Source organism: Leucopleurus acutus, assembly GCF_964270905.1.
Source record: "Leucopleurus acutus genome assembly, chromosome: 5".
Lineage (NCBI taxonomy): Eukaryota > Metazoa > Chordata > Mammalia > Artiodactyla > Delphinidae > Leucopleurus > Leucopleurus acutus.
This window is the reverse complement of record NC_139147.1, coordinates 133,264,842-133,409,020: the sequence shown is the minus strand read 5'-3', so window position 1 is coordinate 133,409,020 and position 144,179 is coordinate 133,264,842. Positions and strand designations below refer to the sequence as shown.

Genomic DNA, 144,179 nt, shown 5'->3' with positions numbered 1-144,179 from the left:
TCAATATCGTGTAAGTCATTCTGGGTCTTTTGCCTCTCTGTATATATTTTAGAATCAGTTTGTCAATATCCGCGAAGTAACTTGCTGGGATTTTGATCGGGGTTGCATTGAATCTATAGATCAAGTTGGGAAAAACTGATATCTTGACAATCTTAAGTCTTCCTATCCATAAACATATAATACCTCTCCATTTATTTAATTCTTCATTTAATTCATTCCTCAGAGTTTTATAGTTTTCCTCATATAGATCTTGTACATATTTTTTTAAATTTATACGTAAGTATTTAAGTTTTGGAGGTGCTAATATAAATGGTATTGTGTTTATAATTTCAAATTCCAGTTATTCATTGCTGGAATATAGGAAAGTAATTGGATTTTGTGTATTAACTTTTTATACTGCTGCCATAGTTCTAGGAGTTTTTTGTGGAATCTTTAGGATTTTCTACATAAATAACCACATCACCTGCAAACAAAGACAGTTATGTTTCTTCCTTCCCAATCTGTATGCCCATGTTAAGGAATTTCCCTCTATTCCTAGTTTGCTGAGAAGTTTTGTTTGTTTGTTTGTTTTGTTTTGTTTTAGTCATGAATAAGGTATTACATTGTCAGATGATTTTTCTGCCTCTATTGATATGATCATGTAACTTTTCTTCTTTATCCTGTTGATGTGATGAATTATATAAATGATTTTTGAATGTCGAACCAGCCTCCATTCCTGGAATAAATCCCACTTTGTCATGGTGTATAATTCTTTTTATACATTGTTGGCTTTGACTTGCTAACATTTTTTTGAAGATTTTTGCATCTATATTCATAAAAGATACTGGTTTGTAGTTTTGTTTTGTTGTTGTTGTTGTGTTTTGTAATGTCTCTGTCTGGCTTTGGTATTAGGGTAATTCTGGCTTCATAGAATGATTTAGGAAATATTCTTTCTGCTTCTATCTTCTGGAAGAAATTGTAAAGAATTGATATAAGTGTTTGGTGGAATTTACCAGTGAAGCTGTCTGGGCCCGGTTCATTCTGTTTTGGAGGGTTATTAATTGTTGATTCAATTTCTTTAATAGATATAGACCTATTCTGATTGTCTGTTTCTTCTTGTGTGTTTTGGCAGATTGTGTCTTTCAAAAATTGATCCGTTTCATCTAGGTTATAAATTTGTGAACATAGAGTTGTTCATGCTCTTCCTTGCAATCATGGAATTTAATGTCCTTTCAATGTCTATGTCATCTAAGTGATGTCCCCTCTTTAACTTCTGATATTAGTAATTTGTGTCCTTTTTTCTTAGTTAGCCTGGCTAGAGGCTTATAGATTTTTTTGATCTTTTCAAAGAATCAGGTTTCAGTTTTGTTGAGTTTTTTTCCTCTCTTGATTTCCTGTTTTCAATGTCATTGATTTCTGTTGCATCAAAAATTTTTTTTTCTTTTCTTCTCCTTAATTTAGATTTAATTATCTCTTCTTTTTAAAACTTTTCTTAAGGCGGATGTTTTATATGATGCTTATATGATTGATTTTAGATCTCTCTTCTTTTCTGACATATGCATTCAGTGCTTTGGATTTCCCTTTAAGATACTACTTTTGCTGCATCCCACAAATTCTGATAAGTTGTTTTTCCATTTTTATTTAGTTCAAAATATTTGTGAATTTTTAAAAAATTTCTTCTTTGTCCCATGTGTTATTTAAAAGTGTGTTGTTTAATCTCCAAGTATTTTGGGATTTTCTAACTATCATTATTGATTTCTAGTTTAATTCCATTGTGGCCTAAGAACAAACATTGTACAAGCTGTATTTCTTTAAATTTGTTAAAGTGTGTTTTATGGCCCAGAATGTGGTCTATCTCAGTGAATGTTCCATGTGAGCTTGAGAAGAATGTGTATTTTGCAATTGTTGAATGAAATATTTTATAGATGTCAATTATCCAGCTGACTGATGGTGATATTGAGTTCAACCATTTCCTTACTGATTTTCTGTCTGCTAGATGTGCCCAATTCTGAGAGAGGGATGTTGAAGTTTCCTACTAAAATAGTGGATTCATCTATTTATCCTTACAGTTCTTTTGGTTTTCACCTCGCTTATTTTGGTGCCTTTTTGTTAGGTGCATATACTTTAAGGATTGCTATGCCTTCTTGGAGAATTGACCCCTTTATCATTATGTAACATCCCTCTTTATCACTGATAATCTTCCTTGCCCAGAAGTCAGCTCTTTGAAATTAATATAGCTACCAAAGCTTTCTTTTATTAGCATGGTATATCTTTTTCCATCATTTTCATTTAATCTATATGTGTCTTTATATTTAAAGTGGGCTTCAACTACATATAATAGGGTCTTTGTTGATACATTCTAATAATCTCTGTCTTTTAATGGAAGTAATTAGACCAGTGGCATTTAAAGTGATTATTGATATAATTGGGTTACTATACCTACCTATATTTGTTAATTTTCTATTGTTGCTCTTGTTCTTTGTGTGTATTTGTGTCTTCTACTTTTCTGCCTTTTGATGTTTTAATTAATTGAGAATTTTATATGATTCCATTTTTTTCTCCTTTCTTAGTGTATCAATTATCCTTTTTTCAAAACTCTTTTATTGGTTGTCCTAAAATTTGCCATGTGTGTTTACAACTAATTCAAGTCCTCTTTCAAATGACACTATATCATTTCATGGGAATTGCAAGTACCTTATAATAACCAAGTATCCCTAACTCCTCCGTCCTGTCCCTTGTATCATTGTGTCATTCACTTCAAATATATACAAGTTATCATAATCAAATACACTGTTGTAGTTACTAATGTGAACAAGCTCTTGTCTGTTAGATTAATTAAAGAAAAAGAAAAATAAGTTCTTATTTTAACTTCACTTGTTCCTTCTCCATTGCTCTTGTATTAATTGTATTTTCTTATGTTCTGTATTCCTTTCTTATTTTTTTCTATCAGGCAATATTTACATTTTTATTTTCTCTTCCTGCTGTCTATAAACATAATTCCACGTAGCTTCAATATAGTTTGCCATTCTTCTCTTTTCATACTAAATTTAAATTCTATGATTCATAGTTATACTTTTTTTAACATATTTATTGGGGTATAATTGCTTTACAATGGTGTGTTAATTTCTGCTTTATAACAAAGTGAATCAGTTATACATATACATATGTTCCCATATCTCTTCCCTCTTCCATCTCCCTCCCTCCCACACTCCATATCCCACCCCTCAAGGCAGTCACAAAGCACCGAGCCCTTATCCCTGTGCCATGCGGCTGCTTCCCACTAGCTATCTACCTTACGTTTGGTAGTGTGTATATGTCCATGCCTCTCTCTCGCCCTGTCACAGTTCACCATTCCTCCTCCCCATATCCTCAAGTTCATTCTCCAGTAGGTCTGTGTCTTTATTCCTGTCTTACCCCTAGGTTCTTCATGAAATTTTTTTTTCTTAAATTCCATATATATGTGTTAGCGTACGGTATTTGTCTTTTTCTTTCTGTCTTACTTCACTCTGTATGACAGACTCTAGGTCTATCCACCTCCTTACAAATAGCTCAATTTCGTTTCTTTTTATGGCTGAGTAATATTCCATCGTATATATATGCCACATCTTCTTTATCCATTCATCCGATGATGGGCACTTAGGTTGTTTCCATCTCCATGCTATTGTAAATAGAGCTGCAATGAACATTTTGGTACATGAATCTTTTTGAATTTTGGTTTTCTCAGGGTATATGCCCAGTAGTGGGATTGCTGGGTCATATGGTAGTGCTATTTGTAGTTTCTTAAGGAACATCCATACTGTTCTCCATAGTGGCTGTACCAATTCACATTCCCACCAGCAGTGCAAGAGTGTTCCCTTTTCTCCACACCCTCTCCAGCATTTATTGTTTCTAGATTTTTTGATGATGGCCATTCTGACTGGTGTGAGATGATATCTCATGGTAGTTTTGATTAGCATTTCTCTAATGATTAATGATGTTGAGCATTCTTTCATGTGTTTGTTGGCAGTCTGTATATCTTCTTTGGAGAAATGTCTATTTAGGTCTTCTGCCCATTTTTAGATTGGTTTGGTTTTTTTTGTTGTTGTTATTGAGCTGCATGAGTTGCTTGTAAATTTTGGAGATTAATCCTTTGTCAGTTGCTTCATTTGCAAATATTTTCTCCCATTCTGAGGGTTTTCTTTGGTCTTGTTTATGGTTTCCTCTGCTGTGCAAAAGCTTTGAAGTTTCATTAGGTCCCATTTGTTTATTTTTGTTTTTATTTCCATTACTCTAGAAGGTGGATCAGAAAGGATCTTGCTGTGATTTATGTCATAGAGTGTTCTGCCTATGTTTTCCTCTAAGAGTTTGATAGTTTCTGGCCTTACATTTAGGTCTTTAATCCATTTTGAGCTTATTTTTGTGTATGGTGTTAGGGAGTGATCTAGTCTCATACTTTTACATGTATCTGTCCAGTTTTCCCAGCACCACTTATTGAACAGACTGTCCTTTCTCCACTGTACATTTCTGCCACCTTTATCAAAGATAAGGTGTCCATATGTGCGTGGGTTTATCTCTGGGCTTTCTATCCTGTTCCATTGATCTATCTTTCTGTTTTTGTGCCTGTACCATACTGTCTTGATTACTGTAGCTTTGTAGTATAGTCTGAAGTCAGGGAGCCTGATTCCTCCAGCTCCGTTTTTTGTTCACTGGATTGCTTTAACTATTCGGGGTCTTTTGTGTTTCCATACAAATTGTGAAATTTTTTGTTCTAGTTCTGTGAAAAATGCCAGTGATAGTTTGATAGGGATTGCATTGAATCTATAGATTGCTTTGGGTAGTAGAGTCATTTTCACAATGTTGATTCTTCCAATCCAGGAATATGGTATATATCTCCATCTATTTGTATCATCTTTAATTTCTTTCATCAGTGTCTTATAATTTTCTGCATACAAGTCTTTTGTCTCCTTAGGTAGGTTTATTCCTAGATATTTTATTCTTTTTGTTGCAATGGTAAATGGGAGTGTATTCTTGATTTCACTTTCAGATTATTCATCATTAGTATATAGGAATGCCAGAGATTTCTGTGCATTAATTTTGTATCCTGCTACTTTATCAAATTCACTGATTAGCTCTAGTAGTTTTCTGGTAGCATCTTTAGGATTCTCTATGTATAGTATCATGTCATCTGCAAACAGTGACAGCTTTACTTCTTCTTTTCCGATTTGGATTCCTTTTATTTCCTTTTCTTCTCTGACTGCTGTGGCTAAAACTTCCGAAACTATGTTGAATAAGAGTGGTGAAAGTGGGCAACCTTGTCTTGTTCCTGATCTTAGTGGAAATGCTTTCAGTTTTTCACCATTGAGGATGATGTTGGCTGTGGGCTTGTCATATATGGCCTTTATTATGTTGAGGAAAGTTCCCTCTATGCCTACTTTCTGCAGGGTTTTTATCATAAATGGGTGTTGAATTTTGTCAAAAGCTTTCTCTGCATCTATTGAGATGATCATATGGTTTTTCTCCTTCAATTTGTTAATATGGTGTATCACATTGATAGATTTGCGTATATTGAAGAATCCTTGCATTCCTGGAATAAACACCACTTGACCATGGTGTATGATCCTTTGAAGGTGCTGTTCGATTCTGTTTGCTAGTATTTTGTTGAGGATTTTTGCATCTATGTTCATCAGTGATAATGCCCTGTAGTTTTCTTTCTTTGTGACAACCTTGTCTGGTTTTGGTATCAAGGTGATGGTGGCCTCGTAGAATGAGTTTGGGAGTGTTCCTTCCTCTGCTATATTTTGGAAGAGTTTGAGAAGGATAGGTGTTAGCTCTTCTCTAAATGTTTGACAGAATTCGCCTGTGAAGCCATCTGGTCCTGGGCTTTTCTTTGTTGGAAGATTTTTAATCACAGTTTCAATTTCAGTGCTTGTGATTGGTCTGTTCATATTTTCTATTTCTTCCTGATTCAGTCTTGGCAGGTTGTGCATTTCTAAGAATTTGTCCATTTCTTCCAGGTTGTCCATTTTCTTGGCATAGAGTTTCTTGTAGTAATCTCTCATGATCTTTTTTATTTCTGCAGTGTCAGTTGTTACTTCTCCTTTTTCATTTCTAATTCTATTGATTTGAGTCTTCTCCCTTTTTTTCTTGATGAGTCTGGCTAGTGGTTTATCTATTTTGTTTATCTTCTCAAAGAACCAGCTTTTAGTTTTATTGATCTTTGCTATTATTTCCTTCATTTCTTTTTCATTTATTTCTGATCTGATCTTTATGATTTCTTTCCTTCTGCTACCTTTGGGGTTTTTTTGTTCTTCTTTCTCTAATTGCTTTAGGTGCAAGGTTAGGTTGTTTATTCGAGATATTTCCTCCATCTTAAGGTGGGCTTGTATTGCTATAAACTTCCCCCTTAGAACTGCTTTAACTGCATCCCATATGTTTTGGGTCGTTGTGTCACCATTGTTATTTGTTTCTAGGTATTTTTTTTCCTCTTTGATTTCTTCAGTGATCACTTCGTTATTAAGTAGTGTATTGTTTAGCCTCCATGTGTTTGTGTTTTTTACAGATCTTTTCCCGTAATTGATATCTAGTCTTATGGCGTTGTGGTCGGAAAAGATACTTGATACAATTTCAATTTTTTTAAATTTACCAAGGCTTGATTTGTGACCCAAGATATGATCTATCCTGGAGAATGTTCCATGAGCACTTGAGAAAAAATTTGTATTCTGTTGTTTTTGGATGGAGTGTCCTATAAATATCAATTAAGTCCATCTTTTTTAATGTATCATTTAAAGCTTGTGTTTCCTTATTTATTTTCATTTTGGATGATCTGTCCATGGGTGAAAGTGGGGTGTTAAAGTCCCCTACTATGAATGTGTTACTGTCGATTTCCCCTTTTATGGCTGTTAGTGTTTGCCTTACTTATTGAGGTGCTCCTATGTTGGGTGCATAAATATTTACAATTGTTATATCTTCTTCTTGGATCGATCCCTTGATCATTATGTAGTGTCCTTCTTTGTCTCTTCTAATAGTTCTTATTTTAAAGTCTATTTTGTGTGATATGAGAATTGCTACTCCAGCTTTCTTTTGATTTCCATTTGCATGGAATATCTTTTTCCATCCCCTCACTTTCAGTCTGTATGTGTCTCTAGGTCTGAAGTGGGTCTCTTGTAGACAGCATATATATGGGTCTTGTTTTTGTATCCATTCAGCCAATCTGTGTCTTTTGGTGGGAGCATTTAATCCATTTACATTTAAGGTAATTATCGATATGTATGTTCCTATTCCCATTTTCTAAATTGTTTTGGGTTCATTATTATAGGTCTTTTCCTTCTCTTGTGTTTCTTGTCTAGAGAAGATCCTTTAGCATTTGTTGTAAAGCTGGTTTGGTGGTGCTGAACTCTCTTAGCTTTTGCTTGTCTGTAAAGTTTTTAATTTCTCCATCAAATCTGAATGAGATCCTTGCTGGGTAGAGTAGTCTTGGTTGCAGGTTTTTCTCCTTCATCACTTTCAGTATGTCCTGCCACTCCCTTCTAGCTTGTAGGGTTTCTGCTGAAAGATCAGCTGTTAACCTTATGGGGATTCCCTTGTGTGTTATTTGTTGTTTTTACCTTGTTGCTTTTAATATGCTTCCTTTGTATTTAATTTTTGACAGCTTGATTAATATGTGTCTTGGCATATTTCTCCTTGGATTTATCCTGTATAGGACTCTCTGTGCTTCCTGGAGTTGATTAACTATTTCCTTTCCCTTATTAGGGAAGTTTTCAACTATAATCTCTTAAAATATTTCTCAGTCCCTTTCTTTTTCTCTTCTTCTTCTGGAACCCCTATAATTCGAATGTTGGTGCATTTAATGTTGTCCCAGAGGTCTCTGAGACTGTCCTCAGTTCTTTTCATTCTTTTTTCTTTATTCTGTTCTGCAGTAGTTATTTCCCTATTTTATCTTCCAGGTCACTTATCCGTTCTTCTGCCTCAGTTATTCTGCTATTGATCCCATCTAGAGTACTTTTAATTTCATTTATTGAGTTGTTCTTCATTGCTTGTTTCATCTTTATGTCTCTTAGGTCCTTGTTAACTGTTTCTTGCATTTTGTCCATTCTATTTCCAAGATTTTGTATCATCCTTACTATCATTATTCTGAATTCTTTTTCAGGTAGACTGCCTATTTCCTCTTCATTTGTTAGGTCTGGTGGGTTTTTATCTTGCTCCTTCATCTGCTGTGTATTTTTCTGTCTTCTCATTTTGCTTATCTTACTGTGTTTGGGGTCTCCTTTTTGCAGGCTGCAGGTTCGTAGTTCCCACTGTTTTTGATGTCTGTCTACAGTGGCTAAGGTTGGTTCAGTGGGTTGTGTAGGCTTCCTAGTGGAGGGGACTAGTGCCTGTGTTCTGGTGGTTGAGGCTGGATCTTGTCTCTCTAGTGGGCAGGTTCACGTCTGGTGGTGTATTTTGGGGTGTCTGTGGCCTTATTATGATTTTTGGCAGCCTCTCTGCTAATGGGTGGGGTTGTGTTCCTGTTTTGCTGGTTGTTTGGCATAGGTTGTCGAGCACTGTAGCTTGCTGGTCGTTGAGTGAAGCTGGGTGCTGGTGTTAAGATGGAGGTCTCTGGGAGATTTTCGCCATTTGATATTATGTGGAGCTGGGAGGTCCTTTGTTGACCAGTGTCCTGAAATTGGCTCTCCCACTTCAGAGGCAGAGCCCTGACTCCTGGCTGGAGCACCAAGAGCCTTTCATCCACACAGCTCAGAATAAAAGGGAGAAAAAGTAGAGAGAATTAGTAGAAGTATGAAGAAAGAAAGAAAGAAGGGAGGGAAGGAAGGAAGGAAGAAAGAAAGAAAGAAAGAAAGAAGCAAAGAAGGAAAGAAAGGAGGGAGGGAGGGAGGAAGGAAGGAAGGAGGGAAGGAAGGAAAAAGGACAGAAAGAAAGAAGATACAGTAAAATAAAATAAAGTATAATAAGGTCATTGAATTAAAAAATAATTATTTAGAAAAAAAAAAAAGGGACGGATAGAACCTTAGGACAAATGTTGGAAGCAAAGCTATACAGACAAAATCTTACACAGAAGCATACACATACACCCTCACAAAGAGAGGTAAAGGGGGAAAAATCGTAAATCTTGCTCTCAGAGACCACCTCCTCAATTTGGGATGATTCGTTGTCTAAAGGAGGGAAGGAAGGAAAGAAAGAAAGAAAGAAAGAAAGAAAGAAAGAAAGAAAGAAAGAAAGAAAGAAAGAAAGAAAGAAGAAAGAAAGAAAGAAAGAAAGAAAGAAAGAAAGGAAGAAGGTAAAGTATAATAAAGTTATTAAAATTAAAATTAATTATTAAGAAAAGAAATTCAAAACGAAACATGGACGGATAGAACCCTAGGACAAATGGTGGAAGCAAAACTACACAGACAAGATCTCACACAGAAGCATACACATACACATTCACAAAAAGAGGAAAAGGGGAAAAATTCATAGATCTTGCTCTCGAAGCCCACCTCCTCAATTTGGGATGATTCGTTGTCTATTCATGTATTCCACAGATGCAGGGTATATCAAGTTGATTGTGAAGCCTTAATCCGCTGTTTCTGAGGCTGCTGGGAGAGATTTCCCTTTCTCTTCTTTGTTCTCACAGCTCACAGAGGCTCAGCTTTGGATTTGGCCTTGCCTCTGCGTGTAGGTCGCTGGAGGGCATCTGTTTTTTGCTGAGACAGGACGGGGTTAACGGAGCCGCTGATTCGGGGGCTCTGGCGCACTCAGGCCGGGAGCGGGGGAGGAAGGGGCACTGCGTGCGGGGCGGGCCTGCGGCGGCAGAGGCCAAACGTGACGTTGCACCAGCCTGAGGCCCGCCGTGCGTTCTCCCAGGGAAGTTGTCCCTGGATCCCAGGAACCTGGCAGTGGCGGGCTGCACAGGCTCTGCGGAAGAGGGGTGTGGATAGTGACCTGTGCTCGCACACAGGCCCCTTGGTGGCGGCGGCAGCAGCCTTAGCGTCTCCCGCCCGTCCCTGGGGTCCGTGCTTTTAGCCGCGGCTCGCGCCCGTCTCTGGGGTTCGCTCTTTTAGCCGCGGCTCGCGCCCGTCTCTGGAGTTCCTTTAAGCAGCGCTCTTAAACCCCTCTCCTCGCGCACCAGGAAACAAAGAGGGAAGAAAAAGTCTCTTGCCTCTTCGGCAGGTGCAGACTTTTCCCCGGACTCCCTCCTGGCTAGCCGTGGTGCACTAACCCTTTCAGGCTATGTTGAAGCCGCCAACCCCAGTCCTCTCCCTGTGCTCCGACCGAAACCCGAGCCTCAGCTCGCAGCCCCGCCCGCCCCGGCGGGTGAGCAGCAAGCCTTTCGGGCTCGTGAGTGCCGGTCGGCGCCGACCCTCTGTGCGGGAATCTCCCCGTTTTGCCCTCCGCACCCCTGTTGCTGTGCACTCCTCCGCGGCTCCAAAGTTCCCCCCTCCGCCTCCCGCAGTCTCCGGGGAAGGGGCTTCCTAGTGTGTGGAAACTTTTCCTCCTTCACAGCTCCCTCCCACTGGTGCAGGTGCCGTCCCTATTCTTTTGTCTCTGTTTTTTCTTTTGCCCTACGCAGGTACGTGGGGAGTTTCTTGCCTTTTGGGAGGTCTGAGGTCTTCTGCCAGCATTCAGTAGGTGTTGTGTAGGAGTTGTTCCACGTGTAGATGTATTTCTGGTGTATCTGTGGGGAGGAAGGCGATCTCCGCGTCTTACTCTTCCGCCATCTTCAAGGTCCCCCTCCTTTCTTTTTTTAATTGAGGTATAGTTGATTTACAATGTTGTTTTAGTATCAGGTGTACAGCAAAGTGATTCAGCTAGTTAGATAGATGATAGATAGATAGACAGATAGATCTATATATATCTATATATATAGATAGATTCTTTTCCCTTATAGATTATTAAAAATATTGGGTATAGTTCCTTCTGCCATACAGTAGGTCCTTATTCGTTATCTATTTTATATATAGTAGTGAGTTCTGTATTCCTGATGCTCTGGCATCTGAGACCTTGCTGACCCAAGGAGGGACTGCCCTTCCCCAGGATTAACTAATTCCTAGAAATAGTAAGGACTTGCCTGCAAGCACTCCTTAGATGTACAAACCAATGAATCCTGAGTCCAGAACCCCTCCTGCCTCCTCTTATTGGGCTCTTGAACTCTGGGACACTTCCCTCTCTCCTAACCCCCCAGGACCATGTGCTAGGCAACTAGGGACCACTCCTACCACCTTGATCTCACTGAGATTCCTCACACTACCCACTTCTAAGTCTGTTTAGCTTGCTTGCCTTTCCCTGCCCATTGCCTCCCAGGAAAACCACAATAAGGCTCTCACCCTCCTCTCTCTGCCTGCTCATGTCTCCCCAGTGCTTCCCTGTGTGGCCCTGCATGGTGTGCTATGCCTCCTGCTTCTAGGGGGCTGTGAGTAAAATAAAAACTTCTTCCTTCATAACAATAATTTTTGTGTCTGTACATCTTACTGTCTCTGATTAAAACAAAATTTGCATTTTTATGTAGATCCAAGTTTCTGACCTATATTATTTTTCTTATCACTGAAGAGCTTCTTTGAACATTTCTTGAAAAGCAGGTACACTAGTGACAAATTCTCTTAATTTTTTTTTTTTGTTTGTTTGAGAGTCTTTATTTTTCCTTCACTCTTGAAGATAGTTTCACAGGGTGCAAAATTCCAGGTTGGTGGATCTTTTTCTCTCCATGTTTAAAATAGTCCACTCCAATCTCATCTTGCTCATGTGATTACTGAGAAGTCACATGTAATGCTTATCTTTGTTCCTCTATAATGTGTTTGCTTGTTTGTTTGGTTGGTTTTTTTTGGCGATTATCCTGCTTGGTGTTCTTTGAGCTTCCTGTATCTGTGGTTTGGTGTCTGACATTAACTTGGGGGAAATTCTCAGTCATTTTTGTTTCAAATACTTCTGTTCCTTTCTTTCTTCTCCTGCTGGTATTTCCACTACACATATATTACACGTTTCATAGTTGTCCCCCAGTTCTTATATGTAATGTTTCATTTTTTCTTTGCTCTTCATTTTTGAAAGTTTCAATCAATATATCCTCAAGCTCAGAGATTCTTTCCTTAGCTGTGTCCAGTCTACTAATGAGCCCATCAAAGACATTCTTCATTTCTGTTACAGTGTTTCTGACCTCTTGCATTTGTTGCTTACATTACCCATCTGCTCTTGCAAACTGTCTACTTTTTCCATTACTGTCATTAGCATATTAACCATTTTTATTTTCAGAGAGTCCTCCTATTTACTAGATGGGATGCTTCACAATTCATGAATTGTTGAATAAAACCATAGATCTTCAAATTTTAAAAAATCATTGTTATTTTAAATTCTTGCTCTGATAATTCCAGCATCCTTGCCATATACGAGTCTGGTTCTGATGCTTGGTCTGTCCCTTCAAACTGTGTTTTTTGCTTCTTATCATGCCTTATTATTTTTTGCTGAAAGCTGAATAAGACCTAGTGGATAAAAGGAACTGCAGTAAGTATTTAGTGATGTGGTGGTGAGCCATGGAGGGACGGGAAGCATGCTATAGTCCTGTGATTAGGTCTCAGTCTTTCAGTGAGCCTGTCTTCCTGAACTGTGAACTTCACAGGTGATTCTCAGGAGTTTTTCACCCCCTTAGGTGGGAGAGGATGGCTACTAGGGGCTTGAAGTTGTTGGTTAAATTCTAGTAAAATCCCATGTGGTTAGGCTCTGGTAAAACAGTTTCTGCTGAGGGTAGGTTTTGTTAAGAAGACTAGAACTGTTTGGAATATTTCAAAATGGCTATTTTTCACCTCTCCCTGCTGGAAGCACAAGGGAATTTTTCTCAGATCTTCACTGTGAGAACTTGGTAGAGCTACAGGAGGTAAAACTTACAAGTGTGGCTGCCACTCTAACTGTGGGCCATACCCTGGAATTTTTAACTCTCAGATTTGTCCACACTGAGCCTCCAGTAATTTGTCAATCATAGTTCAAGTTCCTCAACCCGGGCACTGGTTCCCACAGAAGTTTCCACAGAGGTTTTTGCATGTGGGTTTCTGCACTGGTAAGTCATGATTCTCTCTATCCACCTGTCTGTCTCACCAATTTGGGGCAGTGGCTTGCCCTGAGACCTCACTTCTCTGATGGATCTAAGAGGTAATGACTTTCAGTTTCTTCAGCTTCTTACTTCTTGTTAGGATGGAGTGATGCCTTCCAAGCTCCTACATGCCAGACAGGAAACAGGCAGCCCTAGGGGGTTGAAAGGAAGAAAGAAAGTACTGCTAACTCACTACACTGGGACAAGTGGCATAAATTGGCACTGTCCTGGGGAACTGCATCATATGTTTGATATTTTCCCCCTCAAATTTATGTTGCTTTACTCGGGAAAAAATAATTTTTAATTTAAGAATGAACTAAATATTATATCCTCAACCCCATATCCAAGGAATAAAAGCATTCAACATTTAAAAAAATTGGGATTATATTCTACCTACTTAACTGGACCTTTACCTCCTAAATTACTGTATCCATTTAATTAAATTTAGCAAACATTTACTTGCTTTGCATTGTATCAGGAGAACCCCAAAGTAAAGGAAAATATGGTCCCTTCTTTTAAAACTTACACTAAAGATGGACAACAAATCATGTATACAGAAATAAACAGTAAGGCTGAATGAAATATGCACATTGACTGTTAAAAATAATGTTATAGACCTGACTGTTTTGGAGGCAGATGGGAATGTGGAAGGTGGATGAGGCTGCAGTAGTCAAAGAGCAGACTAGGCTAGGCAGGTCTTGAAGTGTAGTTGAAATTTAAATGTGTACTTAAGACAAGGACTGTTCAGTCTTGGGGCAGAGAGAAAAACAGTGTGGATGCTATGGTGTTTAGTCAGCTATAGAGGGACTGGGAATTTGAGAGCTCTCCAGTGAGTCTGGTTCTGCAGAGTTGCAGCACGAAGGAACCATCAGAAATGTCTCAGTCTTGGATTTCCCAGCAGGTCTGGTATCAAAGCATCATCAAAATTTACCAAGTGCATGTTGGACAGCATTCTTTCACTTGTGAATTTTCAAACTAGCTCAAGCACAAAATGGGATTTATTGGCTAAGATACCTATAAAAGTCCAGGAATTTGTCAGGCTGATCAAGATGTTGATGTCATCACAAACATGTCTCTCTTGATCTTGGGGTTCTCCTTCGTGGTGGCAAGATAACCCTAGGCAAGATAACCCTAGAAGCTGCAGGCTTATATCCCACCAGTTTTGCAACCTCAGCAGCAAAAGAACTTCTTTTTTCAATAGGTCTAGCAAAAACCTATATATTGGCTGATGCTTATTGGCTCTGATGGTCTAGGTCAGGTGCTCATCCTTGGGTCAATCATGATGACCATATCAATGCTTGCTTAGGTCAGGTGTGCTTCCCTGAATTAGGGGTGAGATCATGATTCCAGCAACTATGGGGATTGAAAATGGGGAAAGGGGTTCCACAGGAAAAGTAATGAACATTGGTCAAACAAAATCAACAGATGTCTCCTATGAGATGCCTTTATATACATGATTTCATGTAAACTTCTCAACAACACAGTGATACAGCCATTATTGACCACAACTTACAGATAAGGCCTTTGAGGTCCAGACTTTCTTCTCTTTGGGACTATAGCTCTGTGAGTTCCCCAGAGGGCTTGCTTCAAGATGGCCTCACCCGGTGGTTCTCAACCTTGGCCCCAGATCAGAATCACCTGGGGTGCTTTAAAAGAATCCCAGTGTTCAGACCACACTTCTGACCAATTGAGTCAGAGACTCTGGGAGTGGGACCAAGCATCAGTGTTTTTTAGTAGCTCTCCAGTGTGCAGTCGAGGTTGAATACCATGAGCCCAGAGCTGTTCTCTTTTTAGGAAGTTGTAAAGAGAAGAAAGAACAGAGCCGAGTTCTGTTTTCTCAGCAGCACCACCAGTGATGAGGCACACTCTCAGACCCCAAGGAGATCAAACAACCACACTAAAGCAAACTGAAACCCAGTGAAAATCAAGCATTGAGAATGTAGATGTAGATGATACTAACTTTTGGGCTTCATGATTTGGCGGGCATCTATAGTCCAATGTCATTTATTCCCATGGGAAGTTTTGGCAAATGGAAGTATTAGAAAGATAAGCAAGACAATTTTCACTCTGGAGATGTTTATTCAAAAAAATCTGGTGTTTGAGAATCTTATGGATTGGATGATGGATGGGTAAGAATACCTGAAAAATATAAATCTCAGATGTTTGGGGGTCTCTTAGAGGAGTCTTCTGGATGTACCAGTGTTTTCTGGAAAGGAGGATGACTGCCATGACTGAAAGGTCCAGACTTTGTGGGGATGGGTGGACCCCATTTCAGATCTTCAGTAGAGCCTGCAATCAATCCCAGAAGAACTAGGTTCTAATTCACAAAATAAGGACATTTTATAGTGAAGTCCAGACCTCTTGTTTTATAAATTAGGAATCAAGTCTCAGGAAGGAACTCACGATTTGGATTATAAGTTCCGATTCCTCAATATTCTTTCCACCACCCCTGATCAAAGTTGTAGATCCCCTTAGAGTATATCAAGTGTTTTTGTATGTTTCCTTTTGCTATCTCTTCATAAAGTGTTATATCTTATTCTTTAAACTTCATTCTAACTGAATTCTTCATAATTTATTCTGAAGTACCATGCTTATTTATTTTTTCAAGAAATATTCACTGTATTTTATCTTTTCACACGACTACCCTGGCTCCCCAAGCAAACTGTATGCTCTTGGAGGGAAAGTTTTATGCATTTTACTCTTTGTGCCTATGAATCTGTAACAGTTCCATGATCTGTACATGGCAGTGCTGGGTACTGACTGGGCAAGTGATAGCTGGTAGATTTGCTAATTAAGTTGCTGTCCATGTTTCTGATACACCTTATTTGTCTTGGTTTTAGGAGATGGTGGCATAAGAATTCCTGCCTTCAGTCTTAATCTGATTTGTTCTGATGAAGGTGTCCTTAGAATGGAATATCAGACATTCCCCAAATAAGAAAACTTGAGAATCTGTTTCCCTGTGCTGATGCACTGTGTCCCCTAGCCATGGGCTCCTCACTGTGTTGGGTCCTTGATCTCTCCTCTTTGTGTATAATGTGACCTCTTGGTGTTGCAAAGTACATGAAGGGGCTCTCTAGTAAAGCTTCACTTGACACAAAGAACCATCCCTTCCTCAGCATCACTAGGGCTTCTCATTGCCCCTATTCCTTCAGCCAAAAACCATCATTAGCTCACAACTGCCAATGGAACAGTCTCATTCCCAAATGCTCCTCAGAGCATGTAAAGCCCTCGACCATCTTGACATCTCTTGTTTTCCACACCTCATTCCTATCCTGTGCCACAGCCAGAGCAGAAGCTGCAGCCTCCAGGACACACTGCTGCTTGCTGCTGTCCAGATCTTTTGCAGTCACTGCACCATACACACCAGAACTGCCTCCTCATATCACCTTTGCCTTTTGCTGTTACAAGCATCCTTCAAGTCTAATCCAAATGTCACCTTTTTCTTGCAGCTTTTCCTAAATTCTGCTCTATTTCCAAGTACTTTGTGTATCCCTAATCGGAGATGATACCTCATTTTACTTCATTTGATAAGTATTTGCAGACCTTCCTTCACTTCCTTCTCTCCTTTTTTTGGTTTTGTTTATTTATTTATTTATTGAAGTATAGTTGATTTACAATGTTCTGTTAGTTTCAGGTGTACAGCAAAGTGATTCAGTTATACAGAGTTATATATATATTTCAGATTCTTTTCCTTTATAGGTTATTACAAAATATTGAGTATAGTTCACTGTGCTATATGGTAGGTCCTTGCTGGTTATTTATTTTATATATAGTAGTGTGTATATGTTAATACAAAACTCCTAGTTTATCCCTAGGAGTTTACTTTTTATGTCTGTGGGTCTATTTCTGTTTTGCATATAAGTTCATTTGTATAATTTTTTAAATTAATTTTTATTGGAGTATATTTGATTTACAATCGTGTGTTAGTTTCCACTGTACAGCAAGGTGAATCAGTTATACATATACATATATCCACTCTGTTTTAGATTCTTTTCCCATATAGGTCATTACAGAGTATTGAGCAGAGTTCCCTGTGCTATACACTAGGTTATTATTAGTTATCTATTTTATGTATAGTAGTGTGTATATGTCAATCTCAATCTCCCAATTTATCCCTCCTCCCTTTTGCCCCTTGGTAACCATAAGTTTGATTTCTACATCTGTAACTCTATTTCTATTTTATAAATGAATTCATTGTACAATTGTTTTTAGACTCCACATATAAGCGATATCATATGATACTTCTCTTTCCCTGTCTGGCTTAATTCACTTAGTATGATCATCTCTAGGTCTTACTGAGTCCTCACTCTGTACCAACCACTAGGCATGTAAAGATGTATCCAACACACTACAGTCCCGGCTTAAAGAAGTTTACTTAGAGAGGGAGGCAGACATGTCAGTAACAAGAATGGAAGTTTCACAAGAGTGAAGACTTTCGTCTGTTTTGTCCACTACTGAAGCCAGATTGCCTGCAACAGTGCCAAGAACATAGTTGGCACTCAAGAGATGTTTGTTGAATGAATATATAAATAAATAATCTATCAGAAATGTGCATGGATGTACATACACCTATGTGTACACATATGCATAGACATGTATAGATAAATATAGACAAATGATATAAACAAAGTCCAATAAGATTGCAGAGGAAGGAAGACTTTGCTGAGTTAGGTTCTAAATCATGAGTTGCACTTTGCCTGACAAAGATTCTACTTCTGTTTTAGGCAAGGGTTACACCTTAATTTTTATTTCCCCATGTTGCCTGCAGTGAGCTTTACACAGCATGGTAACTCAGTAAATGTTTGTGGCACTGAACTGAAGCTCTGGCCCCTCACTGCTCACCTGATTTGCCTGGCCTGTATTAAAAGACATACTGATCCGAGTACTGATGCCTGATCTCCTGCCCCCCGCACCATCTACTTCCTCCCTGGGCTAAGCCCAGGGAATTTGGAAAGCCTCTGCTTATTATAAAGGTGGAACCAGGACTGTCCACACTGCATGGCCTCTGCTGCCAGAGCAGGCTCCAGGGTATTTGTCTGGAATGGTCCAATCTGACAATGTAGCTTTGCCACATAGCTGCTCAAACTGGTGGAGTTTGATTCTCTTGCATACAGCATTATTTATCCATTTCAGTATACTCAAAATGTGGCTTTTGCTCTTAGAAGTGCCTGGATTTGCTTCTGTGTGAGGTTTGTTAGGCAGTTGAATGGAAATGGTTGGATTGATGGAGCTTCTAAGTAATTAATTCAACAGTTCTTTCTTTTTTTTTTTAAACATCTTTATTGGAGTATAATTGCTTTACAAGGGTGTGTTAGTTTCTGCTTTATAACAAAGTGAATCAGTTATACGTATACATATGTCCCCATAGCTCTTCCCTCTTGTGTCTCCAGCCCTCCCACACTCCCTATCCCACCCCTCTAGGTGGTCAAAAAGCACCGAGCTGATCTCCCTGTGCTATGCGGTTGCTTCCCACTAGCTATCTATTTTACGTGTGGTAGTGTATATATGTCCATGCAACTCTCTCACTTTGTCCCAGCTTACCCTCCCCTGTCCCTGTATCCTCAAGTCCATTCTCTAGTAGGTCTGTGTCTTTAATCCCATCTTCCCCCTATGTTCTTCATGACCTTTTTTTTTTTTTTTACAGATTCCATATATATATGTTAGTACATGGTAGTTGTTTTTCTCTTTCTGACTTACTTCACTCTGTATGACAGATTATAAGTCCATCCACATCACTACAAATAACTCAATTTCGTTTCATTTTATGGCTGAGTAATATTCCATTGTATATATGTGCCACATCTTCTTTATCCATTCATCTGGGTTCTTTTTACATCTTTATTGGAGTATAATTTCTTTACAGTGGTGTGTTAGTTTCTGCTTTATAACAAAGTGAATCAGTTATACATATACATATGTTCCCATATCTCTTCCCTCTTGGCATCTCCCTCCCTCCCACCCTCCCAATCCGACCCCTCCAGGCAGTCACAAAGCACGGAGCTGATCTCCTTGTGCTATGCGGCTGCTTCCCACTAGCTATCTACCTTACGTTTGGTAGTGTATATATGTCCATGCCTCTCTCTCGTTTTGTCACAGCTTACACTTCCCCCTCACCATATCCTCAAGTCCATTCTCTAGTAGGTCTGTGTCTTTATTCCTGTCTTACCCCTAGGTTCTTCATGAAATTTTTTTTCTTATATTCCGTGTATATGTGTTAGCATATGGTATTTGTCTTTCTCTTTCTGACTTACTTCACTCTGTGTGACAGACTTTAGGTCTATCCACCTCATTACAAATAGCTCAATTTTGTTTCTTTTTATGGCTGAGTAATATCCTATTGTATATATGTGCCACATCTCCTTTATCCATTCATCCAATGATGGACACTTATGTTGTTTCCATCTCTGGGCTATTGTAAATAGAGCTGCAATGCACATTTTGGTACCTGACTCTTTTTGAATTATGGTTTTCTCAGGGTATATGCCCAGTAGTGGGATTGCTGGGTCATATGGTAGTGCTATTTGTAGTTTCTTAAGGAACATCCATACTGTTCTCCATAGTGACTGTACCAATTCACATTCCCACCAGCAGTGCAAGAGTGTTCCCTTTTCTCCACACCCTCTCCAGCATTTATTGTTTCTAGATTTTTTGATGATGGCCATTCTGACTGGTGTGAGATGATATCTCATTGTAGTTTTGATATGCATTTCTCTAATGATTAATGATGTTGAGCATTTTTTCATGTGTTTGTTGGCAGTCTGTATATCTTCTTTGGAGAAATGTCTATTTAGGTCTTCTGCCCATTTTTGGATTGGGTTGTTTGTTTTTTTGTTATTGAGCTGCATTAACTGCTTGTAAATTTTGGAGATTAATCCTCTGTCAGTTGCTTCATTTGCAAATATTTTCTCCCATTCTGAGTGTTGTTTTTTGGTCTTGATTATGGTTTCCTTTGCAGTTTCATTAGGTCCCATTTATTTATTTTTGTTTTTATTTCCATTTCTCTAGGAGGTGGGTCAAAAAGGATCTTGCTGTGATTTATGTCATAGAGTGTTCTGCCTATGTTTTCCCCTAAGAGTTTGATAGTTTCTAGCCTTACATTTAGGTCTTTAATCCATTTTGAGCTTATTTTTGTGTATGGTGTTAGGGAGTGATCTAATCTCATACTTTTACATGTACCTGTCCAGTTTCCCCAGCACCACTTATTCAAGAAGCTATCCTTTATCCACTGTACATTCCTGACTCCTTTATCAAAGAAAAGGTGACCATATGTGTGTGGGTTTATCTCTAGGCTTTCTATCCTGTTCCATTGATCTATATTTCTGTTTTTGTGCCTGTACCATACTGTCTTGATTACTATAGCTTTGTAGGGTCTGAAGTCTAGGGAGCCTGATTCCTCCAGCTCCATTTCTCATTCTCAGGATTGCTTTGGCTATGCGGGGTCTTTTGTGTTTCCATACAAATTGTGAAATTTTTTGTTCTAGTTCTGTGAAAAATGCCAGTGGTAGTTTGATAGGGATTGCATTGAATCTGTAGATTGCTTTGGGTAGTAGAGTCATTTTCACAATGCTGAATCTTCCAACCTAACAACATGGTATATCTCTCCATCTGTTTGTATCATCTTTAGTTTCTTTCATCAGTGTCTTATAATTTTCTGCATACAGGTCTTTTGTCTCTTTAGGTAAATTTATTCCTAGATATTTTATTCTTTTTGTTGCAATGATAAATGGGAGTGTTTTCTTGATTTCACTTTCAGATTTTTCATCATTAGCATATAGGAATGCATGAGATTTCTGTGCATTAATTTTGTATCCCACTACTTTCCTGAATTCATTGATTAGCTCTGGTAGTTTTCTGGTAGCATCTTTAGGATTCTCTATGTATAGTATCATGTCATCTGCAAACAGTGACAGCTTTACTTCTTCTTTTCTGATTTGGATTCCTTTTATTTCCTTTTCTTCTCTGATTACTGTGGCTAAAACTTCCAAAACTATGTTGAATAAGAGTGGTGAAAGTGGGCAAACTTGTCCTGTTCCTAATTCTAGTGTAAATGATTTCAGGTTTTCACCATTGAGAACGAAGTTGGCTGTGGGTTTGTCATATATGGCCTTTATTATGTTGAGGAAATTTTCCTCTATGCCTACTTTCTGGAGGGTTTTTATCATCAATGGGTGTTGAATTTTGTTGAAAGCTTTCTCTGCATCTATTGAGATGATTATATGGTTTTTCTCCTTCAATTTGTTAATATGGTGTATCACATTGATTGATTTGCGTTTATTGAAGAATCCTTGCATTCCTGGAATAAACCCCACTTGGTCATGGTGTATGATCCTCTTAATGTGCTGTTGGATCCTGTTTGCTAGTATTTTGTTGAGGAATTTTGCATCTATGTTCATCAGTGATATTGGCCTGTAGATTTCTTTCTTTTTGACATCTTTGTCTGGTTTCGGTATCAGGGTGATGGTGGCCTCGTAGAATTAGTTTGTGAGTGTTCCTCCCTCTTCTATACTTTGAAGCGTTTGAGAAGGATAGGTGTTAGCTCTTCTCTCAATGTTTGACAGAATTCTCCTGTGAAGCCATCTGGTCCTGGGCTTTTTTTTTTTTTTGGAAGATTTTTAATCACAGTTTCAATTTCAGTGCTTGTGATTGGTCTGTTCATATTTTCTATTTCTTCCTGATTCAGTCTTGGCAGGTTGTGCATTTCTAAGAATTTGTCCATTTCTTCCAGGTTGTCCATTTTCTTGGCATAGAGTTGCTTGTAGTAATCTCTCATGATCTTTTGTGTTTCTTCAGTGTCAGATGTTACTTCTCCTTTTTCATTTCTTGTTCTATTGATTTGAGTCTTCTCCCTTTTTTTCTTGATGAGCCTGCCTAATGGTTTATCAATTTTGTTTATCTTCTCAAAGAACAAGCTTTTAGTTTTATTGATCTTTGCTATCGTTTCCTTCATTTCTTTTTCATTTATTTCTGATCTGATTTTATGATGTCTTTCCTTCTGCTAACTTTGGGGTTTTTGGTTCTTCTTTCTCTAATTACTTGAGGTGCAAAGTTAGGTTGTTTATTCGAGGTATTTCCTGTTTCCTAAGGTAGGATTGTATTGCTATAAACTTCCCTCTCAGAACTGCTTTTGCTGAATCCCATAGGTTTTGGGTCGGCGTGTCTCCATTGTCATTTGTTTATAGGTATTTTTTTGTTCCGTCTTTGATTTCTTCAGTGATCACTTCGTTATTAAGTAGTGTATTGTTTAGCCTCCATGTGTTTGTAATTTTTACAGATCTCTTCCTGTAATTGATATCTAGTCTCATAGCATTGTGGTCGGAAAAGATACTTGATACAATTTCAATTTTCTTAAATTTACCAAGGCTTGATTTGTGACCCAAGATATGATCTATCCTGGAGAATGTTCCATGAGCACTTGAGAAAAATGTGTATTCTGTTGTTTTTGGATGGAATGTTCTATAAATATCAATTAAGTCCATCTTGTTTAATGTATCAATTAAATCTTGTGTTTCCTTATGTATTTTCATTTTGGGTGAACTGTCCATTGGTGAAAGTGGGGTGTTAAATTCCCCTACTATGAATGTGTTACTGTCGATTTCCCCTTTTATGGCTGTTAGTGTTTGCCTTACTTATTGAGGTGCTCCTATGTTGGGTGCATAAGTATTTACAATTGTTATATCTTCTTCTTGGATCGATCCCTTGATCATTATGTAGTGTCCTTCTTTGTCTCTTCTAATAGTCTTTATTTTAAAGTCTACTTTTTCTGATATGAGAATTGCTACTCCAGCTTTCTTTTGTTTTCCATTTGCGTGGAGTATCTTTTTCTATCCACTTACTTTCAGTCTGTATGTGTCTCTAGGTCTGAAGTGGGTCTCTTGTAGACAGCATATATATGGGTCTTGTTTTTGTATCCATTCAGCCAATCTGTGTCTTTTGGTGGGAGCATTTAATCCATTTACATTTAAGGTAATTATCGATATGTATGTTCCTATAGCCATTTTCTTAATTGTTTGGGGTTTGTTATTGTAGGTCTTTTCCTTCTCTTGTGGTTCTTGCCTAGAGAAGATCCTTTAGCATTTGTTGTAAAGCTGGTTTGTTGGTGTGAACCCTCTCAGCTTTTGCTTGTCTGTAAAGTTTTTAATTTCTCCATCAAATCTGAATGAGATCCTTGCTGGGTAGAGTAGTCTTGGTTGCAGGTTTTTCTCCTTCATCACTTTAAATATGTCCTGCCAGTCCCTTCTGTCTTGCAGAGTTTCTGCTGAAAGATCAGCTGTTAACCTTATGGGGATTCCCTTGTGTGTTATTTGTTGTTTTTCCCTTGCTGCTTTTAATATGCTTTCTTTGTATTTAATTTTTGATAGTTTGATTAATATGTGTGTTGGCATGTTTCTCCTTGGATTTATCCTGTATGGGACTCCCTGTGCTTCCTGCACTTGATTAACTATTTCCTTTCCCATATTAGGGACGTTTTCAACTATAGTCTCTTCAAATATTTTCTCAGTCCCTTTCTTTTTCTCTTCTTCTTCTAGAACCCCTATAATTCGAATGTTGGTGCATTTAGTGTTGTCCCAGAGGTCTCTGAGACTGTCCTCAGTTCTTTTCATTCTTTTTTCTCTATTCTGCTCTGCAGTAGTTATTTCCACTATTTTATCTTCCAGGTCACTTATCTGTTCTTCTGCCTCAGTTATTCTGCTATTGATCCCATCTAGAGTATTTTTAATTTCATTTATTGTGTTGTTCTTCATTGCTTGTTTCATCTTTAGTTCTTTTAGGCCCTTGTTAAATGTTTCTTTCATTTTCTCTATTCTATTTCCAAGATTTTGGATTATCTTTACTATCATTATTCTAAATTCTTTTTCAGGTTGACTGCCTATTTCCTCTTCATTTGTTAGGTCTGATGGGTTTTTATCTTGCTCCTTCATCTGCTGTGTGTTTTTCTGTCTTCTCATTTTGCTTATCTTACTGTGTTTGGGGTCTCCTTTTTGCAGGCTGCAGGTTTGTAGTTCCTGTTGTTTTTGGTGTCTGTCACCAGTGGCTAAAGTTGGTTCAGTGGGTTGTGTAGGCTTCCTGGTGGAGGGGACTAGTGCCTGTGTTCTGGTGGATGAGGCTGGATCTTGTCTTTCTGTTGGGCAGTTCCACATCTGGTGGTTTTTTGGGGGTGTTTGTGGCCTTTTTATGATTTTAGGCAGCCTCTCTGCTAATGGGTGGTGTTGTTTTCCTGTCTTGCTAGTTGTTTGGCATAGGGTGTCCAGCACTGTAGCTTGCTGGTCGTTGAGTGAAGCTGGGTGTTGGTGTTGAGATGGAGATCTCTGGGAGATTTTCACCATTTGATATTATGTGGAGCTAGGAGGTGTCTTGTGGACCAGTGTCCTGACGTTGGCTCTCCCACATCAGAGGCACAGCACTGACTCCTGGCTGCAGCACAAAGAGCGTTTCATCCACACGGCTCAGAGAAAAAGGGAGAAAAAGTAGAAAGAAAATATTAGTAGAAGTAGAAAGAAAGAAAGAAAGAAAGAAGGGAGGGAGGGAGGGAGGGAGGAAGGAAGGAGGGAAGGAAGGAAAAAAGGAAAGAAGATAAAGTAAAATAAAATAAAGTAAGAAAAAATATAATAAAGTTATTAAAATAAAAAAAATAATTATTAAGAGAAAAAAAACCGGACGGATAGAATCCTAGGACAAATGGTGGAAGCAAAGCTATACAGACAAAATCTCACACAGAAGCATACACATAAACACTCACAAAAAGAGGAAAAGGAGAAAAAATCATAAATCTTGCTCTCAAAGTCCACCTCCTCAATTTGGGATGATTTGTTGTCTAAAGGAGGGAAGGAAGGAAATAAAGAATGAAGATAAAGTAAAATAAAATAAAGTTATTAAAATAAAAAGTAATTATTAAGAAAAAAAGAAACGGACGGATAGACCCCTCGGACAAATGGTAGAAGCAAAGCTATACAGACAAAATATCACACAGAAGCATACACATACACACTCACAAAAAGAAGAAAAGGGGAAAAAATCATAAATCTTGCTCTCAACGTCCACCTCCTTAATTTGGGATGATTCGTTGTCTATTCATGTATTCCACAGATGCAGGGTACATCTAGTTGATTGTGGAGCTTTAATCCACTGCTTCTGAGGCTGCTGGGAGAAATTTCCCTTTCTCTTCTTTGTTCTCACAGCTCACAGGGGCTCAGCTTTGGATTTGGCCCCGCCTCTGTGTGTAGGTCGCAGAAGGGCGTCTGTTCTTCGCTCAGACAGGACGGGGTTAAAGGAGCCGCTGATTCGGGGGCTCTGGCTCACTCAGGACGGGGGGAGGGAGGGGCACGGAGTGCGGGGCGAGCCTGCAGCGGCAGAGGCCGGCATGACGTTGTACCAGCCTGAGGTGCGCCGTGCGTTCTCCCGGGAGAGTTGTCCCTGGATCCCGGGAACCTGGCAGTGGCGGGCTGCACAGGCTCCCCAGAAGGGGGTGTGGATAGTGACCTGGGCTCACACTCAGGCTTCTTGGTGGCGGCAGCAGCAGCCTTAGCGTCTCATGCCCGTCTCTGGGGTTTGCGCTTTTAGCCGCGGCTCGCGCCCGTTTCTGGAGCTCCTTTAAGCAGTGCTCTTAATCCCCTCTCCTCACGCACCAGGAAACAAAGAGGGAAGAAAAAGTCCCTTGCCTCTTCTGCAGCTCCAGACTTTTCCCTGGACTCCCTTCCGGCTAGCCGTGGTGCACTAACCCCCTGCAGGCTGTGTTCACGCTGCCAACCCCAGTCCTCTCCCGGCGCTCCGACCGAAGCCCAAGCCTCAACTCCCAGCCCCGCCCGCCCCAGTGGGTGAGCAGACAAGCCTCTCCGACTGGTGAGTGCCGGTCGGCCCTGATCCTCTGTGTGGGAATCTCTCTGCTTTGCCCTCCGCACCCCTGTTGCTGTGCTCTCCTCCACAGCTCCGAAGCTTCCCCCTCCGCCACCCGCAGTCGCCGCCCGCGAAGGGGTTTCCTAGTGTGTGGAAACCTTTCCTCCTTCACAGCTCCCTCCCACTGGTGCAGGTCCCGTCCCTATCCTTTTGTCTGTGTTTATTCTTTTTTCTTTTGCCGTACCCAGGTACGTGGTGGTGGTGGTGGGGGTTTCTTGCCTTTTGGGAGGTCTGAGGTCTTCTGCCAGCATTCAGTAGGTGTTCTGTAGTTGTTCCATGTGTAGATGTATTTCTGGTGTATCTGTGGGGAGGAAAGTGATCTCCGCATCTTACTCTTCTGCCATCTTCCCGAAGCCCCCACATTAAATGTTTTGACATCATATTTTACATCTTTTTGTTTTGTGTATCCCTTACCTACTTATTGTGGATATAGATAAATTTATTACTTTTGTCTTTTAACCTTCCTACTAGCTTCATAAGTGGTTGATCTATTACCTTTACTGTATATTTGCCTTTACAATGAGATTTTTTTCCTTTTGTAATTTTTATGTTTCTAGTTGTGGTATTTTCTTTTCTATTGATACTTCGAGATGTCCCTTTAACACTTCTTGTAAAGCAGTTTTAGAGGTGCTGAACTGTTTTAACTTTCACTTATCTGCAAAATTCTTGATCTGTCATTCAAATCTTAATTATAGCCTTGCCAGGTAGAGTGTTCTTGGTTGTAGGTTTTTTCTTTCATCACTTTAAATATATTGTGCCACTCCCTTGTGGTTTGCATAGTTTCTGCTGAAAAGTCAGCTGAGAGTCTATGGGAGTTCCCTTGTATGTAACTAACTGGTTTTTCCTTGCTTCTTTTAATATTCTCTCTTTATTTTTAATTTTTGCAATTTCAATTACAATTTGTCTTTGTGTGGATCTTTTTGGGTTCATCTAGCTTTAGACTCTCTGTGCTTCCAAGATCTGTTTGTTTCCTTTCCTAGGTTAGGGAAGTTTTCAGCTATTATTTATTCAAATAATTTATCTGTCCCTTTCTCCCTCTCTTTTCCTTTGGAACTTCTATGATACAAATATTAGTATGTGTGATGTTGTCACAGAGATCCCTAAAACTAGCCTCATTTTTTAAAAATTCTTTTTTCTTCTTTCTTTTCAGCTTGTGTGATTTCCACCACTGTCTTCCAATTTGCTGATCTGTTCCTCTGGAAGATCATATCTACTGTTGAATCCTTTTAGTGTATTTTTTATTTCAGTTATTTTATTCTTCTCTTTGGCTCTTCTTTACATTTTCTAATTCTTTGTTAAAATTCTTGCTGTGTTCATTCATTCTTCCTGTGAGTTCATTGAGCATCTTTATGATCATTACCTTGAACTCTATCAAGTAGACTGCTTATGTCTCTTCACTTAGTTCTTCTTCTGGGGTTTTATCTTGTTCCTTCATTTGGAACATATTTTTCTGTCATTTATTTTGCTTAATTCTGTGTCTTTATTTCTATATATTAGGTAGGTAAGTTACATTTTTGATATTGGAGGAGTGGTCTTATGTAGGAGATGTCTTATGGGGCCCAGCAGCACACTTCCTTCTGGTCACCAGAGCTATGTGCTCTATGGGTACCCCCTATGTGGGCTGCATGTGTCCTTCTGTTGTGGTGGGGCTTACTACTGGCCACACTGGTAAGAAGAACTGGACTCCAGGCCAGTTGGTTGCCAGGCTCTGCCTCATGCTTTTGGGCAGGGCTGGGTCCCCAGTGGCTACTTGTGGAGCCTATGGTGTCCAGAGGCTGGTGCCAGCCTGCTGGTGGATAGAGGCCGGTCACAGGTGGCTGGCTGCAGGGCCTCTGTGCCTGGGCCAGGTGTTGACTGTCTGGTGAATGGGTAAGTCCCCTGGCACTAATAGGTTAGAGGGAGGAATCTAAAATGGCAGTAACTAGTACCAGTGTCCTTGTGGTAGAATGAACTTCCTAAAATCACTGCTGCTGGGATGCAAATACTATTAATATACTAAAACACATTGAATTGTCCACTTTAAAGGGTAAATTTTGTAGAATGTGAATTATATCTCAATAATAAAATTAATGAATAAGTAAAATATATGATATATTAGAATATGATGAGTATAGATCTGAAAGTCATTGCTAACATGATTCAGCCAATAACTACTGAGGATCCTCGATTTCTTCCTTAGCAAAGTAAGGGTTTAGTCTAAATGATCTATAGGATGACTTCCAAATCTAGTTTCCAGTGATTCCCTCAGTCTTCCCACATGATTAGAAATTTCAAAGTAACTGCTGGAAAGGTCACCTCTAGAATAAAATCCAGTCCTTATACCTTTGGTATCTCATTGAAGGTATGTCTATTTTTGAGTATTGGTTATTTTATCTATTTCCCTATTAATAGAGAACAACTTTGACTTGGTGGAATTTCTGTAAGATTGTAAATTCCCGTGAAGATTTCTGATTGTGTGCTCATGGAGAGAAATACTGAAGTTAAAGTAATTTATAAAACTGAGTATAACCAGAAATGAGGGAGCAGTTCTTACAAGGGTTTAATGAAGAAAGAAACATGGGTAGCTGTTGGATTTTTGAGCCAAGTTGTGAACATATAAAATAGTCATTGTTGACATGAAAATAGATGGTTAAAAGTAGTGACTACATAAGTTCTGAGTCCAAAGATTTTGTATAAACCTCATGGCACAGTGGTTAAGAGCTTGGGCTCTGTGATCATCTTGTCTGGGTTAGGATGATGGATCCATCACTTACCAAGTCACCTGTGCCTGTTTCCTTATCTGTCACGTGGGTATAGTAGTTGTACCTCCCAGTAAGATGGTTGTGAGGGTTAAATAAGATAATGCTTAAAAAGCACTGAGAAAAGTATCTGAGCTATGGCAAGGACTCAGCAAACATTAGCATTATCTATTGTCAACAAATACTCAAACTCTTGATGAATGTTTTAAACACTACTGGTATTATTGACAAATACAGTGTTTACAGTGTATTGTGCTCTAAACCAACTTTCCCAGTAGTTATTTCTTGTTAGACAATGAGATTTTTTATATTGTAAATAACATTTTTTACAGAGTAAAAGCAAGAAAACGTCACTAACAAAATGAAGATCCTGTTAATTGTATTTGTTCTCATCCTTTGGACTGAAACACTGACATATCAGAGCCCAGGTACCAGTACATTTTATGCTTATTATTATTAGGAAAATAAATATTTTATGTCTCAACAAATCTTTATTTTAATAAATAGAAACAAGGAATTTATTTCTTTACTAAAAACATCAAAGCAGACAGCATTTATTTGTAGTTGGCAATATATTCTATCAAGCAAATGTAAGCTCTCAAAGATGATGGAAAGCCATGGGCAAAATGCATGAATTATGCTACACCTGGCTAGAAAAACTTTAATTATTCATTGATTTGCTGAAGTCCTGATGTTCCATGTCTGTATGAATAGAGTCAACCCATATGTTTTGTGGGTCAGTTTGCACCTTGGCTTTAATAAATGAAAGAAAACGATAAAAGGAACACCACAGAGGAAATTTTATATATATATATATATATACATATATATATATATATATGTATATATATATATAAAATAAGTAATATAGAAGCTTTCATATTCCATACATGCATATATGGAATATGAAAGCTAGGTTTTTCTGTAATTACTGAAAACATCATTCAAAGAAGTATTTTTAACCCTGCACTGTGCTACCCTAGGACTTCCTAGTGAATTTCAGGGTCATTTTGAAAGAAATGTCCTGCTTAGTTAAACATTTACCAGTAGATCACTAACTGGGTGGATGGAGGTGGCTGACCATGACTGCTAAAGTCAATGCTCTTGGTGCTTCCCCTTGTCCAGACTCTCTTTATGAGGCAGATACACACTCCCCCACTCCCAGCTGCTGTGAATATTGCCTGCAATGGTAATAGCTCATGGCTGTACCCCACTTTCTCAGGACATTTTCCCTTGGCTTTCCCAGAGCCACCTTACCCGTAACCCTCCACTCCTTCTCTCCAGTTCTTGGGAGAAGTCTGCAGCTGATGACTGACTGATAGGCGGGTACAAAAACTGTCACTCTTGACCCAAAGCGTTTGTTGTCATTTTATTTTGATAGGGCCAGGCCCTGAGTATGCCGACGTGGTGTTTCTGGTGGATAGCTCCAACTACCTGGGAATTAAATCCTTCCCATTTGTGAAGACATTCATCAACAAGATGATCAGCAGCCTCCCCATAGAGGCCCATAAGTACCGTGTGGGCCTGGCCCAGTACAGCAACGTGCTCCACAGAGAATTCCAGCTCAGCACCTTCAAGAGCAGAGGCCCCATGTTGAACCACCTCAAGAAGAACTTCAGGTTCCTGGGCGGTTCCCTGCGGATTGGGAATGCTCTCCGGGAGGTGCACATGACCTACTTCTCAAACGGGAGGGACAGGAGACAGTTTCCTCCGATCCTGGTGGTCTTGGCTTCAGCTGAGTCCGAGGATGCCGTGGAAGAGGCCTCCAAGGCGTTGCGCAGTGACGGGGTGAGGATTATCTCAGTGGGGTTGCAGGGGACACCTGAGGAGACTCTGAAGGCCATGGCCACAGGCCAGTTCCACTACAGCCTCCAGACGGTCCGAGACCTCAGCATGTTCTCCCAAAACATGACGCAGATTCTCAAGGATGCGGCTCAGTACAAGGAGGTAGCAGCCCACTCTCATGCAGTAGGTAAGGAATCCCTTGGTTGAAGAGGTGTCCCATCCCCATGTAATCTGGTCCAGAGAGCCATCTCCTACTATCTCTATGGTGCCACTCACCAGAAATTTCAGTATTTCATGTGGAAATGCAGAAGACCTCCTTCTCATCAACTTTCAGTCTTGATCCCCTAGGCTGAAAGGAGGGCTACTTTTACCCCCATGACTTACAGCTTCTCATTTGAAAAATGCTTTATTTATGTCTTAAGCAGGTTCTCCATGAAGACCTGAAACAGAAGACCCTAGAGTACAAGTAGTTTATGTGGGAGGTAATCCTAGAAAGCATTAGTAAAGAAAGGGTAAAGTGAAACAGGAAGCTACACATGTACTGTTGATGAACAGACAAAACAGGCCAGTACACAGTCATGGGAGGTGCCCAGTAAGTGTGCTGCACTGATGAGAGGCCCCAGCCATTGTCTCCAGAGTGATGTAGAAAGAGCCCCCAGCAAAATAGGTCTTCCTGGCTGCCTCTGTGCTCTATTGTTGATGAGGGGCTATTCTGAGTGGGTGCTATCTTGTTCTAAGACTTGAGGAAGCCACCTGGTTTGGTACAAAGTGCCCTGACCACAGGTCAAGAGGTCCAGACAATACCACTAGCTGACTGTGAACTTGAGGAAGTGATTTCATCTCTCTGAGCCTGGCATCAGCATCCTCCTTTGTAAGATATGAGAGTTGGAATGATCTTGAAATTTTTTCCTGCTCTATCATTCACCAATTCCTTGGCTATCACTATGGGTTGATTTTGCAGTCAGATCAGCCTAGACCTTAATAACAAATAGACTTCCTGAATCATAAGAAGTTTATTTATTTCCCTTGTAATGCTATAGGACCAGTGTTCAAGTTGTCTTCCTTCTATTTAGATAATTAGGTTGGTGGTGGCTCTTTCATCTTCAAATATTACTTTCAAGGTACCTTGGGAATTGGTATAGAGCTGGTGGAAGGGAAAAAAGTTGGAACATCACTCAAAATATCATTTTATGGGCTAAGCTTGGAAGAGACACACACTACTTCTGCTCACATTTCATTAGCCAGATCTTAGTCCCATGGCCACACCTAATGGCAGGTGAGGCTGAGAAATCAGGTCTAGGCCTATGAGCAAGAAGAGGAAATGGGTTTGGGTAAGTATCTGGAAGGCTCTGTCACAGTTAGTGCTGCCCCCTGAAGCATCAGGGAGTACTTTTACCTCCACTCTTCCCATCCCTCACTCTTCCTGCCTTGGGGGAAATAACAAGTTCTTACAGCACATGTGCTTCTCTTCCCAGAGAAAAAAACTTTCCTGTGACCCTTCACCCTGGGGACCTTGGAAATCTTACAACCCTGTAGGTAGCCTGAGCTCTCCAAGACCATAGGACTTTGCCACCTTCTTAGAAGGCTTTGTGTACTGATCTGTGTTTCTCTCACTCCTCCTAATTTATTTCACAGTAGTATACAGTACAACAAGGTTTTGTTTGTCAAGACCCTATCCTTGCCTTTAGAGGTTAAGAGTAAGGGCTTTGGAGTCTGGGTTCAAACCCTGGCTTGGCTGCTAAAGACCTTGAGTAAGTTACTTAACCTCTGAGCTTCAGTTTCCTTACCTATAAAGTGAGGATATTAATATCTACCTTACAATATGGGTGAGATGACTTGTATGGATTTTGGCAGTTTACTGTCATTAATAGTAATAGCTCTTTGCAAATAAATACTGAGCTTAGTGGGCCATGCTGTAAGTTTGTTTTAGCCAACTATGTGAGGTTCAGAGTACATCGGTAGATTTATGAGAATTACTATAATTCCACAAATAGTTCTGAGCTCCCACCAGGTACCAGGTACTGGAGAGATAGAGATAAGTAAGACATGCCTTCTGGCTTCTAGAGCTCACAATCCTGTGGATAGTTCTTGGCAAGATTGAGCTTATCTCTTGGCTACACCCTCCACAGTTTTGGCTCCTCCACCTGTTCCTGGAGTGGGCATTCTGTGCATGTGGTATACTCTCCTGTGGATTCCAGATTTATACAACCAACTGCTTACCTGGCATCTTCAATAGTATCCCAAACTTAGCGTGTCTGAAATGGAGCTCTCGACTTCTCCCTCCAACCTGTTCTTCCCACTATCTCCCCTATCTTGGAAAAAGATACCACTAGTATCCACTCAGTTGTTCAGGCCAAAAACCCAGGAGTTTTCACCACTTCCTTTTTGTCTCCCAATACTCATATCTAATTTATCATCAAGTCCTCTCTGTTCTGTCTCTAATTCATGTATCAAAACTACTCTTGTTGTTCTGTCTTACCTGCTTTATTCTTGTCCAAGAACCATTATCTCTTTCCTGGACTAGGGCAATTGTTTTTTAATGAATTCATTATCTCCCCTCAGGAACTAGGGTGATATTTAAAAGATTTAAATAAGATCATCTGAGCCCCATATGATTGGGCCCTACTTCCCTCTGACCTCATCCATCATTGTTCCCCTCACTCATTGGCTCCGGCTACTCTGGGCTTTTGCTTGTTTCTATTTCTCGCTTTTCTTTCTGCCAGAATTCTTCTTCCTTTCACACAATGTGTAGTTCAATCTCTCTCTTCATCTTTCTCAACCCAAATGTAATCCTTTCAGAGAGGTCTTCCCTGACTTTTTATGTCTCAGATCAATTAGTTCTCATCCCACATCCCCAACATAGGGTAACTCAATTGAGTCACCTATTTTATTTCCTTGTTAGCATTTATTATGGTCTGAAATAGCATAATTTATTTATCTGTCCTCCCCATAGAATGTGAGCTCCCTGAAGTCAGGTATATTTCGACTAATTTATGCCTATATTTCAGCATTTGAAAGTGGTGGTGGTGATTGTGGTGGTGGTTCATACTGGTAGTGGTGGACTTGGAGGTGGTGGTGGTGATAGTGTTGGAAGTTCAGGTGGTGGAGTTGCTGAAGATGAGGGGTAGTGGTGGTAGAGGTGGTGGTGGTGGTGGAGGTGATGGTGGTAATCATACTGGTGGTGATGGTGGTCATGAAGACCATGGTGGTGGCAGAGGTGGTGGTAGAGGTGGTACAGGTGGAAGTAGTAGTGGAGGTGGAGGTAGAGGTGGTAGTGGTGGTGATGGTGGTGGTGGTGGAGGTGGTTGCTGTTGGTGGTAGTAGTGGTGGTGGTAGTCATACTGGTGGTGATGGTGCTCATGAAGAACATGCTGATGAGATGTGGTAGGAAAATCATAATAAGCATTCTTCAGACAGAGGGAAGAGCATTGCAAATCCTCTGAAGTCAATGGCCAATGTAAATTTTGCTGAGAATTTTTATCCTTTGTTCACTAAAAAAAATGCTAACTGCATCCATCATGACTGCCTCTATTTTCACTAATGCCTTCTGACAATCTGTAGAGTGCCTTTCTCAGTCTGGGCCAGAGATGTGTACTAACATTCCTACTTTTTCTCCCTCCATAGTCCCCTTCCCCAGGACCTGTCAGAAAGATTCGCTTGCTGACCTCATGTTCCTGGTGGATGAGTCTGTTGGGACAAAACAGAATCTAAGGAACCTGCAGAACTTCCTGAAGAATATCACCTCCTCCATGGATGTGAAAGACAAATGCCTGCGGCTTGGTCTTATGAGTTACAGTGACAGAGTTCAGACTTTTTCTCCTCTGAGCTCAAGCACAACCCAATCTGAATTTCAGAAGCAAATCCAGAAGCTTTCTCTGCGGGCTGGGAAATCCAGTGCTGGTGCTGCCATTGAGAAGATGAGGAGAGAAGGCTTCTCAGCATCAAGTGGCAGCAGAAGGGCACAAGGAGTGCCCCAGATTGCAGTCCTGGTCACTGACAGACCATCAGATGACAAGGTGCGTGAGGCTGCACTGAATCTCCGCCTGGAGGATGTAACTGTGTTTGCCATGGGCATCCAAGGGGCCAACAAGACCCAGTTAGAAGAAATAGCATCTTACCCTCCGGGACAGACTATCTCCATGATGAAGTCCTATGCAGACTTGGAAATATACAGTAAGAAGTTCTTGAAAAAGCTCCAGAATGAAATATGGTCCCAAATTTCAACTCATGCTGAACAAATGGAACTTGATAAAACTGGTATGTCTTTAAAAATCCTTTTCATAGTATAAAAATAATATGAGCAGTTGTCTAGGGCTGGGGCAGGAGTGAGGACTTGTAATTGGGTAAGGGAACTTTAGGAGTTATGAAAATGTTCTAAAACTAGATTTTGGTGATGGTTGCACAACTTTATGAATTTCCTAAAAATCATTGAATGATTGCAGTGGATGAATGTTTTAAGCACGTAAATCATACCTCAATAAAATATACAAAATGTTAATTATAAAATAATTTGATAGTGTTGATGAACATAAAGAAAATAAAATCACCTGTGATCTTATCTTTCAGATAAAGCCATTCTTATCATTTATTTCTCTTATCTTTTAGTCTATTCTCTGTCTCTACACTCATGTACACACAAACACATGCATACACATTTCTTAAAAAATGATGTAACATTATGTGTATCAGTGCTGTCAAACAGAATTTTCTGTAATGATAGAAATGTTCTTTATCTTCACTGTTCGATAAGAAGACCACTAGCCAATCTTGGCTATTGAGCACTTGGAATGAGGCTAATGGAACTGAAGAACTGTGTTTTAATTTTAATTTAATTTAATTTTTATTTTAATAGCTACATGCTGATGGCTGTCGTATTAGACAATGCAGGAGCACACTGTTGGGTAACTTGTATCAGTTACAATTACTTCTGAGTGTGACTAACAAAAGAAAAAATAAAAATGATTTCAATAGGATAAAACTATTTTTTTTCCTGTTTCACAAATAAGTCCTAAGGTAGGTATAAGGAGCTGGGTAGTACAACACCGTGTCAGGGACCCTGTCTCTTTCTAAGTTATTTTTCTGCTCTTTGTGGTCTCTATTCCCAGCATTATAATCCAAGATAACTGCTCCTGGCATTACATTCACATCCAGCAACAAGAATTATAAAAGAGAAGGAAAAGGCAGGTTTCCCCCTCTTTCTTCAAGGATATTCCCAGGAATTACACTCGCCATCTTTGCTTACATCCTATTGGCCAGAACTTAGTCACATGTCACTCTTCATTGTAAAAATGAGAACTAGAAAATGTAGTCTTTACTTGGGGCAGCCAAGTACCTAGGCAAATATTGGGGACTAAATTAGTGTAGAAAAGAGAATGGATATTGGGGATAACCGGTATGATATGCCTTATTCACTTTTCTATCAACCTTATAACATGAACTTTTGTCCATCTCCTTAAATTTTTTTGGCAATATTCTTTTTAGGTTGGGAATAATATTCCGTCCTATGGATATAACATAATTTGTTTAACATATCCTAAATTGTTGGATATAGAGGTCATTGCCAATGTTTTGCTCTTATAAAAGTTTTGCAGGGATCATCATTGTATTTATATCTTTATACACAACCGAATCTGCTATAGTTTTACCAAGTTCTTTTCAAAGATACCAGGACGTACTGCCAGAAGATACTTGATGTGACTTCGAGTTTATCTAATTCTGAGATATCTGCTGACATTTCCCTGCAGATAAAATGCTTCCAAACAATAGGAACTCAAATTTGGCAGCACTCACATGGAAAAGAATCCTCCAATGATGTTAAAGGCTAATTTTAAATTCAGATTAGTCGATTGAAAGTTTAAGGATGCAATCCTGGGCCAGCCCTTGATTTCCTCTTGCATATATACATTACAAGGCAGCAGCAAGAAACCAGTCCCCTATTACCTCCTGAGTGATACAGAGAGGAGTCTCTCAGAGTGGCAGCTGCCTTGGTCTAGTAGCAACTTTTAGGGCATAGGAGGGATGTGTATCACGGTCTCTCTCAGAGAGTTTGAAATTATGTGACAAAAAACTATTATTGTCATTATAGAATTTCTAAATGGGAAGATATGGGACCAAGGCTAGGACAAGGGCCATCCTTATCTTCCATAAGGCCTCAGTAAGTGCCTTCTTATTAATTCAGTGGCTCTCTAATACTGGTACCTGACTTAGATTGAGTTCCTCAGATATAGATGTCAGATAAGGATTCATGTGAAACTGATATATTAAAATATTAAAAATATACCCAGGAAAAACTGGAGATTGGTAGAGAAGGGAGGATATGGGACCAGGAAGGACAGGATGATAAGCCCCATGGTAAGTCCCATGGAGGGTCAATTCCACAGGACCATTTGAGAGACAGTGTGGGTTAAACCTTAGATTTGTCCTAGACAGGGGTCAATGTAACTGGAGAATTTATATTCCAGCACACAGAAGGGAATGTACATTTCCAGACACCTCTGGTTTAATACCAAGAAAAAAGGGTTTCAACAACCCGAGAGCAGCCCACCCACCCACAGACACAGGTGCTAGCTATTGGAATGAAAGTGCTGGGAACTGGTTACACAAAAATGGTAAAGGATTTGAGGGGATACAGGCGGAGCACCAAAAGTGTCTGCTGTAAATTTATCAGGACTTCCTGAGGAGCTTGCTAATAATTCAGTGGCCCAACCCAATGACTCCATCTCTGCGAGTAGGGCCTAGGCCACCTGGATTTTAGAAAGCTCCCCAGCAAACTCACTCTAGCAATATCTGAGAACCACTGCCTCAGTGAATTTGCCATGGTCTACAGTGGGGTGGCCAGCTTTGTAGTTTCAGAACAGTCAGACACAGAGAACCAGTCTCTACTGACTTAGTCCCTGCTGTATCCACCACCTTCGGCACCACTAGGTATTCAATTTATTAAATAGAACTTCATTAAAGCAAGGAAAGACTCACGTTAACCAAACCAAGAGGCTATGTATAAAAAAAGATTGACGATTATCTCTGCAATGGAACTATTAGTGCCCAGGGACCTAGACATTCATGTCCTCTGAGCAACATAGTCTCTCCCTGAAGACATATAGACAAGTTAGAAGCTAAAATGTAATTAAAATACTGCTGGATGATGTGGAATCAGAGCAAGGGAGTTAGTTTTATGACTGAAATGTCTAGTGGTATTTAGAACGACTATTTTAAAATCAAATATATAGATCTACATCTCTGTCTATCTCTCTGTATAACTGCAGGTGAGACCTTGTGCCAGGAGACACATTTCTCTTCAACCCTGTCCACTTGAACTTTTTAGATGCATATATTCTGTAATTACACTGTCCAGTATAATAGCCACTAGCCACATGGGACTTTTAAGCACCTGAAATGTGACTTTTGCAACTGAGAAGCTGACTTTTAAATTTTATTTAATTTTAATCAGTTTAAGTTCACATTTTAATAGCAATATGTGACTCACAGCCCCAGACAGAGTTGGATGGGTATTGCCATTGTTACCCCAGGACTCAAATTTTTCTCTTCCACATTACTGACCACCATTCTTCTTTATTACATATATAAGTCAATTCATTCTGGTTGCTGTCAAGTTTTTGTGGCCTGGCATCACCCCTGTCTTTTACAGATAACTGCTTACCTTTGCCCTAATACTTTTTTTAAAAATAAATTTATTTATTTATTTTTGGCTGTGTTGGCTCTTCGGGGTTTCTCTAGTTGCAGGAAGCGGGGGCTACTCTTCGTTGTGGTGCATGGGCTTCTCATTGCAGTGGCTTCTCTTGCTGCAGAGCACAGGCTCTAGGTGCACAGGCTTCAGTAATTGTGGCTCGTGAGCTCTAGAGTGCAGGCTCAGTAGTTGTGGCACACGGGCTTAGCTGCTTAGTGGCATGTGGGATCTTCCCGGACCAGGGCTCGAACCTGTGTCCCTTGCATTGACAGGCAGATTCTTAACCACTGTGCCACCAGGGTAGTCCCTGCCCTAATACTTTATATGTAGATTTTATAGTTTAATTCTCAGGGTCAAGCTTATTTCCAGTATTTCTGATTTCTTAAGGACCAACTCCTCATAGCCTGAAGTAGTGTCAATAGCCATATATTGCCAACAAGCTATCAAGAAAGAAAATATTTCTGAAATGACTAAATTGTGTTGTATTTTAAATACCTTTTCACATACTCAACCAGATAATTGTACACATAAATAAATTTTAAAGGTATGCTTTTCCTTCTACCCAATTTCAAAAATGGTTAAATAGTGTTGTAAATAGACTATTAGGAAAGTTAAAGCAGTTTTTCAGAGAAGCTGCTCAACAAAGGAAGGAACATTTAGAGCTCCTTTATTTACAATTTTCTGTTGAAATCCTGTGATATACCAGGCCTACCGGGCAGAAGCAGAAAACTAGGCAAAGTCTCACCCTCATGGAGCTGACATTCTGTGACAGGAGACAGGCTGTGCTCATGAACAAATGAATAGGTAATTTCAGAAAGTAATGGGCATCATAAGGAAACTAGGTTAATAGAATAGACAATGATTGATGTGCTTTAGCTGGAAGGGAAGCCCTTCTAAAGAGCCGACATTTGAATTGGCATGACCAGGAGGTGGGAAGGAACCAGCCATCAAGATTTTGGGGGAAAAATATTCCAGGAAAGAGGTAGGTGCAAAAGCCCTGGGGCACATTTAGAGTACAGTAGAAGCCCAGTGTCACTGGAACACAGTGAGGAAGATGAAGAATTGCTGGAAATAGGGTCAGAGAGAAAAGAAGGGGGAAAGATCGGCTGATTTTCCATTTTTAAATTCTAAATACAATGATAAATCATTTAAGCAGAAGAGTAATATGATCTGGTTCTAGTTTTAAATACATTATTCTAGTTGTCCTGGACAGAAGAGGTTATTGGGGAAGTAAGAACAGAAGGTCATTTCTCAGGAAATGATAAGGCATAAACTAAAAAGCTAGGTGTCAATACGAGAAAAACAATTTTAACTAAAAGCCTGGAGACTTGGGAATCTTGTCCTTACTCTTTAATTCACTGGCTGTGTGACCTCAGAAAAACCACTAGGCCTCATTCAGTTTCAATTTCCTCGGAAGGTTGTGGTAAATTTCAAAGGAGAAAATGGGTATGAATGTGCGCAGCGAAGTGTCCAGGCTCCATGCAAACCTGAAGTGCTCTCATTCTTTAGAACCTTCGCAGCCTCATCCTCCTCTCCAAACCCTCCTTCAATGTTCTCTCCAGTTTCTCTATAGTTAACAGAGAATGCAATTTCTGCTTTCCATTTTTCTTCAGGCTGTGTAGATACAAAAGAAGCTGATCTCTATTTCCTCATTGATGGCTCAAGCAGCATTCAGAATAAACACTTTGAGCAAATCAAGGAATTTATGTTGGCGGTGATAGAGATGTTTAGCATCGGCCCAGACAAAGTCCGAGTTGGAGTTGTGCAGTATTCCCACAAGAAGGAAGTGGAATTTGATATCAATGACTATCCTAATGATGTGACATTAAGAAAGGCTGTTTCTAACATCAAGCAACTTGGAGGCAGAACTCTTACTGGGGCAGCCCTGGATTTCATTCTGCCACTAATAAGGAAGGGAAGGAAGCAGAAGATGAATGAGGTACCCTGTTACCTCATTGTGTTGACTGATGGGAAGTTCACGGATGGTGTCCTGGAACCTGCTGAGAGACTAAGGGCTGAACACATCACCATCCACGTGGTCGGCATTGGTGAGGCTAACAGAACACAACTGCAACAGATTGCTGGGGCAGAGGAAAGGGTTCACTTTGGGCAGAACTTTGACTCTTTAAAAAGAATCAAAAATGAAGTTGTTCGCAGCATCTGCACTGAGAAAGGTAAGCAAAAGTAAAAGGCTTTATTCTCTGTACTTCGTTGGTTGCTTCAGGCAGACTAATAGGCCGAAACAAGGAATGACGTGACCAGTTGTCTGGCTCACATTTTGCTAACTTCCTTTATAATTGTGGAGGGATTCAGCCCCTCATTTTAAGCCAATTTCCAAGGTTGGAGAATCCCTATATAGACAGCTGCCCTAAGGCCATCTCGAAAGCCATAAGTGTGAAGTTGCTAAGAATGTCGTTGCTTTGACAAAGCCCACTGCTATGGAGGATAAGAAACTTTATATTTGTGTATGTGTGTGTTTATGTGTGTGTATACACTAATTCAGGCAGATGAGGACAGTGGAAAGAAAATGGGCACTGGCTTTAAGTAGATTAGGGTTCAACTCACTTCACTGCTTGAACCTTGCACTTCCTCGTCTGGAAAATGAGGATAATACCTACATCAGAGTATCTGTATAGGTTTAGTATAATAAACACCAACCATTATTTCTCTATTATGAATGCACACCTAGGACATATGTAACCCTTGTTTATTTTTAGTTATAACAGAAACACGTATTTGCATTTTTGTTCTGACCAAAAATTAAGTAACAGAAGTAAGGAAGAACACTGTGCAAATTCCTGCACCTGATTGTTATTTCTCTTATTAGTAATAGCCACTTATCTAAAAAAAAGATACAAATGAACTTATTTACAAAACAGAAATAGACCCACAGACATAGAAAACAAACTTATGGTTACTAAGGGGAAAAGGGGAGGAGGGATAATTTAGGAGGTTAGTTTTAACACATACACACTACTATATATAGAATAAACAACAAGAACCTACTACTGTATAGCACAGGGGACTTTTACTCAATATTTTGTAATAACCTATAAGGGAAAAGAATCTGAAAAAGTATATATATATATATATATATATATGAATCACTGTGCTGTACACCTGAAACTAACATGACATTTTTAATCAACTATACTTCAATAAAATTTTAAAAACTAATAATAGCCACTTACTAATTGAAGATGGTGTGTGTTGACTGCGAGTATTAGCACCTGAAAATATCGTCTGCCAAGAGTCATGTTACTTACTGATTAAGATAAAGGATGATGGAGTCAAAGCATCAAAGTTCACAACCCAGATTTATCAATTATTGGCTGTGGACCTTGAATGGATTACTTACTGTCTACCTGCCTTTGTCCCATATGTGTAGGCATATTGTGAAGCCTAAAGGTACTAATACATGCAGGGCACTTAAAAGAGGGATTAGCCCATGGTAAGCGCTACATAAAACGTGGCTATTTTAAAAGTTGGTCAAGGTGTTCACTGATGTGGAAAGGAAAAGAATTCTAACTTACTTGAACTTACAAAAGTGAAAATGTGTTAGAATTTTTTCTGAGTCACTAAAATCCAAATAAAAATAAACTAGCAAATAAGTAGCATTAACAGCAAAATCCTAAATCACAACTTTATTGATTTTTTTCTTCCTGTTATGGACAGTAGTAGAGTATGGTTTTCAGGATGTCTTAGAATGAGTGTAAGAGTACAGATTCCCTGACGTTTCCTGGAGTTGAGGCCAAGGAAAGTAAAAGGGTTTCAGGAAACCTAAAATAGATTGTACTTCAGGTCTTCTCAAGGGAGAAAGTCATGGACCAATCTGAAGAAAGACAGTATGTTTTTTTTGTTGATCAGGTAGTTGCAGTTCAGGTGCCAAAACCCTGGCGCACCTGAGGGAGGAGGCAAACTGTGGACAAGGAAATGAGCCATAATATGGTGAATAAAGAGGCAGGAAAACTAAGGACCCTATGCTGGAGGGCCTGGAAACCACTGACTGGTCTCAGAGCACATGTGGATGGAATGACACTGTGTATTTGTTCAGGAGCAGGTTAAGTGGTTCTAGCAAAAAGACCCTAAACTACACAACATAGAATATTGTTTCTCTTTTGTGTAATAGTCCAGGGTAAGCAGTCCAGGTCTAGCAAAGAGGCTGGTTCATTACCCTGCATTTGTGGAAAGGGAGATAGGGCCAGGGGAACCCACCATGCTCAATTGTTTTATTGTTAAGTCCCAGAAGTGGCCAAATCAGTCCTGCTAATATCTACTAGCAAGAACCTAGTCACAGGGCCACATCTAGCTTTAAGGAACCCTGGGAAATATAGTCTTTACCTGGGCAACCATCTGCCTAGTTGAAACTCTTTTATTGACGTGGAAGAGTGGGAGATGGTAGAGGGCCAGAGTGGCTTCCATGACAAATTGAGATGAGGAGGTAGATCCTGTGAATACTGAACCACAGGTAAAAGTCTCCTCTTTTGACATGTGTTCATGGAAGAGAACCTTCCACACTTCGCAGAGCTGGGGCTTTGCCAAGGCCACAAACGTCTTCAGGAACTTCCCTATTTACAACTTTCAAAATGGCTCCAGGGCAGCATGGATCTCAAATGATGGTTTTAATACCCTCTGGTGAGGCTTATACAAGTTATTAGAAAACAGATAGCATCTTTTAATTCTTCTATGGATGATACTGTATCATCGTTTTCAAATGTATCATCATTTGAAAATGATGATACATTTTCAAATACTATGGGATAGATTCTGTGAGTATTGAGGGAGGGGCTGGTAAAATAATGGCAGTGATAACAGATAGACAAAAGCGTTAAGACTAAGGAGATACATGCTAAAGAAAATATATTTACACTATATATAGAATATGTAATATAAATACATACTATGGTACATATATATGTATATATATACACACACAACTCCTGCACCATGAATTAATAACACTTTTTTATGGCTTATAGAAATTGGTCTTCTATGCGTGTATATATGTACAGATACATATATATGCATATAAATGTCCACTTCCAGTCAGTAGGGTATCTACAAATTTTATGTATAAATAAAGGAACAGTCCATGTTGAATGGATATGTGCTTACTAATGTACTTATTATCTCTAGTAAAAACTTTTCACCTAAATTTCTAATATTGATTTGTAGAGTTTATCAAATCACTTTATTTTTTTAACATCTTTATCGGAGTATAATTGCTTTACAATGTTGGGTTAGTTTCTGCTGTATAACAAAGTGAATCAGCTATATATATACATATCCCCATATCCCCCCCCTTTTGCATCTCCCTCCCACACTCCTTATCCCACCCCTTCAACTGGTCAAAAAGCACTGAGCTGATCTCCCTGTGCTAGGCAGCTAATTCCCATTAACTATCTATTTTACATTTGGTAATATATATATGTCAATGCTACTCTTTCACTTCTTCCCAGCTTACCCTTCCCCCTCCCAGCATCCTCAAGTCCATTCTAAACGTCTGCATGTTTATTCCTGTCCTGCCCCTAGGTTAGTCAGAAACTTTTTTTTTTTTTTAGATTCCATATATATGTGCCAGCATACGGTATTTGTTTTTCTCTTTCTGACTTACTTCATTCTGTATGACAGACTCTAGGTCCATCCACCACACTACAAATAACTCAATTTTGTTTCTTTTTATGGCTGAGTAATATTCCATTGTATATATGTGCCACATCTTCTTTATCCATTCATCTGTTGATGGACATGTAGGTTGCTTCCATGTCCTGACTATTGTAAATAGAGCTGCAATGAACACTGTGGTATATGACTGTTTTTGGATTATGGTTTGCTCAGGGTATATGCCCTGTAGTGGGATTGCTGGGTCGTATGGTAGTTCTATTTTTAGTTTTTGAAGGAACCTCCATACTGTTCTCCATAGTGGCTGTATCAATTTGCATTCCCACCAACAGTGCAAGAGGGTTTGGTGGTACTGAATTCTCTTAACTTTTGCTTGTCTCTAAAGGTTTTATTTTCTCCATTCGAATCTGAATGAGATCCTTGCTGGGTAGAGCAATCTTGGTTGTAGTTTTTGTTCTCATCACTTTAAATATGTCCTGCTACTCCCTTCTGGCTTGCAGAGTTTCTGCTGAAAGATTAGCTGTTAACCTTATGGGGATTCCCTTGTATGTTATTTGTTGCTTTTCCCTTGCTGCTTTTAATATTTTTTCTTTGTATTTAATTTTTGATAGCTTGCTTAATATGTGTCTTGGCATGTTTCTCCTTTGATTTATCCTGTATGGGACTCTTTGTGCTTCCTGAACTTGATTGACTATTTCCTTTTCCATATTAGTGAAGTTTTTGTTTTGTTTTGTTTTGTTTTGTTTGCGATACGCGGGCCTCTCACTGTTGTGGCCTGTCCTGTTGTGCAGCACAGGCTCCAGACACGCAGGCTCAGTGGTCATGGCTCACGGGCCTAGTCGGTTCACGGCATGTGGGATCTTCCCAGACTGGGGCACAAACCCATGCCCCCTGCATCGGCAGGTGGACTCTCAACCACTGTACCACCAGGGAAGCCTCCCATATTAGTGAAGTTTTCAAGTATAATCTCTTCAAGTTATCTTCTCAGACCCTTTCTTTTCCTCCTCTTCTTCTGAGACCACTGTAATTCAAATGTTAGTACATTTAATGTTGTCCCAGAGATTTCTGAGACTGTCCTCAATTCTTTTCATTGTTTTTACTTTATTCTGCTCTGCAGTAGTTATTTCCACTATTTTATCTTCCAGGTCACTTATCCATTCTTCTGCCTCAGTTATTCTGCTCTTGGTTCCTTGTAGAGAATTTTTACTTTCATTTATTATATTATTCATCATTGTTTGTTTGCTCTTTAGTTCTTCTAGGTCCTTCTTAAATGTTTCTTGTATTTTCTCCCTTGTAATTCTAAGATGTTGGATCGTCTTTACCATCATCACTCTGAATTCTTTTTCAGGTAGACTGCCTATTTCCTCTTCATTTGTTAGGTCTGGTGGGTTTTTACCTTGCTCCTTCATCTGCTGCATATTTGTCTGTCTTCTCATTTTGTCTAACTTACTGTGTTTGGGGTCTCCTTTTCACAAGCTGCAGGTTCATAGTTCCCATTGTTTTTGGTGTCTGTCCCCAGTGGGTGAGGTTGGTTCAGTGGCTTGTTTAGGCTCCCTGGTGGAGGGGACTGGTGCCAGTCTTCTGGTGGGTGGGGCTGGATCCTGTCTTTCTGGTGGTCATGGCTGCATGCAGTGGTGTGTTTTTAGGTGTCTGTGAACTTAGTATGATTTTAAGCAGACTCTCTGCTAATGGGTGGAGTTGTTTTCCTGTCTTGCTAGTTGTTTGGCACAGGGCATCGAGCACTGGAGCTTGCTGACCATTGGGTGGAACTGGGTCTTACCATTGAGACGGCGATATCTGGGAGAGCTCTCGCATATTGATATTATGTGGGGCCTGGAGGCCTCTGGTCGTCCAATGTCCTGCACTCAACTCTCCCGCCACAGTGGTCCATGCCTGACACCAGGCGGGAGCACCAAGATCTTGTAAGCCACATGGCTCAGAAGAAAAGGGAGAAAAAGTAAAAGAAAAAAATTTTTTAAATAATTTTAAAAATTATTCAAATAAAAAAAAATAATAAAAAGAAGAGAGAAATAAAACCAATAAACCAATCTACCGATGATAACAAGTGCTGAAGACTATAATAAGATAAACATAAAAATCAGAAACCAGTCAGTTGCAGACAGCAAACCCAAGTCTACATTTGCTCCCAAAGTCCACCGCCTCATTTTTGGGATGATTCATTGTCTATTCAGATATTCCACAGATGCAGGGTACATTAAGTTGATTGTGGGGATTTAATCCACTGCTCCTGATGCTGAATGGACAGATTTCCCTTTGTCTTCTTTGTTTGCACAGCTCCTGGGGTTCAGCTTTGGTTTTGGCCCCGCCTCTACATGTAGGTCACCCTCAGGAATCTGTTCCCACCCAGACAGGACAGGGTTAAAGCAGCAGCTGATTATATGTCTCTGGCTGATTCAGGCTGGGGGTAGGGGGCGGTACGGTAGTTATAATTGGAACGCAGGGCGAGGCTGCAGTGGCAGAGGCTGCCATGATATTGAAACAGCCTGAGGCGCACCATGTGTTCTCCCAGGGAAGTTGTCCCTGGGTCATGGGACCCTGGCAGTGGCAGGCTGCACAGGCTCCTGGGGGGCTGTGGATAGTGACCTGTGCTTGCACACAGGATTCTTGGTGGCTGCAGCAGCAGCATTAGCATTTCATGCCCATCTCTGTGGTCCGAGCTGATATCTGCAGCTCGCACCCATCTCTGGAGCTCATTTAGGTGGTGCTCTGCCTTCTGTGGGCAGATAGGGAAGGAATCCCCTCTCCTCGTGCACCCCAAAACAATTATCTCTTGCCTGTTAGGCAGGTCCAGACTTTTTCCCAGACTCCCTCCCGGCTAACTGTGGCACACTAGCCCCCTTCAGGCTGTGTTCAGGCAGCTAACCCCAGTCCTCTCCCTGGGATCTGACCTCCGAAGCTGAAACCTCAGCTCTCAGCCCCCACCCATCCCGGTGGGTCAGCAGACAGCCCTCTCAGGCTGGTGAGTGCTGGTCAGCACTGATCCTCTTTGAGGGGATCTCTCCTCTTTGTCCTCTGTACCCCTGTTGCTGCGCTCTCCTCCATGGCTCCAAAGCTTCCCCCTTCCACCCCCCGTATCTGCCAGTGAAGGGGCTTCCTAGCGTGTGGAAACTTTTCCTCCTTCACAGCTCCCTCCCAGAGGTGCAGGTCCCGTCCCTATTCTTTTGTCTCTGTTTTTTTCTTTTGTCAGCATTCAATAGGAGTTGTTCTACATGTAGATATATTTTTGATGTATTTGTGGAGAGGAAGGTGATCTCCACATCTTACTCCTCTGCCATCTTGAAGGTCCCCCCTCAAATCACTTTAAATTATCCCAGAAAATAATGCTATATAAGGATTACCTGGAAATTTGTGTTTCAAGAATATACATAAAACCCTGGAATATTAGTCATATTAGTGACAAAAATTGCTTACTTTTCTCTGTCCTTTTTTGATCACCATTGCATCCTTAATGTATGGCCTGATGCTTTCTGTTTCATAAACTTCAAGAATTATGAATGAATAAATGCATAATGCATATATGCATAAGTGAGTGAATAAATATATACTTTTGAAGTTGTATTTCTTCTCTAAAACTTCTTAGGTAATCTTCAATGAATTTCTGATTTAGGGTTCTAGTCAGCAGGCTTCTACAAAAGAAGCAGATAAAATTTTCAAATGCAATGGAAGTTACTTGAGTTAATTTTAGATATTTTCTGACTAAAGGATTTATTTCTGCTTTACTGTCTTTTATACATTCTGAGGACAATTCCAACCTGGTTTATTTCTGGTCTTTTTGATTACATGCAGGATGTGAATACATGAAGGTCGATATCATGTTTCTGGTGGATGGTTCTGGCAGTATAGGATATGAAAATTTTGGGAAAATGAAAACCTTCATGAAAAACCTGTTAGCTAAGGTTCAGATTGGCCCAGACAAAACCCGAGTTGGTGTCATTCAATTCAGTGATCATAATAGGGAAGAATTCCGTCTTGATAAATACTATACACAAAAAGAAATTTCTGATGCAATAAACAGAATGTCTCCCATCAACAAAAACACTTTGACTGGAAATGCACTAACCTTTGTGGATCCATACTTCACTGAGCCCAAGGGGGGCCGTTCAATGGTCAAAAAGTTTCTCATCCTCATCACTGATGGAGAAGCCCAAGATGATGTGATAGACCCTGCAAAAGCTCTTCGGGACAAAGGTGTGGTCATCTTCTCTGTGGGGGTGTATGGGGCCAATAGATCTCAGCTGGAGGAGATCAGTGGGGACGGCAGCCTGGTCTTCCAAGTTGAGAACTTCGATGATCTAAAGACAATAGAGAGTAAACTCATCTTCCGCGTGTGTGCTCTTCATGGTAAGTGACCCTGTTATCCTTCAGGGCTCAAGGGTGTGAGCTGTTGACTTTATAGTGGGGTGAACAGTGACTTGGACACTGGGCTTGGCCTCCAACTGGACTTTGATATTAAATTTTGATCTTATCTATGCTATGTTAATATACCCATGACCTCAGGAACATATATACAAAATACCAAGATATATTCTAGAATAACAGTTTTGTCAGCTAATTTGGCAAAATGTACTCTGATTTTGATGACTTTAAATATATTCTAAGAAGGTCTCAGAATTTTACATTAAATTCCCAACTCTTTAATACCTGCATACTAGATTTTCCAGAGCCAATTTTTAATCCCAAATGATTCCCCAAATTGTTTCTTGGCTACCTATAACCATTGTTAAGCAGTAAATAGAAATACAAATTCATCTTCCTCTTAGTTAAATTAAAACCAATATCCTAAGCACAGTATCCCCCTAACAAAAACCCTCTGTATTTTAAAGTTATAGTGTATATTTTCATTACTTCACATTATTCTCTTACCCTCTATCAGCTAAGTATCATGCATCAGCTGTTTGTGTGTCTATCCCTTTGTAAAATTTTAATTTGCTACTTCTTTTTAAAACAATTGCTTGGGGTCATCACTTTTATCTGACAAACTGTAATCCTTTTCAAATTGAATTGAACAACCTTCCGTTTGAGCCCATCAATTTTAATGACTCGAGTAAGAACTTGCTATAAATCCACATGTAAGGTTAACAGCACCTGTGCTTTTAAATCTACCATGTGCTGTTGTTATCTGTGTTTTGGATACAACTAAGGGAACAAACCAAAGCATTAGTAACTGTATATTGTTCCTCTGGCAACAGAGGCCTCCTCTGGACTTCGTTCTTCAGGATTATGTGTTTCAAAATTTCAGAAAGTTAACAAATAAGGTGTCCTAGTGTAAACTCTGAGCTTTAGGCAGTAGCTCTAAGATTTCTCTTGGAACAGCTTAACTGGAATTTTTTTTCTTCCTCCAAGAATGGCAGTGATTCCCAAACCCTTGGGATTGTAGACACATTCTAAGAAAGGCTTACCTTAAGGCCACGGCCCCACCTTTGAAATCCAAAGGGCTCTTTCCGGCCTTTCTTCATTTTGAGAAATGTAATGTTTGTGGAGACCTTCTCTATAGCATGAGGTGAACTTTTAGCTGATTTATACATTAGATCAATTCATAAATATTTATCAAGTTATGACTAGTCACCAAATCACACTGGGTTGTTTTTCTGATGTAGCCTGGGCTCATCCACAGTGGATGAGACTTGAAATTTTGAGGGCTCATTGCCAGAAATAAGGATTGGAGGTAAGATAGGCAGGTGGAGGGTGAACCTTTAGGAAACATGTGCTTAAGTTACTTAGGGAAGGAAAAGAGTGGAAACAAGCTCACACTTTGGAGACTGAGCCAGAGTGGTTGCTTGGCTTCTAATGTGGAAGAGGGCTTGGGGCTGGGGTGAGGTGACAGGAGACTTAGCTCTCCCCTTACATGGGCTTTTCTGGGTTCCAATTTGAGAAGTCAAGGGAAGGAATACATGTAAATTCAAAGAGGCATGGTGCACACGGGAAAGTTTATCTACTAGAAGATGAGGAGACAGCTGGAGTCTGAAGGAGCAGGATGAAACTCCCAGTTTATCCACTGAGCTCCTGACCCTTTCAAAACTACAGGCCAGTCTGGCAAACATTGGTTGTGTCTCACCACTGAACTACACTGAATTACCTTCTGACATTCCCTTCCAGTTGAAAGCCTGCTTAGCAAAAGGTGTTGCACGACCTGATGAAATTTAGCAGAATAGAGTCGGGAAGCGTGAGGAGCACCAATCTGATCACAGAGTTACATAGATAAGGGTGCCAGTGTCCTTGGAATCATGATGTGGGCAAGTTCTACATCTCTAAGCCCTCAGCTTCCAGTAACTAAGTGAACTGCAGTATCTGGCAGGTGGGAGGGACGTGGCAAATGTAGTTTGCTTCCCTTCTAGTCTGTCTGTGCAGAACACACTGCAGGAAGTTTGTGATGCCTACTCTCTTCTCCTTTCAGATTGTAAAAGGATTAGACAGTTAGACGTTGTGTTTGTGCTGGACCATTCAGGCAGCATCCTGCCCCAAGACCAAGAAAGCATGATCAATGTCACTATCCATTTGGTGAAGAAATCGGATGTTGGCCCGGACAGAGTTCAGTTTGGAGCGCTCAGATACTCGGATCATCCTGAGGTTCTCTTCTACCTCAATACGTACTCAAACAGAGCAGCCATCATCGAGCATCTGAGGAGGCCCAGGGACACGGAAGGGAATACCTTCACTGCCAGGGCTCTGCAGCATGCAAACAACCTGTTCATGGAGGAACATGGCAGCCGTCTCAAGCAAAACGTGAAGCAGATGCTGATCATCATCACAGATGGGGTATCCCATGACCGAGATCAGCTCAGTGACGCGGCTTCAAAATTAAGAGCCAAAGGCATCATCATCTATGCAGTGGGTGTAGGAAAGGCCGACCAAGAAGAACTGGAGACTATGGCGGGGAATAAAAACTATACTATCCACATCAGTAATTTCAACAAACTGAAAGATATTTACCTGCCTCTGCAAGATAGTATGTGTACCAATGCACAAGAGGGTAAGTTGGGCTGTTAAAGTTTCTACAAGGATAGCAATACAAGTTTACACAAAAAATATATGATAACTTGGCTTCCCATTACCTGGGTGTCACAGGATGAACATTTCTCTGCTCAGGCTACCAGTTTTCTCATCTCTGAAAGAAATGCATTATTGATTAAGCAAGACTCTAAAGGTCCTTTGTCACCATATTGAAGACATTATACAAGAAGGTTTCAGAAGCAGTCCTTGCTATCTGGCCTCCCTGTTTCCTTTTTCTTGGCAGAAAGGACTCTTCTTAGGGTAATATTCACCTTTCCTCATTTCACGGCTGCCTGTGCTGCCTGTTTGCTTAATGGCCCCAAGTGCAACTACTCGGTATCAGTTTCAGGTCAAACTCAAGTGGAGAGTTTCATGGTTTAAACAGATAGACTTTTGTCTTCAAAGTTCCATGGGCCTCTAAATGGGATTGTCAACATCTTGTAGGGCCATTGGAAGTCCAAGTGGTATAGTGAACTTTTCTGGATAAAGGCCAGGAATGGGGTAATAGAGACTGGCTGCTAGGAACCAGGAGGGAAGGGGTCAAAGCTTATCCATGAGATACCCCAGGGCAGGAGGGGCTGGAGGCATCACATCTGAGGGAGGAAAGGGTTTGCCACCTGACCTCAAAGCAGCAGATATTGACAAGTCATCTAGGAGATCTCTGTGCCTCCTTGGAAGGCTGGAATCCTGGCCAGATATTAGCCCAGGCCGCCCGACATGGCAGATGCATCAGTCAACCAGCTAACTTCCTTTCTTCTTTCCTCTTCCCTCCCTTCTTCTGACTTCCTTCTCTTTTTCCTTTCCTCCTCCCTTCCTTCCTCTCTACCAGTTTGAAACCTACTTTTGTATCCAACACAAATCATGTTTCTATGACTGACGTTAACTCACTCTCATCTCTATGAAATAGTCCAACCCCAAACAAAACTTCCCCCCATATCCTGTGTCGGACCAGCATTTGCTAGGCTGGGTGAAACTACTTCTGACCTCCACAGCTCTACTTTACTTAAGTAAGCAATAAATTCAGCTTCTTGGTTTCAGATACTGAATAACGGTATTTAAGAAAACATGACTTTTCCCAAGGGAGTGGGGCCAGCTCAATTCTTGCACCTGTCTGGTCCTTCCCTAGACTCCCACCCTTGCCATCTGTCCTGCTGCCTTCCAGACCATCCTTAACACGGAGTGATCTTTCTGATACACACTGGGCTGTATCACTGATCTGCTCACAGGTTACAGTTTCTAAACTTCTGAGATCCACTTAGCCTCTGCTGACATCTCCCACCTCATCTCTTGCCCCCCATTTCATAGCCTTTCCCATCATCCTGAAATTCCTCCCTCTTTGCACGCATCATTCCACCCACCACAAGCCTGCCACTTCCCTTGGCTGCACCTAGCTTGTCTGTCACATCCAGCCTTTGTTTGCCAGTTTCCTGACCCAGCACCCAGCAGTGTCCCCACCGTGTCCCTCAACTCCTGCACCTTCTATTTCTCCTGGTGGTAGCACTTAACTCATACTTGCTGTTTCATTATCTGTACCCATCACAAGACTACGAACTCCTTGGGCAGGCTTGGGCTTTTGTTTATCACTGGGTCCTCACCAAATCTAGTACATTACTAGGACTACAGTCTTTTCCTAGGAATATGGGGCCTGCTTTCTTCTCATCTCCCACACCTGTCTTTTTGGAGGTAGATGCTGAGATGGAGTTTGGGATGCAAGAAGTTTATTAGGGAGGCACAGCTGTGAAAGAAAGGGGGGAAAGAAGAACAGGCAGTAGAAGTCAGTGATGCATGCTCTGTCATCTCAGTTACCTTCAGTGATCACTTTAGTGCTGCCCCATCCCAGCCTTTGCATTTGAAGGGAACCGAGCATCATCCCTTTGTTATGGACCATTTCACACTGGACTTCAGGGAAATGACCCTGTACCCTGTTTATTAACACTTGTCCATGAAATTTTAATATTTGGGTTATGATATTATTAAAACAATTTGTAATATAAAAAAGTGCTGGATTTAAGGATAAAAGGGACCTAGGTACCAGCTCCTCTGCATAGTAATTGCGTATTCTGAGGCAACTTACTTAACCTCTGAATTCCATTTCTCTACCTAACAAACAGAATAATTACTCACAAGGTGGTCATGAATATTAACCATTATTGTATGCTAAACAGGTTTTTTAAATGATAACTTTCAACACAGATGTAAAATGGTAACATTAATAGTAACAGGATTACTAATAATAGTACAGTGGTACTTGGCTTGGGTGAACATTCCAGTATGGGTATGTTGAAGAGATTTCAAGCCTTCGTAATGACCTTTTAATGAATATATTCAACCTAGTCAAATGTCTTACTTTCTTTCTCAGAGTAGTGTTCAGTGTCCTTTCAAATGAATCATGTAAATAATTAAAATTTGAAACAAAATCTATTAGCTTTCTCCTCCCCACTACTTTCTCTTCTCTTTGAGGGCCAATCGTGGTTCTCTCATCTGTTACCTTATCTCAATTTGCCATGAATGTGAGGATTTAGTAAAGCAACTTAAATATTTGAGCAAAGGGAAAATTTAGAATGACTCACAAGGACAGTAACTGATTTATTTTTTCAACTGCAGTCTGTAACATTCAAGAAGCCGATGTGATTTTCTTTTGTGATGGCTCTGACATGGTATCTGATTCAGACTTTGTTACCATGACAACTTTCTTGTCAGACTTAATTGATAATTTTGACATTCAGTCTCAAAGGATGAAAATTGGGATAGCACAATTTGGGAGCCGCTACCAAGAAATTATTGAGTTGCAAAACTCTCTGACTAAAACACAGTGGAAGTCTCGAATTCAAACTATGACGAAGAGCAACGGGCTTCCGCGAATGGACTTGGCGCTGAAACAAGTGAGCGTTATGTTTGAGCAATCCGCTGGTGGGAGAAGGAAGGCTGGTGTCCCTCAGACTTTGGTGGTTATCACATCTGGGAGTCCCCGCTATGATGTGACAGAGGCAGTGAAGACCCTGAGAGAAGATGGCATTTGCATTCTGGCTTTGGGCATAGGAAATGTTTATAAGGAAGAGCTCTTGTCGATAACGGGCAATTCTGAAAAAATCATCACTTTTAAAGACTTTGATAAACTAAAGAATGTGGATGTGAAAAAAAGAATGGTCCGTGAAATCTGCCAGAGTTGCGGGAAAACCAGTGAGTGCACCCTTGCTCTTTCTTTGTTATTATTTGATTGCAGCTTCCCAGTTGTCCATTTCCCAAGGTGTCTGTGGGTGAGTCCAGCAGAACATGTGTGCGGTGAGAATAGACATCTCCTCTTTTTCCAGAAATTGAGATCGGTCAGCCTCCCTCAGAGACAGGGGAAAGGGTGCAGAGGCTGGAGGAGGCCCTGGGTTGTGTCCCCTGGTCAGCCCTGCCCCCCAATGTAATCCAGTGGTTATGCTCCTCTAACACCTGGAACTCAGCCTCCTATTTCTACCCTCTCTGCTTCTGGAAGTCCTAGAGCAATGCCCTGCATCCCACAGGAAGTAAGTAAAATAAACATTTGCTGACTGGACATTTTCCTATTCTAGCTTTGTTAAACCATCTTGTAAGGGATTCAGTGTGCGTGTGTGTGTGTGTGTGTGTTGTCCATCTGTGTCAGATGTGTCAGCACACATCTGTACATTTTCTTCTTTTAATGATGGCATTCATATAATCATAACATAGTAAAGATTTGAATTGTCCTTGGGGATCATTTAATTTCCAGAGTTCACCAATGCTGATGGCTACAAAGGCCAGGTGGGTCATGGAAGTGAGTCAAGTGGGCAGGGAGTGAAGAAAATGAACGCAGAGCCACGGCTCACCTGATGAGGATGTCATTCTTCAGCTCCAGGTGCGAGTTGCTGTGTGGGACTCAGGTTCTGTACACTTGGGGCTGGGAGTTGGGAGGACAGAGCAACATTGAAGGATAATATTTTGTGGAATTTGCACAACAGGCAGAAATTCCGCAAAGAGCTTCTGTTTCTAGACTCGTTATGATGGAAGTGACTTCTTTTACAAAACACATTGGTTTTTCCAAGCTCTCTATTGGGGTGCTCACTGGGGGCAGATGACAGTGGTGGAGGAGCCCGGGACTGGAATCAGAACGCCAGGGTTCCCACTCTGGTTCAGCAGCAGCAACCGCCATGCATGACCATCTCCTCGTGTGTAAAATGAGCAACTGGACAGGGTCAGGGGTGACCAAGTGACAACTTGTAGCTGAATTGGGGTTGTCCTATTTGGTGTTGACAGATTCTTAATTAATTGATAACTTTTACAAACTGGAGATGTTGCATTAAAATGCAAATTTCAGGTTTCTTTTTGAAAAATCAGACAACGTAACCACATTAAGCCCCATTTCCCACATGGCTACTCTCAGCTGGAACTGAATGGTGGACAGATGTATCATTGCTCTGCGTTCATTTTCTCATTCCCTGCCCACTTGATTCGTTGATATTACCCTCCTGGCCTTTGCCACCATCTGAGTTGGTGGCCTCTGGATTAAATAAACTCTAAGGACAATTCATATATTTAATATGTTATAATTATATGAGTCATAATATGTCATCATTAAAAGAAGAAAATATGCATGCACATGTGCGCACACACACGAGGCCAGCCACTGAGAATAAGACTAAACCATGATTAGACTTCAAACAGTTACTGAAACATGTAACATTTGAATGGGACATGCAAGGGCGGGGAGGGTGAGGGTGAACCTGTGCTACATGTTGACTGAGCAGCCAGTATTTTCCTTTTTGGACACTTTTGGGTCCTAGAGACCCTCCAGCCCTAGACCATGACTGCTTCCCCTTTTCCTGCCCCATCTGCCCTTCCTTGCTCCTGTCTGCTCATTAATTTGGCCTTATTTCCCTTGGTCTCCAGACTGCTTTCTGGACATAGTGGTCAGCTTCGACATTTCCACTCACCTGATGGGGCAGCCATTATTCCATGGCCACCCCCAGCTGGAATCATACCTCCCAGGCATCTTAGAGGACATTACCTCCCTCAGGGGTGTGAGCTGCGGGGCAGGCACAGAGGTACAGGTGAGCATGGCCTTTAAGGTGAACAGTGACCAGAATTTCCCCACCAAGTTCCAAATCTACCAGGAAACAATATTTGACAGCCTACTGCAAGTCACCGTCAACGGGCCAACTCACCTGAATGCACAGTTCGTGCAGTCCATGTGGGACACGTTTAACGATACGTCTGCATCCCGAGGACAGGTATCCGTGTCACATTCTAGCTCCCATCTCCATGCTCTTGTATTGGTTTCTCCCTCCCAGTTATATGTTTTGTTCTCATGTCATCCCATTCTATGCTTTCCTCTTTCTCTAGGTATTACTCATCTTTTCAGATGGTCTTGGGAGTGAAAGCAAAATAATGCTTGAAGATACATCGGACAGGCTCAGAGAAGCAGGTAAAGTTGAAATTGAAAAAGTAAATGATGAAGCATGGAATCTGCTGAACAAGTCTGTACCTACTAGGGAGCTCTGGAACTTGGGATTTGCCTGGCCACTTGAAGCAACTGCTGCTGGTGTCCTGCCCAGACCCCCTTGACAAGCTGCCCACTTATCCCCCAAATGCTGCAAACACTACAGCCAAGTTCTTATACCTGTGACCTTCTATAGATGTGTGCCCTTGACTGAACCCAACAGTGACCTGATGCTTGGAATGGGGGTTGGGGTTACACATCCCACCTGAGGGATGAGAGCAGGGGTAATTATTGCAGAGGGATACAGAAACCCAACACTCTTGCCTGAAGTGGGTCAACTCTGGTATAGCCTACACTCCAGGGACCCTCAGGAATCAGACCCAGGTGAGGACTTTACTGAGACACATCCTTGCTCACAACCTCCCCTTCCCTTTCCTGCTTCTCTCTCTCCCTCTGTAAGCCACTTAATACAGATTCCTGTCTCAGATTCTGCTTCTAGGGAACCTAAGACACTTCCTACTGTGTCTGATTTTCCATGGGAAAGATTGCAACATGGATTTTGAAAAGCACTTCTCACTATACCTCCCCTGTCCATGTCATAGTTTCAGAAGAGCTGGGAGCTAAGTGCAGAAGTGGAGAGTCACATACAGAGACAGGAGGCAGGCAGGTGACCGGCAGGTGGGGCATGTTATTGGAGGCTTCCTTGGTGTAGCCCTCGTGGCTTCCAGTGTTCAGCTTCCATGGAAACTCCCAGGGGCCATAAATGTCCTGGTTGTGTCACCTTCCCTTCTTGAATCCCTACTATACATTCCCACTGTTCTTAGAATATCAAATTCCTTCATATGGCCTGTGAGGCCTTACAGGATCTGGCCCCACTTCCCACTCAGCTTTACCTGGCTGCTCACACTCTGTTCCAGCATCAGAACTTTTTCCATTCTCCCTCCAATGTCCTTTTCAACCTCACCCTCCCCACCCTTGCATGTCCTCTTTCCTTCTGCCTGGGACTCTCCCCACTCTCAGCTTCCCCCAAGTTCTTCTCACCACCTCCCTTCTCTGGTTTTTTCCCTTGACCAACTTCCATTCATCCTTTAGGATCAGTCTAGACATCAGTTCTTCGCAGAAACCTTGTGTGACCTTCCAAAACCGAGTTAGGAGCTTCTTCTTCAGACTTTTGTAGCATCCTGACCCTCTCCCTGGTACAATGATTAATACATAATAGGCTTCTAATAAGCAAATATTTGTTTAATGAAAGGAGAGAAAGAGTAAATGGACCAGCAAATGAATTAATGAGTGAGTGAATGGGTGAATAAATGAATAAATGAATTCCTGGGTATGGCCAGGAGTTCAGTTGAGACTGGAATCACCTGGGCGTTCCTCAAGCTTCCAGGGCCCACCCAGCTGCCAGGGTGTTTGGCAGTGGAGATGATTTGAGAGCTATTTACATTCTATTTACAAATTTTGTAATTAATTTACAAATTAATGTAATTAATTTACATTCAGAAAAATTCATAGTTCATAGCAGCACTATTTACAATAGTCAAGACATGGAAACAACCTAAATGTCCATCAACAGATGAATGGATAAAGAAGATGTGGTATATATATGCAGTGGAATAGTACTCAGCCACAAAAAAGAATGAAATAATGCCATTTGCAGCAACATGGATGGACCTAGAGATTATCATACTAAGTGAAGGAGATCAGACAGAGAAATACAAATATCATATGATATCACTTTTATGCGGAATCTAAAAAAGTGGTACAAATGTACTTATTTACAAAACACAAATAGACTCACAGACATAGAAAACAAACTTATAGTTATCAAAGGGGATAGTGGTGGGGGAGATAAATTAGGAGTTTGATATTAACACATACATACAACTATGTATAAAATAGATGAACAACAAGGACTTACTGTATAGCACAGATATTGAACTATATTCAATATCTTATAATAACCTATAATGGAAAAAATATATATATTCTGTTATATATATATATATATGACTGAATGACTCTGCTGTGCCCCTGAAACTAACACAACATTGTAAACTAACTATACTTCAATTTTTAAAAATGGTGTAAAAAATAAATTTAAAAAAGTTACTAACTACCATGTTAAAAAAAAATTCAGAAGAACTGTGAAGATGAACAATATCCTTTCTTAAAAAATTGCTTTCAAATGCCCCAGAACTGCATTAAGATTGGTGGTGAGGAATCAAACACAGTTTTCTGCTAGTGTTTTTCTGTAAGATTTCTTAGATTTCATGCTGAGGTCAGGAACCATTGCCTCATGTGTGTACTGAAGATGCAGGCAAAGCGCTGTTGGGTTCTTCAGTATCAAGAACACTCCTTTCTCTTATTTTTCACCCCTTTTTGATTTTTTCATTCATGTTCACTGAATGGAAATAAGATGGGCTTTCCTTCTTTTTTGTGTACAATTCCTGGGGTTTTATATCTGTTGTATTTACTGCCTAGGACTTGACGCTTTGCTGGTGGTTTCCCTAAACTCAACCTCTCATGATGAGTTTTCCAGCTTTGAATTTGGAAAAGGATTTGATTACAGGATTCACCTGACCATTGGAATGAAAGAATTGGGCAATATGTTATCACAGTATCTGGTGAGTTGCTGAAGAAAAAAAAAAACATTTTTCAAGATGCCCTGGGAACATTGGAATTGGAATTGGAATCCTGATGAGTATTCCCAAAGATTCCCTTGTTTGCCCTAAATTCAGTTACATGGTCTTTAGCATATGAAAAATTGTGAAAGCCCAGAGCATTGTTCTTTGCTTCGCCATGCTCTTTCATCCCTTGTCATCTCGCCAAATGAATGCAGAGGAAGCTAAAATCCAACCAACCCCTAATCAAATCAAAAGCCCCCAACAGTTTATGCTGCAGAAATCCAAGGAAACAAAAGCTGTTAACTAGGAACCAACCAGTCTTGTGCACACTTGGCCTGTGACCATCTGTGTAGTGAGTGCCTCTTCTATAAATAGAGGTCATTTCCTTGGAAAAGGTATGTCGCCAGTGCAGTTGCTGATCTGGTGCTCTTTCTTCAGGGTTAAGTCAAAAAGCACCTCTTATTCTCCGCAGCCCCTCACCCAATGAGAGAGGACAGGCTGTAGGTGGTGAATTATGATTTATGTCAATTCAGTTCTTATGTGATGAAGTTCCTCACCATAGTTGCTCACTCATTTTTTCTTTTTCCCAGGGAAACATTGCAGAGAGGACTTGCTGCTGTACGTTTTGCAAATGTTCACAGACTCCAGGACCTCAAGGGATCCGAGGACCACAAGCCTTAAAGGTGCCTTTGAGTTGTGACATGCTTTTACCTAATGGGCTTTGATTTGGTGTAGGTGGAGCTGAGATTGAGTAGTTGGGTTTACAACCTTTGCTTGATACTGATGTAATTACTTTGGGCCATTTGTGTGACTTCTATGGTGTAGGAGCCAGATCAGAAGGGCTCACATTTTAAAAAATATATATTTTATTGAAGTATTAATTTACAATGTTGTGTTAATTTCTACAATACAGCAAAGTGATTCAGTTATACATATATACACATTCTTTTTCATATTCTTTTCTATTATGGTTTTTCATGGGATATTGAATATAGTTCCCTGTACTATATAGTAGGACCTTGTTGTTTCTCTATGTTATACATAGTAGTGTGTATAAGCTAATCCCAAACTCTTAATTTATCCCTTCCCTCCTTCCCCTTTGGTAGTATAAGTTTGTTTTCTATGTCTGAGTCTATTTCTGTTTTGTAAATAAGTTCATATGTATCATTTCTTAGATTCCATGTATAAGTGATATCATATGATATTTGTCTTTGAGTTACTTCACTTGGTCTGATAATCTCTGGGTCCGTCCATGTTGCTGCAAATGGCATTATTTCATTTTTTATGGCTGAGTAATATTCCATTGTATAAATATACCACATATTCTTTATCCACTCCTCTGTTGATGGGCTTTTAGGTTGCTTCCATGTCTTGGTTATTGTGAATAGTACTGCTGTGAACATTGGGGTGCATGTGTCTTTTTGAATTAGAGTATTTTCAAATATATGCCCAGGAGTGGGATTGCAGAATCATATGGCAACTCTATTTTTAGTTTTTTGAGGAACCTCCATGCAGTTTTCCATAGTGGCTGCACCAATTTACATTCCCATCAACAGTGTAGGAGGGTTCAGAAGGCTCACTTTTGATGCTACTATTAAGAATGACTCCCTTTTCTCTTATGTATCCTTGGTGTTGTTGCTCCTTGGCTTTGCAGTTTACACTTTTGCACATTAGACAGTTTGAAAGGTGTCAAGAGGTGTTAGAAATGGTGGGGAAAGTTGTGCTTCATCAGCAATGATACGTGATTGAACTTCAAAAAGAACATAGCACTGCAGATTAATAGCCCTTAAAAAAAGATTATGAAAGATCAATTACACAGCAATAGCATAGATAAATATATCGTGGTATTTTAATTCAGTAGAATGCTCTAAGGTAGTGAAAATGAATGAACTACAGCTACACATAACAACAGGATAAATTTTACAAACACAATAATGGCCAAAAAAAGCAAAACACAGAAAAGTGCGTATGGTATGATTTCATTTATAAAAAGTTTGAAAAGAGGCAAAACTAACCCATAGTGTCTAGGGATGAATGATTAAGTAGTGAAGTATTTTTTTTTAAGTCCAGGAAATATTATCATAAAAGCAGGAGTGTGTTCCCAGGGGAAGAGTGAGGAGTTGTTTGTGATTGGGGTAGCTGCTGTGTCTGGGTACCAGCCATGTCCTATTTCTTGGCCTGGGTGGTGATGACACAGATGTTCACTTCATAATAATTAAGCTGTACCTTTATATTTTATTTACTTTTATGCACTTTTCAAATGCATTTTAGATATCACAATGAAAAGGAGTCTGGGCTATTTTATTTTAAGAACTCAAACACAATTCTTGCTCCTCAGTGCTGCATTGTCCATCCTTGTGAAAGGATAATTGATCAAGGACCTCCCTTTAGGTCCTTGTTGTTTATCTGTTTTATACACAGTAGTGTGTATATGTTAATCCCAAACTCCTAATTTATCCCTCCCCTTGACTTTTTACTAAGTTACAGTGTTTTGTTTAGCACAGTTTTGTCTCTTATTATGTTGCTTGGTACTAGAATTCTATTCCAAGAGCAAATCTCTAGTATACTGAGCAGACAGTGCGGACCTGTGTTAGAGGGTGAGGAAAGCAAACCTTAAAGGAAATCCTTGCCAAAAATAAACCATGAGGCAGTTAAACGCAGAGGGAGAGATGATAGCAACTTAAATATGCATAACCTTGTTGTTGAAGGGCTTATTCTTTTTTAAGCTCTCAAAAAAGCAGAAGAAAGTAAAATGATCTCTTTGGAAATGTTATCAATTTGCCTGCTGAAAGGGTCCTGGTGGCCACCACTGTCCTCCGTGCAACCCCCCCTGGCACAGGGCTGACCCTGAAGCCCTGAGCTGCACTGGGTTCCAAACTCAGCCTCCTGTAGGCATCAGGAGGCCACCTCTGCAGAGGGCTTCAGAGCCAATAACAAGGACAAAAGCCAGCCCTAGAACTTGTCTGACTCTCTTCACACTCACAGCCACACCTGCAAAAACCACAACCAGGTTGGAGGGAGGGTCTTGCCTAAAATGCCTAATGTAACAAGTTTGAGTTGATGGAAGATGACTAAGATTGAATTTTCTCTCTTTCCTCCCAGGGTCTTCCAGGTCTGAAAGGCAGCAGAGGACACAGGGGAGAGGAGGGAGACCCTGTAAGTTTTTGTGACCCACTGCCCACCATACTTACTGACTTCCTTTTTTCATAAAAGCAGCTTTATTTTCCAGAAGGGATAATGGGGTTTTGTTTATATAGTTTTTGTAGTTTGGGGGGAGGGGGAATGGGTTGCTTTTCTTTTTTTTTCCTTTTCCTTGTCTTCATCATGAGGCACTTGCTAAACCTACTTTTTGGGAGAAGGAGGGAGCAGGCTCACCTACATTTTGCCTTGCACAGTTTTGTGGGTGGCAGGGAGCTAGGCATCCTCTTTCCTGCCCCTGCGCAGGGTGAAGCTGGATTATTTGCGAGGGGCTCTCTCTGGACCTGCAGTCCAGTGCTTCGGACGTGGAAATAGAAGCCGGCAAAGCACCCCCTAAACATGGTGTTGTGGTCCCAAGCCACATGTGGTTTTCGAATCTCAATCTTTGACCCCCAAACCAGAACTGTCACTTGGTTCACCAAATTATAAAAATGGATTTGGAGGAACTGAAACCACTTAGGTGGCTCCATTGGGATAAGAAAAGCTTAGGAGACATCCAGCCTGCATCTCCATCCCCTTAGAATCCTTATCTGCACAGCAAGTTGTGATTAAAAGTATAGGCTCCCAGGGCTTCCCTGGTTGCACAGTGGTTGAGAGTCCGCCTGCCAATGCAGGGGACACGGGTTCGTGCCCCGGTGCAGGAGGATCCCACATGCCGCCGCCGAGAGGCTGGGCCTATGAGCCATGGCCCCTGAGCCTGAGCGTCCGGAGCCTGTGCTCCGCAATGGGAGAGGCCACAACAGTGAGAGGCCCACGTACCAAAAAAAAAAAATATATATATATATATATATAGGCTCCCAGATTAGGATTGACATATATACACTAATATGTATAAAATGGATAACTAATAAGAACCTGCTGTATAAAAAAATAAATAAAATTCTAAAATTCAAGAAAAATAATAATAAAATCATTTTTGAGATCTGAAAATAAATAAATAAATAAATGTAAATAAATGTATTTTATTTATTGACTGTCCCAAATCAGACAGTCAAGGGCTGATCTAGACGTGAAACCTTAACAAGATATGTAACTTCTTGACCCTCGGTTTCCTCCTCTGTAAACACTTATAAATTCCTCTAAGACTGTAATTTACCTACCCTGTACCTGCAGAGGGGTCATGGAGCCTACTGAGCCAGCTAGGGTTTGAGTGAGGGGAAGTGTCACCCAATGCCTGACTGTGAGCCCACAGCTGTCTCTCAGCAATTGTGGCCATAGGTGAGGCCTCCTGCTTTTACTGGGAACAATTCTCAGAATAAAGAAAGCAAAGCAGCAAAAGGAAAATCACCTCTCCCCTCACCTACCAGGAAAGCAAGAACTAAGTTAATTGCTAGATGAGTATTTATCCACACAGCCAACCATTAGCGCCTTCTATGCACCCAGATCTGAGCCAGGCACCAGGGACACAACGGGAGAAGAGACAGTTGGGGGTTCCTGCTCTCAGGAAACACAATATTGTTCTTCTCTTGAGACTCATTTTATTCTAGCCCTTACCTGTATTTAAATATTTCCTGGGAGAAGGCAGACTAACGGGAGAGGCACATGTCATTGACCTTGAGTGCTCTTCCCTGTGTGGATGCTCTAACTTTGGGGATCTTTAACCTTGTGGTCCTTCCCGTGAGCGCTGGTTTGGGGCAATGTCATTTCCTATCAACTGCTTCTGCTCAGTTCTGGTCCCCTGACACAAACTTGCTTCTCTGCCGTGAGCAATTTTGAGTTTTTCAGGCCAGTGTTAGGGCCTGGGCAAGATGTTAGGGCCAAGATGTATCAGTGGAGCATTGGGAATGGGGCTGCAAAGTGAAGTGACTTTAAACCTTTGGCTGTGCTTTCTGATAAGGGCAGGGAAACAACTGAGCCCATCCCACACCTTTGTGTGATCTTGGATCTGTAAGAAAGCCCTGAAGGGAAAATGCTTGAATCGAAGGGAAAACCAGAGTTAATTAATGAATTTGCAGGAGAGTTTGCTTTTCTAGAGCTCAGAGTGTCCAGCTGCTCTGGCTTCACTCTTGAAAAGTAAACTGCTGGCAGCTTCTGGCAAAAGAGTCACTTTGGATACCTGTTTGGGTACCTTTTCTTAGGGAAGACAAGGAGACACTGGACCCCAAGGAAATAGAGGGATTGAAGGATGTCCAGGGGAGCGGGGTCAAAAGGTAAATATTGTATTTTAAATTCTCTATGGCATCCTCTCCGTCTCTCCTCCATCCCCTCCCTCTTCTGTGATCTCTCTTCCATCCCCCCTCCCACTTTCCCTTTCTCCAATTGCATGTTAGTTTCCTCTTCTGCAGAGTAAGTCTATTTAGTCATCCCAAGAAATTTTGAGCATTATTAAATTCCACCTGTAACCTCTTTGTGGTTGGAAACCCAGAAGCTACTAAAGAAATACAAAATCACTCTCTTAACGGAGGCAGCCCCTTCCTGCCCCAATAGACTGTGAATCCACATTCTCCTTGACATGCCAGTGAGAGATATTTAATCTTTTACAGGGAGCCAAAGGATTTGCTGGATATAAGGTACTGTAGTTACTTCTTCAGTCAAATTTCACTTCCTAATGGGCTTAGTTTACTGATAAGCATGTGGCAGAGATCTCCCTTGACCTGATTGCTGCCCATCTTTGTCTTTTAGGGAGAACATGGGGACGATGGGATTGATGGATTCTATGGGGAAGAGGTAAAGCCATTTTTCCTTAAGTACCATAAAATCGTCATGAGGTTGATGTATTTCTTTAATGGGAATTTTGTTTGCCTTGTCTTCTTTTAGGGCTTTCATGGACTTCCTGGGAAAAAGGGAGAAAAGGGTGATCCAGGGTCCCAGGTAACACTTTTCAGTACATCAAAGAAGGAGAATTTGGTGTTAGAGATAGTCTTCATTGTTGTGTGTCACAGGTTATGAGGAATAAAGTTGACAGTAATGAAGCCTATTACCACCGAATAGATGCTACATCCCCATTTGGGGCAAGTGGGTAACTATGCAGTTTTCAAGAATTTCCAGCTAGAAAGATTCAAGACTTGCAAGGATGTTCTATGAGCATGTTTTTCAGAAGTCTGCAAATGAATGCATTTGCCTGTTAGCAGCTTACTTCTTCTCTTTATTGTATAAGAAAAAAATAAAAAGCAAGAGAAAGAGACAAAATTATTTTGGTGGCCTTTGTGTAGCAAATCACAGAGAAAAATTTTTTTATTTTTAATTCATTTTGACACTCAATGTGTGCCTGATTCACTTATTTATCAAATACTTCTGGATACCTGGCATGTGTCAGGCACTGAGTTATGTGCTAACGACTCAGAGATGAACCACACTGTCCTTGTCTTCAAGGATCCCCTAGTGTAGCTGGAGAGACAGACATATCAATAGCTAATGATGACACAGTATGTGGTTGGGGGTCATGTTATAGGTAACTAGGTGGGAGCCCAGAGAAGGGCACCTAACTCTGCAGGGTGGGGAGTGAGTGCAGGAAACCTTCCCAGAGGAAATGATCCCTGAGCTGAAGATGAATAGGAATTAGTAAGACGTGGAGAAACGGCAGTCCAGACAGAGGGAACAGCATAAGCAAAGACCTGGAGGCTTGGGGGCCCTGCAAGTTGTTCTGCTTGGTGTGAGCTTTAGGGTACAGGTGGAGGGAGGTGAGGTTCAAGAGTGGGTGGGAAGAGCTGGTGAAGGTACTGGTGAGCCATGGAGGAGGAGTCTGGATTTTAGCCATTAAGGAATGGGGAGCCTTAGAAAAATTGTAAGTAGGGGGGTCACAATCGAATTTGCATTTTAGAAATATTCCGTGACAGTAGTGTGGAGGATGCATTGGGGATGACATAGATGCAAGGCAAATATGAGAGGCAGATCTGTAATAATCAAGGTGAGAAGTGATGAAGCCTTCAAGTAAAGCAAGAGACACAAAACCCATGAAGGTTGTAACAGGGTCCAGGCTGGAGTGAGGACCTAGTGTGCAAAATTTAAGGAAGCACTCATTCTCAGAGTGAAGCAAAGTGTGAGTACCTGCCTAAATTTTGCACCCTGGGTACCTTGTTTGTCTCACCCTAGCTCTGACTCCAGGATATCAGATCTCCAGGTAACCAAAGAAGCAGGGAATGAGAAGCCAGTCAAAATGCCTGCAAGGATCCCAGCTTGGGCAAGTTTAGTTGGGAACAGTTGAGTTTGAGATGACAATGGAACATCCCAGTGGTGGTTTCCAGTGGACAATTTAATTACAGATGTCAGAAGTTGCTAGACTGGCTGGGATGTCCAATACGATACCCACTAGCAATATGTGACTACTTAAATTCAAATTAACTAAAATGAAAAATTCTGCTCTCAGTTGTATTAGCCGCATTTCGTGTGCTCGACAGCCAACTATGGCCAGTGGTTACCATATTGGACAGTGCAGATGGAGAACATTTCCATCTCTGCAGAAAGTTCTGCTGGGCAGTACTCTGCTAGACCATGAGAAGTTTTCCCTTTTCCCAGCCTTTTTATAAATAATCCTGACTGTAGGCTTAAAACTGGACCTTGTACTGCTTGAGAGGTCAAAGGGAATCTGGCTGGGATAGAGGAACGTAGATCATTTTGTCTGATTGATTTTCTCCCCTTCAAACACCACGATGCTTGACATTTTAACACTCTCCTACAAGCTAACTCAGAAGCTCATTTTATTTTTTTCAGGGCAGCCCAGGTTCCAGAGGCCCTCCTGGGGGATATGGGGAGAAGGGCTTCCCAGGGGATCCTGTAAGTTACTGGGGCCCAAGTGGCTCTTAATTGTGTAGTTTACTCCACACTTCTTGTGTCTCCTGCTAACCTGTAGGCAAAGGCATGTCTTGGGAGGGGGTGGTAGGTGTTGACTGAGGCTTATTGGTTTGGGGAAAACCTGCATCTGATTTGGGCTGATTATGTCAAAAATTCAGAGATGGGAACTAAAATTCCATCTAATTCATCCTTATGTATCTTGAGACTTTCAAGTTCCTTTGGGAATGAAATTTCCATAATTTTGCTTATTGGGTTTCTAACATTATTGATTCCCTATTTGAAGATTCGATTATAGGGGAATCTTACTACACCTTTGAGAGACTGGCATAAGCATGTTTGGATGAGTGCATCAGTGAAGCTGCCAGTACAGAGAAAGGAAAATTGCCATAGCTTCAGCAAGCACTCTTTTAATTCTTCATTTATCACTAAGCCTCCTTCAGACTTGGAGAAATATTGTTTCTTTTTTTTTTTTTAATTCGTGAGTTTCAAATATGGAGAATTTTCTCACACCTCTCGTTACTTAACCCAAATTAGTTTAGTTCTTAATATTGTACCATTTTGAGAGAAAAAAAAAAGCTGATATTTCTTGATTCTAAAGTACTTTTTATTTAAATCTTCCCCTAGGGTAATCCAGGACAAAGCAATAACATCAAAGGACAAAAGGGCTCCAAAGGAAACCAAGGAAGACAAGTAATTGGATCTATTTTACATATATGAGTTGATTAATTCTGTTATCGAGCTGAGGCTTTCCTAAAGTCTAATTATTTAGTAAAATACATAACAGTTTTTCTAACTGAACAATCACCCCTAATTTCCCATTTAAGAGAGCCTTATTTTCTTAAAATAAGGTATGCCTGTAGTAGGTTACACCTCAATGGGCAAAGTTATTAAGTTTCTAGCAGGTGATATTATTATATGGGAAAATTGGTCATTAGCAGTGCGTGTTGCTACACCATTTTCCTCTTTAATGGATATATACCCAATAGGGTTAATATGCAGAAACATTCTGGCATGACACATTTGTTCTGTTTTAATAGTGCTTGACATTTTTATGCTGATGTCTTTGTCATTTACTCAGAATCTTTTGCCTTATGATCTTGGGGGAACAATTGTGTTTCTAGGGTAGAACTGGCCCGAAGGGGACACAAGGCAGTCCTGGTTCCAGAGGGAGCAGTGTAAGTATTTCCGTGGACGTTTATTTCCCCTCCTTAGCACCTGGAGATGCCAAGAGGCATTCAGAATACGTGTCGCTGCAGTTAGCTGATCCAGGGCAGATACACTGACAGTGTTGTCTTTTGGGGCCAGGTGATTCTTTGTTGTGACGGGCTAGCCTGTGCATTATAGGATGTTTTGCAGCATCCCTGGTCTCTACCCACTAGATGTCAGTAGCACCCTCTCCTCCCCAGTTGTGAGGTCCAAAAATGCCTGCAGATCTTGCCAAATGTCAGTCGGGGGTAATGGGGATGCGGTGGTGAGGCAAATTGCCCCTGGTTGAGAACCGCTGTGACAGTCTGCCTTTCCCTTTCCGCCTTCCAGGGACTTTTAAATGTCTTTGAAGAGAGCCAGTGGTTTTCACATAAAAACCTTCCTCCAGTAGCTTAGCATATTTGAGCTTCTGTAGAATATTAAGAAATAGGTAAATGTGCTCTCTTCTTCCTCATATGTCGCCAAAGGGAAAGAAGAATTACAGACAAATTCTTCCTGAATAAACCAAAACATTGGCGATTAGGGTCAAACCAGTGGCAACCTGAAGATGCTGTGGTAATTTTACAGCATCCCATGTGATATCAAGCCTGAAACAGAAATGTTGGATTTCTGCTTCTTTTTAAGGAACAACCAAGAAATCACTTTTCCCTTTGTGGACTACCAAAGTTAGAGAGGATATTTACGATGGTTAGAAACCCTTTCATCATGCACTCAGCACGGAGATCATCAAAAGAGAATAATGTCCAAATGTAGATTTGGCCCTGAGTTTTGTTCACGAGGACACTGAAAATACATGGCTTCCTTTTCTGTCACAAACTTGGAATCTTCTCACCACTTTGAAAGCTGTGGCTGATTGCCTCCCCCTCTGGGAGAGATAGTGGATGAATGTTTTAGTTCCTCTTGCCTTTGTTTATCTTGACTCATAGTTCTTAAGGGAAAGGTCTGCAGTTGGATGGCTTAGGCCTCCCAGTGCTTCTGGTGAAATTCTTTGGGACTTTGCCCACCTCTCCATACAAGAGAATTAAAATTAATCAGAGGAAGCAGGAGAGCAGCAAGATGAACTAAATGCTATAAATTTTAAAGATAAATATGTAGTTTTGTTGGTTTAAGAGAAAATACTTTTAGTTTGAAATAGCTTTATAGCTGTCATCATCCATCAGGCACTTTTTAAAAAAGAGTGGGGTGGGGTAGGGGATTATTACTTGGACAAACCAGCCAATGACTTTAAGTCACTCCATGCACAGGAGGCTCTCAGCCTCCCTCCCCCATCCTCACCCACTTTCCTGCCCATCTCCTCCTTTGTAATTAAACAAATCAATATGGATGGATATAAAACAATAGCTTTTCTACCCCCTCCTTCACCTTTCCAGTGAAGGCTAGAATTCTCTATGATGGTCAGAGGATCTTAAATGGATGACAAATTCTAAAAACAGAAGCAAACCTAAGACATCTCCTCCCACATGACAGAATTTCAACCTGTGTAAATTAATTGTTGCCCCAGCTATTGACAAAGCAACGGATCCATGTACTAAGAACCAGAGCATTTGAAACCATGTTCCAGGCCCATTGCCTTTGGCCTGTCAGGCACAAGGAATACATATAAATAATAGTATTTATACTTCTAGAGCACGTATTTTGTGCCAGGTCCCAATCAAATCACTTTCAAATACTACTTTGTTTAATCCTCATAACAAATCTATCAGGTAGATACTATTATTATATCCATTTTACAGATGAGAAAAAGCAAGAAACCTTGGACAAGTTGCCCAGGATCAGGATAGGTAAATGGTAGAGCTGGGGTTTGAACCCAGGGAGTCTCACTCCTAATCAGCCAGGCTCAGACCTATTGTGCAATTGCTCTGTGCCACTCAGGCTTTACAGGGCAGGGGTGAGCTCAAGACTGTCTGACTTCTGACGACACGTCCCTAACCATTGTGCTACTAAAATAGGAATGCTATTTTGTCCTTGCTTTTTAATGTAGACAGAATTATGACATCATGGAAACAGTGGCTTCAAACTGTACTGTTTCTGCTCTTCTTTCATCTGTCAAGAGTTCTGTGAGTCACATCAATGTACAAACGGCTGACAAGTTACAATGGGTAACTTCTCCCAAAGGGTATTTGCATTTTAAAAGCAAAGAGTACCTGAATCGAGGGGTAGAACCTCCGTAGAAGAATTCTAGTCATCAGCCAAACTGGTGGAGGTGATATTTGGTCAGGTGTTTTATTCTAAGGAGGTTCAGAAGCTGGGCAGTTGAAAGAAAACAGCTGCTCTGAAATCATTTCCATGGCTACCTTTCCAAGTGAACGTAGGAAAATGTTTTAAGTATTTGTTTTGTACATAAAATAATCATAGTTGTTTATCACCACACAAAGTAGATCAATAGATGAGATGTTCTGCGGCTCTCTCAATGAGGCAGGGGTGGGAGATAAGGGGTGAGAGTAGACTCATCATTGCTATTTAGGGAGAAAGTTAGGATCTGGGGCTTGGATCTTCTTCCCGCTTGGCTACCCTCTGGAAAGCAGAGACAGCCACTAGGTGGAGAGCCTGCACTGGCGATTTGAGGTAGCTTCTGGAGAGGTGCTGCCAGATGTTAGCTTCAGACCAGCTTTTCTGGTGGCATTTGGACCAGCACAGAGCTGACCTGACCCCATCAGCCATTTCCTCCTTGGAGAATTCCATGGAGTCTAACCCCAGTGGGCTCATGGGAAGCACTGTGTATAACGAGTTTGTACTCCCCCCTAAGATACGATCAGGGACCCAGGACAGAGAGAGACGGATATGGCACAGCTTGTTCTCACGCAGGAAACCTCTGATCAGCAGACAGTACTTCGTAGGATTTGCTGGAGAGGGGAGGTATCAGACAGGTGCTTCAGGATGATTTCATTCTCCAAACAGCCTCCCGGATAATTGTCAGGGTTGTCAGACTGGAGCTAGGTCTGTAATGACTTTTGGATTGGTTTGTGATCAATCCTCCAAATGTTAGTTGGTAATTAAATGCCCAGTGTGTAAACTTGTCTTTGGAGAGCGATTCGGGGAAACCATTTCTGCGAGCTGCTCGTTACTCTGTCTGTCAGGGACAAGACAGGTCGGGTTGCCTCTAAGCAGTCTCCATCCAGACACTCACACACTAACAGTTTGTCTTTTCTGATCCAGGAAAGAGAAGGCCAGAGGGGGGTCCAGGGTGCCTCGGTGAGTATCCTTTCCCCCACGTCCTCTGTGGGAGGTGAGGCCAAGGAGATGTCCCACAGGCAGATGGTACTGCCAATGAGTTAGCATTTGATGCGGCTGCTGTAGGAAGGGCTGAGCACTGGACATGAGCCCCACTGACTAGGGGATCAGTTAGACTGCCAGACACAGGACAGGCCTGACCTAAGGCAAGCCTCCTTCACAGACACTTCAGAGACAGGGGACCTGTGCAGCCCTGAAGGCTGTGCTATTCACACACCCTGGGCATTGACTGCAAGAGAGTGAAATTCTGTCTTAGAGTAAGAAATTACCTGGAGTTCGATTCTCAGACAGTTTGGAAGAGTACAATCCTAGGCCAAGTAGGGCATGAGCCAAGAGTGAGACAAGATAGTTCCTGGGTACCATGCCCTGAAGCCCTGAAGCACTAGGTACTATGAAGGGAAAACGTATATGGAAACCATGTGAAGAGAATCTTAACACTGAAAACTCATCCATCAGGGGGAACCAGGGAACCCTGGACTTAAAGGTGCATCAGGAGCCGAAGGATTACAAGGCTCACAGGTATGTTGGAATATTTGTAATACTGATAATGTTGTTATTCTGATGGGAAGATGTAGTTCTGTATAAAAATAAATAACTGAGACAATTTGAAGCTGCCCCCGCCCTCCTCCATGGTACATTTCTCTGGGATTCTACATTTCCCATTGAGGGTGGGTGATTTTGCTCTGTCAAAATTTGCAGCTCACTGATAGAAGAAAGGCTTGCTCTTGCGTATACCTGGCATCATGTCTGCCTTTTAGTCATAGTGAATTATTGAGACCTTAATACTATGTTAGTAATCAGTATCCAGATCAACAAATTGATTTTTCTTAAGTGAGGTTCTGCACGCAGACTCCAATGAAGGAAAGTTAGGAATTGGCAACTATTACTCACCTCTTCCAAAGCTGACTCTATAGGGGGTGACAGTGCTCTGGAATATCACCGATAGGGCTCTATGTGAGTCATCTGCATTTTTTCTTGGTCATATCATTAGTGAGATGGGCACTGGAATTAGGACATCTCTGTTTCTTTTCCATGTCAGAAATATGCCAGGGACATCCTAGAGAATGGTTTGCAACACATGGGTACATAGTCACCTGATGGAGTCTACTTTAAGCCTGAACTTGTCTAGAAGGACCTGCCTACATAGATGTGTCCATCCTAAGACCTTTCCAGGAGTTCATTTTTCTTCTAGAAAGTTCTAGATTCTTCATACTAAGCCTGAATTTGGAATTCTCTTGAGTGGTTCTGGTGTCCTCTAGAATGAGTAACCATGGGACCAACCTAAATCCATCCCCAGACTTTGTCGGGAGAGGGGTGACATTACCTCAGCCCCTCCAGGGTCCCTTAGATGCTCAGGCTGTGAAACAAGACCAGCCCATGGGCTGTAACCACCATTTGCACTGGGCAACCAAGACATCTTACAGCTGCTGCTTTGGTGATGAGAAACAATACCAGCACCTCTAGCTTTTCTTTCTGTGTGAGAGAACCATATGAGAACCATGCATTTGATGGGAAATATGACAAAAAAATATATGCTTTAACTCCTCTGATAGGGATCTGCTGCTAAAATGTCCTTTTGTGCTAACTTGCTTTCTCTTTTACACATTGATGCACTTTGGCCCAGGTAACCTGCCCCATCAAAGGAATCCATCTGCCTATTGTTTATGTCTCACTTCCTTCTTCTATGGGCTTTATTTCTCCTTTTAGTCTCTTTTCCATTTCTCCCTGCCACAGAGGGATGAGGTGTAAACCCAGGCAGGATATTCCTTCATAAGAGCTGCTCCACTGAGTCTGGGTCTCCTTTCAACTCCTCTTCTGAGACATGCTTAATCTCAGTGTTAAAGCTGCTTGAAGGGCTGGATAGATGCTTTTCCGTGAAGTGTTTCAAAAGCACTAATGAAGAAAGTCAGTTTTTGGGCTTCCCTGGTGGCGCAGTGGTTGAGAGTCCGCCTGCCGATGCAGGGGACATGGGTTCATGCCCCGGTCTGGGAAGATCCCACATGCTGCGGAGCGGCTGGGCCCGTGAGCCATGGCCGCTGAGCCTGTGCGCCTGGAGCCTGTGCTCCGCAACAGGAGAGGCCACAACAGTGAGAGGCCCAAAAAGAAAGTCAGTTTTCATTTACTTCATTGTATTGTGTTTCTTTTGTTACCATCAAAGGGGTCAAATGGACTTCGCGGCAGGAAAGGAGAGAAGGGAAACAAGGGGCACAAAGGACCTCAGGTGCGTGACTCAGATGGTACCTCAATGGTCTCCAACCTTCATTTTCCTCTTGCTTCAAAGACGTCTTCACGTAGAGTTTATTTTATATTATCTAGTATGGAGTATTTCATTTGGGAATTAACTTGGGACAAATCTTTAGCACAGCTCAGATTCCTTGTACATTCGCCTTTCTCCTTCCCGGGAGTTTGACTTGGAAAGCACAAACCCACTTTATCCGCCTGAAGGAAGCCTTTAGAAGAATGCACATCTTGCTGACTCATGAACATTTCAAAGCTGATACATTATTCTGCTTTTTCTAACTTTTAAAAATTATCGGTGCCATGCCTATCTCCATTGACTATAGATATTTGAAATGGACTCTGCAAAGATCCCTCGCTACCCAAATTTATTTGATTCTTAAGTTCAGCTTTGAATTCACCCTCTGAAACTACTTGATTCCCAAGTTTCTGACAGTAAGTAATGAGAGTTTGGATGGTGAGAGATTCATATTAAAAATGTTCCGAATCTTGGGCTTCCCTGGTGGTGCAGTGGTTGAGAGCCCGCCTGCCGATGCAGGGGACACAGGTTCGTGCCCTGGTCCAGGAAGATTCCACATGCCACGGAGTGGCTGGGCCCGTGAGCCATGGCCACTGAGCCTGCACGTCCGGAGCCTGTGCTCCGGAACGGGAGAGACCACAACAGTGAGAGGCCCGCGTACCGCAAAAAAAAAAAAAAAAAAAAAAAAAATGTTCTGAATCTATTCAGTTTTTCAGCTCAGATAGTGAGAGTTTAGAAGGCAAGCGATACCCATGTTTGGTCAGTTATCTTCCCAGCATATTTGTGAAAGACCGTTTTGCCCCTTTGCAGATCAGGAAACTGAAACACATTTGACATCCCATTTTATATGTGTGGATGACACAGAGCACAAAAGTGACAATGACAGCACAATGTCTTGTTCTAACGAAATAACATGTCTTGTGTCAAGAGTGCCTTTTTTATTTCTCACTAAGTCCCCATTTGGACTAGCGATGTCCCTGCCAATGAAGACTTGGGGTCCTCTAACCAGGACTGTAGCCCGAGTCACCTGGTTTCAGGCTGGGTTTCCTGTTAAGGAGGCATCAAGAAATTGTTACAAACGACACGAAGAAAAGCAAAACTAATCTAACAGGTTTTGTACAAATTGCTGTAGCACCAACATCTGTGTTTCCTATATTCTTTCAGGGTGCTCCTGGGCCAGTGGGAGATAAAGGGAGTGTTGGAAGGCCTGGACTTTTGGGGAAAAGGGTAAGTGTTATCTCTTACAGATTTCAGATACTGAGGAAAGAGTAGCTCCATTTTTTCCCCTTGATTTTCATGTTAATTCTTCACATGATCCAGGCACAATCAACCACCCACCAGCTTTCTGCCAATATTCTTTTCCTTACTCTCTGAAACTGCCCCATTTCACTGGGAGAGACAAGGTTTATTCACCTATCATGAAACAACTCTGATAAACTCAACTCGCTGGTTTCCTGAATGCGTCAAGGCACTTGGTGGTAGAGTCGGCCAGGGGCATGGGGGATGTCAGAACTCAGATCTGTTCATGCATGCAGTTCTAGGTCTAACTCATCCTACCTTCTCAGAAATGTCCTTATTGGAGATCGTTAGAGACAGACTGTTGGCCTGTTCAGAATCTCACTGCCCTGCTCAAAACCTTTCAGCAGCTCCCTCCCCCAGGGCCAGCTTCGTGGGCCTGGGACCCGTTCAGTCACACAGGGGCCCTCGCTTAGAAGGCGCCCCTACTTGGCCTCAAGCTCTGCTATCACAGTCTGGAAAGTTTGCTTTTGAGTTAAGGGCCCATGATTTCATTTGAGTCCCACAGATTATGTCACTGGTCTTACCTTCGGATGACCCTTAAGAAAATCTCCAAATTTTCCAGTAGCTTAGAAGACCCTTTGACCCTGTTTAATTCTAAGGCTTCCTAGCTCATCTCCCTCCTGTGTGCCTGCCCAGGCTTCTCACTGTGCCTTCCTCCTCCATTCTCACTCCTCCCTCGGTCCTTCTTCCAGCTCACACAACTTATCCTTTAAGCCTCAGCATCCCTGCTCCCTTCCTTCAGACAGCCAGCCTGCCTGCCCCACCAAATCTGACTTAAGAGTCCCCTTCTCTCCACTGCCACAGCACCCTGAACTTTATCACACAGTGTAGAATTGCCTAATTTTCTCTCATTCTAACCAGAGTATTCTTGGTGAGGGCAGGACCACATCGGTCATGTTCAACTGTTCCTTTTCCAGGACAATAAATAACTGTTGGATGGGTCAATAAATCAGCAAATGAATCCACTTTCCCTGGAGTAAATTTTCCACTCTTTCTCTTCTCCTTTAGTCCTTCTATAGCACTGGGAAAGCAGTGCTGAGTCCAGCTTTGGGCTGTGCTGGTATTTCCTGCTTGCCTTTGGGAAGATCATTATTTGTTTCCTACACTCCCTAGCTTGCTGAGCATTGAACCCTCACTGAGAACCCTGAGTGTCCCCAACTAGTGGACAGAACATCCTATGGTGGGAGCCAGGTTTGATTTTTACTGATCTGAATCTGTCCTTGTCTCACTAGGGAGAACCTGGAATTCCTGGAGATCCAGGGCCACTGGGGCAAGCTGGACGGCAAGGAAAGCAAGTATGAGGTTTTAGGACTCTTACCCTTTAGCAGCTCCAAGGGCTCAGTAAAGAGAAGGGGGCTGACACCATTAGCTTAAGCACCTGGGGTCCTGAAGGTATTTTGGGACCTCCTAGGAAGATGTAGGGACATTCCTCCTGCTCCCTGAAGCACTCATTCTATAGCTAGTCTGTCTGCTAAAACAAAGGGAGAACAGCAAGAGGGAAAGGAGAATGCAGAGAGAATAATGGATGAGCTCAGTATTTTAACAACCTATATGGCCATGTCAGTTGAAACTCAGGTGACTTCTTGTAAAACTCCAGAGTGACAAGAGGGTAGTAGGATCAAGAAACAGGGTATCTGTTCTAGTTGCTCTGGCTGTACCAGAGTCTCAGTTCATAAAGCAGTCAATATAAGAAAAAAATGGGAAAAAAATTAATTTCTTTTCAAAAATAATGTTTATTACAAATATTAGGCATAGATATTGTAGAAAATTGACTAAGCATAAAACATGGGAAATGGGAAAGAAAAATTACCCATAATCCCACCATTTTGAAATATTTATTATTAATATCCTGGAGACAGAAAAAAAATTATTTTTCCCTATTAACAATGTATCATGGGCATACTTCCATGTCATTACATTTTTCCCTCAAAGTTACTTTCAATAGCTTCAAAATATTCTACTGAATGTATATACCTTAGTTCACTTGACCAACTTCTTATTACTGGATATTTAGTTTGCTTTCAGTTTTTCACTGTCTTAAAATAGCACAGCAATGAATATTCTTGTATGTAACTAAGTTTTTGGATAAAACCATAATTAATTTCTACATAGAAATTTCTAGAAGTAGCATAGCTCGTTCAAGGAATATGTACATGTTTAATTAAGGCTTTGAACTCTATTGCAAAGTGTCCTTAGGAAAATTCCAAGGATGTATGTACCCTTGTGTTGTGCAGGAAGAGTGCTCACTTCAGGGCATACACACCAACAATGGGTATTGTCACTTTCTTTTATTTCATCTTTACCAATTTTACTGACCAAAAATGATGTCTCATTACTGTTTCAAATTGCATTTCTTTGGCTACTAGTGAGGATAACATCTTTCATTATGTTTATTGTCCATTTACAATTCCTTTTTGGGAAATTCCTCACCCAGTGTTCTTTGGACCAGCTCCTAATTTTCCAGGCAAGTAACTGCCACTGACTCCACTAGTCTTAAATGACCATACCTCTGCCTCCTGTCATGTCTGCACAGGAGCTGAGCAAAGAAATACCAGGGCATATACCAGGAAGTGTGGAAAACTAAACGGCATGAATATTCCCAGAGTTCAAGTTCATCAGGCCCCCTCCACCTGGAAGTCCCCGGTGCTTTTATCCTGACACCATAATCTCCCCAGTATAGGTTACAATTAATTTCCTCTCTTGAGAAATTGAAATGAACTGATATATTCACAGGGTGATTATGGCATTCCGGGCTATGGTCCTATGGGACGAAAAGGAGTAAAGGTAAATATGGAAAACAATTATTTCTTTAATTGGTGAATCAATTAAATGGTGTGTTGATTTATTTATGTTCTCTGCTGAAAATCGTAGGGCCAAAGAGGATTCCTTGGAGATATGGGTCAAAAGGTATTGTGCATATAACTTGTCAAATTTACCATGATCCTGACCTTCTACTTGAGAATTAAGATAAGTCTGTGGATCTGAATGAAACAGGAAAAAAAAAAGCAAGACAATCGGTTTGCCTGAGCTTCATGAAGAAAGGACCATACTTAACTCCTATGAACCTTTAAATTGGAAAATTTGTCCTTCACTGCCTGATGTCCCTTGTCTTGAAACCCTACCTCTAGGTACCCTCTCAAGTTTAGTCCTTAGTCCTTTTCTTGATTTCTCTACCCTGGTGATCTCATGCAAAACTCTTGCCTTCTGCTATTGTACTTTGCCCTTCATTATCGTGGCTTTCACTTCCTCTTACCTGAAAGATTACCATATTCTCATTAGTCTCCTACTTGCAACTTTAACCTGCTTCAGTTAATCCCAAACACTACTCTCTTGATTTTTCCCAAAGTATAACTTAGTTATGTTACTCTCTTGGTCAATCATCTTCTAGAATTCCTCATTGCCTACCAGCCTGAAATTCACCTCCAAGCTCTACGACAAGACATTCCTTCCATTTCAACCAGAGTAGCTCAGGTTATATCTGTTTTATACACTGGAATTCTGTAATAAGATTTATCTAAAAAAAAAAAGCATCCTTAAAAATGAACTTATTTACAAAACAGAAATAGACCCACAGACATAGAAAACAAACTTATGATTACCAAAGGGGAAGCGGGGAGGGATAAATTAGGAGTTCGAGATTAACATACATACACTACTATGTATAAAATAGATAAACAACAAGGACCTACTGTATATATAGCACAGGGAACTACACTCAATATTTTGTAAAAAACTATAAAAGAAAAGAATCTGAAAAATAATATATATATATATTATATATGTGTGTGTGTATAACTGAGTCATTTTGCTGTGCACTTGAAACTAACACAACACTGTAAATCAATTATACATCAATAAAAATTAATTACATAAAAGTATCTTGTATATCTTCCAATCATTTATGCTCAAATTAAAATAGAAAATATGGATTAAAAAATAGAATGTAAGTAAATTGAATCAACTACAGTATAGGAAAATAGCCAATTTTTGATTCCCTTAAGAGTGCTTTTAATTGATGAATTACCAAAAGAGATTCTTTCCTTAGGTGGAGAAGGGTTCAAGAAGGGACTATATAAATAACTGTTAGGATAGGAGTTCTCATTGTAAAGGACCAATTTTCTAATTTGCTGATAAAGAGAGAAAATTAGCATATTCCAATTTACAGATAAATGGTAAATTAGCATATTGATAAGTGTTAAATTAGTTTTCCACCAAAGTCAGAATAAATTTCTTTTTACCTTCAACTTTTTGAGGAATGATTCATGAATTTAGGAAGTAATTCATTAGTTAGTACTTTATGTAGTCAATACCCCATATGTTTTCCTTGATTTTCAAGCATTTTTCTTTAGGTATTTTTAGTAACTGATTGGATAGCCATTGTATTGATATTGATGCATAAATATTTGTATTCTCAAAAAAATTAAAATAGTTTGGAGAATATCTAGGTGTATCAATGGCTTAGTTCTAAATGACAAGAAGAAATGACATTTAATATTTAATATATGATATAGTTATAAGATCAATTAGATTTTGGTTTGGAGAGAATTACTTTTATTCTTTCATAGCAAGTATTTTAATATCTTGATTTCTTATATCTGAATCTTTAGGGTGTTGTTGGTGATCCTGGAATTCCTGGGGGGCCTGGACCCAAAGGATTTAGGGGACTAACAGTAAGTGACCTATAATTCCAGAAATAATAAATGTTTCTTTGGAAGATTCTGGCTTTTATGTTGTAATTATTAATGTGGATTGTCAATCCAACCCAGGGTCATCTGAAATGCCACTTCCTAGCTGTGTGATCTTCAACACATCTTTTCAAGGTCTCTATTTCTATAACATGGGAGTTAAACTTAATGACACAAAAGCTACTTTCAGCTCTAAAATTCTATGTTTCCATGAATCTGAACTATTTTAAGTATTTACAGATTGATAACAGGCTATTCTAAAAAGTGTCAGTGTCTTCCAGTCTTTTCCAGGGCACATATTAAAGCCCAGAATATTAACCCTGTGAGTGGAAATGAAGCTGACATCTTCCTACTCTGTCCTGGAGCGTTTTCTGACAGTTCCAGTCCCCAGAGCCAAGGTCACCTGGTGTATTCATTTTAAGGAAAGCTGTTGAGATGTTCTAAATAGCAAAATGCAGAGTAGAGTGTTATACTTATTAAAAAACCAAAATGCCAAGACAAGCATCCTTTCATTTTAAAGTTTCAGTGTAATATCGAAGGTCATTACCAGCATGAAAGAGATGCAATTCAACAGATATTTTACATCTGACTGGACAAATTTCATTAGTATCTATATCCATCACCTTGAGTTATGGGAATGATACAGCCAACCCATGTCCTTATATATGTGGGGAATTATTTTTCTTATTTGATTCTTTGCAGATGGCAGCTTTTTATTAGATCTCCGTGTGCTATAGTGTATTCACTTGTTTAAAGCGCCAGTTCTAGCTTATGACTAATTTAGATTTAAATGCACAGCCAGTGCCAGAGCAAAGGATATCACTAAATGAAGAGGCTAAGAGGGAAATGGATGTTTACCAATAATTAAGAATTACTATTTAGGATGAAAGATAAAAATCATATGATCATCTCAATAAATGCTGAAAAAACATTTGACAAAATTCAACATCCTTTCAATATAAAAACTCTTAACAAATTGGGTATAGAAGGAAATTACCTCAACATAATAAAGGCCATATTTGAAAAATCCACAACTAACATCACACTCAACAATGAAAGGCTGAAAGCTTTCCTGCGAAGACCAGGAACAAGACATAGGTGTCCACTCTCACTACTCCTTTTCAACATAATACTGGAAGTCCTAGCTAGAGCATTTAGGCAAGAAAAAGAAATAAAAGTCATCCAAATTGGAAAGGAAGAAGTAAAAGTGTCTGTTTGCAGATGATATGATCTTATAGATAGAAAATCTTAAAGACTTCATTAAAAACTGTTAGAAGTAATAAACAAATTCAGTAAAGTTTCAAGATACAAAACCAATATATAAAAGTCAGTTGTGTTTCTATACACTAACAATGAACTATTGGAAAAATTAATTTTTCTGTGAGTTCTGTGGGAAAAAAGAATGGCTATCTATATTACACATAAGGAATTTGCTTAACTTGAATTAATAGTTGCTTTTGCTAAAAATTTTTTTTAAATTATAAAGTCACATTAAGGCTGAGGTAGTCTCCATGGATAGAGGATGTGGAAACTCATGTATATTTCTACCTGCAGCTCACTGTAGGTTTGAAAGGTGAGGAAGGCTCTCAAGGACGTCAAGGCCCTCCCGGACGGAGAGTAAGTACACTCATTAGAACTAAGGGTCATGTGCTGCTTCCTAGGGTGCCCACTGGAATGAGCACAGAATTTAAAGGCAGAATCACTGGTTCAAGTCCAGACTCTGCTTCTTGCTACCTGGGTGCACTTGGACTAGTCCCTGGGTCTCTCAATTTCCTTCTAAAATGGGAATGACATGTCCTGTTGGAAACACCTCAAAAGGTAGCTGTGAGGATCAGATAGTCAAATGTGAATGCTCTTCATAAACTATAAAGTTCAATGCAAATATGAGCTGTGACTGTTAATTTTTACTGAAGGAAAAAAATAGGGATGAGAATGCATAAGCTTCATTAAGGTGTCCTGACAGGTTGATAGGATTTCCCAAACCACTATTTTTGCCTTCCTGACCTCACGATATAGATGCTGGGGAGATTTGGAAATAAAATTGCAACTTTCCACTGTGATTCAATTACAAAAGAAATGGCACCTCTAGAAGCATTCTTGGACAGAGCCAGGCACATCTCCCACTGACAAGATATCCATATCTCTATTTTAGTGCCTTATGTGTTATTGTGATGACATTAACATTTCTCTCTCCCCTAAAGAGAACAGTCAAATAAGAACTAAATGTTGCCAGCATCTGTGTTTTGTGTGTGAGGTGCAGGAAGCATTGTGTAAGGACAGGAGAAACTGCTTCTCTTGTTTTGTGTATTGTGATTGTTTTCTGACTACCTGGAGGGGTTCTTTAACTTGCAACTTTATAAAGAAAACAAAAACATGGATGTTTTGCGGAAAACTGAATCTGTAGTAAAATGATAATCAACTCACTGTAAAGGATACTCTGGTACAATCTTTTCTTTCTTTTGAATTAAGGAACTGGTGACTATTCTTAGTCATGTGGGTGAGAATCTGGTCTCTGAGTCAATCTGGACTGGTCTGGATTTGCCTCCTTTCCAGATTCTGGAGCTCTCCCTGGAGGTCCCATATCCTCCTGCTCTTGTGTTTGGCCATGCTGGTCTGGTATACCATGGTTTCTCTGTCTCATGCCTGTGGTCCTCAGTCTCTCCTTAAGGAGTTGCTCTAAGTTATTCTTAAACTCAGTCTTTTGGAACCTACTCTCCACGGTTCTGATCTTCTGTAGGATGTGGGCTGCCTACTCTATTCATTAGCTGGAAACTCTTCCTCTCTCTGTTTAAATGGCTGTGCATTTTTTTTTCTGTTTTCTGCTGTCTCTTGTAAATGGAAAAATAAGACTCTGAATCTTTTAGTGAGATGCATATTTCTTGATTTGGGTCAGGAAGAAAATATGCCCCCAGTGGGTAGAATCATGGATGCCATGACAGTTCTGGTTAATACCAGCAGCACACAGTGGGCCACATCAGCATTCAGCAGACACTTAACTGTTCAATGGATGGATGAATGGATGGATGGATAGATGGATAGATGGATGGATGGACAGATTGCCAGTTGTCATTTAGAACAGAGTTTCTTACACTGACATTCATGGATGAGCTTCTGAGGGGTCAGTGAAATCATACAGCAATCATGAGCATGTGACAGCATTTTCTGAAGCCAGCAAACATCCTAGCTTTCAGTGTTTGATCAATTAAGCTAATGTCTACCTAGACTGAACTGAATGGTTTTTCTAGGATGACAGAAGAAGCAAAGAAACAAAAGTACTTTTTAAAGATACTTGTACTGCAGATAGAACATTTAGAAGGCATTTCTCATAATAATACTTAAAAGCTGCCCAAAGGGATTCATATGTGCAAACACATTGAGAACCAACTGCCAAGAAGAAGGCTGATCCTGATAAAAAGGAATTAAAAGGAAAATGAGAAAAGCTCACACTGTCAAGAAAGGCAGCTGACTGTGTTTAGCGCCTTCCCTGACTCATCTCACCCAATTATCTGTATTCCTTTCCTCCATCACCTTCAGCATTTATGAGCTTAGTGTGTATGCTCTCCTTCTGTGTAATGTCCATTTGGCTATGTAATTGTCTTTTTTTTTTCACATATGTTGAGGCTGTGTGCTGCTGCCAGTGTTTTAAATATACTTCAGTAAATGTCTCTCCTTCATGCTACTCTTTGGGAAGCCTGCTGTTTATAATTTTAAGTATTATTATGAGAAATGCCTTCTAAATGTTCTGTCTGCAGTACAAGTATCTTTAAAAAGTACTTTTGTTTCTTTCCTTCTTGTCGTCCTAGAAAAGTCATTCAGTTCATTCTAGGTAGACATTAGCTTAATTGATCAAACACTGAAACAGAAAGGTTTATACTCTCAGTGTGTGGGGGAAGAGCACTGAAGACTCCAATTCACATACCAATAACTTGCTCTGTTTTTGTTTTCCTAGGGCCCTAAAGGCATGGCAGGGCAGCGGGTATATTCTGTATGTATCGTCTTATTCACACACACAAAAATGCAACCTGTTCACTGGGAAATGAATATGGCCACTTGGAATTCACTGTGTTCATGTTTCTTATTTTCTCTCTCCTTTTTCATGTACAGCAATGTGATCTAATCCAGTTCATGCAGGACCATAGTCGTGAGTATCTGTGTGTTGTAGAGCATCATTGATTAGTGAGGGCACTTAGGATGAAGGCAGTGTGGGGATGTGGAATCAGTAGGCTGAACTCACTGGTGGAGAAACCATATGTCCTTGGCAGCAGGCTTGCTGTGAGTGCCTGCTGTGGGAACAGCTCACAACAAAGGAGGAAGGAAAAGGTACATGCCTTAGCTCAGAGGTGTGCTTCCTAGAGGGAGAGAAAACATGCCTGTGGGAAACAATCAGTGACCAACTCAAAAGGTGTGTGACTCAGCTCACACTAGTATAACAATTATGTACAAAGGCCTGGAGGGCATGGTGTTAAAGGGATGGACATGGGGATCTGGGATTGGTTGGCTACTTAATTAATGAAGGCTGCTTGAATGGAAGTCATTGAATCTGGTTATAGGAAATGATGGGAAGCAGCAAGAGAATAGTTTCACAGACTCAGAGACATAGAGAACACACTTGTGGTTGCCAAGGGGGTGGGGGGTGGGGAGGGATTGATTGGGAGTTTGGGATTAGCAGGTGCAAACTATTACATATAGAAAGGGTAAACAACAAGGTCCTACTGTGTAGCACAGGGAAGCATATTCACTATCCTGAGATAAACCATAATGGAAAATAATGTGTATATGTATATATATGAATAACTGAATCACTTATCTGTACAGGAGAAATTAACACAACATTGTAAATCAACTATGCTTCAATAAAATAATTTTTTAAAAAAAATAGTAGTTTCAACAAAGGAATAAAGCAGGGTCAACAAAGAGAGAGGTTGTCTTTCATTATGATCAAGGAGAATATGAAGTAGAAAGAAACCCAGTGATCTCATTTCTGGAAATTTATGCTAAGGAAATAAAGGAAAAAAATTATAGGTACAGAGGTTGCTGAAATATTATTCATTAGAGAAAAATGACTATATAAGTAGACTGTTTATACTTATAGAATAATTGGGTTATAGTCCATCATGCTCTGATAAAATATTAAGCAGATATGATTTTTATGAAGACTCACACAAATATGAAAAATATTGTCATTAAAAACTAGAAAATTAAATTGACTCTTCATTTTTACATATAGGTAAATATATATACATAGAAACAAATGCTAGAAGAGGAATTGGGAAAATGTAACCATGTATTGTGTTAGGGTGGTAGAATTCTAGGTGATTTGTCTTTCTTCATGTTTCAATTTATATTCATGCCTATACAATCACAGTCAGAAGAATGGAAAATGGGAAAATCAGAAAGACTTATTATAAGAGACTGGATAAAAATGTAGTCATTGCAAGTGTATGGCCAGGAAAGACCAACAACAAAAACAAGTTTAAAACAACTGTAAGGACTGCCTCTTGCAAGAGCACCAGAATCACAAGTAACTGCTGAACAATCATTGATAGAAAGACACTGGAACTCACTAAAAAAGATACATCACATCCAAAGACAAAGGAGAAACTACAATGAGATGGTAGGAGGGGGTGCAATCACAATAAAATCAAATCTCATAACTGGTGAGTGGGTGACTCACAAAATGGAGAACAATTATACCACAGAAGTCCACCCACTGGATTGAAGGTGCTGAGACCCATGTCAGGCTTCCCAGCCTGGGGGTCCGGCAACAGGAGGAGGAATTCCCGGAGAATTAGACTTTGAAGGCTAGCAGGATTTGATTGCAGAACTTAAACAGGACTGGGGGATACAGAGATTCCACTCTTGGAGGGCAAACACAAAGTAGTGTGTGTATCAGGACCCAGGGAGAAGGAGAAGTGACCTCATAGGAGACTGAATGAGACCTACCTGCTAGTGTTGGAGGGTCTCCTGCAGAGGTGGGGGGTGGCTGTGGCTCACTGCAGGGAAATGGACACTGACAGCAGAAGTTCTGGGATGTACTCCTTGACATGAGCGCTCCTGGAGTCCATGATTAGCACCACTAAAGAGCCTGTAGCCTCAAGTGCTGGGTCACCTCAGGCCAAACAACGAATAGGGAGGGCACTCACCCCCACCTATTACCAGACAAGTAGATTAAAGTTTTACTGAGCTCTGCCCACCTGAGCAACACCCAGCTCTACCCACCACCAGTCTGTCCCATCAGGAAGCTTGCACAAGCCTCTTAGATAGCCTCATCTACCAGAGGGAAGACTATAGAAACAAGAACTACAATCCTGAAGCCTGTGGAACAAAAACCACATTCACAGAAAGACAGATAAAGTGAAAAGGCAGAGGGCTATGTACCAGATGAAGGAACAAGATAAAACCCCAGAAAAACAATTAAATGAAGTGGAGATAGGCAACCTTCCAGAAAAAGAATTCAGAATATTGATAGTGAAGATGATCCAGGACCTTGGAAAAAGAATGGAGGTAAAGATTGAGAAGATGCAAGAAATGTTTAACAAAGACCTAGAAGAATTAAAGAACAAACAAACAGATATGAACAATACAATAACTGAAATGAAAAATACACTAGAAGGAATCAATAGCAGAATAACTGAGGCAGAAGAATGGATAACTGACCTGGAAGAAGACAGAATGGTGGAATTCACTGCCATGGAACAGAATAAAGAAAAAAAGAATGAAAATAAATGAAGACACCCTAAGAGACCTCTGGGACAACATTAAACGGACCAATATTTGCATTATACCAGTCCCAGAAGAAGAGAGAGAGAAAGGATCTCAGAAAATATTTGAAGAGATTATAGTTGAAAACTTCCCTAACATGGGAAAGGAAATAGCTGCCCAAGTCCAGGAAGCACAGAGAGTCCCAGACAAGATAAACCTAAGAAGAAACACACCGAGACACATAGTAATCAAATTTACAAAAATTAAAGACAAAGAAAAATTATTAAAAGCAACAAGGGAAAAACAACAAGTAACATACAAGGGAACCCCCATAAAGTTAACAGCTGATTGCTCAGCAGAAACTCTACAAGCCAGGGAGGAGTGGCATGATATATTTAAAGTGATGAAAGGGAAAAACCTACAACCAAGATTACTCTACCCATCAAGGATCTCATTCAGATACAATGGAGAAATCAAAAGCTTTATAGACAAGCAAAAGCTAAAAGAATTCAGCACCACCAAACCAGCTCTACAACAAATGCTAAAGGAATTTCTCTAAGTGGGAAACACAAGAGAAGTAAAGGACCTACAAAAGCAAACCCAAAACAATTAAGAAAATTGTAATAGGAACATACATATTAATAATTACCTCAAATGTTAATGGATTAAATGCTCTAACCAAAAGACACGGGCTTAGTGAATGGATACAAAAACAAGATATATATATATATATATAATATATATATATTATATATATATATATGCTGTCTACAAGAGACCCACTTCAGTCCAAGGGACACATACAGACTGAAAGTGAGGGGATGGAAAAAGATATTCTATGCAAATGGAAATCAAAAGAAAGCTGGAGTAACAATACTCATATCAGATAAAATAGACTTTAAAATAAAGAATGTTACAAAAGACAAGGAAGGACACTACATAATGATCAAGGGTTCAATCCAAGAAGAAGATATAACAATTATAAATATATATGCACCCAGCATAGGAGCACCTCAATACATAAGGCAAATGTTAACAGCTATAAAACAGGAAATCGACAGTAACACAATAATAGTGGGGGACTTTAACACCTCGCTTATACCAATGGACATATCATACAGAGAGAAAATTGATAAGGAAACACAAGCTTTAAATGACACAATAGACCAGTGTATTTAATTGATATTTATAGGACATTCCATCCAAAAACAGCAGATCACACTTTCTTCTCCAGTGCCCATGGAACATTCTCCAGGATAAATCACATCTTTGGTCACAAATTAGCCTTGGTAAATTTAAGAAAATTGAAATCATATCAAACATGTTTTCCAACCACAACGCTATGAGATTCGAAATGAATTACAGGGAAAAAAAACGTAAAAAACACAAACCCATGGAGGCTAAACAATGAGTTACTAAATAGCCAAGAGATCACTGAAGAAATCAAAGAGGAAATCAAAAAACACCTAGAGACAAATTACAACAAAAACACAGTAATCCAAAACCTATGGGATGCAACAAAAGCAGTTCTAAGAGGAAAGTTTATAGCAATACAAGCCTACCTCAAGAAACAAGAAAAATCATAAATAAATAATCTAACCTTACACCTAAAGGGACTAGAGAAAGAAGAACAAACAAAACCCAAAGTTAGCAGAAGGAAAGAAATCATAAAGATCAGAGCAGAAATAAATGAAATAGAAACAAAGAAAATAGTAGCAATGATCAATAAAACTGAAAGCTGGTTCTTTGAGAAGATAAACTAAATTGTTAAACAATTAGCAAGACTCATTGAGAAAAAGAGGGAGAGGACTCAAATCAATAAAAATAGAAATGAAAAAGGAGAAGTTGCAACAACCACCACAGAAATACACAGCACCCTAAGAGACTACTACAAGCAAATCTATGCCAATAAAATGGACAACCAGGAAGAAACGGACAAATTCTTAGAAAGGTATAACCTTCTAAGACTGAGCTAGGAAGAAATAGAAAATATGAACAGACCAATCACAAGTAATGAAATTGAAACTGTGATTAAAAATCTTCCAACAAACAAAAGTCCAGTACCAGATGGCTTCCTGGGTGAATTCTATCAAACATTTAGAGAAGAGCTAACACCCATCCGTCTTGAACTCTTCCAAATAATTGCAGAGGAAGAAACACTCCCAAACTCATTCTATGAGGCCACCATCAGCCTGATACCAAAACCAGACAAAGATACTACAGAAAAAGAAAATTACAGACCAATGTCACCGATGAATATAGATGCAAAAGTCCTCAACAAAATGCTAGCAAACAGAATCCAACAACACATTAAAAGGATCATACACCATGATCAAGTGGGATTTATCCAGGGATGCAAGGATTCTTCAATATACACAAATCAATCAATGTGATATACCATATTAACAAACTGAAGGATAAGAACCATATGATAATCTCAGTAGATGCAGAAAAAGCTTTTGACAAAATTCAACACCCATTTATGATAAAAACTCTCCAGAAAGTGGGTATAGAGGGAACCTACCTCAACATGATAAAGGCCATATCCGACAAACCCACAGCAAACATCATTCTCAATGGTGAAACACGGAATGCATTTCCTCTAAGACCAGGAAAAAGACAAGGATGTACACTCTCGCCACTATTATTCAACATAGTTTTGGAAGTCCTAGCCACCGCCATCAGAGAAGAAAAAGGAATACATATTGGAAAAGAAGAAGTAAAGCTGTCACTGTTTACAGATGACATGATGCTATACATAGATAATCTTAATGATGCCACCAGAAAACTACTAGAGCTAATCAATGAATTTGATAAAGTAGCAGGATACAAAATTAATGCACAGAAATCTCTGGCATTCCTATACACTAACAATGAAAGATTAGAAAAAGAAGTTAAGGAAACAATCCCATTCACCATCACAACAAAAAGAATAAAATACCTAGGAATAAACCTCCTGAAGGAGGTAAAAGACCTGTACTCAGAAAACCATAAGACACTGACGAAAGAAATCAAAGATAACACAAACAGATGGAGAGATATACCATGTTCTTGGATTGGAAGAATCAATATTGTGAAAACCACTGTACTACCCAAAGCCATCTACAGATTCAATGCAATCCCTCTCAAATTACCAGTGATATTTTTTTACAGAGCTAGAACAAAAAAATCTTAAAATTTGTATGGAGACACAAAAGACCCCAAATAGCCAACACAATCCTGAGGGGAAAAAATGGAGCTGGAGGAATCAGGCTCCCAGACTTCAGACTATACTACAAAGCTGCAGTAATCAGACAGTATGGTACTGGCACAAAGACAGACATATAGATCAATGGAACAGGATAGAAAGCCCAGAGGTACACCCACGCACCTATGGTCAATTAACCTGTGACAAAGGAGGCAAGGATAAACAATGAATAAAAAACAGTCTATTCAATAAGTGCTGCTGGGAAAACTGAACAGCTACATGTAAAAGAATGAAATTAGAACTCTTCCTAACACCATACACAAAAATATACTCAAAATGGACTAAAGAACTAAATGTAAGGCCATACACTATAAAACTCTTAGAGAAAAACATAGAAAGAACATTCTTTGACGTAAATCACAGCAAGGTCTTTTCTGACCCACCTCCTAGAGTAATGGAGATGAAAACAAAAATAAACAAATGGGACTTAATGAAATTTAAAAGCTCTTGCACAATAAAGGAAACTATAAATGAGATGAAAAGAAAACCCTCAGAATGGGAGAAAATATTTGCAAATGAATCAATGGACAAAAGGTTAATCTCCAAATTATATAAACAGCTCATGTAGCTCAATATTAAAAAAACAAACAACCCAATCCAAAAATGGGCAGAAAACCTAAATGGACATTTCTTCAAAGAAGACATACAGATGGCCAAGAAGCACATGAAAAGATGCTCAACATAACTAATCATTAGAGAAATGCAAATCAAAACCACAATGAGTTATCACCTCACACCAGTCAGAGTGGTCGTCATGGCAAACTCTACAAACTATAAATGCTGGAGAGGGTGTGGAATAAATGGGACCGTCTTGCACTCTTGGTGGGAATGTAAATTGATACAGCCACTATGGAGAACAGTATGGAGGTTCCTTAAAATACTAAAAATAGAATTACCATATGACCCAGCAATCCCACAACTGGGCATATACCCTGAGAAAACCATAATTCAAAAAGATGCATGCACCACAATGTTCATTTCAGCACTATTTACAATAACCAGGTCATGGAAGCAACCTAAATGTCCACTGACAGATGAATGGCTAAAGAAGATGTAGTACATATATACAATGGAATATTACACAGCCATAAACAGGAATGAAATTAGGTCATTTGTAGAGACATGGTTGTACCCAGAGGCTGTCATATGGAGTGAAGTAAGTCAGAAAGAGAAAAACAAATATCATATGTTAATTCATTTATGTGGAATCTGGTAAAATGGTACAGAAGAACCGGTTTGCAAGGCAGAAATAGAGACACAGATGTAGAGAACAAACATATGGACACAAAGGGAGGAAAGCCGGGGGGAGGAGGTGGTGGTGGGATGAATTGGGAGATTGGGATTGACATGTATACACTAATATGTATAAAATAGATAACTAACAACCTGCTGTATAAAAAAATAAATAATTAAAATAAAATTTAAAATAAATAAATAAATAAAAACTCTAAGACCACAGCGGGAGAGGTTTGGTACCACTGAGGATGAGAAGGCAGAGGAAGAATTGTGAAGAAAATCTATTGGTAGGAAGAAGTGATGAGTTTAAACATTTTAGAGGCAGAGGAATGCTGTGTAGACCCTAAAGTGAAATGATCTACAGGCAGAATGGAAGCTGGAGTTACTAACATCCTTAGAGCTGCAGGGATGAATGAGCTTCCAAAGGATGTGAAACTAGAGAGACAGAAATAGAATTCCAAGAGATGAACCCAGGGAGATGCATTAGCAAAAAGAGTGGGCCCAACACCAGAAAAAATGGCACTGCAGAGATGAGGAAATCCCACCAAGTGTGGGCAACTTGGAAAGAGGCAAGAAGCAGCCAGTGGAGAAAACTCCAATGTTGAGTGGGGGAACCCATGTCAAAGATGTCACTTGAGAGCTGAAAGGCTCTCCAGCACAGGGAGGAGGTGAGAACCAGCCTGGGGCACAGGGAGAGGACAAGAGGAGAGCTATTGTAGGGAGAGGAGTGTGTGATCTAAATCAGGGAAGACCCAAGGGGTGGAAGGGGCAGGGAGGTGAATACTTATCTTGGAGGATTTGGGGTGTGAGGGCATTTTCCAACACTGCATGAAAGGAGTTAGCCAAGAAATTAAGGGGTTGTTGTGGAGTGGGCAGAGTCTATAACCAGACAGGGTGCTGATCAGAGAGCATGGAACTCTAGAATGCAGAACTGAGATAGGGGTTTGGGTGACAGGCCTTTGGAGCTAATTCAGATGCCCTGCAAGGTTGGACTCCTGCTGCACCATGTTTGTTCTTCAGCCCTACAGCAGCTCCAGACGCACTGGCATGAGGGCCCTGGGATGGTGGGTGGGAACTTCCCCCAGAATAAAGTAAGAGATCTAGGAAGCTGGGGAGAAAGGAGAGAGAAAGGGAGATTGGGAATAAAACAGGAGGGCCCAAGTAATTGGAGTCTTAGAAGGAGAGACATAAAAAAGAAAATTTTCAGGAAAAACTAAATTAAAAAAAAGAAACACCCTAAAAGAGGTCAAGTAGTTTCCCCAGACTGAAACTCAGACAAATGCACCTAATTCTAGAGTTTGTTCTTCTGGCTTCACAGCTGGGCTGGAAGTTAACAAATGGGACCTCAGTCAGGAAGAGAGATCTATTTCAGGCCTTGAGATGCAGAGGAGGCCGTGAGTTCTGTGTGCTCTCTGTTGGCAGTCAGCATCTCAGCAACTGTAGGATGAAGACAAACAAAAATGTTCCTAGGGTTGATGTGAGGGTGTTTGTGGGCTGTGGGCCAGCAGGATGGATGACCAGTTTGTTGACAGGGCTAGTAAAATCTTTTATTGTCTCGGAGTGCTTCATTTGCTTCCTAGGAATTGAGTAAAATGAACATGGAAATTGTCAGGCCTGTGCTTTCTTCAAGATTTGCCAACAGTTCCCCCTGTTACATCTCATGCTTACCAGGTAAATCACTTGGAGAAACCAGATGCTCGGGAGAAAGCAGGGGATTCCCTCAGTCTGGATACAAGATCACACAAACACAGGAGCTGTATTTTTTTTAGCAGAGACGAAGTTCATTTGGAAATCTCCACAGCTCTGCAGAAAAATAGAGGTTCCCAAGGTGCTCATCAGGGAAGAAAATAAGACCCCGTATTTTAGTCCTGCCTTGTTGAATGACTCTCAGAAGGCTGTAAAATAGAGACAAAACAAATTGAATTTTAGCTATCTTACCTTTTAATCAGAGGCTCATCTGTTCTGTTTCTAAAACAAGTGATCAGTGATTCAAATTTCAACCAGAATTCTGCTAATGTCTGCTGGCCACAGCTCACAAGGAGGAAAGGTCAGGAAGATCCACAAAATAATAAACTTCTGTGTCCACCCTCCTCCATCCTTTAACCTTGGCTTCCTGTTACTAGAAACTAGCCCCATTTGCAATTAGAGTTAAACAGAATATTAAACTGTTGAAATTTTATTTTTGGGATTATTTTCAGTCAGCATTCCAAAAGTGTAACAGACTCTTTCTCTCTCTCTCCTCTTTATAGCTTGTTGGAAAGGTGAGTATTCTTACCATATTATGCAGCTTGCTGAAATAATTCTTGCATTCTGACAAGACCATATACACACTACTATATATAAAATAGATAACTAACAAGGACCTACTGTATAGCACAAGGAACTATACTCAATAGTTTATAACAACCTATAAGGGAAAAGAATTGGGAAAAAATAGATATATATATGTATGTCTAACTGAATCACTTTGTTGTAACTAACACAACACTGTAAATCAACTATACTTCAATAAATAAAAAAAAATAAAAGTAAATGGGCAAAATATTTGAATAAACACTTCACAAAGGAAAAAAAAAGAAACTCTCATCCCCATGGGAAAAGAGACTTCTTCCTTCTGTGCAGACACTTATTATGACTATAATTTTAAGTGTCATGTTTGGACTTAACTATAAAATGCTGACCGCCAGCTCCCAGATCTTTCACACTGCTGTTCTTTCCAGGTCCTACCAGTTTCCAACTAATTTTCTTCACGGGGTAGGTCCTGTGTTGCTGGGCAATTCAGTGCAGGGCTGCTCGCTGCCTGACCCATTCTTTTGTTCCATCTGCTGCTGAGTCCGTGGACACTGGCTCCTTGGACGGGTGATGTTTCCTTTCCTCTCTCTGACCTCCATTCACAGCTTTCACCTCCATGTGCCCACCACTCGTCAGCCTGACCCAGAGCATGGAGGATGGTCTTCTTGGGGCCTAGACTACAGTCGGTGTTCTGTGGTGCCTTAGACCCCTCGGATGATGTCACCCCTGAGCCGGTTAAGTCAACTCCAAGAGCTCCTGGTCTCCTAGAGGCCTGCTGACATAGATCCACCGGATCTTTGAGCTCATCCCAAAGTTTGGCACCATTCACTTTATTCCAAAAAAAAAAAAATCTTAGTAAATCTAAGCACTCAGTAAAACTTCAGGGGTTTGAATTAAATTTATCAGGTACCCTACTGGGCACTAAGAAAGGGAGAGATTAAAAATAAATGGAAACTGGTGCTGCCTTCTAGGAAAATCTGTGATGATAGGTCTGAAGATGCTATCTACCACTTCATTAATCATTTTTAGTATAGGGCTAAGAAATAAGGCATAGTCCATTTTTCTCAGTTTCTTTTTCATTATTGGCTTGCATATTTTAAAAATTTCTTCACAGCAAAATGTCTTGATTCAAAATACATCTCAAAATCAACACTTCCTCTTCTATTTCTGTTACTGGTAACAATGGTGGGGAGATGCTATATTTTGAGTTTTATGCATTTTGATAGCTAGGTTGGGGAAAGTAGATGTAGATGAGGGGGTGCTTAATTTTTAAATAATTTCATTTTCTCTTCCTGTGTTCAGACTTTAACAAGGACTTTGAAAAGTTTGGTTTGATACATAGGGCAGATTACCTATGAAATTCCCAAAGTGCAGTCATCATAAAACTATTAGGATTGAGTTGGAGATTACAGACAGTCCCATCTTTATAATAGCTTGTTGAAAGCCTGCCATGGTCCACTGTGCTGCCCCCTTCCTCCTGCCACCCTCGCTGTCATCCCAAAGCCCCTGAAATCCTCTCTCTCTGGAAACAGCCTCTTTGTCCTCTGAATCCCTGTGAAGAATAATAATCACTCTCTACCTTTCAATATCGTGATCTTCCCCAGACAAGTTCCTCGAGGGCAAACTTGGATTTGTTCATCTTCATATGTATCTCACAGCACATGTTACCCTGCATTTCACATGGTGGATACTCAATAAATGTTTGCACATAAGTGGATGAAAATCTTCCAGCTGACTTTATCATTATTAGTAGATCATTTCTGAAGATTTTTTTTTTTTTTGCGGTACGTGGGCTTCGCACTGTTGTGGCCTCTCCCGTTGCAGAGCACAGGCTCTGGACGCGCAGGCTCAGCGGCCATGGCTCACGGGCCCATCCGCTCCACAGCATGTGGGATCTTCCTGGACCGGTGCACGAACCTGTGACCCCTGCATCAGCAGGCGGACTCTCAACCACTGCGCCACCAGGGAAGCCCCATTTCTGAAGATTTTTGAAGAGAATAAACTTTCAGATTTTTTTTTGAATTTTATATTTTTTATACAGCAGGTTCTTATTAGTTATCCATTTTATACATATTAGTATATACATGTCAATCCCAATCCCCCAATTCATCACACCACCACCACCCCCCACCACCACTTTCCCCACTTGGTGTCCATATGTTTGTTCTCTACATCTGTGTCTCTATTTCTGCCCTGCAAACTGGTCATCTCTACCATTTTTCTAGGTTCCACATATATGCGTTAATATACAATATTTGTTTTTCTCTTTCTGACTTACTTCACTCTGTATCACAGTCTCCAGATCCATCCACGTCTCTACAAATGACCCAATTTCGTTCCTTTTTATGGCTGAGTAATATTCCAGTGTATATATGTACCACATCTTCTTTATCCATTCATCTGTCGATGGGCATTTAGGTTGCTTGCATGTCCTGGCTATTGTAAATAGAGCTGCAGTGAACATTGTGTTAGATGATTCTTTTTGAATTATGGTTTTCTCTGGATATATTCCCAGTAGTGGGATTGCTGGGTCATATAGTAATTCTATTTTTAGTTTTTTAAGGAACCTCCATAGAGTTCTCCATAGTGGCTGTATCAATTTACATTCCCACCAACAGTGCAAGAGGGTTACCTTACCTTCAGATTTTCTGATAAGCCATAGTTTCCTTTAAAAATTTTCCATACAGTAAAATTCACTCTTTTGTTCGGTTTTTACACATGCATAGATTCATGTAATCACCACCACAATCAAGATACAGCAAGTTCCATCAGCTCAAATACTCCTTCCAATTTCTTTTTAAATAGTAGAATGATGGTGGGCAGTGAAGTCTGAGCATTATATAGCAAAATATCACTGCTCTGTATTTAGGTAACACCTTCAGGCTAACAAAGGAGAGTCTTTTCCTCCCTTTACATGTGGGTACCTCTGGTTCTAGGGTTTACGTGACACTTGCATTTTCCCAGACCTCAGTGTCAACCTATCTCACTGGAGTAAAGGGAATGGGAAAGGCTTTTGACCCAGTGAAATAACTTAATACTTTTGCTTCTCATCTTTGTAGAAAAATGTCCAGTGTATCCAACAGAGCTAGTATTTGCCCTGGACCAGTCCTACGATATCACAGAGCAGAGATTTAATGAAACGAGGGACATCATCATTTCTATTGTCAATGACCTTCACATCAGGGAAAATAATTGCCCTGTGGGAGCAAGAGTTGTCGTGGTTTCCTTCGACTTAGACACCAACTACCTCATCCGTGGGTCTGACTACCATAGTAAGAAGCAACTCCTCCAGCTTCTTTCCCAAATTAAATATCAAAACTCCGGAGAAGTCCGAGACATTGGTAACTCGATGAAGTTTGTGGCTCGGAACATCTTCAAGCGGATGTTAGCAGGAGCCAATGTGCAGAGAGTCGCTGTGTTTTTTAGCAATGGACAATCTGCCAGTAGGTCATCCATCATCACGGCCACCATGGAGTTTAGTGCCTTGGATATCAGCCCTGCAGTCTTTGCTTTTAATGAAAGAGTTTCCCTTGAGGAGGCTTTTGAGGTAAGTACTTCCCTGGTCAACGTATTTATTTTTAAGATATTAGTACTGGCAGGACAGGAATACTGGGGAGTATGGGGACAGATGTGGCCTCTTGACCTCCTTTGCAATTTTCACAGCTGCATTGTTGCCAGGGTCTGAAATCCAATTTTTAATAAGCACAGTAGCCAATGATAGCAGCCACCTTTGTTCAGGTCCTGCTGGGCACCAGGCACTGTCCCTAGAGCTTTACATAAACACTCAGGCATTTGCCAACCCTCTGAAGTAAATGCACGTTATCTCCATTTAAAAATCAGGAAACTGAGGCCCAGAGAGTTTGAGTGACTTCTTCAATTTTGTACAGCTATTAAGTGGCTAAATCAAGATTTGAAATAGGGCTATTAATATAATGCTTTACCAGCCCTCTGCCAACCTGGTGTTTCTCAAATCTGTCATCTGCTAGCTGAATCTCATTGAACAGCTGGACTTAACCTGTAATGGGTGAAGTTTATGGGGTTTTTGAACCCTTAAGGTGTAAAACTTTGATGGGTATGAACCTTTTTCCCAAGAGAGGTTCCATCACTTTTGGATTCACAGATTCTCATGGGATCTGTGCTTCCCTCTTTCTCCCTGCAAACTGAAGAACTTCTCCATCTACTGTTCAACTATTTTAAAATCTACTCATTATCCATGAAATACATGCTCCTGGACCTGGGTGGAATCATTATGTCATCCAAGAGGTTATAAAGGTCTTTTTTTTTTTTTTTTTTTTTTTTTTTTGTGGTACGCAGCCTCTCACTGTTGTGGCTTCTCCCGTTGCGGAACACAGGCTCTGGACGCGCAGGTTCAGCGGCCATGGCTTACGGGCCCAGCCGCTCCGCGGCATGTGGGATCTTCCTGGACCGGGGCACGAACCCGTGTCCCCTGCATTGGCAGGCGGACTCTCAACCACTGCGCCACCAGGGAAGCCCTATAAAGGTCTATATTTACACAAATACACATGTCTACTATAAAAAGAAAAGCCCTCTATAACATGAAGAGAGTCAATAATCGTAAGATATCCATGAATATTTTGGAAATAGGAGTCATAGGGAGAATAGATCCTGACAGAAAGGATTGTAGGAATTTGAAGTAGTTTCTATAAAAATAATTACTTCCCAACATAGATAATTTATTTATTGGTTTTGTTATGGTATATGTCTCCCCACTAGAATGTAGGATAGAGTTTTTATCTGCTTTGTTCATTTCTGTATCCCCAGCACCTAGAATATTACCTATTTAACATTGTAGGCATTCAATAAATATTTGTTGAATGAATGCATGGATGAATGAAGAGCATGTGGTTGACCCCTGTGAATAAACTTCCTTGATTACCAAGGTTGCAGTTAATCTTTACATGGGGGACCAACAAGGTCAAACACAAAATGACACCCAAAGTATCCAGTTTCATAAAAACTAGAGAGTAGGAATGTAGTAGCTACTTTCTAATTATAAGGCTGGGATGATAATAAATATTACCAAATGCTCAGTCAGCACTTTACAGAAAAACAGAGGGGGTGGTTTTTCTACCTTTTAATTTCACAAGGGAGAAAGAACAAAAGCATGAGCATCTCTGTTGATTGAGAGATCCCCTCATCACCTGGGAATTATAGATTTCTATTATTGTAATTAAATTGTCTGTATTGCATGGTGCCTCATACAGAGTAAATGCCCAATATATAGTTATTGAGTCTGAATGAATGAATGCTATATATTGCCCATCTCAGTGAGTATCAAAGCAAAAATATAATCAAGAAACAGACAAAATCAGGCAGTGTACTACCAAGAATTTTGAATAGACTTAGTGTCCTCTGTCTACATCCTTTTGGAATAGAACTTTTAAAATTTGAAGTATAGTTGATTTACATGCTGTGTTAATTTCTGCTGTACAAAACGTGATTCAGTTATATATATATATATATATATATATGTATACACACACACACACACACACATATATATATAGGCATACATATACATTCTCTTTTATATACTTTTCCATTATGGTTTACCACAGGATATTGAATATAGTTCCCTTTGCTATACAGTAGGACCTTGTTGTTTATCCATTCTATATATAATAGTTTGCACCTTCTAATCCCAAATTCCCAATCCGTCCCTCCCCTCCCACCCCCTTGGCAATCACAAGTCTGTTCTCTATGTCTGGGAGTCTATTTCTGTTTTGTAGATATGTTCATTTGTGTCATATTTTAGATTCCACTAGTGATGTCACATGGTATCTGTCTTTCTCTTTCTGACTTCACTTAGTATGATAATCTCTAGGCCCATCCATGTTGCTGCAAATGGCATTATTTCACTTATTTTATGGCTGAGTAATATGGAATAAACTTTTGATTGGAATTTGTGATTGGAGAAATCCACTTGACATCTGAAAGATATGCCTTCTTCTAGATAGTGTGATTGGTTGGAAATAGTTGGAATCACTACTTAAAGAGGCTAAAGGAAACTTGTGAATGTAAAATTTCTGCAAGACCCAACCCCAGAAACTGGTGTATAGTACATAAACAGCTGGTGCATAATCAGAGGTGTGTGAAAATTCAGTGCAGAATTACAGGTTTGGAGATAAGAATGAGATATTAATATCTACCCCAGTGGGTGAATCTTGTGGTTAACTTGTGGTAGTTTCCTCATCATAAAATTGGGTTGCTCATACCTGTTCTATATTCTTCCTTGGGTTATGTTTAGGATCAAGGGGGGATAGTGTGTGTGTGTGTGTGTGTGTGTGTGTGTGTGTGTGTGTGTGTATGCATAAAGTTGCACTGAATAGAGCAATGGGCTACAATGCAAGGTGATGGTGATTAGTTAGGTGTTTTTCAAACTCTTAAAGTGTGTGCACAGTGTATTGCTGATGATGACTAAAGAAAATGAGCAAGTAAGCATATACTTCTTTTTCGATGCAGTTTGACAACACGGGAACATTTCAGGTGCTTCCTGTTCCTCCAAATGGGGAATATGAACCATTAGAAAGACTTCGGCACTGTACTCTTTGCTATGGTAAGACTAATGAGAAGAATTTATTGTGCTGAAACACTTAAATGCCTTCTGGGTGAGTTATTAAATCTACCTTTATCAAAGAATTATATTTTTGATTGTAGATTCTAAGTTTTCCGATCTTTCAACACCATATGTCAGAGTTTCAATCTCTGTAATGTTTGAAGTTTCCATAGAATGTGAAAATTGGTTTAGAAGATTATCCCAATTGATTCGGCTTTTCCTGGGGACAATTTGATAGTTTGTATCAAAAGCTTCTAAAATATTTAAAATATTTTCTAAAAGAGTTTGGACATGTCTTATACACTTTAAGTATACATCTGCTTTCAACAAAGACATTCCCAAATCGTCTGCTAGTGGCCACAGAAATTATGGGGATGTTGAAAATTCCTTATTAATTTAAATGATGTGAGATTGAAGAGGTATTGATCAGATGATTAATTTTTGGTAATCAGTCCCTTTTCACTTGAAGATCTCAAACAATAGTGTCTTCTTGTGCCAACATTGAACCAATGATAAGTCTCTATGTGTTTTCAGATAAATGCTTTCCAAATACTTGCAAGAAAGAGATTTTCTTACCTGAAAATTCATACATGGATGTCGCCTTCCTCTTAGACAATTCTAGGAATATAGCAAGTGATGAGTTTAAGGATGTCAAAGCCTTGGTAAGCTCAATGCTTGACAACTTTGATATTGCCTCAGACCCTGTAACCTCAGACTCTGGTGATAGGATTGCCTTGTTGAGCTACTCTCCTTGGGATGGGAGGAAGAAAGATGCGGTAAAAACAGAGTTTGAGTTTACAACTTATGACAATCAAGCTCTAATGAAGAGGCACATCCAGACTTACCTCCAACAGCTAAATGGAGAATCCACCATTGGCCGTGCCCTACTGTGGGCTGTGAAGTATCTCTTCCCAGGAACACCCAAACTGAGAAAACATAGAGTCATCTTTGTAGTCTCTGCTGGAGGAAATCATGAGAGAAAGGAATTCTTAAAGAAGATGGCTCTGAGGGCCAAGTGTCAAGGCTATGTCATATTTGTGATTTCTCTGGGCTCTACACATAAGGAGGACATGGAGGAGCTAGCCAGCCACCCACTTGATCACCATCTGATACAGCTTGGGAGAATTCATAAACCAAACCTGGATTACGCTGTGAAGTTTTTAAAGCCATTTGTGTACTCAGTTAGACGTAAGTCACTATTTTGTTTTCTTTTTGTTTTAATAAATTAGTGTTTGTTAGTAGTATTGATAACCTAACATACCTCTGTATCTATAGCTAACCAAAATATGTGAATTAGATGGTGAAAAGGGGACAGGAATAGGACACATCTTGGTTATACCCTGTTTATGCTTTGGTCATAATGCAGTGAGACCTTTTTCATGATATAATGTCTCTTAGCCAAAATCTCAGCACTAGAAGGAACAGAGTGACTGGAGATCTCCTGAACTTCACTTGCTCAACGTAAAGAAGTTCTAGCAGCTCTTAGGTGGTCTCCAGGTTGAGCATTTAAATAAAAGTTTTCCCTGCTACATCTGGTTTATTTCCAACCTTGGAGTACCCTGGAGACCTGTGTGAGAGTGCTACTCCCAAAGAGTCTGAGCATACAGACCACACAGGAATCTTGTTAAAATGGAGGTTCTGATTCAGTATCTGTAGGATGGAGCCTAATATTCTGCATTTCTAACAGGTTCTTCAGTGATGTCAATGCTTCTGGTCCACAGATCACACTTTGAGTAGAAAGGTTCTAGGCCAATGCACTACAAAGTGTTACCCATTGGACCATGTTAGTCCATAAACTGATGAGTAGAAAGAAATACAGAAACTGAGAATAAGCATCTAGAAACTTTTAAAGCAATGTGACATTGCCACATTATACAAGTGTATAAACAGTGGACATTGTCTCATTGAACAAGATATAAACCAAAAGTATCAGTCTGCAAAAGGCTAGAAATAAAAATACCTTGTCCTTCACCGCAAGTGGTGTGAGAAATGCTCTTTCTATAGAGGTGGTTCTCAACTGGGGATGATTTTGCCCCCCAGATGACATTTGGAAATGTCTGGAGACAATTTTGGTTGTCAGAACTAAGAGAGAGGATACTACTGGTATTTAGTGGGTAGAGACCAAGGATGCTGCTAAATATCCTACAATGCACAGGGCGCCCCCCACAGCAAAGAACAATCCAGCCCAAAATGTCAATAGCATTGAGGTTGAGAAATCCTGCTCTAGAGGATCCCATGGAATCAGAGCTGAACCTTTTCTTTCTGGGAATCTGACAAGTGTAGAGTTAGGTTCTGTTGGAACCAATCCCACCACCGTAGGAGTCTTCTACCCCAGGAAGATTCCACCAAGGAATCTTCAATACCACCATAGTGACAACGTCTTGGAAGTTCACTCTTCCAAGTTCACTTGGAAGTTCACTCTTCATTGCAGAAGGAGTTTCCCCTTTCTCCTGTGACTCATATTCAACTGAAGAATCCAGTAATTACCCCTTTGGGAATATCATGTTATTTCTTTAACTCTAAATGCCTTCCATTGTATAATGCACCATTGTATTATGAAAAATGAAAGAAAAAGTGCTTCCAGTTAAATGTTGATACTGACATTCCTGTTAGAGTTTTTTTATTTTATAGTCTTCAAAAGAGTTCTTTTAGACAGACTATGATATGTCACTCTCGTGCGTACATAAAAAGGGAATATATGTGAAATACACTTGGTTAAGGCATTCCTAAAACTTCTTCTAGTCAAAATTTGACTTTTGTGAGTTCTTTCTTGACTCAGAGTCATTGATATCCATCTTTTCCCATGCAATATTTTTCTTTATACCATCAAGATCGATGATGGATTTTTTTAGAAAATCTTTTTTTAATTTAATTTTTGTTGGAGTATAGTTGATTTAAAATGCCGTGCCGGCTCCTGCTGCACAGCAAAGTGAATCAGCCATACATATAATAAATCCACTCTTTTTAAGATTCTTTTCCCATACAGGTCATCACAGAGTATTGAGAAGAGTTCCCTGTGCTATACAGTAGGTCCTTATTAGTTATCCATTTTATGTATAGTAGTGTGTATATGTCAATGCACTCCAATAGAGCAGTACTTTAAAAAGACTCTATGAAATAACACAAAACTGGTCTTGCTAGGCTCTTAAATTAGGCTTTGCAATTATTAGAGCTAGCTTACTTTTGATTTCCATCTGAGCAATGTTGTTAAACACATCCAATTCACTGTCTTCCCATAACCACTTGGTTTGTAGAGGTTAAAAGTCTCCTTTACTAATACTTCCGGAAATTTTTTCTAAACTGCTGACCCCAATTCTACAAGTTTTGGTGCTGGCACGTTTGTTGTTCCCACACGTACAGGCGATAACAATGGCATCACGATTCCTTCCTCACCAATAGCAACTGTCAACTGCAATTGATTAGAAAACATAGTCTCATTTCAGAGAAATAGAAAAAAATGCTCATCTTAGAACAAGAGAAATATGATTATTATAAAACCATAAACATTCTGTGAGATATTTTCACAGAGTCTTCGATCATTCAATGGTCAAAGATTTCCTTTCACTAAAACCTATTTATTTTCCTGAATGAGGGGAAAATTATATATTTCTCAGTATTCCACAGTTTATAGAACAACAATAGAAAGAGGTAAAGGAACATATTATTTAGGTCAGTTAGCTAAAATCTTTCCTGTGATTATTTTCCTCCTAGGAAATCAGTGTTAATTGGTGCAGAAGCACAGAAATAGCATCATGTATTAAAATATTACTTTTTCTATTAGCATAAGTCTGAGTGAAAAAGTATTATAGGATCAGAATAAAATTATGTTAGCCTGAACATATGGAAATCGTGTCTCTGCATCACAATTAACCCTTAAATGAACAATTTGAGGAGGTATGTTTCCATGATCCCAGTAATTTTTTGGCTGCAAAATGTTAAAATCAAATTCTGAATGCTATTTCTAGTTGCTACTATTTTCTGTTCTCACCCAAGCCAAATTGTGCTGAAATACTTTAGTGACATTTATTGCTTCAAGAAGATTCCTATTGGAGTTCTCTTTCCCTAGCAAATACAATTTCTAGTTTAAAAATCTAACTATAATTTTCCTCTCTCAATAGGAGAATTCAATCAGTACCCACCACTGATGCTTGAGAACATCTGCAGACTCATCAATTCAAAGGAAGAGGATAATCAAAGTATCAATCTCCTGTGAGTTAGAAAGCTCTGATATTTACAAGTGACTATGGATTGACTGAGGGGTGTGTAACTGCCTGATGGCAGATAAGGTCCCTGAAGGAAAGGCTCTTCATGTATTCCATTTTCTGTAGCAGAAGTTGCACACAAGCATGCTTTCAGGATTGATGTTTTTATAACATCCTCATGAGCTTATTACAATTTTGCTTTAAAATTCATGGTTTCCTAAGAAATTTCCATATTGAAATTTACCCCAGAATTCAGTCTCAACACACCTCAACTTTACTTCTCATCTCTCCCCATCATAAGCTCTGAGTTCCGGCCACACTGGACTCTTGTCTGCCTTGTGTGATCAGAGGTCTAGGAGTTCACCCTCCTGGAGCTCTGGTCACACTGCCTGGGATCCTGTTTCTTCCAGTGAAACCCTACCCATTGTTCATGGCCCTGATTAAACCTGTCTCCTCTTCAAAGCCCATCTTTACACTCAGTCAAAATCCACATTTTTTCCTTTTTTAATAACTTTTTACACCTCTGCTGAGGCACTTATTACAGTTTATCCCAATGTCTTATCTTACTGAAGTATGGGATTCCATGTGATTCATTGTTTCATTCCCAAAACAGCATGAAAGACCCCACAATATCATTGCACATGTAAATAATTTTCTTTAAAATTTTATCTTGAGTGAAAATATAAATAATTAATCTGAATGGACTTGAACCTCAAACAGAACGAGAATGGCCCATTTGGTTGCTCTGTGCTTTTCTCTATATTTCACCAAGCTTGGATCCCTGACTACAGCCTGTGAAAGCCCAGAGTTAGCCCATAATGGCCCTGTCCCATCAGATTGCAATTAAGCAAAGAGCTTCTCAAAATAGATGCGGTCTTTCCCATAAATCCCGTATATCCAAAATGGCAAGATGAAATGTTCCTCAGAATTCATGCAAATACATGTTCCTCTCATATCAGGTTTCATTTATACTTAGTAGTTTAACAAGGAAGCGTCCAGCAGCTCACACCTTCTGAAGGACAATATGGCACTGATGTCCTGTGAAGCAGTGTTTCCCAACATGGAATAAACAATACTCTTATTTAAAGGAAAATTGATTCTTACAGGACTACATTTTAATATAATATTTTAACATGTACAAACACAAATCTAGCTGCAAATACCATACGTGTATCGTTCCTATGCAACTATCAAACAAAAATAAATTCGTACATCAAACCCAAGGAAACTCAGTAAGGCACAAATTTAAAACAGTAATTTAATGTATTAGATGATTCTGCTTAGCCAAAAGAGAATTCCTAAAAACTAAAAAAAGAAATTTTATAAACAAGCATATAAAGAGCCTAAATGTCCATCAACAGATGAATGGATAAAGAAGATATAATACACACACACACACACACACACACACACACATGCACACACACACACTGGAATATTACTCAGTCATAAAAAATGAAATAATGCCATTTGCAGCAACATGGATGGACCTAGAGATTATCATACTAAGTGAAGTAAGTCAGACAGAGAAAGACAAATATCATATGATATTGCTTATATGTGTAATCTAAAAAAATGATACAAATGAACTTATTTACAAAAGAGAAATAGACTCACAGACTTAGAAAATAAACTTATAGTTACCAAAGGGGAAAGGTTCAGGGGAGGGGGATAAATTAGGAGTTTGGGATTAACATATACATACTACTATATATAAAATAGGTAAACTACAAGGACTACACAGAGAACTATACTCAATATCTTGTAATAACCTATAATGGAAAAGAATCTGAAAAATATACATATATATGTGTATATATACACATATATATGTATGTATAAATGAATCGCTTTACTGTATACCTGAAGCTAACAGAACATTGTAAATTAACTATGTTTCAATAAAATTTTTTTAATAATATGGTGCATATTGGTAAAATGTGTAAAACATGATGCATGCTGCAGAGTCACCTCTGCTCTCAGCTTGCCCACTCAGTTCTGTGAGTGCTTGATTCCCCAGCACTTGTCTTCACCTGCACTACTGCAAAACGATCATTCCCACTCTAGTCATTGTATCATTTGGCTTTTACTTGGTGTGAATGTATTGTTGATAATATTATGTCTGACTTTATTTCCTTTCCTCATTAACTCTCAACAGTTAAAGTAGTACCACCAGGTGCCAAACAACAGTATCAATGCAAACATAAACATGGACTTGAAATTGCATAAAGGTGCATTAATAGAATAAGAATAAACTTATATTGAATATGTTTTTTACCGTCACCTATATAAAAACACAATATTTTCAAACTATCATTCTTACTCCAAAGAATACAAATGTAGACACCATTTCAGGAAGCATGGTGTCAATGAGATATATTTTATATAGTTTTATTCTTCTCAGAGAAGTTGATGGTAGATTAAATGACTATTTTCTACATTTTCTGTGGAGATTGATATCAAACTGAGACACATTATTTGCTTGTCCCAAGTAACCTATGAGTTTCTTGTCATTTATCTAAAACTCTGTGACAAATCAGACTTGATTTAGTCCAAAGTAGTGTTTCATAGGCTATAAGCAGATGGCAAGAAAGGGAAGGATAAATGGGAATTTACACAAATGTATCAGTATATGCTTTTTTAAAAAAATGAAGTATAGTTGATTTACAATATTATATGAGTTTCAGGAGTACAGCAGAATGATTCAGTACTTTTATAGATTATACTCAATTAAAAGTTATTACAAGATAATGGCTATAAGTCCCTGTGCTATACAAAATATCCTTGTTGCTTATCTATTTTATACACAGTAGTTTATATTTCTTAATCCCTTACCCCTAACCTGCTCCTCCCCCCGCACTCTCTCCCCTCTGGTAACCACTAGTCTGTTCTCTGTATCTGTGAGTCTGTTTCTGTTTTGCTATATACATTCATTTGTATTATTTTTTAATTCCACATATAAGTGATATCATACAGTATTTGTCTTTCTCTCTCTGACTTACTTAACTAAGTGTAATATTCTCTAGGTCCATCCCTGTTGCTTCAAATGGCAATAATTCATTTTTTTTATGGCTGAGTAATATTCTATTTAATATATATACCACATCTTCTTAAGCCAATCATCTGTTGATGGACACGGGTTGCTTCCATGTATTGGCTATTGTAAATAGTGCTGCTATGAACATTGGGGTTCATATATTTTTTCAAATTAGTGTTTGTGTTTCTTCGGATGTATGCCCAGGATGCGAATTGCTGGATCATATGGTAGCTCTATTTTTAGTTTTTTAAGGAACATCCATACTGTTTTCCATAATCGCTGCACCAATTTACATTCCTGCCAACAGTGTACAGGGTTCCATTTTCTCCACATCCTCATCCTCACCAACATTTGTTATTTGTAGACTTTTTGATGATAGCCATTCTGACAGGTGTGAGGAGCTATCTCATTGTGGTTTTGGTTTGTATTTCTCTGATAATTAGCAATGCTGAGCATCTTTCCATGTGCCTACTGGCCATTTGTATGTCTTCTTTGGAGAAATTTCTATTTAGCTCTTTTGCCCATTTTTTAATTGGTTTTTTTTATATTGTGTTTTATGAGCTATTTATCTCTTTTGAATATTAACCCCTTATCAGTCATATCATTTGCAAATATTTTCTCCCACACCATAGGTTGTCTTTTAGTTTTTTCAGTTGTTTCCTTTGCTGTGCAAAAGCTTTTAAGTTTAATAGGTCCCATTTCTTTATTTTTGCTTTTATTTCTTTTGCTTTAGGAGGCAGAGACAAAAAAAAATATTGCTTGCGATTTATGTCAGAGAATGTTTTGCCTATATTCTCTTATAGGAATTTTGTGGCTTCTGGTCTTACATTTAGGTCTTTAATCTATTTTGAGTTTATTTGTGTATATGGTGTAAGAAAGTGTTCTAATTTCGTTGTTTTACATGTAGCTGTACAGTTTTCCCAGCACCACTTATTGAAGAGACTGTCTTTTCTCCATTGCATATTCTTGCCTCTTTTGTCATAGCTAGGTTAAGTGACCATAAGTGTGTGGGCTTATTTCTGGGCTCTCTATTCTGTTCCATTGATCTCTGTATCTGTTTTTGTGCCAGTACCTTGCTGTTTTGATTACTGTAGCTCTGTAGTATAGTCTGAAGTCTGGGAGGATGGTATCTCCAGCTTTGTTCTTTTTTTCAACCTTGCTTTGGAAATTCAGCGTCTTTTGTGGTTTCATATGAATCTTAGGATTATTTGTTCTAGTTCTGTGAAAAATTTCATGGATATTTTGTTAGGAATTGCATTAAATCTCCTTTGGGTAGTATGGTCATTTTAGCAATATTAATTCTTTCAATCTAAAGGCACAGGATATCTTTCTATTTCTTTGTATCATCTTTAATTTCCTTTATCAATGTTTTATTGTTTTCAGAGTATGGGTCTTTTACCTCCTTGGTATTTTATTCTTTTTGAAGTGATTTGTTTTTTAATAAATTTATTTATTTATTATTTTTGGCTGTGTTGGGTCTTCGTTTCTGTGTGAGGGCTTTCTCTAGTTGTGGCAAGCGGGGGCCACTCTTTATCATGGTGGGCGGGCCTCTCACTGTTGTGGCCTCTCTTGTTGTGGAGCACAGGCTCCAGATGCACAGGCTCAGTAGTTGTGGCTCATGGACCCTGTTGCTCCATGGCATGTGGGATCTTCCCAGACCAGGGCTCGAACCCATATCCCCTGCATTGGCAGGCAGATTCTCAACCACTGCACCACCAGGGAAGCCCACGAAGAGATTTTAAATGGGATTGGTTTTTCACTCTCTCTTTCTGATAGTTCATTATTAGTGTAGAGGAAAGCAACAGATTTCTGTATATTAATCTTGTGTCCTGTGACTTTGCTTAATTCATTTATTGGTTCTAATAGTTTTTGGGTAGAGACTTTAGGGTATCTATATAAAGTATCATGCCATCTGCAAATAGGGACAGTTTTATTTCTTCCCTTCCAATTTGAATGCCTTTTATTTCTTTTTCTTATCTGATTGCTGTGGCTAGGACTTCCAAAACTGTTAAATAGAAGTGGTTAAATAGCCTTATCTTGTCCCTAAATTTAGAGGAAAACCTTTCAGCTTTCCACCACTGCATATGTTAGCTGTGGATTTGCCATAAATGGTCTTTAATTATGTTGAGATATGTTCCTTCTGTACCCACTTTGATGAGAGTTTTTATCATGAATGGAGGTTGAATTTTGTCAAATGCTTTTTCTGCATATATTGAGATGATCATGTAATTTTTGTGCTTCCTTTTTTTAATGTGGCATATCACACTAATTGATTTATGTATGTTGAACCATTCTTGTGTCCCTGGAATAAATCCAACTTGACACAGTGTATGATCCTCTAATACATTCGGATTTGGATTCATTCTGCTAATATTTTGTTGAGGATTTTTGCATCTGTACTCATCTAAGATATTGACATGTAATTTTCTTTCTTTGTAGTGTCTTTGTCTGGTTTTGGTTTCAGGGTACTGGTGGCCTTGTAGAATGAATTTGGGAGTGTTCCGTCCTCTTGAATTTTTTGGAATAGTTTGAGAAGGATAGGTATTAGTTCTTTTTTACATGTTTAGTAGAATTCCCCTGTAGTATAATAAATTATTTGATTGAAATAAATTTTTATCACCCAATTGTCTTTCTTCTAAGAAATAATTAACTATACTAAATTTTTGTGATATTTTAGTTGTATTTCCCAAAGTTATATAGGTTCACCTAAAACTTTCCCTTTTATCTTCTAGATTTACCCCTGAGCAACAAGATATTTCTTCAGGAGAGAACAGCTTCATTGGCCAGGAATTTAGTGCGGTCAGAGATTCATCTTTTGTGTTGGAAGACAGTGGAAGTGACCATCTGACTTACATTCCAAGCCAAATGTTTATGCCACAGAAATTAACAACTAAATATGAAAAAGATCAGGATTCTGAAGAAATTGCAAGTCTCACTGCTGGTAAGGAAATGAAAAGTTATAGCGGTAATTTAGAAATAACTGGATCCTCATCTTTTAACACTAATAGAGAATCAAATAAATAAGGTGGGTATAAAAAGCAACTTTCTTCAAGTTCAAGATGGTGGCTACAACTGCAGCTTTTATTTGATCTGAAGATTTAAATGGTCACAGGCACCACTCTGGAAATCACTGATAAGCTCTAAGAAATGTCACTGATATGCTCACCAAACTTAAGGTTTCTCTAGAAACCACAATTTAGGTTAGTGTGATGTAGAAGGAGGTACTACAGAGAATAACATAGCAAAGGAGGAACTTTTAAAAGTTGGCCTGACCAGTGCCCCAGAATTTGTGATTGCATGAGAAGGTGTAAGGTTTTTTAACTGGAAATAAAATAAACTACCCCACTCTATACTCTATACATTTTAATGGCAAAGCAGTAATGCTTTTTGTCAGGATTTAATAGTTTCAAACAAATCAGATCATAGAATTTTGGCTGTATTTTCATTTGAAAGGGTGGGCATTCTAAACACACTATTCAGCTATTCCATCTATGTATCTAGAGTCTCCCAAAATGCTCATTTGGCCAGAATGCCAGCATTTAAAGCATTATGTCGTAAGTATCATGTGTGATGTTAGAATATGCAAGTTTGAAAGAAAAGGTGGCCAATCTCATAATATTTATTCTTAGTAATTTCCTTGGATAAATAAATGTTCTTTTCCTTGGGTTCAACACTGATGTCCCCATATTTCCCCCCATTTCTGAAATATACATGTTTGAATTTTGTCTTTAAAGCAGCTAAACTTTCCTTTATAGAAGCTAGACTTGAGAATTAAAGAATCAATCATTAGTTGAAAAATAAGACTTTTTTTAGTAAAAAAAAAGTAATGAAGTAAACCTGGATGTATGTAGTTCCTTGGCATTAAGGCATTCAAGTGTGTGATTTCTTATTTAAAACAGGTTTTCATCATTATATAGACATAGCTTAAAGAAGAAAATACAAAATTTGTTCTTCTTAATGGATGCAATTAATTTGGGGTATTCATTTTAACGATATGGGAATTACAACAGCCCTCAAGGCATAGGAATTTATTATGGTTTGGTTTTGGAAGAAAAATAAAAGAAAAAGAGAAGTTATTTTGGCAGAGTTGGAATAAGAAATTGTCATTTGTGACAGTATTGTTAGTAGTAAGCATTTTAAATTCTAATAATTTAGAAGTGTGAAACTTTTCAAGAAAGACTGAATTAATTGGATATTTAAGGGAACAAAGGAGAAACTCATCTTTGCAGCCATCTTTAATGACCGTTGTTCAATAGCAATAGAAATACTTTTCATTTGGTTTTTCAGATGTCTGGATATCAAGATACTCATAACCAGTTTAAGGGTCAATTTGGCTGCAGAAATAATTGTTGCATGGCTCTATAGGAAAAAAATGTCAATTTGCTGTTACACCTACCACACCCAATTTCTCTTGCAGTGGATTGAAGTGTTGGGAGTTCTGTGGAGGATTATGTTGAGTTGTGATTGCCTGGAAACAGAGTCTCAGATCTAAGGATAATATATATATATTTTTATCCTTTACAATAAATCTGAGTCTCAGATCATCAGTGTTGTCTAGGGACTTCATACTATTCCTTTCTTTCTTTTTTTTTTTTCTTTTTAAAATCATTGCTAGCTAGTTGTCAAAAGCCGCTGAGAACTTTCTGTATAATGTGCCATCCTCAAGGAGAGTAAATTGTAGTTCAGATATTTTATCCAGTCGCTAAGAGATGAGCTTTGATACACGTTCCAGATGTATAGCACAAATAAAGAGATTGATAACTTCCATAAGAGCTTCCACATGCTATGCTTATTACTCATTTATAATGTGATTCTTATGGCCAAGGGCTGATTTTTGTGCCCTTAAATGGAGAGTCCTGGAGAAGTCAAGAATCTTAACCATTTAAGAAATTTTTAGAGTTCCCAGAGTACTGTGGGCTGGCAATGAGTTGTGTATCACTCTCTTTCACAAGAAACACAACCACTATCTTTCTACCTAGGCCTCTCCCTTGCTTCTTCCTCCCTACTCCAGTTTCCAAGTTCATCCTTAATTGCATCACCTTTCCTGGCCCTCTCCACTCCTTACAGCAGCTCAAAGACAATTTATATCAGGATCACCTGGAAGCCCTTCACAAGCATAGATTCCTAAGCCCTTCTCAGTACTACTGCTTCATATTTAGGGGTGTGAGTGGCCAGGAAAAAGCCACAAGCTTTAAAACCACCATAGGTGATTTTCGTAGGTCCTCATTTTTCAGATCCACTATCCCAGTGATTCTCAAAAAGTGTGTCCCTAAACCAGCAGCATCAGCATCACCTGAGAACTTGTTAGAAATGCACTGATCCTGAACCTACTGAAGCAGAAACTGGAGGTGGGGCTCAACCATCTGATTTTTAACAAGCAAAAAATCTGATCCAGGCTGAAGTTTAAGAACTACTGTGCATGCTACCACTTTGGTGTGCTTCCTGATTTGCTCTGTGTTCTCAGCTAAAAGCAATTGAGTAACTAGTATCACAGAAGAATTCCTATTGTCAAAGGGATCCAGGTAAACTGGATTATAATTTTATTTTACTCATCCAAGAACACTGAACATTCATCCACCCATCTATTCATCCAAGATCTATCTAACAAGACATTTTAAGATCCAAATATGTACGGGTTATCCAGAGATACTATTATGCATTTTGACCACACATCCACAATATAAAAATTCCTTGGAAAATTCAGTTGCTCTTAATTACTCACCAATGGAATACACATAGTTCTTTGGAATTATGTAATAAAAAATGGGTGGTTTAATTCTAATTAAATTGCAACTGTTGACCCAATGGTGAGCCTAGCACTTTCATCAAAGTTGCTATGTTAACTAATACTTAAGATACAGTTAGTCTATTGTCAAGATTAAAGAGGGACAGGATAATTTTTAATGAATGTTAAATGCCAACCCAAACTCAGCCTAGGGCACACTCATAGCTTTAAGCACTCCCTGGCCTTAGGATAATTTCAGCTGATGTTCTTTTCAATGAATTTTATTAAGAACTAAGAGGCAACACTTCTCTCTTCAAACTAGGCTGGAGTTGTGCTCAAGGGAATTTGCATGGATTTTGTTTTACATTTTTATTTTGATAACTTTGATTGTGATCTACAATCAGTTTTGTTTTTTTAAGCCAGTGTATATTTTGATTTTGAATCAATCATAAGGTAGTAGAGCTGGAAAGGTATTTAGTGATTAGCTTTTGCAAATTCTCCTGGGGATGATTCCACCCTACTCTACCCTAGGAGAAATATTGCAATGTCTGGAGACATTTTTAGTTGTCATAACTGGAGGGTACTACTGGCATCTAGAGGCCACAGATGCTGCTAAACATCCTACAATGCACACAGGACATCCTCTCACAACAAAGAATTATCCAATCAGACTGTCAATAGTGAAAGAAACCCTGTTTTAGAAGAAACTTCAAGCCCCCAAGATCAGGGAACTAAAAAATTCAGTATAAGGACTCAAGATTTCTACACCCTGTCCACTATTTCCCAGTACACCCTTAGGATTCTGCTAATTTTTAAAAAATTGTAAAAGTACTATCATACCATATAACATTTTAATACAGAGTCACAAATCACACAATTTAGCAGACTGAGCTATTTGTGTGGAGTACAGTCTTTGGTTTTTCCAGAGGCATATAGGTTTACATAGTTTTATTCAATTTCATATCCTGCTTTTCACATATGTTATACATTTTACATATTGCTGCAAGCTTCATACTGATTTTTTTGTGTTCTCATAATGTTACTTTCAATGAATGAATGTATTTAACTATTTATCTGTTGTTGAACACTTAGCTTGCTTCTAATTTTTGCTGTCACGTGTTGAACTTGAAGACATATATCTTCTGCTACATTTAAATCTGTACTGGAATTAAATGCAGCAGAACTGGCTTCTGAGTCACCCAATAGAGCAGTCCCCCAGCTGAATGTCCTACTTTCATATCTGTACATATGCTAAAGAAGTCAGTGATAGAATTGGGATCATGTCTGAATTGTAATGACATGTTTCATGAATACTTTAGGAAATCCCAACCATCTGGATGCTCTTTGGGGGATAAACTGAGTCTCCTGTTCATTTTAAGCTGTGGACTGAGGTTGTGACATTCACTTTTGCTTGAGAATTTATTGTATAGTTATACTTTGGGTGTCTTCCTTGAAGATTTTGCATGAGGCAGAGCTAATGTGAACTGGTGAGTTCAGGGGATGTGGATGATTTGACTTCATGGAGGCTGCTTCTGTAGGTCTCATGCAATCATTTGTTGGAATTACTAAAGCAATGTTCTATAGTGTTAGCAACACTTTTTTTCATGGGGACCCTTTGCTAATGGAATAAAACATAGATAGTTGAAGTGATAATTGGGTGATGGTGGTGGTGGCAATCGACAAAACAGTGGCAGCCCTCGTTGAGGGCTTCCTATAGGAAAGGACTCTGCCAAGCATTTACATGGATTTTCCCATGAATATCCATGCAGCAAATATGTAATTAACTCCTGTTCTGAATTAAGCCCCATGCTAGTCTTTTGGGGGGTTAGAGAGATTAAAAAAAAAAAGATTCAGACAGAGGCCCTGTCTTCAAGGAGCTTGTAATCTGATAATCAGAGTATACTCTGAGTAAAAAAAAGAAAGCTTAATACAAGTAAGAAAGTATTCAGTTTAATAAAAAGTGCAGGGAGATCAGCTCGGTGGTTTGTGACCACCTAGAGGGGTGGGATAGGGAGGGTTGGAGGGAGGGAGACTCAAGAGGGAAGAGATATGGGAACATATGTATATGTATAACTGATTCACTGTGTTATAAAGCAGAAACTAACAGACCGTTGTAAAGCAATTATACTCAATAAAGATGTTAAAAAAAAAGTGCAGGTGGAATGCTTTGGGGACCAGTATTCATCTCAGTATTGTATTCACTGTCTCACTTGATGATCAAACAATGCATGAGAAATAATAGTAATCACAGAAGCTACCACTTATTTAGTGCAACTATGCACCAGGCACTTTATATACATGATTTAACTTAATCCTTACCACGAAAATCTATTATTATTATTATAATGACTATTACATATTACAGATGAGGACACTGATGCAAAGGTTAAGATCCTCAAGCAACATCACACAGCTTGTAAGCGGCAGAGCCAGGATTCAAATCCATGCCCATTTCCACAAAAACGTTAACTTAACAATGTAGGCTGTGTTGTCTGGCAAGGGCATTGTCTGCATTTTCAAATGACGAAATATATCCAGCACCAAATTTGACGATCATCATGTCATCAGTGGGGGAGTTGTTTTTTTGTTTGTTTGTTTGTTTGTTTGCGGTACGTGGGCCTCTCACTGTTGTGGCCTCTCCCGTCGTGGAGCACAGGCTCCGGACGTGCAGGAGCAGCTGCCACGGCTCATGGGCCCAGCCGCTCCGCGGCATGTGGGATCCTCCCGGACCGGGGCACGAACCCGTGTCCCCTGCATCGGCAGGCGGACGCCCAACCACTGTGCCACCAGGGAAGCCCTATTTTAAAAACAATTTTGGTGGCACAATTCAATTTTTAAATTTTAATTTAATTATTTTTCTCTCATGCTTTTTTATAAACCATACATGAATAAAGCCATAAATATTTATTAATTCTTTTTTTCACATCTTTATTGGAGTATAATTGCCTTAAAATGTTGTGTTAGTTTCTGCTGTATAACAAAGTGAATCAGCTATACGGATACTTATAAACCCTTATCCCCCCCCTCTTTCATCTCCCTCCCACCCTCCCTATCTCACCCCCCCATCCCACCCCTCTAGGTGGTCACAAAGCACCGAGCTGATCTCCCTGTGCTATTCAACTACTTCCCACTAGCTATTTTATATTTGGTAGTGTGTATATGTCCATGCCACTCTCTCACTTCGTCCCAGGTTACCCTTCACCCTCCCTGTGTCCTCAAGTCTATTCTCTGCATCTGCGTCTTTATTCCTGCCCTGCCCACCGGTTCATCAGAACCATTTATTTTTTTTAGATTCCATATACATATGTTAGCATATGGTATTTGTTTTTCTCCTTCTGACGTACTTCACTGTCTATGACAGACTCAAGGTCCATCCACCTCATTACAAATTAACGCAATTTCATTTCTTTTCATGACTGATATTCCACTGTATATATGTGCCACATCTTTTTTTTTCTTTTAACGTTTTTACTGGAGTATATTGCTTTACAATGGAGTGTTAGTTTCTGCTTTATAACAAAGTGAATCAGTTATACATATACATATATCCCCATATCTCTTCCCTCTTGCATCTCCCTCCCTCCCACCCTCCCTATCCCACCCTTCTAGCTAGTCACAAAGCACCGAGCTGATCTCCCTGTGCTATGTGACTGCTTCCCACTAGCTATCTATTTTACATTTGGTAGTGTATATACGTCCATGCCACTCTCTCACTTTGTCACAGCTTACCCTTCCCCCTCCCCGTGTCTTCAAGTCCATTCTCTAGTAGGTCTGCGTCTTTATTCCTGTCATGCCCCTAGGTTCTTCATGACCAATTTTTCTTTCTTTTTTTTTTTTTTAGATTCCATACATATGTGTTAGCATATGGTATTTATTTTTCTCTTTCTGACCTACTTCACTCTGTATGAAAGACTCTAGGTCCATCCACCTCGCTACAAATAACTCAATTTCGTTTCTTTTTATGGCTGAGTAATATTCCATTGTATATATGTGCCATATCTTCTTTATCCATTCATCTGTTGATGGACACTTAGGTTGCTTCCATGTCCTGCTTGTTGTAACTAGTGCTGCAATGAACATTGTGGTACACGTCTTTTTGAATTACGGTTTTCTCAGGGTATATACCCAGTAGGGGGATTGCTGGGTCATATGGTAGTTCTATTTTTAGTTTCTTGAGGAACCTCCATACTGGCTGTCTCAGTTTACATTCCCACCAACAGTGCAAGAGGGTTCCCTTTTCTCCACACCCTCTCCAGCACTTATTCTTTCTAGATTTTTTGATGATGGCCATTCTGTCCGGTGTGAGGTGATACCTCATTGTGGTTTTGATTTGCATTTCTCTTGTGGTTAGTGATATTAAGCATCTTTTCATGTGCCTGTTAGCCATCTGTATGTCTTCTTTGGAGAAATGTCCATTTAGGTTTTCCACCCATTTTTGAATTGGGTTGTTTGTTTTTCTGATATTGAGCTGCATGAGCTGCTTATAGATTTTGGAGATTAATCCTTTGTCAGTTGCTTCATTTGCAAATATTTTCTCCCCTTCTGATGGTTGTATTTTCATCTTGTTTATGGTTTCCTTTGCTCTGCAAAAACTTTTAAGTTTCATTAGGTCCCATTTGTTTGTTTTTGTTTTTATTTCCATTTCTCTGGGAGGTGGGTCAAAAAGCATCTTGCAGTGAATTATGCCACAGAGTGTTCTGCCTACGTTTTCCTCTAAGAGTTTTATATTGTCTGGCCTTATATTTAGGTCTTTAATCCATTTTGAGTTTATTTTTGTGTGTAGTGTTATGGAGTGTTCTAATTTCTTTCTTTGACATGTAGCTATCCAGTTTTCCCAGCACCGCTTATGGAAGAGACTGTCTTTTCTCCATTGTATATTCTTGCCTCCTTTATCAAAAATAAGGTGACCATATGTGCGTGGGTTTATCTCTGGGCTTTCTATCCTGTTCCATTGATCTATATTTCTGTCTTTGTGCCAGTCTTGATTACTGTAGCTTTGTAGTATAGGAAGTCAGGGAGCCTGATTCCTCCAGCTCCATTTTTCTTTCTCAAGATTGCTTTGTCTATTTGGGGTCTTTTGTGTTTCCGTAGAAATTGTGAAAATTTTTGTTCCAGTTCTGTGAAAAATGCCATTGGTAGTTTGATAGGGATTGCACTGAATCTGTAGATTGCTTTGGGTAGTAGAGTCATTTTCACAATGTTGATTCTTCCAATCCAAGAACATGGTATATCTCTCCATCTATTTGTATCATCTTTAATTTCTTTCATCAGTGTCATAATTTTTTGCATACAGGTCTTTTGTTTCCTTAGGTAGATTTATTCCTAGGCATTTTATTCTTTTTGTTGAAATGGTAAATGGGAGTGTTTCCTTAATTTCTCTTTCTGACTTTTCATCATTAATGTATAGAAATACAAGATATTTCTGTGCATTAATTTTGTATCCTGCTATTTTACCAAATTCATTGATTAGCTCTAGGAGATTTCTGGTAGCATCTTTAGGATTCTCTATGTAAAGTATCATGTCATCTGCAAACACTGACAATTTTACTTCTTTTTCCAATTTGGATTCCATTTATTTCTTTTTCTTCTCTAATTACCATGGCTAAAACTTCCAAAGCTGTCTTGAATAATAGTGGTGAGGGTGGGCACCCTTGTCTTCTTCCTGATCTTAGAGGAAATGGTTTCAGTTTTTCACCATTGAGAATGATGTTGGCTGTGGGTTTGTCATATATGGCCTTTATTATGTTGAGGTAAGTTCCCGCTATGCCTACTTTCTGGAGGGTTTTTATCATAAATGGGTGTTGAATTTTGTCAAAAGCCTTTTCTGTATCTACTGAGGTTATCATATGGTTCTTATCCTTCAATTTGTTAATATGGTTTATCACATTGATTGATTTGCATACATTGAAGAATCCTTGCATTCCTCGAATAAACCTCACTTGATCATGGTGTATGATCCTTTTAGTGTGCTTTTGGATTCTGTTTGGTAGTATTTTGTTGAGGATGTTTGCATCTATGTTCGTCAGTGTAGTTTTCTTTCTTTGTGACATTTTTGTCTGGTTTGTTATTAGGGTGATGGTGGCCTCGTAGAATGAGTTTGGGAGTGTTACTCCCTCTGCTATATTTTGGAAGAGTTTGAGAAGGATAGGTCTTAGTTTTTCTCTAAATATTTCATAAAATTCACCTGTGAAGCCATCTGATCCTAGGCTTTTGTTTGTTGGAAGATTCTTAATCACAGTTTCAATTTCATTTCTTGTGGTTGGTCTGTTCATATTTTCTATTCCTTCCTGGTTCAGTTTTTGTAGGTTGTACTTTCTATGAATTTGTCCATTTCTTCCAGGTTGTCCATTTTACTGGCATAGAGTTGCTTGTGGTAGTCTCTCTGATCCTTTGTATTTCTGCAGTGTCAGTTGTTACATCTCCATTTTCATTTCTAATTCTGTTGATTTGAGTCCTCTCCATTTATTTCTTGATGAGTCTGGCTAATGGCTTATCAATTTTATCTTCTCAAAGAACCAGCTTTTAGTTTTATTAACCTTTGCTATTGTTTCCTTCATTTCTTTTTCATTTATATCTGATCTGATCTTTATGATATCTTTTCTTCTGCCAACTTTGTTTGTTTTTTGTTGTTGTTGTTCTTCTTCTTCTTTCTCTAATTGCCTTAGGTATAAAGTTAGGTTGTTTATTTGAGATGTTTCTTGTTTCTTGAGGTAGGATTGTATTGCTAGAAACTTCCCTATTAGAACTGCTTTTGCTGCATTCCATAGGTTTTGGATCATCATGTGTTCATTGTCATTTGTCTCTAGGTATTTGTTGATTTCCTCTTTGATTTCTTCAGTGATCACCTGGTTATTTAGTAGCATATTGTTTAGTCACCAAGTGTTTGTATTTTTTACAGTTTTTTTACCCATACTTGATATCTAGTCTCATAATGTTGTTGTCAGAAAAGATATTTTATATGATTTCAGTTTTCTTAAATTTACTGAGGCTTTATTTATGACCCAAGATGTGATCTATCCTGGAGAATGTTCCATGTGCACTTGAGAGGAAAGTGTATTCTGTTGTTTTGGGATGGAATGTCCTTTAAGTATCAATTAAGTCCACCTGGTCTACTGTGTCATTTAAAGCTTGTGTTTCCTTATTTATTTTAATTTTGTATGATCTGTCCATTGGTGAAAGCGGGGTGTTAAAGTCCCCTGCTATTCTTGCATTACTGTTGATTTCCCTTTTTATGGCTCTTAGCATTTGCCTTATGTTTGGTGCGTAAATATTTACAATTGTTATATCTTCTTCTGGTATTGATCCCTTGATCCTTATGTTTTGTCCTTCTTTGTCTCTTGTAATAGTCTTTATTTTAAAGTCTATTTTGTGTTATATGAGAATTGCTACTCCAGCTTTCTTTTGATTTCCATTTTCATGGAATATCTTTTTACATCCCCTCTCTTTCAATCTGCATGTGTCTCTGGGTCTGAAGTGGGTCTCTTGTAGACAGCATATATACGGCCCTTGTTTTTGTATCCATTCAGCCAGTCTATGTCTTTTGTTTGGGGCATTTAATCCATTTACATTTAAGGTAATTATCGATATGTATGTTCCTATTACCATTTTCTTAATTGCTTTGTTTTTGATTTTGTAGGTGTTTTCCTTCTCTTGTGTTTCCCACCTAGAGAACTTCCTTTAGCATTTGTTGTAGAGCTGGTTTGGTGACGCTGAATTCTTTTGGCTTTTGCTTGTCTGTAAAGATTTTAATTTCTCTGTCAAATCTGAATGAGATCCTTGCTGGGTAGAGTAATCTTTGTTGTAGGTTCTTCCCTTTCATCACTTTTAATATTTCCTGCTACTCCCTTCTGTCTTGCAGAATTTCTGCTGAAAGATCAGCTGTTAACCTTATGGGGATTCCTTTGTGTGTTATTTGTTGCTTTTCCCTTGCTGCTTTTAGTATTTTTTCTTTGAGTTTAATTTTTGATAGTTTGATTAATATTACTATTTCTCATATTAGAGAAGTTTTCAACTATAATCTCTTCAAATATTTTCTCGGTCCTTTTCTTTTTCTCTTCTTCTCTAGGGATTCCTATAATTCGAATGTTGGTACATTTAATGTTGTCCCAGAGGTCTCTGAGACTGTCCTCAATTCTTTTCATTCTCTTTCTTTATTCTGCTCTGTGGCAGTTGTTTTGACTCTTCTATCTTCCAGGTCACTTATCCATTCTTTTGCCTCAGTTATTATGTTACTGATTCCTTCTAGAGTATGTTTAATTTCATTTATTGTGTTGTTCATCATTGTTTGTTTGCTCTTTAGTTCTTCTAAGTCCTTGTTAAAAGTTTCTTGTATTTTCTCCATTATATTTCCAAGATTTTGGATCATGTTTACTATCATTATTCTGAATTGTTTTTCAGGTAGACTGCCTATTTCCTCTTCATTTGTTTGGTCTGGTAGGTTTTTACCTTCTTCTTCATCTGCTGCATATTTCTATGTGTTCTCATTTTGTTTAAGCTAATGTGTTTGGGGTTGCCTTTTCACAGGCTGCAAGTTCATAGTTCATGTTATTTTTGGTGTCTGCCCCCAGTGATTGAGGTTGGTTCAGTGGCTTTTGTAGGCTTCCGTGTTGTGGGTGGGGGGGACTGGTACCTGTGCTCTGGTGGGTGGGGCTGGATCTTGTCCTTCTTGTACGCAGGGCCGAGTCCGGTGGTGTGTTTTGGGGTGTCTGTGAACTTAGTATGACTTTAGGCAGCCTCTCTGCTAATGGGTGGGTTTGTGTTCCTATCTTGCTAGTTGTTTCTCATGAAGTGTCTAGCACTGGAGCTTGCTGGAGGTTGGGTGGAACTGGGTCTTAGTGTTGAGACAGATGTCTGGGAGAGCTCTCACTGATTAATATTACGTGGGGCCAGGAGGGCTCTGGTGGACCAATATCCTGGATTCGACTCTCCCACCTCAGAGGCCCAGGCCTGACACCCGGCTGGAGCACCAAGAGTCTGCCAGCCACACGGCTTGGGAGAAAAGAAAAAAAAAACCAACAAACAGATAGAACCTCCAAACTGATGGTAAAACAAATCTAAACAGACAAACTCACAAAGAAACATGCACATACACACTCACAAAAAGAGAAGAAAAGAAAAAAGGAAAAGAACAACCAAACCAATAAATAAACACACCAGTGATAATAAGCACTAAAAACTAAACTAAGATAAACATGAAACCAAAAACAAATCAGACACAGAAAGCAAATCCCAAGTCTACAGTTGCTCCCTAAGTCCACTGTCTCAATTTTGGGAACATTCGTTGTCTATTCAGTTATTCCACAGATGTAGAGTTTATCAAGTTGATTGCGGGGATTTAATCTGCTCCTCCTGAGGCTGCACAGAGAAATTTCCCTTTCTCTTCTTTGTTTGCACAGCTCCTGGGGTTCAGCTTTGGTTTTGGCTCCACCTCAGCATGTAGGCCACCCTCAAGTTTCTGTTCCCCACCTAGTCAGGAGGGGGTCAAAGCAGTGGCTGATTAGGTCTCTTTTGCTCACTCAGGCCAGGGAGAGGGAGGGGCACCATAGCCATAATTGGAATGTGGGGCGAGCCTGCAGTGGCAGAGGCTGGCATGATATTGCAACAGCCTGAGGCACACCATGTGTTCTTCTGTGGAAATTGTCCCTGGCTCACAGGTCCCTGGCAGTGGTGTGCTGCACAGGCTCCCGAGGGTGTGTGGTAGTGTGACCTGTGCTTGCATACAGGATTTTTGGTGACAGCAGCAGCAGCATTAGCAGTCCATGCCCGTCTCTGGTGTTCGAGATGATAGCCGCAGCTCATGTCTGGCTCTGGAGCTCACTTAGGTCGTGCTCTGCCATCTATGGGCACACAGAACAGGAAGTCCCTTTCCTCACGCACCCCAAAACAATGGTCTCTTGCCTATCCAGCAGCTCCAGACTTTTTCCCGGACTCCCTCCTGGATAGCTGTGGCACACTAGCCCCCTTCAGGCTGTGTTCACGCAGCCAACCCCAATCCTCTCCCTGGGGTCGGACCTCCGAAGGCTGAGCCTCAGCTCCCAGCCCCCGCCCGCCCTGGCAGGTGAGCAGACAAGCCTCTCAGTCTGGTGAGTGCTGGTCGGCACCAATCCTCTGTGCAGGAATCTCTCCGCTTTGCCCCCTGCACCCCTGTTGCTGCGCTCTCCTCCATGGCTCTGAAGCTTCCCCCCTGCCCACCCCCCATCTCTGCCAGTGAAGGGTCTTCCTAGTGTGTGGCAACTTTTCCTCCTTCACAGCTCCCTCCCAAAGGTTCAGGTCCCATCCCTATTCTTTTGTCTCTGTTTATTCTTTTTTCTTTTGCCCTACCCATGTACGTGGGGAGTTTCTTGCCTTTTGCGAGGTCTGAGGTCTTCTGCCAGCATTCAGTAGGTGTTTTGTAGGAGTTGTTCCACATGTAGATGTATTTTTGATGTATTTGTGGGGAGAAAGGTGATCTCCACATCTTACTCCTCTGCCATATTGAAGGTCTCTTTAATTTAATTTTTAGAAATTCCTGCTTATAACTCATTTAGAGGACATAAGACCAGAATAGATTGGCCTTATAAATTGCTTATAAACTCATCCAGAGGCCAGAGCAAAAGCTAACACGATTAAAACCAAAATACCACTATTCACAATAGCCAAGACATGGAAACAACCTAAATGTCCATCAACAGATAAATGGATAAAGAAGATGTGATGTATATATACAATGGAATATTGCTCAGCCATAAAAAATAATGAAATAATGCCATTTGCAGCAACATGGATGGACCTAGAGATTATCATACTAAGTGAAATAAGTCTGAGAAAGACAAATATTATATGATATCACATATATAGACTCTAAAATACAACACAAATGATATTTATGAAACAGAAACAGACTCACACACATAGATAACAAACTTATGGTTACCAAAGTGGGAGGGATAAATTAGTAGTTTGTGATTAAAATATACACACTGCTATATATAAAATAGATATACACCAAGGGCTTTCTGTATAGTACAAGGAACTACACTCAATATCTTGTAATAACCTACAATGGAAAAGAATCTAAAAAAGAATATATATATGTATAACTGAATCACTTTGCTGTACACCTGAAATTAACACAACACTGTAAATCATCTACATTTCAATAAAAATTTTAAGAAAACAAAGATCCATGTGGTCTGGGTATAAATAACTCCTAAGGCATGCATCACTTTTCTCAGTGTGCTGGTATCTTTCTGTAGATTGTTGTTTCAGAGTGTGACATACGTGGCAAGAGTGAGTCGTTTGGACCAAGTGCCACCTAGAAAAGTCTAGGCCAAGAAAGGTATTTATTCTGTTTTTGGGGAAAATGATGAAGTCGATTTTAAACAGTGACTCCTACTTGTTCAGGCAAGCGGTGGAGAGAGGAACGCATCTAACAAGAGATTGAAAAATATGTCTCTATTTCCCTTTGGCATAAAATCAATGACACACAGTCAGAGACACATAAGAGACCATAAGAGACTTGTGCCCCAGCCTAGAGCTTGACCAGTGGCCTCACCAGACAGGCCTGGGTTGGCAGTGTGAAATGGAGAGGTGTGTAAGTCATTCCAACTCCTCTGCAGTTAAAGTATGCGTAAATGCAACAGAATGAGCTTGTACACATGTCCATTGTGTTCCACTAATATCAGCTGACTTTGCATTTTTTGGAAATTCTGGTTTACAGAATATAGTATCATGGGTAGGATTTTCAGATATCTGAGACTTTTCTCAGTTTTTGTCCTTCTAAAAAATATAATTTTAGAGTGCTTAGGATATGCTAGGCACTGTGAAATTTTTATTTAATTCTCTCAGAAACCTTATAAGGTTATAGTTTATTATAACAATTTTATAATTTTTTAGATAATGTAACAGAGGCATGGGAGAGACTCAGAATCACAGAGCTAACAAATGGTATAGACTCACCTCAAACTCCTAAGGTTCTACTCATAACCACTGTTCCATAATGCCTAGAGAAGAAAATACTGCAAATTTTATTTAACTGTCTACTTTTGGAAGAAAACTTTCTTAGTAGCTGCAATCACTAAGAATAGCATTGACTGAGAACCTTGTTCTTCAAACCAGGTCCTGGGCCTTTGGCAAGGTGGCTAATGTGTCCCTTAATGTGTCTGTTCCACCCTCAAATATGATGAGCAGTTCTTCTGAAGGTGTTACACAGAGCTGGGTACAAATCCTGCCTCTACCACTTACAGGCTGTCTTTTCTTGACCAAGTCATTTGCCCCCTCCAAGCCTCAGCTTGCTCATCTGTAAAATGGGCACAATGATAATTTCATCCTTATAGTGCTGTGTGGAATATTAAATGAGAGGAGATAGGCATGGAGCTGAGCACAAGACCTGAAACAAACTGGATGCTCAATTCAATACTGAGAAAATGGAAAAATTGAAAAAGAAAGCATTGCGAGACTCATAGGAAGTCTTATAAAAAAGGTTAACTTGAAAAATATCTGCTGCAGTCCTTGTGGACAGAAATGTACACATAAAGTAGCCACATTTGTCCATGTAGCTTGTCTATAGAGAACACATGGCTAATTTTGGCCCCTGTACAAATTCCAAGGCAGACCACAAGATAACTCATGCATATCTTGAGATTTCTCACAAATACCATAGCTCCACAGCATATGCAATCCCAGTCCAGATGGCTCAATCTCCCTCAATTCCCTCTCCACCTCCGCTTCTCCCAAAAGTTACTGGAGCACACCTGGCCCTGTGGCTTAAATCTCAGCTGAAATTAGGCTAATCCCTGGGGCACTTCCCTGGAAATCCAGCTGCATCCCTCATTCCCTTCAAGTCATAACAAGTGAGCAAGCCCTTCCTCCTCTGCCATTCTGAGAAAATTCTCCCACAGAGTTGGAGATAAGAATTTGGCATGGTGACATTTCCAGAAAATACACAGCATTGCTCTGAGCTGTGGGTAACCTTTATCCACACTTCTGCCAGATTTTCTTGAAGGAAAATGTTTTTAAAGGCCTAATCTTTCCTAATAAGATAATTTAGACTCAAAGCAGAATAATCATAGGTGATTATTTAGTGTTTGACTGAATTTTAAAGTTTAGCATTTAACTTCTTTGATTCTCATGCTAATCCTGTAATAGGTAGAGAACCTATTTTTAGAGATTTTAGAGGTAAAATACACCTCTTTAGAAAATAGTTCTGCTGGGTACTTTGGAAAAGGATTGAGATTTTGCTAATTTATAAAGAGAAAACTGGAAAAAAAAGTGTACTATTTCTGGTGTGGGAAATGTATGAAAAAATATTCTACTAACATGGTAAGTCAACCCTTCCTCTTATTTTAATGAAGTATAGTTTATTTACAATATTATATTAGTTTCAGTTGTACAACAGAGTGGTTCAATATTTTTATAGATTATATTTCATTTAAAGTTATTATAAAATATTTGCTATATTCCCTGTGCTGTACAATCTATCCTTGTAGCTTATTTACTTTATACATAGTAGTTTGTACCTCTTAATCCCCTACCTCTATCTTGCCCCTCCCCCCTTCCCTCTCGTCACTGGTAACCACTGGTTTGTTCTCTGTATCTGTGAGTTTGTTTCATTACATTCATTTATTTGTTTTATTTTTTAGATTCCACATAAAAGTAAAAACATTCAATATTTGTCTTTGTATGACTTATTTCACTAAGCATGGTATCCTCCATGTTCATCTATGTTGTTGCAAATGGCAAAATTTCATTCATTTTTTATGGCTGAGTAATATTTCATTGTGTGTGTGTGTGTGTGTGTGTGTGTGTGTGTGTGTGTGTGTGTATAATATCTTCTTTATCCATTCATCAGATGGTGGACACTTAAGTTGCTTCCATATCTTGGCTATTGTAAATAATGCTGCTATGAACATTGGGCCAGTGGCCTCACCAGACAGGCCTGGGTTGGCAGTGTGAAATGGAGAGGTGTGTACAAAATCTCATGTATCATACAAAATCTAATGTATCTTTTCAAATTAGTGTCTTCACTTTCCTCAGATACATACCCAGGAGTGGGATTGCTGGGTAATATGGTAGTTCAGTTTCTAGTTCTTTTGTGTGTGGAACCTCCATACCGTTTTCCATAGGGGCTGCACCAATTTACATTCCCACCAACAATGTAGGAGGGTTCTCTTTTCTTCACATCCTCACCAGCATTTGTTATTTGTGACTTTTTGATGATGGCTATTATGAGAGGTGTGAAGTGATATCTCACTGTGGTTTTGATCTGTATTTCTCTGATGATTAGCAAAGTTGATCATCTTTTCATGTGCCTGTTGGCCATCTGTATGTCTTCTTTGTAAACAGGTCTCTTCAGGTCTTCTGCTCTTTTTTCGATTGGGTTGTTTTTTTGATAACAAGTTCTACAAGCCCTTTATATATGTTGAATATTAACCTCTTATCAGTCATATCATTTGCAAATATCTTCTCCCATTCAGTAAGTTGTATTTTTGTTTTGTCAATGGTTTCCTTTGCTGTGCAAAAGCTTTTAAGTTTCATTAGGTCCCATTTCTTTATTTTTGCTTTCTTTTTTCTTTGCCTTAGGAGCCAGATCCAAAAAATTATTGCTACAATTTATGTCAAAGAGTGTTTTGCCTATGTTCTCTTGTAGGAATTTTGTGGTTTCTGTCTTACATTGAAGTGTTTAATCCATTTTGAGTTTATTTTAGTATATGGTATGAGGAAATTTTCTAATTTCATTGCTTTACATGTAGCTGTCCAGTTTTCCCAGTACCACTTATTGAAGAGGCTTTTTTCTCCATTGTATATTCTTGCCTCCTCTGTTGTAGATTAATTAACCATAAGTATGTGGGCTTATTTCTGGGCTCTCTATTCTGTTCCATTGATCTATGTGTCTGTTTTTGTGCCAGTAGCTTGCTGTTTTGATTATTGTAGCTTTGTAGTATAGTCTGAAGTCTGGGATAGTGGTATCTCAATATTGCTTTGGCTCTTCAGGCTCTTTTGTGGTTTCACATGAATTTTAGGATTATTTGTTCTAGTTTTGTGAAAAATGTCATAGATATTTTTGGTAGAGATTGCATTAAATCCATAGATTGCTTTGGACAGTGTGGACATTTTAACAATATTAATTCTTCTAATCCACGAACATGGGCTATCTTTCCATTTATTTGTATCATCTTTAATTTCCTTCATTCAACAATGTTTTATAGTTTTCAAGGTATAGGTCTTTCACCTCCATGGTTAAGTTTATTTATAGGTATTTTATTCTTTTTGATGTGATTTTAAACACGATTGTTTCTTGCTTTCTCTTTCTGATAGTTCATTATTAGTGTATAGAAAAGCAACAGATTTCTGTGTATTAATCTTGTATCATGCAACTTTACTGAATTCATTTATTAGTTCTAATGTTTTTTTGGTGGAGACTTTAGAGTTTTCCATATATAGTATATTGTCATCTACAAACTGAGATAATTTTACTTCTTCCCTTCCAATTTGAATGCCTTTTATTTCTTTTTCTTGTCTGATTACTGTAACTAGGATTTCCAATACTATGTTAAATAGAAGTGGCAAGAGTGGGTATCCTTGTCTTGTTCCTGAATTTAGAGTAAAACCTTTCAGCTTTTCATCATTGCATATGGTGTTAGCTGTGGGTTTGTCATAAATGACCTTTATTATGTTAAGATATGTTTCCTGCATATCCACATTTTTTGCTTTGTTTTGTTTTGTTTGCTTTTAATTTATTTTTTTAATTGAAGTATAGTTGATTTACAATGTTGTGTTATTTTCAGGTGTAGATCAAACTGATTCACTTATGTGTGTGTGTGTGTGTGTGTGTGTGTGTGTGTGTGTTGTATACATATATATAGATTTTTTCAGATTCTTTTCCCATATAGGTTATTACAAAATATTTATAGTTCCCTGTGCTATAAAGTTTTTATCATGAGTGTATGTTGAATTTTGTCAAATGATTTTTCTGCATCTATTGAGGTGGTCATGTGATTTTTGTCCTTCCTTTTGTTAATGTGGTGTATCACACTGATTGATTTGTGAATATTGAGCCATTGTTGCATTCCTGGCATAAATTCCACTTGATCATGGTGTATGATCCTTTTTATATATTGTTGAATTAGGTTTGCTACTATTTTGTTGAGGATTTTTGCATGTATATTCATCAGAGATATTGACCTGTAATTCTCTTTTTTTTGTAGTGTCTTTTTCTGGCTTTGGTATCAGGGTAATTTTGGCCTCCTGGAATGAATTTGGGAGTGTTCCCTCCTCTTCAATTTTTTGGAATAGTTTGAGAAGGATAGGTATTAGCACTTTGTTGTATGTTTGGTAGAATTCCCCCATGAACCTAATCAGTTCTGACATTTGTTTGCTGGGAGCTTTTTGATTACTAATTCAATTTTACTACTAGTGACCACTCTGTTCAGACTGTATATTTTTTTCTGATTCTGTCTTGGAAGATTGTATGTTTCTAGAAATTTATCCATTTCTTCTATGTTGTCTAATTTGTTGATATGTAACTGGGTTTTTTCTTTAATTTTTATAGGAGTATAGTTGATTTACAATGTTGTGTTGCTTTCTTCTGTACAGCAAAGTGAATCAGTTATACATATACATATATCCACTCTTTTTTTAAATTCTTTTTCCATATAGGTCATTTCAGAGTATTGAGTAGAGTTCCCTGTGTGATATAGTAGGTCTTTATTAGTTATCTATTTTATATATAGTAGTATGTATGACATGTAACTATTGATTGTAGAATCTTATGATGTTTTGTGTCTCTGTGATATCAGTTATAATTTCTCTTTTTTCATTTCTACCCCTTCCTCTTCTACCAGAACATTTATGAAATGCTTTTCCTTATGTTTTAACGAAGTGTGTTGATTGACCTTTTTTAAAAAGCAAAAATGGAGATCCTGGTGGCAGAGCAGGTAATGATTAATAAATTCCAGGATTGTAAACTCAAAAGGAAAGAAATGTCCATTTAACTAATCTTCACACATCCTGATACACTATTGCCAAGAACTCTAGAAGAGGTTTGGGCAGTATTTTAGGGCTAAAGTATATTATATGGCAGCCATTGCATAGACAAATATATTTATGCTTTTGTCTGCACTTCCAGTTTTATATTTAGCAATTAAGAATCTTGATATTTATCAAAAATTCTAAGAATTTGAAACTAGGTTCTTGATGGAGGATTGGAGGTGCATAGATTTCAAACAGCTCATGAAATGTAACATCCTGTTCAATAACTATGAATGTATTAATAAAGGAAAAGTCTGGTACATTAATGACCAGTTCTTAGTCCTTTGTAAGAAGGGAGAGAACATAGGAATATCTCAAACAAGATGGTTAGTTCTCATGTATTAGAAATGCCCAAGGTGAAGTAAGAGGAACTGGATTTACCTACCGATTGAAATAACCGAAAGAAATATATATATATATATATATATATATATATATATATATGAAATGGAACAACAATTGTCAGGACACTGGACTTCAGGAAATAAAATGATCCCTGAGAGATGAGAAACCAATGAGATGAACCCTGTGATTTCTCCTGCTTACTGCCAAAAGAGAGTTTCCAGGCCATGGTTCAGGAAGGGGAATTCAGGTGGAACCCAGCGCACTCCTTGAGATGAGGAAACAGAACTGAGAGTCCAGGAAGACCAAGGTGGTAATAATTCACAGGACAGAACACCAGAGAGGAGAGAGCTGTGCAGAGAGACACCCAGAGCTCTGAAGAGGATGCCTCTTCATCATTCATCAGAGTGCTGATAGCATGAGCATTGAGGAAATGACCCGAGCATGGGGGAACATTCTTCTGAAAGGATTAGAGGATAATGCCCATTACTCACAGGGCCAGGGATAGTGCCTGTTACCACCAGAGAGACTGGAAAAACTCATAATTCATAGAGTACTGGGAAGAAAATTTAGGAAGATCTTGCTTCAGTAGTGGGGAATAAGTAGCCTTAAATTAAGTAACACTCTGGACATACCTAACAAATCATAACAGCAAGTCCCAAAAAGATCAAACCATTTTCATGTAACTTGACTGCCTCCCAAAACAAATCATATGGATATTTATAAGAATATAAAACTATCCCATATCCAACAAGGCAAATTTCATAATGTCTGGCATAAAAAGCAGAAAGAACCCATCATCAAAAAAGCACAATCACTGAAAACCAAATCAGAACTGACAAAGATGTTAGAATTAACAAAGAAATTAAAACAGTTATTGTAACTATACTCCATATGTTAAAAAGTTGAGACATGGAAAATATAAAAAAAAAAATTAAATAGAATTTGTAGAGATGAAAGCTGCAGTGCCTAGGATGAACAATACACTGGATGGGATTAATGGGAAATTAGATTTGGTAAAAGAAAAGACTAGTGACCTTGAAGATATAGCCATAGAAATTATCCAAAATAAAATTCAAGGAGAATAAAGACTTAAAAAAAAAAAGACCCTCAGTGGGTTTCAATACCTCTCTCAATAACTGACAAAAGAATAGACAGAAAATCAGCAGGAATATTGTAGGCCTGAACAACAGTATCAGTTAATTTGACCTAATTGATATTAATAGAACACTGCACACAAAATAGCAAATACACATTCTTTTCAAGTACATGTGAAACATTTACCAAGATAGACCATACTGTAGACCATAAAACAATTCTCAAAATTTGTAAGGTTTCAAATCATTCCAAATATATCCTCTGACCAAAACAGAATTAAGTTGAAATCAATAGTAAGAAGATCTTTGAAAAATCCCCAAGTATTTGGAAACTAAATAAAGCACTTCTAAATAATCCATGGTCAAAGAAAAAAACCAAAGGGGAAATTAACAAGTATTTTGAAATGAATGAAAATAAAATCACAATATACTAGAATTTGTAAGATTCCTCTAAAGCAGTACTTAGGATGTCATTCATAGCATTAAATGCCTATACTGATAAAGAAGAAAGGTTTCAAATCAATGACCTCAACTTTCATCTTAAGAAATTAGAAAAAGAAGAACAAGTTAAACCTAAGGTAAGGAGAAGAAAGGAAGTAATAAAATTAAAGCAGAACTCAATGAAATAGAAAAGAGAAAATCAATAAAATCAGAAGTGTTTTTTTGATAAGATCAATTAAATTGATAAACCCATAGTCAAACTCATCAGTAAAAAAGAGAAAACACAAATTACCAATATCAGGAATGAGAGAGGAGAAATATTCTACAGATATTAAAAGGATAATCAGGGAATATTATAAACAGTTTTTGCCTATAAGTTAGACATTTTAGGTGAAATAGGCAAATTAGTTGCAATGCATGAATTACCAAGCCTCACTCAAGGAGAAGTAATCTAAATATTCCTAAACATATTAAAGAACTTGAATTTGTAGTTCAAAACTTTCCATAAAGAAAACTCTGAGCCCAGATGACTTCACTGGTGGCTTCAACAAAACATTTAAGGAAGAAATAATACCAATTCTGCATAAACTCTTCCAGAATATTAAATAGGAAGGAATGCTTCCAAACTCATTCTTTGAGGTCAAAACCAGACAAATACATTACAAGAAAAGGAACCTACAGACCAACATTCCTTGAGAACATAAATGCAAAAATTCTAAACAAAATGTTAGCAAATCAAATCCAACAATATTAGCTTGATGTGGCAATCATTATACAAGGTATACTTATATCAAAACATTGTACACTTTGTTATTATTTTATTCAATTTTTAAAATTTTTTATTGGAATATAGTTGATTCACAATGTTGTGTTAGCTTCAGGTGTACATCAAACTAATTCAGTTATACATACATATATATGTATATCTATATACTCTTTTTTTTTAACATCTTTATTGGGGTATAATTGCTTTACAATGGTGTGTTAGTTTCTGCTTTATAACAAAGTGAATCAGTTATACATAAACATATGTTCCCATATGTCTTCCCTGTTGCGTCTCCCTCCCTCCCACCCTCCCTATCACACCCCTCCAGGCTGTCACAAAGCACCAAGCCAATATCCCTGTGCCATGCGGCTGCTTCCCAATAGCTATCTACCTTATTACGTTTGTTAGTGTGTATATGCCCATGACTCTCTCTCGCCCTGTCACAGCTCACCCTTCCCCCTCCCCATAACCTCAAGTCCGTTCTCTAGGAGGTCTGCGTCTTTATTCCTGCTTTACCCCTAGGTTCTTCATGACATTTTTTTTCTTAAATTCCATATATATGTGTTAGCATACGGTATTTGTCTTTTTCTTTCTGACTTACTTCACTCTGTATGACAGACTCTAGGTCTATCCACCTCATTACAAATAGCTCAATTTCGTTTCTTTTTATGGCTGAGTAATATTCCATTGTATATATGTGCCACATCTTCTTTATCCATTCATCCGATGACGGGCGCTTAGGTTGTTTCCATCTCTGGGCTATTGTAAATAGAGCTGCAATGAACATTTTGGTACATGACTCTTTTTGAATTTTGGTTTTCTCAGGGTATATGCCCAGTAGTGGGATTGCTGGGTCATATGGTAGTTCTATTTGTAGTTTTTTAAGGAACCTCCATACTGTTCTCCATAGTGGCTGAACCAATTCACATTCCCACCAGCAGTGCAAGAGTGTTCCCTTTTCTCCACACCCTCTCCAGCATTTATTGTTTCTAGATTTTTTGATGATGGCCATTCTGACTGGTGTGAGATGATATCTCATTGTAGTTTTGATTTGCATTTCTCTAATGATTAATGATGTTGAGCATTCTTTCATGTGTTTGTTGGCAGTCTGTATATCTTCTTTGGAGAAATGTCTATTTAGGTCTTCTGCCCATTTTTGGATTGGGTTGTTTGTTTTCTTGTTATTGAGCTGCATGAGCTGCTTGTAAATTTTGGAGATTAATCCTTTGTCGGTTGCTTCATTTGCAAATATTTTCTCCCATTCTGAGGGTTGTCTTTTGGTCCTGTTTATGGTTTCCTTTGCTGTGCAAAAGCTTTGAAGTTTCATTAGGTCCCATTTGTTTATTTTTGTTTTTATTTCCATTACTCTAGGAGGTGGGTCAGAAAGGATCTTGCTGTGATTTATGTCATAGAGTGTTCTGCCTATGTTTTCCTCTAAGAGTTTGATAGTTTCTGGCCTTACATTTAGGTCTTTAATCCATTTTGAGCTTATTTTTGTGTATGGTGTTAGGGAGTGATCTAATCTCATACTTTTACATGTACCTGTCCAGTTTTCCCAGCACCACTTATTGAAGAGGCTGTCCTTTCTCCATTGTACATTACTGCCACCTTTATCAAAGATAAGGTGTCCATATGTGCATGGGTTTATCTCTGGGCTTTCTATCCTGTTCCATTGATCTATCTTTCTGTTTTTCTGCCAGTACCATACCGTCTTGATAACTGTAGCTTTGTAGTATAGTCTGAAGTCAGGGAGCCTGATTCCTCCAGTTCCTTCTTTCGTTCTCAAGATTGCTTTGGCTATTCGGGGTCTTTTGTGTTTCCATACAAATTGTGAAATTTTTTGTTCTAGTTCTGTGAAAAATGCCAGTGGTAGTTTGACAGGGATTGCATTGAATCTATAGATTGCTTTGGGTAGTAGAGTCATTTTCACAATGTTGATTCTTCCAATCCAAGAACATGGTATATCTCTCCATCTATTTGTATCATCTTTAATTTCTTTCATCAGTGTCTTATAATTTTCTGCATACAGGTCTTTTGTCTCCTTAGGTAGGTTTATTCCTAGATATTTTATTCTTTTTGTTGCAGTGGTAAATGGGAGTGTTTTCTTGATTTCACTTTCAGATTTTTCATCATTAGTATATAGGAATGCCAGAGATTTCTGTGCATTAATTTTGTATCCTGCCACTTTACCAAATTCATTGATTAGCTCTAGTAGTTTTCTGGTAGCATCTTTAGGGTTCTCTATGTATAGGATCATGTCATCTGCAAACAGTGACAGCTTTACTTCTTCTTTTCTGATTTGGATTCCTTTTATTTCCTTTTCTTCTCTGATTGCTGTGGCTAAAACTTCCAAAACAATGTTGAATAATAGTGGTGAGAGTGGGCAACCTTGTCTTGTTCCTGATTTTAGTGGAAATGCTTTCAGTTTTTCACCATTGAGGATGATGTTTGCTGTGGGCTTGTCATATATGGCCTTTATTATGTTGAGGAAAGTTCCCTCTATGCCTACTTTCTGCAGGGTTTTTATCATAAATGGGTGTTGAATTTTGTCAAAAGCTTTCTCTGCATCTATTGAGATGATCATATGGTTTTTCTCCTTCAATTTGTTAATATGGTGTATCACATTGATAGATTTGCATATATTGAAGAATCCTTGCATTCCTGGAATAAACCCCACTTGATCATGGTGTATGATCCTTTTAATGTGCTGTTGGATTCTGTTTGCTAGTATTTTGTTGAGGATTTTTGCATCTATGTTCATCAGTGATATTGGCCTGTAGTTTTCTTTCTTTGTGACATCCTTGTCTGGTTTTGGTATCAAGGTGATGGTGGCCTCGTAGAAGGAGTTTGGGAGTGTTCCTCCCTCTGCTATATTTTGGAAGAGTTTGAGAAGGATAGGTGTTAGCTCTTCTCTAAATGTTTGATAGAATTCGCCTGTAAAGCCATCTGGTCCTGGGCTTTTCTTTGTTGGAAGGTTTTTAATCACAGTTTCAATTTCAGTGCTTGTGATTGGTCTGTTCATATTTTCTATTTCTTCCTGATTCAGTCTGGCAGGTTGTGCATTTCTAAGAATTTGTCCATTTCTTCCAGATTGTCCATTTTATTGGCATAGAGTTGCTTGTAGTAATCTCTCATGATCTCTTTTATCTCTGCAGTGTCAGTTGTTACCTCTCCTTTTTCATTTCTAATTCTATTGATTTGAGTCTTCTCCCTTTTTTTCTTGATGAGTCTGGCTAGTGGTTTATCTATTTTGTTTATCTTCTCAAAGAACCAGCTTTTAGTTTTATTGATCTTTGCTATTGTTTCCTTCATTTCTTTTTCATTTATTTCTGATCTGATTTTTATGATTTCTTTCCTTCTGCTAGCTTTGGGTTTTTTTTGTTCTTCTTTCTCTAATTGCTTGAGGTGCAAGGTTAGGTTGTTTATTCGAGATGTTTCCTGCTTCTTAAGGTGGGCTTGTATTGCTATAAACTTCCCCCTTAGAACTGCTTTTGCTGCATCCCACAGGTTTTGGGTCGTTGTGTCTCCATTGTCATTTGTTTCTAGGTATTTTTTGATTTCCTCTTTGATTTCTTCAGTGATATCTTCATTATTAAGTAGTGTATTGTTTAGCCTCCATGTGTTTGTATTTTTTACAGATCTTTTCCTGTAATTGATATCTAGTCTCATGGCGTTGTGGTCAGAAAAGATACTTGATACAATTTCAATTTTCTTAAATTTACCAAGGCTTGATTTGTGACCTAAGATATGATCTATCCTGGAGAATGTTCCATGAGCACTTGAGAAAAATGTGTATTCTGTTGTTTTTGGATGGAGTGTCCTATAAATATCAATTAAGTCCATCTTGTTTAATGTATCATTTAAAGCTTGTGTTTCCTTATTTATTTTCATTTTGGATGATCTGTCCATGGGTGAAAGTGGGGTGTTTAAGTCCCCTACTATGAATGTGTTACTGTCGATTTCCCCTTTTATGGCTGTTAGTATTTGCCTTATGTATTGAGGTGCTCCTATGTTGGGTGCATAAATATTTACAATTGTTATATCTTCTTCTTGGATCGATCCCTTGATCATTATGTAGTGTCCTTCTTTGTCTCTTTTAATAGTCCTTATTTTAAAGTCTATTTTGTCTGATATGAGAATTGCTACTCCAGCTTTCTTTTGGCTTCCATTTGCATGGAATATCTTTTTCCATCCCCTTACTTTCAGTCTGTATGTGTCTCTAGGTCTGAAGTGGGTCTCTTGTAGACAGCATATATAAGGGTCTTGTTTTTGTATCCATTCAGCTAATCTGTGTCTTTTGGTGGGAGCATTTAGTCCATTTACATTTAAGGTAATTATCGATATGTATGTTCCTATTCCCATTTTCTAAATTGTTTTGGGTTTGTTATTATAGGTCTTTTCCTTCTCTTGTGTTTCTTGCCTAGAAAAGATCCTTTAGCATTTGTTGTAAAGCTGGTTTGGTGGTGCTGAACTCTCTCAGCTTTTGCTTGTCTGTAAAGGTTTTAATTTCTCCATCAAACCTGAATGAGATCCTTGCTGGGTAGAGTAGTCTTGGCTGCATGTTTTTCTCCTTCATCACTTTCAGTATGTCCTGCCACTCCCTTCTGGCTTGTAGGGTTTCTGCTGAGAGATCAGCTGTTAACCTTATGGGGATTCCCTTATGTGTTATTTGTTGTTTTTCCCTTGCTGCTTTTAATATGCTTTCTTTGTATTTAATTTTTGACAGTTTGATTTTTATGTGTCTTGGCGTATTTCCCCTTGTATTTATCTTGTATGGGACTCTCTGTGCTTCCTGGACTTGATTAACTATTTCCTTTCCCATGTTAGGGAAGTTTTCAACTATAATCTCTTAAAATATTTTCTCAGTCCCTTTCTTTTTCTCTTCTTCTTCTGGAACCCCTATAATTCGAATGTTGGTGCATTTAATGTTGTCCCAGAGGTCTCTGAGACTGTCCTCAGTTCTTTTCATTCTTTTTTCTTTATTCTGCTCTGCAGTAGTTATTTCCACTATTTTATCTTCCAGGTCACTTATCCGTTCTTCTGCCTCAGTTATTCTGCTATTGATCCCATCTAGAGTACTTTTAATTTCATTTATTGTGTTGTTCATCGTTGCTTGTTTCATCTTTAGTTCTTCTAGGTCCTTGTTAACTGATTCTTGCATTTTGTCCAATCTATTGTCCATTCTATCTCCAAGATTTTGGATCAACCTTACTATCATTATTCTGAATTCTCTTTCAGGTAGACTGCCTATTTCCTCTTCATTTGTTAGGTCTGGTGCATTTTTATCTTGCTCCTTTATCTGCTGTGTGTTTTTCTGTCTTCTCATTTTGCTTATCTTACTGTGTTTGGGGTCTCCTTTTTGCAGGCTGCAGGTTCGTAGTTCCTCCTGTTTTTGATGTCTGTCTCCAGTGGCTAAGGTTGGTTCAGTGGGTTGTGTAGGCTTCCTAGTGGAGGGGACTAGTGCCTGTGTTGTGGTGGATGAGGCTGGATCTTGTCTCTCTAGTGGGCAGGTTCACGTCTGGTGGTGTGTTTGGGGGTGTCTGTGGCCTTATTATGATTTTAGGCAGCCTCTCTGCTAATGGGTGAGGTTGTGTTCCTGTTTTGCTAGTTGTTTGGCATAGGTTTTCCAGCACTGTGGCTTGCTGGTCGTTGAGTGAAGCTGGGTGCTGGTGTTAAGATGGAGGTCTCTGGGAGATTTTCGCCGTTTGATATTATGTGGAGCTGGGAGGTCTCTTGTTGATCAGTGTCCTGAAGTTGTCTCTCCTACCTCAGAGGCAGAGCCCTGCCTCCTGGCTGGAGCACCAAAAGCTTTTCATCCACATGGCTCAGGATAAAAGGGAGAAAAAGTAGAGGGAATTAGTAGAAGTATGAGGAAAGAAAGAAGGAAAGGAGGGTAGGAAGGAAGGAAGAAAGAAAGAAAGAAGCAAAGAAGGAAAGAAGGCAAGAAGGAAAGAAAGGAGGGAGGGAGGGAGGGAGGAAGGAAAGAAGGAGGGAAAGAAGGAAAAAAGACAGAAAGAAAGAAGATACAGTAAAAATAAAATAAAGTATAATAAAGTTATTGAATTAAAAAATTCTTATTTAGAAAAAAAAAAAGGGACGGAAAGAACCTTAGGACAAATGTTGGAAGCAAAGCTATACAGACAAAATCTTACACAGAAGCATACACATACACCCTCACTAAAAGAGGTAAATGGGGAAAAATCCTAAATCTTGCTGTCAGAGACCACCTCCTCAATTTGGGATGATTCGTTGTCTAAAGGAGGGAAGGAAGGACGGAAAGAAAGAAAGAAAGAACGAAGGTAAAGTATAATATTGTTATTAAAATTAATTATTAAGAAAAAAAATTTAAAAAAAACATGGACGGATAGAACCCTAGGACAAATGGTGGAAGCAAGACTATACAGACAAGATCTCACACAGAAGCATACACATACACATTCACAAAAAGAGGAAAGGGGAAAAAGTCATAGATCTTGCTCCTAAAGTCCACTTCCTTAATTTGGGATGATTGGTTGTCTATTCAGGTATTCCACAGATGCAGGGTACATCAAGTTGATTGTGGAGCTTTAATCCGTTGCTTCTGAGGCTGCTGGGAGAGATTTCCCTTTCTCTTCTTTGTTCTCACAGCTCCCAGGGCTAAGCTTTGGATTTGGCCCTGCCACTGCGTGTAGATCGCTGGAGGGCGTCTGTTTTTTGCTCAGACAGGATGGGGTTAAAAGAGCCGCTGATTGGGGGCTCTGGCGCACTCAGGCCGGCGGGGACGGAGGGGCACAGAGTGCGGGGCGGGCCTACGGTGGCAAAGGCCGGCGTGACTTTGCACCAGCCTGAGGCGCGCTGTGCGCTGTCCCGGGGAAGTTGTCCCTGGATCCCGGGAACCTGGCAGTGGCGGGCTGCACAGGCTCCGCGGAAGAGGGGTGTGGAGAGTGACCTGTGCTCGCACACAGGCCCCTCGGTGGCGGCAGCAGCAGCCTTAACGTCTCCCGCCCGCTTCTGGGGTCCGCGCTTTTAGCCGCGGCTCGCGCCGGTCTCTGGATTCCGCGCTTTCAGCCGCGGCTCGCGCCCGTCTCTGGGGTTCGCGCTTTTAGCCGCGGCTCGCGCCTGTCTCTGGAGTTCCTTTAAGCAGCGTTCTTAAACCCCTCTCCTCACGCCCCAGGAAACAAAGAAGGAAGGAAAAGTCTCCTGCCTCTTCGGCAGGTGCAGGCTTTTCCCCGGACTCCCTCCCGGCTAGCTGTGGTGCACTAACCCCTTCAGGCTATGTTCAAGCCGCCAACCCCAGTCCTCTCCCTGCGCTCCGGCCTCAGCTCGCAGCCCCGCCCGCCCCGGCGGGTGAGCAGACAAGCCTCTCGGGCTGGTGAGTGCCGGTCGGCACCGATCCTCTGTGCGGGAATCTCCCCGCTTTGCCCTCCGCACCCGTTGCTGCGCTCTCCTCCGCAGCTTTGAAGCTCCCCCCTCCGCCTCCCGCAGTCTCCGCCCGCGAAGGGGCTTCCTAGTGTGTGGAAACTTTTCCTCCTTCACAGCTCCCTCCCACTGGTGCAGGTGCCGTCCCTATTCTTTTGTCTCTGTTTTTTCTTTTGCCCTACCCATGTACGTGGGGAGTTTCTTGCCTTTTGGGAGGTCTGAGGTCTTCTGCCAGCCTTCAGTAGGTGTTCTGTAGGAGTTGTTCCACGTGTATATGTATTTCTGGTGTATCTGTGGGGAGGAAGGTGATCTCCGCATCTTACTCTTCCTCCATCTTCCGCCTTCCCTGTCGTTGACCTATATACTCTTTTAAAAATCCTTTTCTAGTATAGGTTATTACAAAATATTGAGTATAGTTCCCTGTACTATACAGTAGGCCTTGTTGGTTATCTATTTTACATATAGTAGTGTGTATATGTTAATCCCAAACTCCTAATTTATCCCTTTCCCCTTTGGTAACCATAAGTTTCTCTTCTGTGTCTGTGAGTCTATTTCTGCTTTTGTAAATAAGTTCATTTGTATCATTTTTTTAGATTCTACATATAAGCAATATCATATGATGTTTGTCTTTCTCTGTCTGACTTACTTCACTAAGTATGATCATCTCTAGATCCATCCATGTTGCTGCAAGTGGCATTATTTTATTCTTTTTTCATGGCTGATTACTGTTCTATTGTGTATATATAACATATCTTCTTTATCCATCTGTCAATGGACACTTAGGCTGCTTCCATGTCTTGGTTACTGTAAATAGTGCCGCTATGAACATTGGGGTGCATGTATCCTTTTAAATTATAGTTTTCTCCAAATATATGCCCAGGAGTAGGATCACTGGATCATATGGTATTTCTATGTTTAGTTTTTTAAAGAACTTCCATACTGTTCTCCATAATGGCTGCACCCATTTACATTCCCACTGACAATGTAGGAGGGTTCCTTTTTCTCCACACACTCTCTAGCATTTCTTATTTGTATACTTTTTGAAGAACGTTGTACACTTTAAATATATAAAAATTGTATTTGTCAGAAGAAAATCCTACAATAGGTAAAAAAAACATAATGTGGAGTTGACCCCAGGAATGCAGAGATCATTGAGCATTCAGAAGTCATCTTATAGTATTTGCCTTGTTAATAACGTTATCCATGGTGTTGTTTTTCTGCATTCTATTTCAATATTAAACTTTTGTGGCATTTATACAGGTTAATCAATTCATTTGTGAGTGTGGTTGCTGTGAGGATTAAATAAAGTAATAGATGCAAAGCATGAATAATGGGCCAAGCACAATTGGACAGTAATAAGTTTTTGCCAGTTAGGAGTCTACTTCTTGCTTGATTAGGTTCACAAACATACTTCTTTCATAGAAAAAAATGAACATTGACCATGTCCTCCTGTCTTTCTGAGCTGGCATTTCCTGTTATGACCTCACCAACCAGCCATCATCCCTATTATTGTAGACATGGCTTCATGACCCTTTGGAGCAGAGCCACTTGAAGTGCTGGCCTCCAACAAGATAAGAAGGTAGCATCAGAGTGTAACTGGGGCACTGTTTCCTTCCTTGAGAAGGTCTTGATACAAAAAATAAATAAATAAAATAAAATCCGATAAAATAATTTGTGTGCTTAGTGACGTAGTTGACTTATATCATGGTGCAAGTTTCTTATCTTGTCATGGGCCAATAAGCTGTTTGAGGACTGGTACTTTGAGTACCAAGGTCTTAAAGTATGTCATGTCTTACACAGAATTTGGATTCTAAAGTCAGCATTTATACTACTTCTCATGACATCACACTATGGTGCATATTTTAAGCATGTATATAAAGATGTCATCAATAAATGTGACTTTGACATATTTACTTCTCTCTTGGGGTCATTACATAGAATGAAATCTCATGCAGTATGCACTCCAAATTTTGTAACCATGTGGCATGCACTAAAACTCGCTGTATGTTTTTCACCTTGCATACGAAAATACCTGGAGGATCCATCAATCCTTTGACAAAGATCAGAGATGGGGTAGCAAATAGGTTTCTTCACATGTGAGAATACCTGTCAAGTGGTAATGGCTCTCCGCATACTGTGTAGAGATGTACTTAGAGAATGCATCTGGGAACAAGTACTGATATTGATTAGTAATGTATGCCATGGGTGTGAGAATGAAGTATGACAACACCTCATGCTGTGTATTGCCATTCTTGGCTAGGAGTTTCAAGGTTTCCCTTCTACTAAAAGTAGTGACTTGAGTTATTCTATTGCAGGACAGGAAAGCCATGGCAGAAAAGAAGAACCAGGTCTTACTTATGAACTCAGAGATGGCTCTCTTCAAGAATATTACATGGATGTGGCTTTTCTCATAGATGCTTCCCAAAGAATAGGAAATGATGAGTTTAAGGAAGTGAAAGCTTTTATAACCTCAGTGCTTGATTACTTTCACTTGGCCCCAGATCCACTGATCTCCATCTTGGGAGACAGAGTGGCAGTCCTGACCTACTCTCCTCCAGGCTATATGCCCAACACAGAAGAAAGCCCCATCTACCTAGAATTTGATTTGGTTACTTATAACAATATACACCAAATGAAACATCATCTCCAAGACTCCCTTCAACAGCTCAATGGAGATGTTTTTATTGGCCATGCCCTACAGTGGACAGTTGACAATGTCTTTGTAGGAACCCCCAACCTGAGGAAAAACAAAGTTATCTTTGTTATATCTGCTGGTGAAACCAACCCTTTAGACAGGGGAGTCTTAAGAAATGTATCTCTGAGAGCCAAGTGTCAGGGCTACTCCATATTTGTGTTTTCCTTTGGTCCTCTACACAATGACAAGGAATTAGAAGAATTAGCCAGCCACCCACTGGATCATCACTTAGTCCAGCTTGGCCGAACCCACAAGCCAGATTTGAACTATATCGTCAAATTTGTCAAGCCATTTGTTCATTCAATCAGACGTAAGTCATTGAAGTTTTTCTCTTCTGTTGCTTTTCCAATAGATACCTCTTTGCACAATCCACCAGTTGACTTAGTAACATGATTCTCACTTCAGTCAAGAGTGGTGGAGTCTAGGTGTCAGTAGGAGGCAATGAGAAAACCACAGAGAAAATCCCAGGTCCTAGTGACCTTGAGCTCTGCTGTCCCACTGTCAGGGTCTTTGCCAGAAAGTGAAAAGTGTCTTTTAACCCTAATCTGTGTTTACTATGTGCCAAGTTTTTTAAAGGATTGTGTCATTTAATCCTCAGGACAGCCCTCTAAGGAAAGTAGTACTATCCCCATTTTACAAGTGAGAAAACTGAGGTTCACAGACATTAAATCAACTGCTCAAAATCTGACAGTTAATAGTTGGCAAATTCTAGACTCAATCCTATGCATTCTGACCCCAGAGCTGTGCTCTTATCCATTAAATGATACATCAATTACTAAAGCTTTAATAAAGTATTACAGTGGTATCACTGTAATAAATAACACCCCACTGCCACCACCCTCCACCCACTCCAAGGACTTCTGTTTCATCTTGTCACTGTAAATCAACTTTGCTTCTGACTTGAATTCTCAAGAGCCATGGGGACAAATCTCTTCTAGAGCCTCTGTCTCAGACAGCTGGTTCAGGGTCAGCCAGGCAACAGGTTTAAGGGAGTCTTTTCACAGTAGGCATTTGAGAGAGGCTTCCCAGCCTCTGTCCATGTGCTGTAATTCCAGACATGATTATAGTAGCAAACCTAAGAGCTTGTAGCATCAAGCAAGTCCGGGCCTGTGCCGGGAATTAGGAGTGTGACAGAGGCCACCCTGAATGGTTGTCTGTAGCTCCTGCAAGTTTAATGGGGAATCAGAGAGATGCAGATTTTCTGGCACTCGTAAAGCCCAGGGCTCATGGAACCGTCAGCATCTTGGCACTCAGGATTTATATTTAGTGGCAAGCTTGTCACTTGCAAAAAAAATGATGCCTTCTTCCAACCTCAAGATAAATAGGGCAGCCAATTTCAATAGTTAATGCTGTCTTCTAGAAATATCTTCCTTTTAGAGTGAGAGAACCAGATGTCATAAGGGATTAAGAGATATCTTTGAATTATATTGCAAGCCTGTGACACACAGAGCATGAAAATTTTTGACTCAATCACTGCTATATCTCGCTGACTTTGCCAACAAGGTATTGCAAAGTCAGAAGGTTCATATTTTGCTGAGTCCGTTATAAAATTAACTTGCTCTTGGAAACACCTCCAACCACAGGAAAAGATGAACTGACTTTGGGTGATAGAATGTGGAAGGGTAAAATTTAGACTAACCACCCACTCTCTCTCCAGGTGCCATCAACAAATATCCCCCTGCAGATATGAGATCCAAATGTGTTAACATCACCTCTCCCAACCCAGAGAATGGTGGCACAGAAAACACTGTATTGTGAGTTGACAAATTCACAATTTGGGTAATACTACCACTGGAAACAGTCCTTAAGAAAATAATTTGAAAGAAATGGCATTTTAGTTTTCAGGATGCAAGTTTGGTTGTGGGGTATTATGGGTGTGTGTGTGGGGGGGTGTTTTAAATGTTCCTGATTTGTGACAACACCACAGATCTGGTGTTAATAGTACATAGAATATGATCCATATTCGAAAGAACCATGTTTCCAATTTTTTAGCTTTTATGAAAA

The 144,179-nt window shown here is 39.5% G+C and overlaps 1 protein-coding gene across 1 annotated transcript; it reads left to right on the top strand.

Moving 5' to 3' along the window:
• Positions 1-28,999: 28,999 nt before the first annotated feature.
• Positions 29,000-143,933, top strand: COL6A5 (collagen type VI alpha 5 chain; the record flags this gene model as incomplete). The annotated part of the gene is made up of 38 exons (XM_082840403.1): positions 29,000-29,066; positions 30,020-30,610; positions 34,048-34,680; positions 39,721-40,281; positions 47,537-48,091; positions 50,145-50,720; positions 53,345-53,920; positions 55,631-55,971; positions 56,084-56,165; positions 58,662-58,804; positions 59,395-59,487; positions 61,907-61,960; positions 64,081-64,152; positions 64,486-64,512; positions 64,625-64,669; positions 64,760-64,813; positions 66,653-66,715; positions 67,358-67,423; positions 67,855-67,908; positions 71,096-71,131; positions 71,627-71,689; positions 73,329-73,391; positions 74,592-74,654; positions 75,959-76,021; positions 77,460-77,510; positions 77,598-77,633; positions 79,334-79,396; positions 80,966-81,028; positions 83,361-83,396; positions 83,516-83,552; positions 92,846-92,857; positions 95,948-96,435; positions 99,372-99,465; positions 100,000-100,653; positions 103,584-103,674; positions 109,437-109,645; positions 141,796-142,485; positions 143,833-143,933. 38 exons carry the CDS (start codon positions 29,000-29,002, stop codon positions 143,931-143,933), a joined length of 7,566 nt encoding a protein of 2,521 aa, XP_082696529.1.
• Between the last annotated feature and the right edge of the window lie 246 nt (positions 143,934-144,179).